Below are 114,276 nucleotides of genomic sequence, written 5' to 3'. Positions count from 1 at the left end.
AATTATTATTTAAATTTATGGCAAAATATTTAAAAAACGCTTTCCCTACACCTGAAACCATATTCCCAAAAATTTTGAAGAATCCTTTTAATTTCGTCGAAATAATTTGAATTGTTATTCAACTAAAGAATGTTAATAGTTTTGTCAATTTACGGGGTCATGACTTTCGTAATAAATTTAGTTAGTTTGTTCAATTAGTCTCATTTCGAATGAAATTAGGAAAATTTCCCCAAAATTGATTTTATTAACCGTCTTAAGAAAAAGGAGTAGGTTTTCAATTTGACTGTATTTTTTTATAGGTTTTACCTCATAATTCTCTACTATGTGTACCGATTCTGATATTTTTTTTTTGTATTCAAAAGCTTATATCTGTCGTGATCTCATTTTTTGATTAAGATCTGACGATTAGTTTTTGAGTTAATCCTAGTAATGCGTATTTGGCTTCTTATTTTATTACTTTGTCGACACATTTTAATTTTTTTTTTTTTTGTTATTCTTGACCTATTTAGTCCTAAACGGTTGAGTAAAATATACCTTTTCTATATTCAAATGAATTTTGTTATACTTCCGTTGGATAATGTTAATTAAATCTAAATTCATAGCCATATGTGAAGCAAGGACAGCGGATACTTCTAGATGTGATTTAAATTAACAATTATGTATTCATGATTAGTAAATATGACCTTATCTAATTTAATAACGAAAAATTAGAATTATGATTTTATATTTGATCTGCACAAAATACAAATCAAAACACATATAAATAAATAATGCACCGGTAAAAAGATGTTTTCATCCTAATAGTCTAATATTGTTAGTTAATGAAGTTAAAAAAAATTGAGAAGTTAATAAAGCATAGCAAAAAAAGTTAGATAAGGCAACGGAATACATTTAAATATGCGCAGCATTAACCTGTCAACGAGTTTAGAAAGGCAATATAAATTTCCCTTAGAAGCAGGCCAGGAAACGACCAAGTACCAAGTGGAACCTTGCGAACAACAAGATACAAATTTAAATATACTAAAAATGTGAATGAAAATCAACCTTATTGCATTGTAATAAACAACGAAGGATACATTTTTGGATACAGTCTAAAATCTGTCACAGCAGCTATAACGCGGATATGGACAGAGCTTTTCGAAGGCGATAAAAGTATAGTTGTTAACCTTCAAAATAAGCATGTGTCTGCGAATAGCTGAATGCCATTAAGGTTTCTATTTCTTTAGGTTGTGGGGTTAAATTTCCTTGCGGTTTGTGCTAGGTCAATAGCATACGTTTAAGGACACATAATAAGGATGCAGAACTGTGTTCAGTATAGTTTAATATTGTCTTGGCGGATATCCTTTAGCTAATACCTTTTTTATAATTAACGTACTAGGTCTATTGAAAATTCGAAAGATGGCGTACGTGAAAACAGTTAATTTTTATAGGTAATTTTTAAGTTTTAGCTAAATAGTTCGTTTTAGCCTATTGAAGTCCACTGCTGGACATATGCCTCCCTAATAAAACTAAACAGTTTTACGATTATTCTACGTTCTATATCCTCAACATTAAACATAGGATTTGGTACAGAACAAATTGGCTGTTCCAATTTTTGTGTATAGACGAATTTTTCGGATTCCAAACTTTTGAAATGTTCAGTATCGAACATAATGGATATTAAATGCAGGAAAGTGTGTCATTGACTGTCCAAAGTTTCAAGCTATTTTGATGTAAGATTTTTTAAATTTCTTTCTCAAAGTACCTTTCGAGAATAAGTATTTAAAAAATCTATGTAATATTGAAATATTTTTTAATTAGCTGTGCCCACAACTTCGTCCGCGTGGAATTTAACAAAAATAATAATAAACTTCTTAAATAAAGTTACTCGTAATTACATTAACTATTTGCCATTGAAAATCTCATAAAAATCGGTCCAGGCGTTTCAGAGATTAACCGGATTAAACAAATAGACTGACAAAAATTGTAAAAAATGTTATTATGGCTTATTCAATTAGTTAAAAGCGGTAATTTTAATATTACAAACAGACACTCCAATTTTATATATTTGTATATATAAAATCGATCTTAATTGTATATCGGTCTTACACCCCCCCCCCCCATATGTATATAAATGCAACAGAAACAACCAAATGCCAAATTTCAAGTTTGTAGCTGTCATAGTTTCGGAGATTTCGTGATGAGGGAGTCAACCTACCATCCCCCATTTTAACCCCAAAAGGGAGTTGCTTTCTAAAGATACATTATTTGGACACCTTTTCATCATCTATAAGGCATACATTTTAAATTTCAAGTCTCTTACTTCAAAAACATGGGACTTTCACACAAACTTCCAACCCCCGTTTTACCCCCTTAGGTGTCGAATTACGTAAAATTCGTTGTTAACGGATGTCTACGCTCTATAAGGAGCCTTTCTGCCAAATTTCAAGTTTGTAGGTGTTATAGTTTCGGAGATTTTGTGATGAGTGAGTTAACCTATCATCCCCCGTTTTAACCCCAAAAGGGAGTTGATTTCTAAAGATACATTATTTGAACACTTTCTCATCATCTATAGAGCATACATTTTAAATTTCAAGTCTTTTACTTCAAAAACATAGGACTTTCATACAAACTTGCAACCCCCATTTTACCCCCTTAGGGGTCGAGTTTCGTAAAATCCGTTCTTAGCGGATGTTTACGTCCTATAAGAAGTCTACTTGCCAAATTTCAAGTTTGTAGGTGTTATAGTTTCGGAGATTTCGTGATGAGTGAGTGACCTTTCGCTTTTATATATATTATAGATTATAGATTATAGATATTATAGATATAGATTATAGATAGATTATAGATTATAAGACTACAATCGATGTAGTACTGCATTTTTAAATACTAAGAAGTATAAGTATAGAATTTTTTTTGTTAGATGTTTGATTAGACGTTTATCTGCAAAGCTGACATTAAGACTCATTTTTTACTTCTAAGACCTTCAATCAATGAATATTTACATTCTGACATAACACGATACAGGCAATTTGTAAATATAAATAAAATATTATTATTATTATTATATATTGTATATGAAATAAATATTTTACCTTCAATAAGTTTTTGTCATATTCTTAATCTTCCTCTTTCCCACCAGGTCGTCTGCTACTACACGAATTGGTCTCAATACCGCACCAAGATCGGGAAGTTCATGCCCGAAGACATTCAGCCAGATCTCTGCACACACATCATCTTCGCCTTCGGATGGATGAAGAAGGGAAAACTAAGTTCCTTCGAATCGAACGATGAGACTAAAGATGGAAAAACTGGATTATATGACAAAATCAATGGTCTTAAAAAAGCTAACCCAAAACTGAAGACTCTTTTGGCTATCGGTAAGTTACGTTTCGTTTAATTCTTGATTTTAGATATTTTTTTGATTATGTTTATTTTTGTGCGTGTATAGTTTTTTTTTGTGTGTGTGTGTACAGTTATATATAGTTATATATATTATCAGGTAGCTTAACTGCAAGAAAACAGGGATTATATAATATGAGTATTATATTATTTGCTTTATTTATTGCTTAAATGAATATATGAATTTATATTTGACTATTTGAATACGTATAAAAAATTGAAAAGAGTTGAATTTTAGCACCAGATTTCTAAATCTAGTTTTTACTGTTCTTTTTTGTATTCTCATAAAACTGGAAAGTCCGCGTAGAATTGACCGATGCAAAACTATGCACGCGGTGACAAAGATCCCAAAGAACAATTTACCGTAAAAACATTTTATTCGTTACTTTTACCGAAAAAAACGTCAACTGTTTTTTAAAGGTTTTGGAAAATTTCTGCGGAAATTTACATAGTACGCGTATTTTTATATAACCACTAGCATGTTTGAGATAATTTGATCTACATAACGACTTTTTAATTTTTGTCAAAACATCAAATTTGCATAATTTTTTTTATATTTAATAAAGAAATTTAAATAATTAGATTAAAATTAATTCAAAGCGATTATTATTATGTAAATTGTAAACAATTCATTAACTGAATGTTTAATTTATTTAAATGTATATATACAACAATAATAAGTATTAATTTGGAAGTTTGTTTGTTCGTAAAACTATTTTGTCAACCAGGTTGACCACGAAAATTGTCGGTTTTGAAAATTCCAAATTACGATACGATAAAATCAATACTGGCAGTAATATGTATATGAAAAAAATATAATAATTTTTAAATGTTTGTATATAAAGACAACGTTTGTGTAAAAGTAAATTTTGAAATTCTATACATTCACAAACAACTAGTAAAAATATAGAATTTCTAACTTCATAAAACAGTACGTAACTCGCGGCATACGAGTAACGTTCTCACTAGGCTGGCTGTTCATACTATTATGAAAGTGTCGAGTAAATGATCAATAGCTTAGAAAACATTTTTATTCACCATGCAGTATCACAATCGATTTCCTTAAGGTTACTTAAGCGCCACATATGTGTGTTACACACCGCAAACAAGGTTCCGTAACCGATGCCAGAGTTGCGACCGTGTCGACTTTTATCGATAACATTTTAAAAATTTATGATAATTATTTTTATATATTTTTTTATCGCTTCAATTATTTACGCTAGTGTCGATTGTGACGTGTTCATGAAAGTGTATTTCGAAGCTATTGTTGTGATCATATCATTTATCATCGACAACACCTTTGAATTAATTTTTTCGATCTAGTTTTCCTTGTCGTGTAATTTTTTTTTTATGTATTCGAAGTATTACGCACGCTGTCGCTAACGCAATGTTCCTTAAAAGGGTTTAATTATGTAAATCACTACTTGTCCCTTATCTAAGTGAAGTTTTAGTCCCAACTTTTCCTTTTATAAATAAAATAATTATATAAAACAAAAAATTCCATTAAAACGGACATCTTTTCTAAAGCTTTACTAAAACAGTATTTAATTTATTAACAGTATATAATATATAATATAATGGTATAATAATAGTTTGTCAAACGACAGTTAAATTGTTCTTTTTAAGTCTATTTAAATAAAGTAATTTTTTATTTTAACTTAATTTGATTTTAATTTGATTTTAATAGTAAAAAAAAGTACCTAACAAGCAATAAAATAAAATGTTTATAAAATTTATTTTATAAATATTTTTATTTATTGTCTGTAAGATAATTAGAGATATACTTCTTTTGCATTTTAATAAGCTAATTAAGAATATTGTTATTTTATTTAATCTAATAAGATGTTTAAAGTAATAGAATGTGCAATTAAGTATTAAATTAATAAAAGATCATACTTTATGACTGACTTTACTTAAAACTTTTGCGCAATAAATATTTATTGCTAAGGATCTTACTAAATATATAACTATTTCCATATATAATCAATTTTTATCAAGGCATTAGATCGCGTGTAACGTCAGTAACATTTTTGATTAAAGAATTAATCATTAGAAACATACGATGTTTAAATGCCTCATTATTTTTAACCTTTCCTGTATATTTCCTGTTGGTTGTGTCTTAATATAGTGAATATGCAGTTTTAATTTTTAATCGTAATTACAATAGTACTAAGAATTTGTGAAGGGTCTAAATAACTGTAAAGTTTTATATAAGAACTATTTACCTATTAATTGTATTTTATTTTAGTTTAGTGTTATGTGCTTTTCTTTTAATGTTTCGATTGTGATTTCGAAAAATTTGTTTTGCTCGCAAACAAAAAAAGTCAAATCAATTTCGATTCACGGTTCGGCTATATTAGAATGAATAATTAATTGTGTTTGCTCGCAAACGAAAAAAAAACCGACTTCAATTACATCGACAAATAATACATCGCAGATAGAAACAAAATAGTCAATTAAATATGCACTACATTAATACACACAAGATAACCCAAAATGTACTTATCAGATCTCGATTAAAATGTTTACATTTCGTTAAAAAAAAATCATTATTGAAATTTCTCTACACAGTAAAAATTTATGAGATAGCACACACAAAAAATACAGTCGAATCGAGAACCTCCTTTTTAAAGTAGGTTATAAAACAAATAAAATAGCTATTTAAGATTCATGACAAAATCTTTTATTTTGCTTCCTATAGTCAAGTATAATCAATAGTTTTGTGTTTCATCGTTATCAATAAATTAACTACTATATAATGATTAAAACAATAATGAAAATCAATTACGTTTCCAATTAAACGAAACATCAATATAATTTTAATTATTTATTATTATGCACATATCGAAATACCATTAAAACATAATCATAATATTTTATGAGAGTTCTCTGCATTGTAGTGACTCATATATCCACAATGAATTACATAATTGAAGTCCACATTGACGCTTATATAAATAAACCATACTTTCTAATGCATACGCTAAGACACTTCCGCAATCAATACTACTATATAGGATATAATATGCTGTATAAATGACCCTTTGTATATAGACATCTAAAGTTTATATCTCTTCCTGTTATTTTGTAGACGGAAGCAATTTTCTCATTAGAATTAGAATCATTTACAGCAACGCTCGTATATCAAGTGTGTTAGAGACCAATTATTTTAATATAAAGAAATATTACCTTAAAATTTAAATATTAGATGATAACAGTTTATAGTAACTATAACTAATAGGTACTGAATAAAAATCTCAAAAGTTGACAATGAAATGACAAGCTACAATATATACAATATATCGATTAAGTAACTTGTGGTATATAGAACTACTTGACAAAAGAAATCCGTTTACATCTATACAAAATTCCAAAACAATAACAATAAAAATCCCAGAATACCATCAGCATAAAATAACATCGATAAAAAAACGATACATCCGCACAACACTAGCACGTGTGAACATAACACCGCTCTCACGGTACAAAGTGCACGATATTTTCACCTATTTTCACGGAGCCCAAGCAAAAACCTCGCACATTTTCATAAGAGCGAAACGTGTTGCCGCAACAAAGGTGCTTTAAATAATGTAATCGACATACGTTTTTGTCACATCACTAGTATTTGAGAACTATTGTTGTCGAATAATAATATCAGTGTAACAGAGATTGGAATTTATTCGCATTTTACGTAATACTAACTTATTTTATATGGTGTTACAATTTAAAGATAACAAAGGAATATAAGTTGTTTGGGAATAAAATATGAAATGTAGTTAAAAATGTTAAAGATTTGTATGATCAGGTTAAAACTAATGTTAGCGGTACTCAAAAAAAATTTTAAAAGACCAACTGCTTGACTTTATCAATCAACTATAATTCTCCTAGATGTAAGATTTTATCAGGCTGAAAGGATTTGTAACACTTATTACATAGCACATTACATTCAGGCATTCAGAATCGGAGCTTAATCCACCACGCTGCTCCACTGCGGGTTGGCGGATACTGTTTATTAATAAAAAGGCCTAAAATTTCAAAATTAAAGTAGTACTTTCTGAAATTATAGTCAAACAAACACTCTAGCTCTTATATGACGTATGCCTATGTAATATCTCTTAAGTGACCCACTACTGAGATTATAATTTTTTTATCAAAATACTCTGCCCCGCGCTTTTATCCGCACTCAATCATTACAATCATTACGGCCTATACAGTCCACTGCTGGACATAGGCCTCCACAAGTTTACGCCAAAAATAACGTGAACTCATGTGTTTTGCCCATAGTCACCACGCTGGGCAGGCGGGTTGGTGACCGCAGTACTGGCTTTGTCGCACCGAAGACGCTGCTGCCCGTCTTCGTCCTGTGTATTTCAAAGTCAGTAGTTGGATAATTATCCCGCCATCGGTCGGCTTCTTAAGTTCCAAGGTGGTTGTGGAACCTTGTTATCCCTTAGTCGCCTCTTACGACACCCACGGGAAGAGAGGGGGTGGCTAAATTCTTTAGTGCCGTAGCCACACAGCATTATCCGCATTAAGTTGAGGAAAAAAATTTCCTATAGCATTCCTCGGTAAATGGGCCAACCAACACAAAAATAGTTTTTCAATTGAAACCAATATTTCTTCAAATTAGCGTGTTTAAACAAACAAGCAAATTTTTCCGCTGTATAATATAAAATATAATAAATAATAAAAATAAAAATGTAATAACTGAAGTAGGACATAGCAGGAAATATCCTGAAGGAGTCCGAAAGCACCTAGACTTTACAGAAGGTCACAGCTAAATAACACTACTTTCCAGCATTGTTGTGTTTCTCTGATCAGTAGGGCGAACAGAACTCCTGGGAGGGACTGGGTATAGATAGGGTCGGCAACGCTCTTGTGATGCTTCTGGTATTGTAGGCATCTATTAGCTACGCTTATTTACCGATATATTTGTATAAAAATTATTCAAACTTTATACGCAATGCTACAAAATTATTATTATTTTAGCGAGAAGGAATACCGAAACAGGATTGAAACTAACGACCTAATGTAGCAATTCTCCTGTATACAATGACAATACTTTGGGCCAACTTGGCGCTCACTAACGTCACATAAACAAATAACTTTCTATCTTCATTACAATATATTTAAATCAAGATTGAATAATGAGAAGTATTTATTCATAATTTCATTAAAACCGATATTCAAATAAACAAACCACATCGGGTAAGTTACAGAGAGTTAGAGATTACGAAATACAAAATAAACCTTTGCTTAATTGCTTTGCTAATATTAAGCTTTGCAATTTAAATCGCTGAATAAGTTTATTAACTTAAAAACTTCATTTTTAATAAAATAACAAGCTTTTTAACCGACTTCAAAAAAGGAAGAGGTTACTCAATTCGACTGTGTGTATATATGTATGTATATATTTATGTATGTTTGGAGATAACTTCGTCGTTTATGAAACGATTTTGATAATTCTTTTTTTGTTGAAAAGGTGATATCCCAATATCCCAAGTGTGGCACCATGATAAGGAAAGCAGGATCTGATGATGGAATCCCAGAGAAATCGAGGGGAACCCTAGAAAATCGTAGTGACGACGATGCGTTTGTTAATTTTTTACGTCTACTTACGTTGTATTACTTGTCGATGTAATTGAAGTCGGTTTTTTTCGTTTGCGAGCAAACACATTTATATTTTTTACCATGAGAAGTATTGATAATAAGTACATTCGTATTGTGATGGTATATTTCTTTAGAAATAAAGGTAAATTTACGTTTTGTTAATCAATGCTCGAGAGTGCTTATTTGAGATGCATAATTTGCAAAACTTCCGTACTTAGTTTTATTTTTTATCGAACCCTCTTATATTTTTGTATCTATGTCTTATGTATGTGTGTATTCATTCTATGTCTTTTCTCTTTTTATGATACTATATATTTTTTAAGGTCTTATAACATTATAAAACAAAGTCCCCCCTTGCCTATCCTGATGCCTGCCCTGTGTACCTGTCTGTTCGCGACAAACTGAAACACTACTGATGGGGTTTTATGCGATTTTACTAAAATAACACATAATTTTTGTTTACATCTCAATTGTACAATTAGCGGTCTTACATTTGTTTTTACGACCAAATCTTTTGTGGCATAGATCGCTGAATAGCACTAGGGTCGTATACTGTACGTAAATAAAACTCAACTTTTTACTTAGGTGTACTTTATTACAGTTATTTAGTATTTTTACGGTGTTATTTCTTGCACCGTCTACCTCGCTATATGAGACTCTCTCACATGACCATTGGTTGACTGAAAGAGGTCTCTTCTAGGGATAAGTCTACCTTTGCTATCAACCTTTCACGTAAGGCATATTTTTCTTTCTATGTTTCTTTCTTTTTGACAAAATTCTTCTTTACCAGGTGGTTGGTCATTCGGAACGCAGAAGTTCAAGGAGATGGCAGCTACGCGTTACTCGAGGCAGACGTTCATCTATTCAGCGATCCCCTACCTAAGAGACCGCAACTTTGATGGTCTTGACATCGACTGGGAGTACCCTAAGGGAGGAGATGATAAGAAAAACTACGTTCTGCTACTGAAAGGTAAGTTTGTTATATATTTTATAATAAAAAAATCTATAATTTATTGTTATTTTAAATAAAGAAGCAGATTTAGTATCTTAAGAAGACAAAGCTTGTATGAATCTGAATTTAAGGCTTCAACTCACAGAAAGAGTCACATACCAGATACTGGTAAATCGCTGTGTAATGTGCGTTTTCGAAACCCTAACACAGAAGTTTATTATTAATAACAATATGTCAGTCAGTCAGCTCAGCCTATTGTAGTCCACTGCTGGACATAGACCTCCCTTATTTCGCGCCAGACACCTCGTTTTGTCGCGATCCTCATCCAGCCTACATTGGCAATCTTACGTAGATCCTTGATCCAGCGGGCCGGAGATTATATATAATAGGAAATAAAATATCTAATATATAATTTTCTTTTAGACGGCTTCAAATATAATATATAATAATCCTTCTCCTACATGGAGGAGAGGCCTATGCCCAGCAGTGGGATGTTACATGATGAATGCTAGTTCAAATAGTACTTATGAAGTAGTATAGTGTAATTTATAAATAATTAGGCATTTATTATCTGCTACTAGAAAGCATAACCGAATGAGTCAAAAGAAATGTTTATTTCGCAAATTTGTTTTGAAAGTCGCTTATTCACTTTTCATTCGCGTGATTCATATAATTTAACGTTTGGAGTATCATGTTTTTGTACCCGATTTCATTATTAAACGAACGGATTTAAGTTGAAATTTGCGGAAGAATCGTGATAAATATGCTTGGTATGTCCTTTTTTGTACGGCCGCTCTGAAAGCGTTGCCATGATTCATTGACGATGATGTTTGCGAATTTGTATTTGCAAATACTACAGTTTTATTCTATGTTCAATTTATTTATTAATATTTTATATTTTAATACCTTAATCAGTCGATCTTTCTTAGGATTGATCTTTTAGAACTGAGCTACATACTTTTTTGCGATTCAGCAGCACACATACACTGTATTTTAGTATGATATTATTGCTATTAAGATATTTGTTACTTTTTTATTTTTACTCTTTTAATTGTGTGTGTGGAATTGTGAATATAGCTTTTATTAATATATCTTTCTTCAAATATTAAAATATAATAAATATAATTAATAAAATAATAAGCGTATTTAATATAATCGGCAAGAAACTCCATAGTTATTCGTTCACTTGTGTAATAAAACTGCTTCGTAGGTGTTCACTCATTTATTTTCACAACTTCACTCAACCAAACAGATACTAAGAATGCCCCACTTCTCTCTTAACACGTATTTATATAATATGAACAAAGTCAATTGATTGTCTAAATTACATTGAATTACCAAAATAACATATCCAAATACATTTAATTATATAGTATTATTATCAACTTAATTTTAACTAAATTTAACACTTAGATATCTAAAACAATAAAATTATAAAATGAATATATTTTAAGTAGACCATTAAATCTTCTTTTTTTTTTCAAATACCTTACTTTAAAAATTACTAAAATCACAAATTGATAGTTTATTTAAAATACAAACTTATGAATTTAATACACTTTTAGTAGACTTTTAACAATTTTTAAAGGAAACCCAACACTTGTTACTTTACGTAATTATTATAAATTACTGAAAAATTCGATACTCACCAACTCAATCCATTATATCCGTTGATATCAGGTAGCCAGCGGTCGGCTGTTACGACAGGCAGTATCATGTTATTTATATGACATCTTGATATCATTATTATAAGCTTGAGAGTTTCGCTTATATAATGTGTATTATATATAAATAAGAAAATTTATAGATAATTATAGTGGTTTTATCTCAGTATGTGGAAATGAACACTACTGAATGTATTTTAAAAATTGATGTAACAACTTTTTATTACAAAATTAGGCTAAAATCTAGACTAGGAAAAACCGAATTATGGGGTTTTTGGGTGTGGAGGGCGGAGGGTGTAGGGGAATCTATACAAGGTAACACTGCCACACTTCAAAACCCCATGGTTATGGAGATATCCATGGTTAAAGTTTTGAGATTAGAGGAAGAATTTAAAGCTATTATAATACCTTTGAGCTCCGCGTCTGACTTCACCTTAGCTCCGGCGCTGCGGGCAGAGCAATCCATGCGCCGTTTCGCAACTTTATAAGTTATTTTCGAACAGGAGTACGTAAAAACAATCTCGACTCCAAGATCAACAAACGATACAACTTACTTAACCATGCTTAGTTCTGTAGCTTTCAGATGTTATATTCACATTTCGCACTTGATATTAACATTTCAGACGTTAAGTTATTGTTTTTACATGGTTTTATTAACAAACGATACAACTGATGTTCAACAACTGAGAAACAGATGTTTTAATAAAAAATGACAGGCCACTTGTCGTTTCGCTCCAAAACAATGTAAGCATAAATTCATTGTTTTTGTTTAAATAACTGTAAAGGTAAAGGTCTTAGACCATACAGCCTTGTTTCATGTTATGTTTTTTAATTAAATATATTTTATTTTTATTTATTTACTGTTATAAACGAAAAATACTTAATATTTTAGTTTTTTTATATGACAATAAATAAATAAATAAAATATAATGAAGTGAAAAGAATGACATGAATATTTTTTTTTACCATAATCTGACTTCAGAAAGGGGCCGTTTATAGGCATAATTCCGTTAGGCATATTTTTTATTAAAACATCTATTTCTCAGTTGTTAACACGTTCATTGCCCATCACGCGACGTCGCGTGTTCCCAGTACTCCTTGATTTGGCCCTTCACGCGACGTCGCGTGAAGTGTCCGACGAATTTTGTATGGCAGTTATTGCGCGGGCCGGAGCGTTATCGCGAATGACATTTTTATGGGCCTCTAAAGAAAGGTCTTAAGTATCGTAAAGTGGGCGGGGCCATCAGAATCATGCGATTGTTTTTGTGTTACGTAATTGGTTAGTACGCCTTGTGACGCCGCTCGTGCGAACGTCTTGCTTGCTTGTTTTTAGTTACTTTTGAACAAATATAATGAGTTTCTAATTAAAAAAAATATAATATTAGTAATAAAACGAAATTTATAATGAGTGATCATCAACCTGGTACCTCCAGGGGTACGAAACGACCAAATGAGAGACCGTTGCGAGTGCAATCAAAACGTGTTTTTTTGTCGCATGATTCGGATATTCTTGAGGCTTTAGAAAACTCTGATGAAGATGGCTTTGTGGGAAGTGATGAAGACGAAGATTTTGTGTTGGGTAATGATGATGGAGACAGCTCAACCTTGGAGTCAGAAGAAGACGAGGAAATAATATCACAGCTACCTTCTAGTGGAATTCAATTTTCCTCTACAGAAAGGGGTGAGGGTAGTGAAATGATCGAAGAGCCAACTCAGCCACGTGAGTCTCCTGAACCTGCTACCGAAGGTTCAACGACACACTGGAGTACTTCTTGCTCGTCCATGAAACAAATACCATTCATTCGGGAGTCAAAGCTCCATGTAGAACCGCCTTCACAACCAATAGACTATTTTTATCTCTTTTTTGGTGAAGAATACTTGAGAATGATTGTGGAGTGCACCAACGCATACGCCATACGTATGAAAAGCTCTAGTGAACATCGTCATGCACGTATTTCAAGATGGAAAGAGTTGACCATTGAAGAGTTCAAAACTTTCCTGGGCTTATTGTTACATACTGGCACTGCAAAAATGAATCGATTGACAGATTATTGGAAGGTCCACCGGTTATATAAATCATGCTTTCCGAACTACATGTCAAGAAACAGATTTTTTATTATTTTACGCTGTTTACATTTTACACTCCCTGAAGAAGAAGAAGAAGTCATTGCTAGGCGTCTAAATAAATGTCAAAAAATAATCGATAATTTCAACAATACAATGAATAATATATATTATCCAGGCCAGAACCTATCTTTAGATGAGTCCATGGTTTTATGGCGTGGCCGCCTATTTTTTAGACAATACATAAAAGGTAAACGCCATAAGTATGGTATCAAACTATACGTACTCGCAGAACCGGATGGCTTGATTTTAAATTTTCATTATGACTATAAAGTTGATTTGTTTACTGAGACTGATAAGAAATTAATGTTCCTAATTGATATCCTAATATAGTATAGTAATTATAGTACTTTTTTTTTGTTTTTCACAGTAGTTTTGTTGATTATAATTATAGACTTTGATGTCTAATGAGAGAAAAATTAATGTTGCGTGTTTTTTTGATTTTTTATTTTATTTTTCGGGTTGTATTATTCAAATAAAAGTTTTGGATACTAAAAATAGTTTCACTTTACTACATTTGAACTCATAAATGCACAAAAGTGCTAAGGTAACCCATAACGCGACGTCGCGTGATGGGGCCCCTAAGGATTATTGTACATTCCTCATGGCCCATCACGCGACGTTGCGTGATATATAAGTATATTATGTAAAATATCATATGTATATATAAAAAGCATAAACATACCGTAAACAATGTTTTATGTACTTAAGACTTAAATAATATAAAAAAAGGTGATGGGCCACCAGCATAAAACACCAATTTTAGCATTGGCAATGAAAGAGTTAAACATTAGTTGTATTGTTTGTTAAAAAACCGTGTGAAAATGTTAAATTAACGTGTGGAATGTTAAAATCAAGTGCGAAATGTGAAAATAACATGTGAAAACTATGGAATGGCATGAGTAATGTAAGTTGTATCGTTTGTTGATCTTGGAGTCGAAATCGTTTTTATTTTGAAAATAGCTTATAAAACGTGAAAACAACGTGTAAAATGTGAAAATAGTGTGTGAAATGTGAAAAAACGCGTGTGAAATGTGAAAATAACGTGTGAAAGCTACGAAATTCTTCTTCTAACCTCAAAACTTTAACCATGGATATCTCCATAACCATGGGGTTTTGAAGTGTGACAGTGGTACCAGGGGTAGCGTTCCCCACCCGCTCTAAAGCTTTACCAGCTATATTAGTTTAATAATGTTGATTGAACCAAGATCACAATTTTGAGAGTGCTATAAAATAAAAATAGTAAATTAAAAAATGGCGTACCGTGGCTAAAACGTAATATAAAATTTAAAACATAACAATTCCCTTTAAAAACACATTTTTTTCTGGGATACATTTTATAAATATAATACAAATCAGTCAGTCAGTCGTTATTCTGACATATTTAGTGATCCGTTCATTCATCAAAACTTTTGCATTTATAAACTAAATTTAGTTTTATAATATAATAAATTGCACGTCCCTATGGGAATTTATTCGCGGTTATGATTACTCATCTTCTATTTGAAAGGTTTTCTTAATTATTAAAAATGAAGCATATAAATTATGGTAATTAATTCATAAAACAAAAGTGTAGTAAAGTAAATAAATATCTTATAACATACACACACAGTCGTCTGTTCCTATGGTAAGCAACTTAATGCTTGTATTATAGGTAACAGCCAGCTTAATATATCTAAATACTTTTATTATAAATACACACTATAAAACAAAGTCGCTTCCCGCTGTCTGTATGCTTAGATCTTTAAAACTACGCAACGGATTTTGTTGCAGTTTTCTTTAGTAAATAGAGTAATTCCAGAGAAAGGTTTATATGTATAATACAAGCATTATACCTCTACTATAGAGGAACACTGACAGTTCTTGCAACCGAGTGAATCCGGGCGGGTCGCTAGTAAATATATAAATGCAAATATTACACCCAGATTCAGGCGGGAATCATTCCCCAAGCCGTGGAGTAGAAAACAAGGCCATTACAAACTGTGTCAAGAGCTAGTCAAAATAGGAGTTAAAAAATAAAAGCAGTACAAAATTGCTCATTTTATACCCGCTCGGTCTAAAGGTTATTTAAGTGGATATAGATGGGGTCGTCAGGACCCCACCTGTCACCAACACTACGACAAAAAGCCTCGGAAAGGTTCCACAAAAATACAGTGTATTTTTTGTTCAAAAACCAATGGATGGTATATGTCGACGTTTTAACTAACTTTAGACAAGTCTGATTTTGACTACAGATAAATATTTTTTGTATATTTGGGGGAAAATTTGTGATAGAATTTTTAACGGATATTTTTATTATTAAAAGAAAAGGTATACGATATTAAATTTCCTTTTATATAATTTGATTCCTTGTATAATGAAAATAGTGCATATCACATCATTCATTGTCGTTTTGTTTGGACTAGTAAATATTAATTAAAACCTACATATGGTCTTAATTTTACAAAAATGTATATATTTCTTTTTATTTATTCATAGCTTTATTGCACACATGTCAGATAGAGTAATAGCTTATAATATTTTACAATTGTATTTAACCTCCTTAGAGATTCATTAACCTATCAAATAATATTATTTTTTTATTAAGAAGCTCGTATCAAAAAGTTCACAGGTTTTCCGCCATGTTTAACTATAACCAACTATTTGCACATCATTATATTCATTGATTACTTTTCACTTACGTAAAGATATGTAAATCAAGTGCCAAGGGCTAATGCTACAGTGAAAGTAATGATTCATCGTAAGGTCATCACGTAAAATGACCCCATACACATTGCCAAAGCAAGCACGTGCAGTCACCGTCACGATGTCTACCACCATCTATAGATAGATGCTAGACAATAGAATTTTTAAACGCTCAAGTTGTTTCAGACGACATTTTAAAACGCTGCGTTTTGGTAAATAAAAATTAAATGTTATAAAACAAAAATCCATCCGTTCCATCTTCGTTTAAATTCATTTCATTATTTATTTGTTAAATAAACCTATAATGGCTTATATTATCTTATGATACAATTAGCAAATAAACATCTAAAAATGTGTTTTTAGTTATAGGTTAACACCGCAGGGTTTTTGCAAGAAAAAAAGATTGCAGTAAATTATGATAGATTTGACTTGGGTTTATTTCAACTGAATATAGTTATATATGTCTTACTATATAAGTATATTACATAGTAAATAGAACACACATAGTATTCAAAGAGACAAAATTAAAAATTTAAAAATATTTTACGACCCAAACAAACAAATGTAAAAACCGCGCTCAACCCTTTCAAAATATAGATTAAAGCGAAATACAAATTACCAGTTGTTTGAAGGCTTTATGTATTTGTTAGCTTGCGAAGTATTATAATTATTATATACATAAGAACTCAAACGATAATACCATAGATTACGCCATGGTTGGCAGAAATTATTAATGTATGTAAAGCATGTCTGATAGCATAATGTCTGCGTTCAGTAACTGTTTACCATAAGATTACTCGCTTATACATTGTATTATGTTGTTGTGTACTTAGTATATTTTATATAAGCGTATTTAATATAATAGGTACTTAGCGTAGGAACGACACGTGTCCTCAAGTAACGTATAGGCAGAGTAAAATACATTGATAAAATTTCTTCCTAAATATGGTGGTAAATAGAATTCTAAATGCACATAACAAAGTAAATTAGAAATGCAATCCTATGGGAATGAACTTCTTGATAGTGTTTCATCAGCCATCTTGGATATTTCAAGTAAGTATATCGTTATTTTAAAAATGCTCTATATAGGTACCGCTATATATATATATATATGTAGTTAAAAATTAAGTTAGACTCTCTTATAAATACTCACGCAGCTTATGAACATAGTTGAGAAAAGAAAAAGTCTTGATTTAATTTCTAAACATTACTAACGTTATGATACCTTTAGCACTGCTGTTATTTTTGACACGTGTGAATAAAACGTACAACAATTTCACACCTCGTCACAAAGTTACATTTACATATAGTTTAAGTAAAAAATTATGTATTTTTTGAAGTAAAACTTCTTTGCACGCTTGACTTGGGAAGTACGAAAAGTGTGATCGGTCGAGGTGAACGGAAATTGAGAGGGTGATATAAATTAGTGAAGATAGAGAGTCGTTTTACTTAGTCATGTGGTCTAAAGCACACTCGTTTTTTTATTCGTTTTTATTTAGTATTCAGATTGTAGTGAATTAAAAAACTTATGAATGTCACTTTAAATGTGATATATACACTAATAAGATGTTACCTCTAAAGGTATTTACATTATTAATTTATTTACAAATAATAAGCATATGATATTAATATTTGCATCTTTGAAAATATGAGTGGGTCAACATAATTTACTCAATATTAAATCTCATTACAACAAAATAATGAGGAATCATTATATTTTACGTTGATGATGTGCTTCTGACAAGGTTTTAAATTGTTTATCACGTAGGCCTTATTATTAAATTATTCAAATAAATTATACGAAATTAAAATGACCTGCATATAAGAAAATGTATTCATAGAAATTATGATGATTTTAAAATGGACATTTTGATATGCTTTGTTATGATTACAATTGATTATTTTTGCTGATTCTCACATCATAGTCTGTATTCAGTTTTTTTTTTTAATACAATTAGATCGGCAAACAAGGGTACGGCTCACCTGATGGTAAACGATTACCGTAGCTTATAGACGCTTGCAACACTAGAAGCAGAGCAGCGTTGCCGACTCTACCCCCAATCGCTACCAGGAGCTCTGGCCATGTTTCTAGCTTCAGGAACACAACATTGCTTGAAAGCATATTTAGTTTGATTTTCCTTAAGGTCGAGGTACTTCCCAAATTGAGCTACTCCAGATTTTGAGCAGGATATTTCCTGCTATACTCTACCTCAGTTGCTGTGTCCTACCTCAGTTCTGTAACTTCAAATTATAGTTATTAATTAAAAATTAAGGCTTCAAAAGTGCTCATAAGCTTGTGTAAAATGTGAGAAATTGCAGGTGAAACCACAAGTAATTCCTAGTCATTAATTTAAATAATAATCTGGCAGTTAAAGTAGCAATATACATGAGAATACTTTAAAATATATTTCACACATTTGAAAGTAGGAAACATATAAATAAAATTTGTAATCGGTTCTATTGTCAACCGTCGCTCGTGTGAAAACGCTCTAAGACCTATTTGGTCCTTTCGTAACAGAACGTGATGGGCAACTCGAGTGCCTAACGCAATAACCATCAGATTTCTTGTATAATGACGTATCGTTAAATTAAACGTCGTCGAAATATGAACAAAGGCAGTAAATATTAAAGCAGTATTTTCAAATTTAATTTTACCATTTATCATCCTTGTTTAGAATACAATTTATGCTTCGTATTAGCGATGGAAACATATAGGCTATATTAAAGTTCATGTGCTTTATTTTACAAATAGATAGTTCTTAATTCGTAATATCCTATTACAGGGTTACGGATTATCCTGGTATCTGAACTAGCAAAAGCAAATTTTCAGTGGCAAAATTTGTTTAAAAATTCCTAGCTCAGCGGTAAAGGCAAAATTGCAAGAAAACCACATGTCATGAAATTGTTTAGTACTTTTATCTTCCAATCCAAATCAGAACACATTAATCTCTGGTAACACTCTATACGTATTTGTAAATATTTCTGTCCTTATGGATCCCTCCATCGTTTCTTGAAGAGCACCTTAAACTGTCAGACCCGGTTGTTGTCATGTACACCTGATAGTGATCGTTACTTATAGAGGGGAATATATCCTCCAACCTGCAGTGGAGCAGCATGGTAGATTAAGCTCCAGTCCTTCTCCTACATGGATAAAGACGCTTATGCCCAGCAGTGGGATGCTACAGGCTTAATCGTGATCGTGAATTCTCTGTAACAAAAGAGAGATCTATGATCAGAATCAAGGCACATAAAACCTTTATCAATAGACTTACAATAACGAAGTATAGTATTTGTAATTACGCGTATAAAATGTCAATAAAAATATCTACACACAAATAAGACGAAAGGTAAATAATGGAACGTAATAAATAAAATTCTATGTACTTTTTCGTCACTATTACGTGCCAATAAAAAAATTGTGACTACTATATATTTACATATTAGTTGTATATGTATATGACTGAGATTCTTTTACTGAAGTATGTGTCTTTTTCAGAAAATAATTTTTATTATTTTCCTTATTAAACCATATCGGAACATTTAAGAAGGTTAATCGCTCCATCTTTGTTAAAATCATTTAACATTGAACCAATATTAATTACTTGATAAGAATTTTTTTTTTATCTGTATATATGTGATCAGACCAACCTATCATTATTCACGAATGCTTTTAAAAAGTCTATAAACATAACTATTTACTATTGTTGGTATATAATTTGTGAACAGTACTTTGGCGTTTCCTAATTATTTTTAACCGACTTCAAAAAAGGAGAAGGTTATTCAATTCAAACGCATATATATATATATATTTATTTATGTTCGGGGATAGCTTCTTCGTTTATGAACCGATTTTGATAATTATTTTTTTGTTGGTAAGGAGATATCCTAAGTGTAGCACCGTGATAAGGAAACCAGGATCTGATGATGGGATCCCAGAGAAATCGAGGGAATCCCTCAAAAATCCGCATAACTTTTTACTGTGTGTACCGATTTTGATGATTTTTAATTTAATCAAAAGCCGATGTTTATCATATGGTGGCATTTGAATTTCATTGAGATCTGATAAGAACTTTTGGAGTAATCTTTCATAATGCCTATTTACGTGACAATTTTTTCGTCTACCTACATTGTATTACTTGTCGATGTAATTGAAGTCGGCTTTTTTTTCGTTTGGCAGCAAACACAATTATTATTATAATTTATGCATGTATGTGCATATCGAGCAATCAAAATATATATTTATAAATTTAGTTAAATATCGGTAAATAAAAAGGCATTAAAAATCGACAACGTGCTTGCGGTACTTCTGGTGTTATAGGCGTCTATAGCCTACGGTAAGTATTTACCATCAGGTGAGCGGTACGTTTGTTTGTAGCTCTGGTCGCATAAAAAAAATATAAGATCTCTATTTTAAGCAACCATCATAATTAAAAATGGGAACTGAAATTATTACCCCTCGTTAAAGGCGTTAAAAAAAAATAGTAATTAGCGGAAAAGGTACGTTGTATATTGTTCTATATTTATGAGAAATCGTAGTAATAATGTCATCAGCCTCTTAAATTGCGTGTCGACAGTCAACAGATTGCAACATTAAACAAAATCTTCTGTCGTCTGATTTTATTGTGTCCTATTTACTTTCGGGGGTAGTTCGAAACTTTTGAGTATCAAACAAAGTTGAGCCTTATTTTTAAGAAAATGAGGTTGATTTTAGCAATTTGTTCGATGAAGTTAATACCAAATTAATGGATGTACGTGAAAGTGACAGGCTTTGCTGAGAGAAACTTCGGAATGGCAGTCAAACATCTTTTAGCTACGTGAGATATCTTATGGTTTACTTGTATCGACTACAGTCTAAGTTAAAGACAAAGTTTCTGTTTGTGACAGCATTGATAACTTTTTTGTGTGGTACATATGGGAAGGTGTAACTTTTTGGTGGTGATAGACACCATACCCTACCTAGCTTTGTTGATGGATCATCATTTTATTAAAATTCACAATTTAGCTATGGGCTCGTTAAATGAAGTAGTAACATTGCGTTTGCTGGTACAAAATTAATTTAAGTTTTTCACTTATATTATACTAGCCGTGCCCGGGACTTCGTCCACGTGGAATTTGACAAAAAAATTATTGTTTAGTTTACAGAGTTATAAAATAAATAAATTTCTAAAATAAAATTAGCCTAATTAAAGTAGTAAAGAAAATAGTCACCCCCTCTATTCCTGTGGGTGTCGAAAGAGGCGACTAAGAGATAACACAGTTCCACTACCACCTTGGAACTTACAAAGCCGATCGATGGCAGGATAACCATCGAAATGCTGGCTCTGAAATACAGGTAGACGGGTAGCAACGTCTTCGGTGAGACAAAGCCAGCCTTGCGGTCGCCAACCCGCCTGCCCAGCGTGGTGACTATGGGCAACACAGATGAGTTCACGCCATTTTTGGTGCGAGCTTGTGGAGGCCTATGTCTAGCAGTGGACTGTGATAGGCTAAAGTTAATTTACTCCGTACTATATCAGCTATCTGCCAGTGAAAGTCCCATCAAAATTGGTCCAGCCGTTTCAGAGATTGGTCTAGCCATTTCAGAGATTACCCGGAACACACAGACAAATAGACAGGCAAAAGACACAAATTGTAAAAAATATTATTTTGGTAAATGTACCGTGTATAAATCTATATGCATTTAGTAAAAAGCGGTTAATTTAATATTACAAACAGACTCTCCAATTTTATTTATTTGTATATAGATTGGGTAAGCGAAGAAAACATTATTCACATGTTATAACGACATTTATATGTACAACATGACTTCTACATATTTACTAGGACTGTCATTATGAAATGTCTGATTAAGTAGCCCCTGTAGCGTCTGAAACGTCCACAAAATATATAAGGTGTTTTTAAAATACGTAAATTTTGATTTATTTCATAAAATAGTTTCTCTACAGAACTTTTTAGTTTATAAATAATAAAACTTCCGTCACTAGGCACTGGTAATTTACTAAATGCTCAGTAAACTTGACGAACTCAAAAGACATGTGCTCAGTGTAACTTCCCGCTTAAAGTTTGACATTTGATCTTCTCGAGTTTGTGTCGAGATTTTATTTTAGTTTGTACTCGAGCCCTCATTTTAAGTAAGTTTTAATTTTGTTACGTATTTCTTTTCTTTTGAGTAATAAGGTTATTGATATTTAGATTTATTTAAATTAATATTTAGTTAAATCAAGGTTTTAAAATGATGCTCACTAATAATGAATCCAGATAATCCTTTTTACCACTACGACTTCCCGATGACTAAATCGATTTAGTATACTGTACGAAACTTAAAAAATGTCACCAAAGTGTAATATTAGAGAGACGTTGTTAGTATTCATCATCATCATCGTCATCATCATCATCATCATCATCATCATCATCATCATTTCAGCCTACCACAGTCCACTGCTGGACATAGGCCTCCACAAATTCACGCCAAAAATGGCGTGAACTCATGTGTTTTGCCCATAGTCACCACGCTGGGCAAGCGGGTTGGTGACCGCAGGGCTGGCTTTCTCTCACCGAAGACGCTGCTACCCGTCGATCTATGTATTTCATTCAATCAATGTATTTCGGGGGAGTTAGTATTAATACAATGGTAATATTTCTAAGAGGTGGTTTCACCAAATGTCGATTAAGTTTATCCTGCACATAAGTTACGATTAGACTTTAACAGCCGGTGTTAGAATTAGTCGTTAAGACCTGTTTCCCTTCAATTAACAAACTAAACACTTATACAGACTTCTAGATCCATATTTACGAATAAAAATAACTCGTATGGAATAGCAATGGATATCTGTCAAATATCGTTTTAACTGAGATAGGACACAGCAGGAATTTCCTGCTCAAAATATGGAGCAGCCCGACTGGGGTAGTAAGTACCTCAACCTTACAGAAGACCACAGCAAAATAATGCTGTTTTCAAGCAGTATTGTGTTCCTGTTGGTGAGTAAGGTGACCAGAGCTCCTGGGGGGATTGGGGATTGGGTCGGCAACGCGCTTGCGATGCTTCTGGTGTTGCAGGTGTCTATAAGCTACGGTAATCGCTTACCATCAGGTGAGCCGTACGCTTGTTTGCCGACCTAGTGATATAAAAAAAAAATCGTTGTCTACAACCGGTGAAACGGATCATAATATCTGTAATTCTGTGACGCATTCATCGTCCAGTAGCTATAGAACCTAACCGTGACGTCATCGACGTGTTAGCAAAATCAATAAGATCTTACCTTCCTTAATTTAATTTGGTAAAGTTAAATGTATTTGGGGTCTAGAAGTGGTGAATTGTTCCCTTATCGATTTTCACTTAGACCTTAAGTATAATGGTGAAGTGGTTTCATTTCGAATTTCAGCTTATTGCGTCTTTAGTTATAATGCAATTTAGATTACTGAACTTATTTCCGGTAAAGGATTCTCCTGTTACGAGCACTACTATAAAAGTATCTTTAGAAATGTGATTTGTGAAGTAGAACTTTCTACGCACGCTTGATTGGGGGAGTAAGCTGGTGCGTGACGAGAGCGTTACGAAAAGTGTGATTAAGCGAGGCGAACGGAAGTTGAGAGAGATATATAAGCTAGTGAAGATAGAAAGAGAGAGAGTTACGTTTCGTAAGCTTTGCTACAGTCGTGTGGTCTAAAACACACTCGCTTTTATTTATTTCATAACGAATCTTCAGAGGTTTTTTAGAACAGTGTTATTTTCACAAATATCAACGTATACACTATCAACTTTCTTTGTAACAATGTGAGTTTTCACATTTATCAAATTTTGTTTTAATTTTTTTATAATGTGAGCTCAATTAACTGTTGCATTGTATGTTAACTAGTATTTACTCTTTTTCCAGCTATTACTAAATAAAAAAATGCGTGAAATAATACATCTTGAGGCTCTATTTTCAACTAAAATGTTAATATGATGTAGGGAATTTGTTTGTATGTTTAAACGCGCTAATGTGAGGAACTACTGGTCCAATTTAAAAAAATCTTTCAGTGTTAGATAGCCCATTTATCTAGGAAGGCTATAGGCTATATATCATCACGCTAAGACCAATAGGAGCAGAGTTCAGACAGATGAAGTCGCGGGCAGAAGCTAGTCATTCATATATGTAACTACATAAACACAAACAAAAAAAAGCAAACAAATAACAGTAATGAATCATTCATCCACAGTACACTAAGTATATTTAACTTACATATATTGTTTTACTAATATCTAAGTTAAGAAGGATCTTTATGAATTGGAAATATATCCCTTACGTAAGTTAGATTGAAAACCCCATCGTACAAAAGTGAAATGAGAAAGACTAGATTCTTTTACGAAGCCTTTTAAAAGAGCCGAAATGCATTGTCGTGGAAAGCAAAATCAGTTGTGTAAACTCTTTTGCGACGCCATATTTGAGCGTTCGGAATGTTTTTATTTGTTTCCCATCATATCTGATCTAAATGTGATGCACCTTTGTTTTCAGTGAACAGTGTTTCAGATCGACTGTGTATTAATTTTTTAAAGAGCGTTTGAATGAAATACACGGGATTGTTTCTGTTCATGGATTCAGATATAACGTTTATGTTCAATCAATACAATTTATTATAGATATTGTTTTAATCTTTATTCCTTCAAACATTAGTACATCACATAAACACATATTACATCAATTATATTTAGTCACTAAAAAAAAACAATATATCTCTCTCACTGGGATTCCCTGTGTCGTGGGGTCCAGTCCCTTCCGTTAGTTTAAACAAAAAGGAAATTTTAAATGTTACATATCGATTTTTTTTTTGTTTTAATATTGAAAGAATGTGTGCATCATCATTATATTTAAATTGATTTAAATCGTATTATCATAATACAAGTAGAATATTACAAACTACGTACAAACGGTATAAGTTTTTGTACTAATATTCTTTTAAATAAAATAAGTATTGCTACTAATTATATATTATTTCTATTAAATATATAAGACGTGAATTTTTTTCATTTTTCTGTATATAAAAAGATAGGTAAGAAAACTTGGAACAAGTTGTATAGTGGTCATGTAGATTGAAATGAAAAAAAAATTATTGAATATAATATATAATTATTTAAATTTTCTTTTACAGAACACAACTTTTTTATTATTTATATTTTTAATTACCTATTTTACATTTTAAATCATGGAACTTCTTAGAATCTGAGTGTATTTGTGGAAATGAAGTTGAATACATCGTGATGTGAAAAGATTCAATGCTTTTAATTAGTATAAAATGGTATTAAAAAGTGCCTTTTAATCAAAGCACCGTAAAGAAAGTCCTCCGTAAGATCCATCTGAAAGAGTACTAATGTAAATACTGGATTCTGTTTTGTCAAAGTTTTAACGAACGAAATAGAATTTTTATATAATTAACACGTTAAATATATTCAGTAATTTGAGAGTTAATAAAAAAGCTAATAAAAATAATCAGGAAATGAAAAACTTTACGAGTAATATTTAACATAGATTACAAATATAAGATTTTAAAATAACATGGTTATTTTTATTACTAAAATTATTCATAAACGGGATATTTACCATGTTTTTTATTTTCATTTTTGCGAAGCTCGATATTTCGAAATTATCTACGATTGTCTTGTTCACAAAATAAAATCCAGCAATTTTTTTCCTACTAATGAATATGGCTGAATTGAATATACTAAAGGAAAACGATCTTTACTATAACCTACGAGATTTACTATAACCTACACACGCATATGAGAAGCCTTTCTTTCATCATTTCAAAATCATTCAAACCCAACCTCCTTTTTTCAGAGTACGTTAAAATGATTAAAAATAGCATCGATATTTTAAGGACTCCGACATTGAAATATTGTATTTTGACAAGTTTATTTCGTAACGTTAATTTTAAAAAAGGTCGGTCCGAAATAGCAACTTTTATTTGTTTTACGTTTCAGTTCATGTAGGTTGTGTCCACAAGGTTCGAATAAGGTTAGATGTGATTTATTATTATACTGTGAGATAAACGCAGCTGTTGAAGACTCTTTTATCTACTGAGTGAAATGAATAAAAAAAAGATAAATAAATAAAAACTAAAACTTATAATTGTAAATAAATAAATATCTTTACCATAAACACACGGTCGTCTGTTTTTAAGATTAGCAACTTAATGCTTGTGTTTGTAGATAACAGTTGACTGATAAATCTATGTCTTATAAACAATACATAATATATTAATAATTACATATTTAACACACTAATTAGGACGGGAATTAAATCCATCCAAAAGATTTATACTTCAAATGTATTAATAGATAAAAAATAACTGTAGTTAAAGAACAGAAATTCGTAGGTCATTAGAATCTCTTGATGTCTCTAAGGGTGCTGGAGTTGACAATATACCTCCCATTTTCTTTAGGGAAACTGCAACAGTGATTGATCAGCCTCTTCACTATCTCTATAATAAATGTGTATCTGATGGTATTTTCCCAAAAATATGGAAAAGCGCTAGGATTGTCCCTGTATATAAGAGTGGTTCAAAAAGTGATATAGAGAACTATAGGCCTATATCCATTCTACCGGTTCTCTCTAAGGTCTTTGAGAGACTAGTCCACAATGCTGTATATCCTTTCATGCATAATAATATCCTACAGCAGCAGCACGGTTTCGTAAAAAGACGCTCGACTATAACAAATCTGTTGACCTATACAACTGATTTATTTGATGGACTTGATGCAAACACCCAAATCGATAGTGTCTACACTGATTTCCGCAAGGCGTTTGATCGAGTGGACCATCGTATACTGCTGGAAAAAATTGCTTATAATGGTATAAGAGGAAATCTTTGGAGGTGGCTTAAATCTTACATCTCTAATAGAACACAGAGGGTGGTGGTTGGTGGTTATGAATCATCTACATCAAGTGTAAGCTCAGGCGTCCCTCAGGGATCTATCTTGGGTCCGTTACTGTTTGTCATTTTCATAAACGACATTAACAAATGCTTCCCTAATAGTAAATTTCTTCTTTACGCTGACGATTTAAAAATATATCGAAAAATAAACATTTACCAAGACCACGAGTTGCTTCAGGAAGATTTGGATAGATTCACCACCTACTGCTATGAAAATAAATTGGAGCTTAGCCTCAATAAATGCAAAAGCATAAGCTTTACTAAGAGAAAAACGATAAGCAGTTTCACGTATTCCCTCTGTAACACAGATATTGTTAAAGTACAAAATATAAGAGACCTAGGTGTAACGTTAGACAACAAGCTGCACTTTGACGCTCACATAGATAACATTATTAGTAAAGCCTTTCAAATGTACAACTTTGTCATGCGGGCCTCTACTGAATTTAGACAACCATCCACACTCATGTATCTTTATAAGTCCTTAATAAGGCCACAACTTGAATATGCCGTTGCTATCTGGAATCCATTATACATTAAATATGAGAAAAGTTTAGAGAAGGTACAGAAAAAATTCTTACGTCACATGAATTACAAATATTGTCGTAAACGTATACCTTATGAGTCGCTTTTAAGGAACTACAAACTGCTCGACTTGAAATCTAGACGACTGCAACTAGAAGCTATGTTGCTTTACGATCTTTGTAATAATAAGTATGATTGCATGGACATTGTAAGCAAAATTAGATATTCTGTGCCTTCTCGCGCTCATTTGCGACCATCCCGCCGTTATCAATTTTTTGCAGTGACGCGATCTCGTACGAATGCAGGTATCCGTTCCCCGTTAAATCGAATGTTTGATACATACAATAGTAAATTTTATACATTAGACATTTTTGCCAATTGTAATGACGCATATACGAGCCAGATTATTAATATTTTGAATGGACAACCTTAACGCACAAATCACTTACACGCATAATATAATCGCTTATACGCATAATATTTAAAACTACTATATTTGTGTATTTGTATATGTTTAGGTATGTGGGTGTATATATATATTATGTATATGTATATATATATTATAGTCTATATCTATATGTGAGTACATATGTATTATATATTATATTTTGATTAAGACTTATCAAATTCAATTATAGAAACAATGAATTGTAAGACAGGTTCACCATTTGCAATTTTATTATGTTCAATGTGACCATCAGTGTTGAGTTTGCAATAACTTAAATTGTAATACTTACATTTAATGTAGTTAATGTCTATTGTAAACTTGTTTGTGGTTCCAATAAAAAAAAAAAAAAAAAAAAAAAAAAAAAAAAAGCCTACACACTCACACACAGAGGTTCGATCTTTGAACAGTTAACAACATCGACGTCATAATCACACGTCAAATCGATATAGCTGTTATAGCATACGTTGATTATGAGAGATTAACCGGAAGCCGACATTTTCACCATGATTTCCCATTTCCCCATACTTAGCTCCCCTTTACGCATTTCCTCTCATTAGCCAGAATATTTGTGGTTCCTCTTGCTCTGATTGTTTCAGGGTAGAGAAAACTCATTTTCAGATATCCTAAATGTTCGGGGCTATTCTTTTTTATTTGAATAATTTCGTGAATAAAGTAAAGGTCGTTATTATATGCCTTTACCACACTCCTTTTATAAGAAGACTCCTTCTCAAGTGTGTGTTAGATGAGTACACCGGACCGGTCTTGGCTGTATTGATGGAAATCAAATCAATATTTGAGAAAATATTTTCAATTACCTTATCAAATAGATATTTGTTTTAACAAGAATATATACTTAATATTTATAATAAAATTATAAACGTCAGTTCAAAAACTGAGATCAATTTATAAAGAGAATTAAATTTGATTTTTGTTTGTTTTCATTCACTCAAAAAGATTAGACACACTACCGTGTATACACACACATACGCATATACTCGTATACTCTTATATTTAACTAGCTGGCCCCGCAAACGTTGTTTTGCCATAATACAAAATTTCAAATATTTTTCTCAATTTTATCGCAACACCAACTGTCGGGACAAACTGAAATTAAAATAGAATAATATTTAATATTTGATGCTGCGATGGTAGCGCAGTCTACCGGATCGAGTTTAAAACATTCCAAAATTAACAACTACTTATAAATGAAAAATTACTTAAATAAACATTTTTTAGTGGATCAAATTGTGAATCTAAATCATCCTCGAATCCCCTTGAACTCAAACAAAAAATTTCATCAAAATCGGTCCAGCCGTCTAGAAGGAGTTCAGTGACATACACACGCACACAAGAAATATATATATAAAGATGTTCAAAATTATAATTTAAATGAATTATGTTCGAATTTCGACCGTTGGTCCACTAGTTCTAATGAATAAATTACTTTCAAAATCTTAAATATTACTAATCAAATTATAAAATAAATACGAATTATTATTAATTACTTGTGACTGTTGCACTTATAGTTAGAAGAGATAACATTTAAATAATAGGGCAATGTATTTAATATATAGTAATAACAGTCAAAATCTGTTATAATACTTAAAATAATTATTTAAGTACATTATACATAATGTGACTAACTCACTAGACCTCGAAATTTAAAAGTATCTTCGAATATAATTTTTTTATGTTATTTTATTATAAACATGATCTCACAATACTGACGATTGTCTAATGACAATGCGTAAACAGACGCACAATACATATGTTTTTATCGTATTTGTATAGGAATATGAATAAAATTGTTAATGAGAATTGATCATTGTTAAAACAATGTTAAAAACTTACAAGGAATAATAAGCGTTTAGATGGAAGTTTATTACTTTTCCCAGTAAAAACTACTGAAGCGATTGCAATGAAACTTGCTACGTAAATAGATGAAAACTGGAATAATTGTTCGACTATATTTTATCCCGTGTTTCCTACTGAATTGGAAGTTACGCGAGCAAAACCAAAAGCCACAATTAGAAAAGCTAGTTTAACATTTGCCGAAATCTTACCTTATTCTTTATTTTTCCACACCTATGCAACTAAACAACATAAACAAACATACAATTGATTAGTAATTTACTAAAAATAAAGGATTAGTAATTCATCAAAAATAAAGTATTACTTTAAAATTATAAATATCATAAATCATCAAAGTTATTCATGTAAACGCCATTTTTTTAATTTTTTTTTTTTTTTTTTTTTTTAATAAGAGACTTGAATTTTTAAGTTAATTTTACTTTGAGAGCCAGATAATATACAAAGAGGCTAAAGTATTATCATAAAAATATAGATTAAAAATACAAATATTGAAATGATACAGTAATTCAAAACTTTTTTTTTAATCTTTATTTCCAGAAACCGCTATTTTGTGTCTTGATTATAAATTGCAAATGCAAACTCATTCCTAAATACAATTTATCATCTTAATAAATTCGTTCCGTTCACTCAAAAACCTTCGGATTGTGGGAAATATGCTCCTTCGAAAGTATTAGCTCCTGGCTTTATGTTAATTCTCGTTACGAGAATTGTAATTTATTACAATATTCGTTTATTTGTTTATTTATTACCAACTTAATACATATTGAACCATTTTACACTTTTAACTAAATATATTATTTATTGCTATTTTTTTTATTGATCGAATAATGAATAATGAACTAAAAACCGCGAGCTTATGACCGTGGCGGCCATTTTGTTTTCAAACTTAAATCAAATATCAAAATCCAACAACAAAAACAATCACTAAAGCGAAATAGTTACTGAAGTTTTCAAAGCAGCAAAATAATCTCTTAGGACACAGAGCGTTGTTTGCGGAGAGATATTAAAAATAGATAAACGACATTCAAGAGAATGGCTATAAATTGAAACTTTGAAATAACTTTACATTTATATTTATTAAAACATTTTATTTTATTTATTCAAGGCTCATCAACGCAAGGTACACAGCAAACTATCTAGCGTACGTACATTATGTTAAAATGTTCGTGTACCCGCAATTACAGATGGGCACAGCATTTACAATAATGACGCTCGAATAATCAATTAAATAGTAATACATATTTTTACAATCAGTCACGTTTGATTATGATTGTACAATAACGTTAGCAAAGTATCAAAACGTCGCATTTGTTAATTATATTAGCACAATAAAATTATTCTAGATTAAAAAGAATTTACAGTTGGGCTAACTTAATAATTTAACAATTACTTAGATCTTTAAGACAATGATTTAAAAAAAAAAAAAAAAAAAAAAAAAAAAAAAAAAAAAAAAAAAAAAAAAAAACATTGCAACATCAAGTTTTTTTTGTGACTGAATAAAAAAATACCAGAGCTTTTTTAAACCAATGCAACAATATGGTGCCTTTTCTATGCGTTTTTTTCAAAATGGTGAAATATCTACGCTAATTTAGAATCATAATTTATGTATTTAAATATTGTATATTTAAGTACAATTATATTGTTAAAAATACATACTATTATATTAGAAAGAAAATAATCGTTGTTAGATAATAATATTTAATTCGTTGACGAGAACAGATGCAAAATAATCATTATGAATGTGGCACTGGGCACAGATAAAGATTATAATAACGGTTTAGTTTGGAGATAAACATGTATATCAAACTCATTTATCAATGTCTTATAGCACTTTTTAGAAACAACATTATAAGAAATAATCTGAAAGTATCTGATGAAATAAATTTTGCTTTTTATCACTTTTTTATGATTTTAAAATACAAAAATAAGATATAAAACGCGATTAAGCAATTATATTATAACAGTAAATAAATAATTTAATCATTATTTTGTTGTGTACCGCAATAAAATGAAATACTTTTATTGAATATTCAACGAAATTTATGCATTTTATATATTTTACTTTCTATTTAATTTACATAGCTCCATGTATTTTAAATATTAAAGAAAATGCTTTAAAAAGGAAAGTTATAAAACTTATAATTATTTTTTATAATGTTAACAATTTAACATCAGTAATATTTTATTATGTCAAAAACCAAGCACTAACTTTCGCTTAATATCATTACAATTATATTACTAGCGACCCTTTTTTTTACGTGGGGAAAATCCATCGTGGATACCGTCCGGCACGGTGGCGCCAGAGAGTTATGTCAGATTCCTACTGACTATGAAACCACTTCGTGTGAGCAGTCGTCCGCCTGGGTGAGGCAAGATGGGGTCGCGCTAGCATTCGCCACCTCACCCCGGTGGTAGGCCCGGACAAAGACTCTACTCGTATTATGCATGTACTATACATATAAACCTTCCTCTGGAATCAATCTATTTACTAAAGAAAACCGCATCAAAATCCGTTGCGTAGTTTTAAAGATCTAAGCATACAGACAGCGGGAAGCGACTTTGTTTTATTCTATGTAATAAGAAAAATTTTAATAGATCAAAATAACTTTAAAATCACATAACAAATTTTGATAGTAATCATTATTTGAATGTTACATTTTACAGTATTTCAAAACATATTAAAAAATAACAATAGCCTTTAAATTGATGTTTAGTACCGGAATATTATCAAAATAATAAAAACAGTTAAAAACTTCATACACATAAAATCTTATATACTTATGTATATAAATCGCGATTGTTATAACCTAGGCATTTCGGAGCGACCTTGCTACGGATAGGTCCTTTCTAAAATTCCTCTACGCTAAATGTCTCTGTTGAGACTGCAATTATTTTTGCATTAGTCCAAATCTCTAGTGGACCGAAAGTGTGAAATTATGTGCGATATTTCAGCTTAAACTTTAGAAAATATATAATAAATAATATTTGAAGTATTTTTGAAATATTACAATAGTAACTTTATATTTTCACTCCCAATGTAAAGATCGGAGCTTTGGAGCGATTTTAATTGCGTTTATTATGGAAAACTAATTTTAGTTAACATTTAGTATTAAATAAATAATTATAGACGATTATAAATTATTGAAGTTAAATAGCTTGAACTTAGTCTGAATGGTTTTTAGCTATTGTTACGTTTTTTTTTTTTTGTATATTCGACTGAAGGAGTGAAATAACGAATGAAAGCTCGTACGAAAGTTTATCGACTTCTTCTTACGGTTTAAACGGTTAAAGTTTCAAGCCATTTTGAATGATAATAATTGCAGTGTTTTTTTTTAATACTTGCCTTGTGTAGTCACTATTCATTATATGGCCGTTTTAATATCGCATTTATTAATTTAATGTGTAAAAACTTTTTTTCGTACTTTACTTTATATCGACACGTTTAAAACGAGTTTTATAGTAAAATACGAGTACATAACCAATAGGATATGAAATACTACGAGTATAAATACACTAACAAAAGTTTTCTTTAACAAAATTTATTGTTGAATTAGTGGTATAATAGGACTGTACATTTTTAGCCTTTCTGAAACAAAGTCTCAAAATCAAAATCAACAAAAACATATATCAATAGAATTTACGTTAAAAATGTAATTTTGTTTAAAAATACACGAAAATCAATAACCTTGGGAATACAACTGACTTGGCAAAGAACCTGAGATGAAATCTCATGAGATAAGGGATTGAATCGTGTTGCATCCGCAACTATTATGTAGTTAAAACCACTGCAGGTTCTCTTATCGAAAACTTGTATATAAAGTTTTGTACTATCATATATAATATAACATACAGTTTAAGATCAGGGCAAATAGACACATAGTTGAATCTTTGATATCAGGTTTTTTTTTTTTAATCCTTTGGATATAAAACTGCTAAGCAATTAATGTTAAACATAATATTTAGTATTGAAATATTGCTTTCTTTAAAATACGCTATTCTCATAGATACTAATTTTCTAAAGTATGTATGTAGCTGCCTATTCACAAGAATTTGTTAGTTTTGGACAGTCTGTTACATACTTATAATTTTCACGTCTTTTACGAAAGAATAAAGTACTATCTCCCGATGAGGTCTATTCGTTAACTCCATATAAGTTTATTTTCACGTAACTTCTTGATTAAGTCAGGAACAACCAGCAAATTTCTTACTATCCGTATTTCATTACCTTTACTACATTAATGAGAAATTCGAATGGTACATGAATAAGTCAAGAGAGTATAATTAGATATGTTTCTAGTCAATTGAGAAAAAATGAATGATGATTTACAAAATTATTTTTTTAGCTTAAAATCAAATTTTCTGTAGATTTATCTCTTGTTCTGGGATAAGGAAAGTACCCTGATGAACCCCCTAAGCTTCTAACTATCCTTTACTAGAAGAGAACAGCATAGATGATTAAAATTCTATTTTTCCCCTTTTTTAATATGTATGTCTTCCAAGGCGCAGTATAGCAGCAGTATGGCGTATTAATCTTCAGATGATACAAATAACTAACAATATCTGTTCTATTAGCGTAATACTACAATAGAGAATAAAACCATTCTAATAGGAAAACCAATTTAATTTGTCCCAATATCCAAGAACAATCAAATTAACTAATATCAAAGTAGAAAACGAGTGCAACCTACTGACAAGTATACTCAACGATCTTAAATCTACACTTCAATAAATTGGACACTACTATACCGCGCGAGACTGGATAATGGCCCACAAATTGGCACTTGGGTCACCAATATTCATAGGTTGGGCCAAGTTGTGTCGACACGGTCGTTGACACTCGTCGTTACTGGCTTATTGCTTCATTAGACTGAAGAATGTTCACTGTGCCTTGTTGAGCTAAGTGCTGCATCAGTCCTATATGGGGACAAGTATCTTGAAGGTTATATATTTTTATCTAATACAAATGATACCCGTAAAATTTATACACATTTTGGAGCACATATATCGTCTTTTTTTTTCGTAATAGAAAAAACAAAGTTTTCATTAGCAATATTAACTACATATAATATATTTTTTCAACAGTTCAGTATAAAAAAGTTTACTGTAATTTTTATGAAAGTTTATTTACTTCAAGTTGTTTTAAATTTATAGAAACACCAAGTTACGATCAATAGACGCATAAAGTTAAATATAATTGAAACTAACCTGATCGGTGTAGAACCATAGCGTTGGTGAGGTCCCAAGGGATTAGTATGTTTATGACCTGTGAGAACATGTAAAGTGGTTAGTTCGGACTGTTATCATAAACATCTTTGCAAGGTGTTTATGGTGACAATCATTATTTATGGTACAGGGATAGGAGAGATATTCTTTTTAACCGACTTCAAAAAAGTAGGAGGTTACGCAATTCGACCGTATATATATATTCGGTTAATGTATATTCGGGGATAACTTCTTCGTTTATGAACTGATTTTGATAATTCTTTTTTAATTGGAAAGGAGATATCCCTGGTGTGGTACCATGATAAGGAAACCGGGATCTGATGATGGTATCCTAGAGAAATCGAGGGAATCTCGAAAATCCGCATACATTTTAATTTCATCGAGATCTGATTACAACTTTTGGATTAATCTTTGATAGTGCGTATTTATTTGACTATTTTTTCGTCTCCCTACGTTGTATTACTTATCGATATAATTGAAATCGGTTTTTCTTCGCTTGCCTGCAAACACAATTATTTCTGTGTGTTCTCGGATAACTTCGTCGTTTATGAACTGATTTTAATCATTCTTTTTTATTGGAAAGTAGATAGACCGTGATAATAAAATCAAGATCTGATGATGGCATCCCAGACAAATCGAGGGGAACCCTCGGAAAACGTAGTGTCAGTTATTTTCGTCTGCTAGCAAATATAATTATGTCTGCAATGGAACATATATTAGGACTAGCTGACCTGGCGAACTTCGTATCACCTTATTCTTTTCTGAATAATAACATAATATATCAAAATAAAATATAGCCTATCTTTTAAGTTGGATCAAACTACACACGGTGTTCAAATTTGATTAAAATCGGTTAAGTAGTTTAGGAGTCCATTGAGGACAAACATTGTGACACGAGATTTATATATATTAAGATTAAGCTCTACTTATTTTACATAGCGAATAAGTGAAGTGTCAATTCGATGTAGTTACAAAACTAGAGAACCAACAAATATCCGGCTACTAGTTTCTGAGTTGGAGCCACAAAGACTTTTATCTTGTGTTGTGGTTAATTATATATTACCTACCTTCTCGTGTATATTTTATAGGTAATGCTCAATAATCTTATTTTTATTGTCAACAGAACTTCGTGAAGCGTTCGAAGCAGAAGCACAAGAAGTGAAGAAACCTCGTCTTCTCCTTACCGCTGCGGTGCCCGTTGGTCCCGACAACATCAAGAGTGGTTACGATGTACCAGCTGTCGCTAGGTATTTACAAATCAAAAAAATCCATATTAGTGTACATAAGTAACTTATATGTAAATGAGAAAAACTACTTAATGACTACTTAGTGAATGCCGTCATATAAAATAATAACATATAGAACAAATAGTCACAGCCGTAAAATAGTGATGGATATGAGATATATTATCGAACTGAGGTAGGGCACAGCAGGAATTTCCTGCTCAAAATATGGAGCAGTCCGACTGGGGTAGTACCTCGACCTTACAGAAGATCACAGCAAAATAATACTGTTTTCAAGCAGTATTGTGTTCCTGTTGGTGAGTAAGGTGACCAGAGCTCCTGGGGGATTGGGGATTGGGTCGGCAACGCGCTTGCGATGCTTCTGGTGTTGTAGGTGTCTATAAGCTACGGTAATCGCTTAACATCAGGTGAGCCGTACGCTTGTTTGCCGACTTAGTGACATAAAAAAAAATATTAGTTACATTTCAAATAATTATGTTTTTATTTTCGTCATAACATTTTTAATTCTAGTTCTGACGGCGCATTCGCGCAGTGGTCACAGAACTAGCTTTTGCGCTGGCGGTCGTGGTTTCGATCCCTCGCGACAGATATTTGTATTGGCCATATAGTGATATAGGAGAAAATACCCCAGTAGGATCCAGTTAAGTGTGAAGCGTTGAATTGAGTCCTATACGCACCAGCCTCCACATAAATTTAGGATTTTAATAAAATTAACAAGCATATCTAAAATATTAATTTTCATTAATAATTATATGTTATTACATAACAATAATACATCTGCTACAGTACATACCTACTCGTATAAATAAAAGTAAATATATGAGCTCTGTGAAGTTATTTCACCACAATTTTACGCTCGAGTCTCAAAAGCTTATTTGAAATACGAATACGTAACAATACATAGCCCGTGAAATTATTATTTACGATCGTTCTGAAAATCCTTTTTCGCTTTGTGTAATGGGATACTTTTCGTAGAATAATTACATTTTATTACGTGCCCTCATGAACTAAATATTTATTTATGGAACTATTTATTTATGTATATCAACTCTACGTAACTCTACATATCTCTACAACCATTTTACATCTACTAGTAAGTCGCCCAGTGGTCGAAAGTCGACCATAATTTATAAGTCTGAATATTATTAAGGTTCTGTTGTTAAAGACTATACTTCAGACTACTTTTATTACAGATTTCGCTACTAATAACATATCTATAATCTATTATCAATTTCACCACAGACTTTAACAATAAACAAAAGAGTATATATATATGCGAGTGTATAAAGTATACCATGTTAGTGTGTGTAATGGTTTTTTTTTTTTGTTGATTTAATGTATTATTATGCATAACTCTGTGTATAAACTATAAGTGTACAAAATTTCATAGTCCTACGTTCGCGCAAAGTTCGTAAAAAGGGGTACAAAGTTTTTGCTTCACGTATTAATATATAGATTACAATTTGTCTTAAGATATAAGTCGAAAATCAGCCAGGTAAAACACCTGGCTAATTATTTGTTTTTAAATCAAACTTTGATTAAATTTTGTTCAATTACACGGTCAAACAAATTATCACAGCATAATCTCTTATCGTTTATTGCAAAACACACTTAATAGTTTCATACAACCTCATTGACTGTAAATAAAGAAGTTAGTCGGCATTTTGCGAATACCCTCCCCGAGGGAGTGAAATAGGGCGTGAAAGTTTATATAGGAGTTGTGATAATTTACAAAGTTAATTAAAGCTATAATCATGAAACGTTATTGGGGCTTAGTTGGACTTTCGTTACGTTATACTTCTACGCACTTAATGTCACGGGCAACAGGTTCTAGACATTATTTTTTATGCCAAGAAGGTGTCAGCGACATATCACCAAACTTATGTATGAATGATGGTGTGTTGCAATTGGAAACAAGATTTTTATTTATTTATTTATTTACAAATGACAGATATTATAGTTCTAAGCACTAATAAAATAATATAATGTGATTGATAAATTATTATTTTTTAATTAGTAAAACACTACTTAGTACCAAAGTCACTCAGTTCATTATCTTCAAGTATTATGTTCTTCTAACAGCTATCTGGACTTTATCAACGTCATGGCTTACGATTTCCACGGCAAATGGGAAAGAGAGACCGGCCATAACGCTCCCCTATACGCGCCTTCTACTGACTCTGAGTGGAGAAAACAACTGTCTGTCGACCACGCAGCGCATTTGTGGGTGAAACTTGGAGCACCTAAAGAAAAACTCATTATTGGTAACACACATTTAACCCTTATAATAAGGTCATCTCTATAAATAAGTTTTTGGACAAAAATGTCAAAATGACAAATATTGAGGAGTCTATGATTATATAATTTTTAAATTGAAAATCTGTTTTACTACTTTAGACGTAAAGTTTTTATTTGTAATTATTAAGCAGTATTTAATTTAAACCACTATTTTTAAAAATTTCCAAATACCTTACTCTTAGGGGTTTGCAAATCAACGTCAAAACAAACCAAATAGTTCGCAATTTCGATCAATACGGACAGCCCTAGAAACTTTAAATAATACATTCTTAAAAAAGATCTGTATAAATGATACAAAAACTAACCCATCATTAAAGCTTCATATCCCAAGCACCTAGAGATCGTCGCCAAGAATCGTTTGTAGAACTATGTAAATTTCAGGTATGCCAACCTACGGACGAACGTTCACTTTGTCCAACGTGAACAATTTTAAAGTAAATTCCCCGGCGAGCGGGGGCGGCAAGGCCGGGGAGTATACAAAGGAGAGCGGCTTCCTCGCGTATTACGAGGTGATTTTAATTAAAAATTATTACCATGTTTATTCGGGATACCGTTTACATTTTCAGCAAACTACAAATGAGACTCAGTATTGCAGGATTTAAGGTAATAAGGAATTAAGCAGGCTTCTTGTAGGTACAGATAATTTTTTGTCGATTCTACTGATATGATAAATTTTTTTTAATAGCGAATTTTTAAATAGGAGTTAGTGACAGGAAGTACTCAAATACACTGACTTAAGTTTTAAGATCCAAAAATTATTAATTTGGTTTTAAATTACTGTTTGGAGTATAAGTTATTAAAATATATCAAAAAATTAATTAACAAAAAATAATTTTAATATTCAAATATTTGTACACTAGGATAAACTATTTAATAAATCGTAACAGTAAAATGTAAACGTGCGCTACGATCGTTTGAGGGATTACAGGCTGTCTCATAAGAAACTTAGTATCTGACAAGATCTCTCATTTCAAGGTTAAAAGCGAGATAAAGGGGCTTTTATTTTTCTTATTTGCAATTTACAGCTAACTTAATGAGTAATAAAAGTTATTACACGCTTAACGTTTCTGGTTCCTGTAGGCCGTTTAGATAAAAGTAACGCAGTTTCTAATCGGTTTACCTTTATACGAAACAAAATCTGTGTAATAAAAATTACAAAATTATGTGATTATAATTAAACTCTTATATCAGGTATTATTAGTTCGATTCATATGTTTTTATACTTAAAATGAAATTAGTTTATTACTAAAATGTATTGTAATTTATTAATAATTGCGCCAATTTCATAATGTAAAAAAAACGAGTGTGCTTTAGATCACACGACTGAAGTAAAACTTCGTTAGCTCCTACAGTCATATACGGAATGTAACTCTTTCTCTCTTTATCTTTACTAACTTTATCGCTGTCTCAACTTCCGTTCGCCTTGCATGATCATCCTTTTCATAACTTTGTCCTCACGCATTCATCGCCTTACTTCCCAAGTCAAGCGTGCGTAAAGAAGTTTTACTTCGAAAAATGTTTTCAAAATGAAGATTTTGAAAGACACACATAACCCAAAATATCAAATTTTATCGATTTTACGATTAATACTTTATTCAAATAAACGTAATAGGACCTGGGTGACCGAGCTTAGCTCGGTATTTTTAATAAATCGTGTTTTTTGAAAATCATATTTAAATACGAATTACATATTGATAAAATATGAATAATATTTTTCGATTTTATTTTTTTAGAAAAAAAAAAGAAAAAAAAAACGATAATCGGATCTGGAAAACTTGAGGATACGAACCATGATCTTTTCGGTCGAGCGCGATCGGCCGATTTCCCCTGAGCTACTACAACTTTATTGACAGATGCGAAATTTACCTTCTTATTCTGACGATATTGTAGCCATTTTTTCATTGCCTAAAAACAGGGATAAAACGACATTTTCTAAAAATGAATCCTAGCTAGATTTATTTATCTCCCCCAAAATTCCCTGCATACTAAATTTCATGAAAATCGTTGGAGCCGTTTCCGAGATTCAGATTATATAGATATATATATACAAGAATTGCTCGTTTAATAGTATAAAGATTAGTTCAAAATAAATTTCATGTCAAAATATTTAACTCTAATGTGCGGTTCAGAGACAATAGCGACGCTATTTTAATAGCCAGGAACAAGTTTAGTAATTAATTCATGTCTAACTTTCGCATTTCGGGCTACAGTTAACCTTTACCTCTTTTCATTAGGTGTGCGAAATGTTACGTAACGGTGGAACGTATGTGTGGGATGATGAGATGAAAGTGCCGTACGCGATCAGTGGCGACCAGTGGGTCGGTTTCGATGATGAGAAGTCCATCAGGAACAAGATGAGGTGAGTTTTCTTTATTCCTATAAATTTTATTTCATTCAAACACACACTCAGTGTTCGTAACAAATCGGTTTTGCGTCTCGATCGCCTTCCTTGCGTCCGCACAACTACCCACCTTATTTTTAATTGCCTAAATGAACTGTATTCAACCTTAACACTCCGGACAAATCTCTGCGATTTTTGGAGCGTATTACTGTATTTTTTTAAAAATGTAAAATGTGTTTAAATTAAAAAAAAAAAGTTTGAATAATTCACTCTTTCAATCTTTCACGCCTTTAACGGTTCTCTCTTGCAATCACTCACTCTTTAAGTCTCTCATGGTTTCAAAGCACTCACGATTTTCATGATTTACTCTTTTCATTCAATCACACACTCTTCCAATCTCACTTTTAATCACTCAATAATTATTCTTTATAAATCTATAGAGAGTATGTTGAACACACGATATTAAGTGACCAAAGTCAAGCATCTTTTTCATCAGTCTCTAACTCCTTGCTGGTTTGAATAAAAGTTAAAGAAGAAGGGAATATGAATTGACAAAGGATAAAATGAACTAAGAGAAGAAACAAAAAACTAAATCGCTAAACTAAATGGGATTTAGATAACTGTATGGTACTAAGGCAGTCAACGTGTCTTTCTAAAATATTGCTATATTTGTGTCCTAACATTATAACAAGTTTATTTAATGCAATAAGAAATCTCTAAAAATACATTTATTTCATTAAAATCGTAAATAATTTAAAACAATATTTATCTAACACTAGCTTCTGCCCGCGACTTCGCCTGAGTGGAACAGTTTCTTTGGGCTAACTGGGGATGCTCTCAAAAGGAAAGAAAACCCCGATTTTGAAAGAGCGCGTTCAAACAAATAACAAACAAACTCTTAAGCTTTATAATATTATTATAGATTAGCATAGATTAAAGTAATCCAGCCAGTGGTTTTTATCTTCTTGCCGAGATTATATTGAATAATTTATACTTTTCATGATTAAAGTCAACTGTAGACGAGTAACAGTGTATTTAATATTTAAACATACTAGAGTTATTTATGCGATAATTCGATGTTTGTTACTCAAGCACGTAAGAACGACTGAATGTAACTAGATTATATATTTGGCACAGAGATTGTTGTGTCAAAGCACTAGGCTACATTTCATCTCAGAACATCGTACTTTTCTCGTGCGATACATAAGCACACTTCCACAAGGACTAAGTCGCTGATAACAGCTAGTGGATGAAACGTACGATTGGCATTTTTTTATTCGAACTACCAATCGACTAGCCTATGTGATGCTTTTAGTCTGATACCGATAAATCATACGAATAGCGTCTCATACTCAAACACATTTTCATGTTTTATTTATTAACTTTATTAAATCACGACTCCATGAAACTATTCCTGATTTCAGTATTATATCGTAATATTATCTATATACATGTTATTTTTAATATAGATGGATCAAGGACAATGGTTTCGGCGGTGCCATGGTGTGGACTGTTGACATGGACGACTTCTCCGGCAGCGTTTGTGGGGGGGATGTGAAGTATCCTCTTATTGGAGCGATGAGGTGAGCTCGTGGTCTAAAATTAGTTAATCTCGTAACAAATTTGAGTAAAAGTGAAACGTATTTCTATCAAGTACGTTTTTTATTGAAATTTCAGTTTAATACAAACGACTTTTTTTTTAAATAAGTATTCAGTAATTCAATAGGTTGTATGAAATCAAGTTATGACTTTTAGTAACGAAACCATAAATAAATAACATTCGAAACCGTGATGGAACATCTAGCATGCTATATATAATTAATAACATTATTATTATTTTTATTATTAAATTATTTTACATCAAAGATTCATAATTTAAGATAATAATGTCAGAAATATGAATGTTAAATTTGAAGTTATATGACAATTACGTCCCCTAATGCCTTTTAGAAAAGTCAGATCACAGAACAGAAAGGTGTAACAGAACTGGTGTGTGAAAAATATATTAAAATATCATTTTTTTAGTCCAAAACTGTGATACGCGTATTTTATATTTCTACAAAAAATGCTGGCTTGGTTGTATTCATTACAAATAAATAGGTATTTAATTTATAAACCCACATTCTTACTTAAAAATAATGTACAATATAAAACCAGAAATTCTCCATGTCAATAAAGCTCAAAGCACATGTATCATTATATTTTTCCTTTTATTTAAAAGTTATTAATCTGGAAATTTATCATATAGCAATTAATTAATTGTCTGTTTATTTAAATAAATTTATTACTCTCCTGTACCTATTAGATATTTCCATTCATGAAATGAATTATAAAGGCCTATTTTCACCTTATACTAATGAAGCCTTTCAGCATTCATTATTTGAAAAATAACAATTTTTTTGCTTTTATATTAAATAAACATTTGTTGATATCTACGATTTTATTTTTGTGTTACCCACACATTAGGAATTCTAAACATTTTTGTATATCATATCAAAAATTGACGGTTCGCTTAAACCGAAAATAAAATCATCATATCAAAAATTTCGATCTAACGGGTATATCGTTCCATAGCATAATTGGCTAGAGCGCCGACACGGTCAGTCGGAGACGCGGGTTCGATCCCCCGGGAACGGTCAATTTTTGATATGATATTCAAAAATGTTTAAACATTTGTTGTATAAAAAATGCGTACAACCAAATCATTCCTATTAGTACAATACTCGTTGTTCTGTGACAAAGAATCAACAATCGAGGGGGGAACAAAACGAAATGGTTCGTAAACATTCGTCTTGTAAGTTAATGGAGTGTGCGAATCAAAATATACTTTATCACGCGAAATTCCACAAGGAGCGGAACTTTGCTCAAGTAGGTATATTTAATATTTATTGTGGCCAACATTTTTTATTATTAAATTGAAATTTCGAATAATTTAACGCGTCAATAAATCACATTGACGTACTCATAAACCTCCAAAATTGTGTCTCGTGAAATATGTTAAAAAGTGTGTGTGTGTGTGCGTGTGTGTGTGTGTGTGTGTCTGTGTGTGTGTGCGTGTGTGGGTGTGTGTGTACATATTATATACGCACGTAAGAAGTTATACTTCATTGGTTAGCTAACTTCACGTTGCTAACTTCTTCTTCGTTGACTAGCTAACTTCGGGGTGTCGATTTTTCGTGACGGTGTGCGCGCGCATCGTTAATATTCACTCTCATCATTTTTCATTAACGTGCCAGAAGAAATATAACTTTAAAATCAACAGTTTTAATGTGTTAAATATGCTTAAAACATATATTTAAAGCTATTTTAACTGCCGTATACACATAACGTAAGGTGTAAGACTCAATATTTTTATGTAGTGTATTACATAATATTAAACAAAATTCCACTTATTGAATGACAGAAAACGCGACGCTAAAACCTTTATTGTGTAAAAGATTAAGAAGAAAATAGTCATTTAATCTCATACAAAATAGTAAAATGAAATTCAATGGACTAATTAATTTCGACAAGGTTATTTTACACATCAAACGGATGTCAATAAACTCTAAATTTAAAAAAAAAAACAAGGAGAGTCATGGTAGCAAAATCATTTTTAAAATTTGGCACATTAAAAACTTTGGTACACCCAGTGTTAGGGAATAATCATAAGCTAAAGACAATGTTTAATAAATATATCTATCATATCTCGATAGATAAATTTTTCAAAGGAACCTTTTACGAAATGTCAAAAATAACCACAAAATGTGCATAGAAATTTTTATCAGAAATTTAATGATTATTACAACTGATCAATGTGCTTCAGTTTTTTGTGTTTGATGAAGGTGTGACGTGATCGGGATGTCTGTTTTTATATTTTGAAACACACGATATCCTAATGAAAGCTGTTACGTATTAGACTTTATTCTGTAATGTAAACGATATCTTTTAGAAGATATCTTTCATATCTTTCATGATTCAGGGACAAGTCTAAAAAAAAACTTACCGCACATTTCTGCTCATAAGTATAATGTTTAATTTGATATTTATACTATTCTTTTTTTTTTAAATATTATACTTCTGCTATATTTTTATGATTTGCTGCAACTCTAAAACTGTTATTTAATGTCTTCTAAGGCGAGTGATGTATGCACCCGTAACTGGCATGCATACCGGACTATGTACATGAACGTGATATGTAATGTTTAGTATGTTATGCTGTTGGTTTGTCAGTAAATAAATAAATAAATAAATAAATAAAATAGACGTTGGTCCAAGCCATTTAACAAATATTTGATAATGTGAGAAGTTTCGCAAACACCTAAAAATAGTAACAAAATTAAGGTATATTAATATATATTTTAAAAAAAACTCATAATGAAAATTTTAACTAATACTCTTGAGTTAAGCTGGCATTTTTGTATCTTTACCTTAGAAATAACTAAAGCTTAGTTGAAAGTAAAATGTTATCCGTCAATACGCTTTATTAAGCCTTAGCTCGGCTAATATCAATAATAATAATTTCCATAATGTTTAATTATGATACCTTAATACATCATTGAATGATACACTAAAAATTCAATAATATTTACATAAATTTTAATTTCAAATAGTGAATGTTAATTAATTTTAATTTTAATTTTAATTTATTAAAAACAGGGAAGAACTCCGTGGTATATCTCGTGGTAAGAACGCGAAGGACGTAGACTGGGCGGAAGTAGCTGGAACAGTTGTCATCGAAGTGACAGAGAAACCTCAACCGATCAAGATCAGCCTCTCTGACGTTCTCAGCAAGATCAAGAAACCGACTAAGACGATTGTTATCAAAAACAACAATGCTTTGACCGTGGATAAGAACAGTAAGTACTAAGTAATTAATCATTATAGACTGGAAGGGTTCCCAAATGCGTTTTAAAAAGTAAGAAGAAGTAAACAATAAACTGTAATGTAACGCTATACAAAGTTAATATTTGGTCGTCTATCTAGACGAGTTATAATTTTTTGTCAGCATAAGATTAAAATAAATTGACTTATTATAGGTCATATTTTAAATATAACATAAAATCTAATATGTATATAAAATTCTCGTGTCGCGGTATTTGTAGTTAAACTCCTCCGAAATGGCTTGACCGATTCTCATAAAATTTTGTGTTCATATTGGGTAGGTCTCAGAATCGAACAACATCTATTTATCATCCCCCTAAATGTTAAGGGTAGTCCACCCCTAATTGTTTTTAGTTTTTAAATAAATTATTTATCTTTTATTTTATTATGATTTGGCGTTAAAAATACATACAACCCTAAATTTACACCCTTCTACCACCAACCCCTATTTTTAAATAGCGTTTAGCGGCAAGGCAACGTTTGCCGAGTCAGCTAGTATCAAATAATATTCATAATTAACGAGGTCTTATTAAAAGCTATAACCAAACGTATTTTTTTACGATTGATAATTCGGAATAAAAATTTACTTATTTATTTATTTATTTACGCAAATTAAATTAACGCAATATTCAAAAAGTTTGCTTAATAAGTAAAGATTTAATGAAACATTATAATTATTATGTAAAAATAAACTTTTCCTAAGAATATAATATTATAAATTCTTTCTCACAAATAAATAATTATGTATTTTATAACATTCACGAATGGTCGTCTATTCCTAAGACTGTTATAGCTAATTATTTTTATACCTAAATATACACGGACCTAATACACATAAATATATAAATACAAATACAAATAATACACACATACCTATACGGTTGTAGCGACATCTATCGCGCGGCATACAAACTAGAGAAAACTGACGTATCCTACATCGCGCTATCAAAGTTATCAAAGTAATTGAGTATATATACAAGATCCCGACAACAAACGTCGGGGCGTTAGCCCACCAAACACAACACCCGTCTGGTCGGAGGTTTCTCCCTTTTCAACGGTGGATTAGAAACTTCACAACCTATTCCTCGTACACCTCCAAACGGTAATCGAAACCGTAACCCGCGGACCAGAAAGCAGGGCCACTACAAACTGTGCCAACGCAACAAAAATCCTTACCAAAGAAAAATATTATGTACCATATTAATTATTATTTTTAGTACCCATATTTAACACGAACTTAAAATAACAATTGATTTAAAGTTGTTGCAAAAGTGAAGGTAGTTTTAAAAAAGATAAAAACTGATATTTAAACTTAAGTACCATTTATATTCTTGGATATTTTAATAATAAACTTTAATGTCGATGAAACCAGAATATACAAATATAACCGAGCCAATGTAAATATTCGATTGAGCTTGAACCAAAGGTGATTTGGGGTAATTGTACGTCTACCTGAAAATTGGACGAGTAAACATGCAAAAAAAAACAAGTTCTCTACTTTTACAAACATTTTTCGAAAATACTTTCAAGGGCGGTAGCAGCCAGTAGCCGCTTGGTAAACTTACATACAATAAAACAATACACTGTATGATGAAAATGTCCGACAGCTAATTTTAGTATTCTATATAATGAGGCGATTACGATCCGATCCCTCTCTGAATCATTATCTATATTAAGATAAATAGAAATAATTTCAATGTATATTAAAACATTTATTAAATAAGATTTAAGAAAATAGAACTTAAAACGCAAAATTTATTAAACGTTTTTGTTATTAACACAAATCACTTAAACTCAATTTTAAATTAATTTTTAAATACATAAATAAACGCCTCACTCTAAACGGACTTTGTCCTGTGTCGGGGGTCTGGAAACACACAATACACAAGCACAAACGCCAAGACGATGACAAACATCTTTTATCAATATCTATCATTATTTTAGTTATTTTACTATAAAAAATATTTGATCACTTATAACTTTTATTATTTTTAAATAAAACTGACCTAGTCTGTGTAGTTAAGGCATTAAAGAATATAGCCACTTCCTCTCTTCCCGTGGGTGTCATAAGAGGCGACTAAGGGATAACACAGTTCCACTATCACCTAGGAACTTAAAAAGCCGACCGATGACGGGATAACCATCCAACTGCTGGGTTTGAAATACACAGACTGAAGACGGGCAGCACCGTCTTCGGTGCGACAATACCAGCACTGCGGTTACTAAGCCGCCTGCCCAGCGTGTTGACTATAGGCAAAACCTATAAGTTCACCCCGTTTTCGGCGTGAACTTGTGGAGGCCTATGTCCAGCAGTGGACTGCGATAGGCTGAAATGATGATGAAGTGATGAAATAAAACTTTATAAACACGAGAATAAAAACTCGTATAAAAATACGGCTACAGTGTGTTATTGAGCCATCAAAACACAATTTAGTGAAACGTTATATCAAACGACAGCTTGTGAAAACTTTCACTAACTTTTTCAACACCAATCGGCTCGACTCACGCCTCATATATTAGTTTTATTTTCGGTACACCGTGCACCGTTTATGTTATTCTCATTAACTTTCTAAGCTGATTGTGCGTAATTAATTCATAAAGTATGAAGAAATAGCTGTTACGTGACATGCAGTTTTCGTCTGCTTTTTTTACAGTAACTTTTTAACACAATATTTATTTAAATTAATTAATTATATACTTGTAAACAACGTTTATACTGTTATGTAAAAGACATAAAAAGTTAAAAAATTTTACAAGCAAAAAAATATGCTAATAATTAATTCTAAAATAAAACAGTATTTAACAATATAAAATAAAAATAAAAATTAACAATGTATAAAACTGTAGTTTAAAAAGTAACTAAATTTGTAAGTACCGATGAACAAGTTATGAAAATTCATTTTTGTAAGTTTACTTTTTACACACCCAGAAAACAAGTGAGCCCTGTTTGTGACACTAAAAGTACACCAATCTTAAATGGGGTGCCACAAGGGTCATTTTTAGGTACTATTTTTTCTCCACCGTCAAGAATGGCTCTGAACAGCGACAGCCCGCGACATACTTACTAAAAGTTTCAGACATCGAGAGCTTTCACGTTCGAGCTTTCGACAACCACGATATCAAGACCCACAAAACTGCAGATAATATTCGATTTTGGTCTATAATAGAAGGCTCACAGGGTTCTAAACTGCTTGCCATATTTTGGCATATTTTATGAAAGCTATGATTTAAGCTTACAAAGTTCATGATACGTTGAGCGATAATATTTACAAGTAGGCACGACAAAGTTTTACAAAACACTATCTTGGCGAACGAAGAAATATTTTGTAATTTTCAAAAAGATTCTTCAAATTACTTTCATTGACTTTTTTGTATAAGCATACATTAAAATATTATTTAATTATAATTTATTTTAATAAGACATTAAAAATAGAAGTTAACCTTTCCTTAATTTAATAAATAAATTAACATAATTAAAAAAACATGAAACCCCATTAAAGAGCAATAAATTTTTGTATTAATATTTCACAGATTTCTTTTTAAGTTTCAACTAATAACAAATCTTTCAGATATTGATAAAAAATCGAATCTTGATAGATGAAAAAGTAATTTATCTCTAATAGGATTTCTCATTTTTCTGATTTCATAATAATTTTATCATTTTACAATCAAAGAATCTATATCCATAGTAATATTCTAAATGCAAATTTAAAACAGTTTCTATTTCATAAATAAAAGGTTAAAAAGAAGTAATTATTATATCATACGGAATAATATGGCAAGACTAAGATAATTTATTTCACACACATACACATTTACAGAGCTTGTGTAATTACATTGAACTAGTGGTCGCCCAGAGGTCGAAATTCGACCACAATTAAAAATTAAAAATTAACTAAAACCAAAAAATTATGAAAATAAAGAACCTTTTGTAAATTTTTAAATTTTACTACGAACTGACAATCAAAAAAAGAATATAATATGCGTGTGTGTGTCAAATACATGGTAATGTCTGTAATGTTTCTTTTTATTGATTTTAAATATTTTTATGTATACTTTTAAAAACATATTAGCATTTTGCACTTCTTTTCCATGTAATATATAGATTACATTATCAAAACATCTTAAAATAAAAGTAAAATTTAGAAGATAGATCTAACGCTAAGATAAGATAAGATACTAGACTTTTTAATGTATGTCAAAGTTCTTGTCTTCTAAAGTGAAATGGAACAGTTGATAAATCATTACATCGCTAAGACTCTCTGTCTTTACGTACTTTTTATAACGAAGACTTTTCTAATGAGGCTTAGACTTTTATAACAATGGCGATTGTTAGGTCTTTTAAAACTCTTACTTCGTTATCTAAAACAGATTCTTGTATTGTTTTAATACTAATTTTTATTGGTCGCTTCAGCCTGTAATATCCCACTACTGGGCATAGGCCTCTTTCTCCGTGTAGAAGACGGATCAGAGCTTAATCCACCACGCTGGTTTATTGCAGGCTGGCAGATATGTTGCTTACTATGAGTAACGATCGCTTTCATGTATACATGATAACAACTAGAACCGATAGCTTAACGTGCTCTCCGAGGCACGGTGAACAACACAAGGATGAACAACCAGACCGGAAATAAATATTTGTATAAACACAAATATCCACTCCGGGCGGGAATCGAACCCGCGTTTTTAGGCGCCACCGACACGGCACACACACCTTTACACTAAAGCGGTCGGCGGTACTACTTTTTTTATTAAGACTTGTGTTTATCTTTTTCGGTGATTAATAATGATTGTTCAAAAGCGGTTGGTCGTAAAATTTAAAGAGACGTAATAATTAAATAAAAATACTGCAGATAATTAATATTATCACTCATTCTTTGAAGACAATGACATAATAAGAATAAAGATAAGACAATTGTATTTGAAAATTCTTATTAAAGTTGAGGTCTTGGAATATGTTGCTGTGTGAAAAAAATTACAATTTGACTTTTGTTACGAGTGTAATAAGCTCATGCGGTAATAAGCGAATACTGTGTCATTGACTATCTTAATTTTTCTTCTTCAAGCTTGTTATCAGAATACGTATATTGTTGCACTTTTTGCAACATATCGCCACTTTTTTGTGGTTTCTTTTCTAGCTATTACAATTTTAATAACAATACGAAATCCTGAAACTTGGAATAAAATCTAATTGTTGAAAAACAAAAGAATTAGAGAGAACTAATAAATATACGAAACACAAAAAGAAGCTGGCTGTTTGTGATATGTCACCATTTAAAAAAACAATTTCAATCTCTCAATAGGTACTCTAGCATCATTGTAAATCTTCCTCAGAGCGTGAACCTCAGATTCTTTGCTACCTCACGTCCTGGTCTTCAAAGCGGCCGAGCGCTGGACGCTTCATGCCAGACAACGTTGACCCATCACTCTGCACGCACGTCATATACGCCTTCGCCACACTCAAGGACCACAAGCTAGCTGAAGGAAATGAGAAGGATGGAGACATGTACGAAAAAGTCGTCGCTCTGAGAGAGAAGAACCCGAATTTGAAGGTAAGATTTATTGTTTTCGTTTTTGTTAATTAGTAAGTAAATATCGTCCCTTCTAACGCCAAACAAGTTCTTGTCTCCTTTTGTTTCTGACCCTTATATACCCTATGCCATATAATTTAGGACAATTTATTTATTACCTAACCTAAATATCAAAAGGCGTATGTCCTTACTTGTTTTTATATATTACGTAATACTTACTACACACACTTTGTAGGATAATTATAACAAATAAAACTATACAAATTAAATTGTAAAGGTCTTAATTACACATTGATTCAATTATATTTAAATTTGACTAACTTGGGAGTCTGTTTCTTATCATATAATTGTGTTTGCTCGCAAACGAAAAAAAAAACCGACTTCAATTACATCGACAAGTAATACAACGTAGATCGACGAAAAAATAGTCAAGCAACTACGCGTTATTAAAGATTACTCAAAAAGTAGTTATCAGATCTCGATGAAATTTATATGTGACCACATGATAAACATCAGCTATCGATTAAATTAAAAATTATCAAAATCGGTACACCCAGTAAAAAGTTATTACGGATTTTCGAGAGTTTCCGTCAATTCCTCTGGGATCCCATCATCAGATCCTAGTTTCCTTATCACGGTACCAAACTAGGGATATCCCCTTTCCAACAAAAAAAAAATTATCAAAATCGGTACATCCAGTAGAAATTTATGCGGTATAATACAACGTAGGTCGACGAAAAAAGCGTCAAGTAAAAACACATTATTAGATATAACTCGAAAAGTAGTTGTTAGATCTCAAATAAATTTAAATGGGACCAATTGGCACACACCACCTTTCGATTAAAACAAAATTTGTCGAAATCGGTCCACGCGGGCAAAAGTTCTGATGTAACATACATAAAAAAAAAAAAAAAAAAAAAAAAAATACAGTCGAATTGAGAACCTCCTCCTTTTTTGGAAGTCGGTTAAAAATAGGGTATGTTTATTTTAAACATCACATAACAGTCCGCTAAATTGCCGCTCCTTTACGTAACAAGACATAATTTTTAACTTTTAATTTTTTTAAAGCATTGTTATATAAACAATGCTTGATTAAATGAGAAGTTTTGTTCTTTAAAAAACCGTTTCGGAGATCTCTCAAGATTATAATGGAATTCGCTAAGTATTTCTAGACGTAGACCTTAAAAGAACACAAAGGCTAGCTTAATTGTATAGACCGAGTCAGTGGCTCTCAACCTCAATGACAGACACTTTTCGTGAGCGGAAAATAAAAAGAAACGGTAACAAGCATTAAGTAAAAAATGTGCACGAGATGTTATCAAGAGCGAAAATAACGTTAAAAGAAAGGTTTTACTATCAACAAATTCAAAGAACCAAAGTGACGTTGAAAATATTAAAAGACCCCGTAGGTTTTTAACTAAACTAATCAACTATTAAAAAGAAAAAATCCACAAAGTGAGCTTGTATACCCGTGCTTTATACCTTCGAAACTTATTCAAAGCTTATGTCAAAATAACTCGAGCTTAATTTATTAAAAATATAGAATTTATTTTAGGTTAACGTTAAAGTTTTTTCTTTTTTTTTTTGCTTCGTTTAGTGCTTCAATTATTTTGAGATTTCTATAAATTGGTCTTAACCTTATACTTTATATATATTATAATGATGACCAATACATTGATTGGTGTAACGACTACAATGGATATATCACTGAGGTAGAGCACAGCAGGAAATACCCTCCTCACAGTCAAGAGTAGTGCAATTGGCAAAGTATCTCGATCTTACAGAAGATAAGATCACAGCTAAATAATACTTCTTTCAGGCAGTGTTGTGTTCCTGTGTAGTACAAAGTTCATCAGAGCTCTTGGGTGGGGGGGGGGGTAGTATCGGTAGGGGGGTATGCTTGTTGGTCGAACTAGTTGTATAAAAGAAATATTATGGTTACGCTGATCCAGTCGCGGCTTCGATCGAACATTTAATAAATAAATAAATAAAAATACCACTTTATGGGCGTATATCTTTGAACCGAACCACTGAAATATAAGTAAATCTTACAGGGTCCCGTTAACTATAAAGTCTATAATTATCATAATTTAAGTAAATAGAACAAAAATATACTTGTATGTTTACATTTTCAATGTTTACATTACATCTGTGGCTACTTATTGTCAATACCTAGGGTTGGCGTTGTACGCCGTATAATTATTGTGAAATTCCTGTCTAACTACAACATCTAAGTACAAAATAATGTGAATCTTTTTTAGAGTTCTTAAGTATCGATATCGATATGATGAGTAAAATTTACTGAACGAATGACCTCGTTACGTTTTTGTTAGGCAATCTATCGGAATGCAATGGGTGTTACGACGTTTTCTACTAACGCCATCTAGGGTAGGTCCAATAGGGTTCCGATAGATGGCGTTATTTGATTCGTTTATTTACCATTTGATATAGTATTAATCTTTTTTTAGACTAGTAAGCCTTTTTTGTGCCTAATTAGACAGTCGATTTGAAGAAGTAAACTCCAGTCATACATCGGAGTTGACACATATACTTTTGTTATAAAAATAAAGAATTATCATTATTACAAAAAAATTAAAATAAAATGAATTACAATTTAATAAACTCCGTCTATCGGAAAATTATAGATATATTTTAAAAAGTTTGGGAATATCTGCAGTTATTATCTTGTTTATAACAATACTCGTAATTCGCTTTGAAGTTACTCGAAGTGCGTATCTGGGTTAGAATTAAATTAGGCTGTTTGTTCAAATACAGACTTCACCGTCAATTTCCTTTGAAATTTTCTTTTTTAATATAATATCAAGAGTAACTAACATAGAAATATTTAAATTTATTCCTTATGATAAATAAGTAATTACCAACCTATTCAGTTAAGCAACCATTATTTTATAAATGTTCATAAATCTGTGAGTACTTATGCCAATTTTTCTTTATTCAGATTCTCTTAGCTATCGGTGGTTGGGCGTTCGGTTCGACTCCCTTCAAAGAGCTGACGTCAAACGTGTTCCGTATGAACCAGTTTGTGTACGAAGCGATAGAATTCCTGAGGGACTACCAGTTCAACGGTTTAGACATCGATTGGGAATACCCAAGGTAAATGATTGATACACTATTGTTTGATTATTGTTGACACTATTGTTTGTTTAAATTTCCCACTGCTGGACAAAAACCAATTCACCTAGTTTACTAGCGGGTTAAAGCTACACACACACACTCACATATACATATCGCTTAGAATTTCCTTAGAACCGTTATTACATCATCATCATTATCATCATTACTTCAGCCTATCATAGACATAAGCCTCCAAAAGCTCGCGCCAAAAATGGCGTGAACTCATGTGTGTTGCCCATAGTCACCACGCTGGTCAGGCGGGTTGGTGACCGCAGAGCTGACTTATCACACCGCAGACGCTGCTGCCCGTCTTCAGCCTATGTATTTCAAAGCCAGCAGTTGGATGGTTATTTCGCCGTCTGTCGGCTTTATAAGTTCCAAAGTGATAGTGGAACTGTGTTATCCCTCAGTCGCCTCTTACGACACTCACGGGAAGAGAGGGGGTGGCTATGTTCTTTACTTCTTTACTGCCGTAGCTAACAGCAAGAGCCTTAGAACTCTACTGTTGGTTATTCTCAACATTTGTCCTAACTACTATCCCAAAGACAAGTATTTTGTTTTCGATTAAGAACTTTCTGGATTATAAATCAATATATCGGTATACGACTAAATATCACTTACTAGGGATCTAAAATTTAATACATAATTGTCAATGTTATTAAATTATGTCAAATAAGATATTTTTACTACGACTCGTCGAAATTCAACTCCTCAATATTATTAAAATTCATAACTTAAATTTAGACTAATAATTTTATTCTTAAAGACTTTTGAAGAAATGCGATTGGAATCATTTGTTCAATCAGTTAATCTTTATCTATATGCCCGTTATGGTGTAATGCTGCAAATGTATAATAAACAAATTTATGTGAAAATGCTAGTCAGCGTTGGTTTTTTTTAGAAACACTAGCCATGTACGAATATACCTAAGATTTGAGTTTTTGAGGAGTATTTTTTTCTAAAAAATTAAACCAAAACTATGGGGTTACCATATATTTCCAAATGTCAAAATAATTTTGAGTTGAAATTTATACAAAATCACAGTCCAATCACCTCACAGTTTTCGATATTTTTCACAATATATATTTTTTATATTACATAATTTATCATAAAAAATAATTTGTGTCAGAAATTCAAATAGTTCTCAAGTGCTCTTTGAAACGTACAATAAAGTATATTTTCATGTTACATTCTTAGAAGACAATAAGTGGTATTTGTTCTCTTATCATACCCAGAGATAATCTGATCATAAACAACTTTATTGATATATAAAACGTAATCCTTTGAAATATGAAAGTAACTAAAGCTTCACAGTATACTTGGATAACCCGTATAAAAAAAAACCTTTTAGCGGATCATGCGACAGCCGTAAAATATTATATCTAGACATGTTTTTTCCATTTTGTGAAATTTAGGTATTTACCGGCTAAGTTTTTACACCTGAGCGAGAAGAAACGACGCATTTACGAGTCAACTCAGAGTAAATAACGACAGAAGTGACATTAATATTTCGTACTTTGTTAAAATAAAATTTGATTTAATATTCGTTTTGAAAATAAAGATTAAAATATTTATATCACAATATATGTATAGCATTTTAAAATACACTTCGGAGAAAGAAACACTATAGAAAATATTAAGCAATTCAAGAATACGATGCTGGTGTACCCGCATTAGCGCGATCACTTTTCGTTACACTTTCCTTCACACTTTTTAGCAATGAGATCTATTGAACAATTTTTTTTTCTTATAAAACTAAGCTGTAGGTTTTTATGGGAACAAAAATCTATACAAATGAATAAAATTGGAGTGTCTGTTTGTAATATTAAAATAGCCGCTTTTTACTAAAAACATATAGATTTATACACAGTACATATACCAAAATAACATTTTTTACAATTTTTATCTGTCTTTCTGTATGTTCCGGCTAATCACTGAAACGGCTGGACCGATTTTGACGGGACTTTCACTGATAGATAGCTAATGTAGTAAGGAGTAACTTAGGCTATTTTTGTTTTAGAATATTTTTTTATAACTCTGCGAACTGAAAAATAGCTTTTTTTGTTAAAATCCACGCGGACGAAATCGCGTACATAACTAGTAGTAAATAAAATAACAATCTTTTATCTATAGAGGAGCAGATGACCGTGCCGCTTTTGTGTCTCTCCTCAAAGAACTGCGTCTCGCATTCGAGGGTGAAGCGAAGACCTCCGGCCAGCCACGTCTCCTGCTCTCCGCAGCTGTACCAGCTTCCTTCGAAGCCATCGCCGCTGGATACGACGTGCCTGAAATATCTAAATACTTGGTGAGTTATTTACATATGTATTCTCGTACATGATGTGTAGTGTAATGAATAGTGTTGGCTTATGGATTTAATGCAATTCGTGATTATCATAAAATCGTTGAAGGAAAATAAAAAAACAAACATTCAATTTTTTGTCCTGTTTTTTTTCTGACAGTTGATAGATATTATTGAAAACGAAAAAATGAAAAAAGAAGTTAATCTTATAGCTCAATTTGTCTAGTATCACTTCAACAGTTGAAAAAGAGAAAAAAAGCCTATTCAAAAACGTTGAAGTCTATAAAAGCGCTCACGTTTTATTACAAGTATTTAAAATGTCTTCAGTATCTTTATGTCCTCCGATATTTTTTATAAAGCCCTTTAAATGAATTCGCAAATTCTATTGCCGATTTTAATATTGTAAATTATATAGCGTCTGAGACGTGTTCTGTAAAGTCTGTCGTCGCCTTTGAGAATTTTTTTTAGATTAATTATTTTTTTGGAAATATTTGAGGTATATTTATAATGGTTGAAGTTAAGAGGATTGGCACATTTATCACAGCAACTTCTCTTTAAACTAGCGGTTACAATTTCGATCCTTGCTGAAGAAAATATTTATTGACAGTAAAAATGTTATAATTTAATTACCATAATCATCAAAATGACCAAAAGAAAAATTGGTAAGCTTCGAGCTACCTTTTCCTCACATTCATTCTAATCATTAACGTCTGCGCTATTTTACTTTTAGCAATATGAAATTTGTAATTACTGTCTAGGATTACATCAATGTCATGACATACGACTTCCACGGTCAATGGGAGCGTCAGGTCGGACACAACAGTCCTCTGTTCCCGCTCGAGAGCGCCACCAGCTATCAGAAGAAACTCACTGTGGTAAGTTAAGCTATATTTTACTATAATATATACCAACTTTTTTGAATTTTATCGCAGTTTACTAAGTTTTTTATATGTCCGACATTTTGGATAGCTTACAGCAACCATTGTCACGGCAGGACTGAAAGGACCGCGATAAAATCCGAAAAAGTTGTTTCATTATATATATTTAACTTATTAAAAAAAAAGGAAATTACCAGTAATATAAGCTAAAAATATAGGTAGCGATTTATACTATCATTTAAATATCTTAATTTTGTTAATTATATTTTCCTTATTATTCGACTAAGAATATTACACTAAAGCTAAATTACCTTAATAAAACACGGAAAAAATCAATATTGGCGTTGCTTAATTCATCTTTTTTATTATTATTATTTTGAGCATTATTATTTTACTACTGTCTCCAAAGGCCGAAATTAATTTATTCGCTACCTCTATTGTCTTTCTAGAATGGTCAAGAAATACAAAATGTACTACTATGTTTAATGTAGTACTATGTGTTTACTTTAATCTGCAAAAGTTTATTTTTAAGCCAACCGGTTGTTTAAAAAATTGACTTTGATAAGTTAAGCCCGGTTAAACAACAATCGCATACTTTTAATGACTTGAAAAGTTTTTTATCAGCACCGACGTCTGCTTCCTCGCTAGTTTTTATTTAAGTTAACAAAGAGAACAATTTGTACTTTGTAAAGAATAATTTGATTTTTATTGAAGTGAGTGTTAAGTTCTATCGTGAAATTTACAGGATTATTTAAGGATATACGTAGATTGTTTGAGTTACAAAGTTCATTCGATTTTATTTAACAGCACTTTTTATTTGCTCAAACCTTTTTTACTTGACAATTGACTGATGATTTTCTTTTAGGATCAATGTTTTTTCTTTTTGGAAAAAAATGTTTTAACATCAAAAATATTTAAACAATGCTTAAAATATTTGTTTTTTATATTTATAAACGTAACTGAACGCCAGATCGTAAGAGGTTGATAGCTGATTGTATGACGTTCTTTAATTATTTTTTTTTTTAGTTCTGTTCAGCTTAGAACTAAATAAGTGCTTTCAAATTCTAAATATTAGTAACGATATTATATTAACTACTGTTACTAGTTTATTTTATTTATTAATTCATTTACATTTTCCAGGACTACTCAGCTCGAGAATGGGTGCGACAAGGTGCTCCTAAAGAAAAGTTGATGATTGGTATGCCAACATATGGTCGCTCGTTCACTCTGATCAACGAAACTCAGTTCGACATCGGTGCCCCGGCTTCTGGTGGTGGTGAGTTCTTCTTGAACTTTCTATGATAAATGATTGCTTACATTTTTGAGTCTTTATATTTAAAATTTCAAAAAAGGTATGGCAATGCTTACGTCTCAATCAAATTTTCATTTATATTACTTCTGGAAAAATGATAATCGTATAGACAGTGCAAATCTGGAAACTGTTCCGAGTAAGCGTTCTATAAAATTCAAGTTGTCAATTTAAGGTATACTTCTTTATATTGCATATTACAGAAATAATAAATAAACCGACAGTCTGTCTGTCTCCTGAATATGTCTTAACATGCGGAGTTCTTTAAGTCTTTTGTTTTTAAGCACCCAATATTTCTTCTCAGGTCAAGCCGGACGTTACACAAACGAAGCTGGTTTCATGTCCTACTACGAAATCTGCGACTTCTTGAGAGAAGATAACACAACACTCGTATGGGACAATGAACAGATGGTGCCCTTCGCGTACAGAGAAAATCAATGGGTCGGATTCGATGATGAGAGATCGCTGAAAACTAAGGTATATTTCATGATTATAACGTACTGTAAATTATTACAAAGCAAGGCATTTTAATATCAGAGTCAAATGAATATAGCACCTAATTATTAGAATTAACAAAGTGTCCAGCTAAATAGAAACAAAAGCTTTTTCAATCAATCTTTTGTCCGAAAATAAAGATTTAAAAAGTATTAAAACTATTGAAACTGGTCTGAATGGAGTTCATATTTTTGGTATTGTATCGATCCTTTTTTTCCTACTTTTTTTTTGTAATGAGATATCGAAATGTATGATTTTTTTTTAAACTTAATCATAATAGTGATTAGCTATAGTTTGTAACTCTAAGTACCTAACGAAAACAGCTATTTATCAAAATTATAAAAGTTAATCTTTAAAATCTTTCTAATAACTAGATGACCTGGCTCAAAGAAGAAGGTTTTGGAGGTATCATGGTCTGGTCGATAGACATGGATGACTTCCGAGGCTCATGTGGAACCGGAAAATATCCGCTCATCACCGCCATGAAACAGGAGCTCGGAGATTACAAGGTGAAACTGGAGTACGATGGACCTTATGAGTCTTACAACCCCAATGGACAATACACAACTAAGAATCGTGAGTATTATATTCTACTAGTCGTTGTAGGTACTGAACTTGGGTCTATGTCAAAAATGTAATAAATAATAATATGTAGTGACATGCCAATAATTTCGTACACTTTTTTGCCAAGTTTATTGATTTCAGTCAGCGATAACAAACTTTTTAGCTTTTGCTTTAAATTCATCGACAGTTAACGTTAAGCAGGCTATAAAACAAAAAATAATAGATATATCTTTGTAATTCTTACCAAGTTAAATCTATTTTAATTTCTAATAAATTAAAACTTTTTGCAGCTAATGAAGTAACATGCGAAGAAGAAGACGGTCATATATCCTACCATCCAGACAAAGCCGACTGCACAATGTACTATATGTGCGAAGGTGAACGTAAACACCACATGCCATGTCCTCAGAACCTGGTCTTCAACCCCAACGAGAACGTATGCGATTGGCCAGAAAACGTAGAAGGTTGTGCACACCACACCCAAGCACCTGCTAGAAGATAAGAACTTCTGGAATATTCTAGAAGATTAGTCTAGTACTATCCCTCTTCGTTTTTGAATTAAATTCTGTAATTTTAACAGGCTTAGGTTGTGCCAAATGGAAATTGTGAAAGATTGGATAATTGTTAAGAGTTTACCCGAAATTTGTGGAGTAAAATTAAGTATATTGATGGAAAAGTTTAGTTGACTCAATTTGTCATTTTCGTAATTTTGGTAATTAAATTTGTTTTATGAAAGAAATTTAAATTATTAAATTGTTTTGATAACAATTCCATTCATATTGGCTTTTATTATCTATAGTATTTTCTTGATATACTAAATCTCGATTTTCAGGCCATTTAAATAATAAAACCAGTTACGAATTGATAATAAATCAGAATTGCGACAAGGAATGTCGTTATTTGTCGCAATCTAAGCCGACCAGTTTTAAATCAAATCGTCCATTAATTTTAATATTTCTAACGCCTAATCCACCTGTAGTCTAAATCAACCCACGTCGAAATATTTATTAGTTTGACGATGGCAATATCAAACAGATCGGATGAAAGGGTTCGTGTGATATAATGTAAATTATAACATTATTGGTGAAAATTATTTTATAGAAATTATTTTAAGCCGTCATGATAATTGGGCAAATTTTATTTAAAAAGGTTCTTTTTCTTCATATTTAAAACGATTATTTGATTAGTGCACGTGGTTCACTTTCTCAAGCTAATAAGTCTTTATGAACAAGTTTATTTCTAACAAGAAATACAAAAAAAAACAGAATCTCTAGTTTTTTATTGAAATTTATAGGTGCAAATAGGTTTGCGCAAGTATATTAAACAATAATTGTATAATAAATCAATTCAACGAAGAGCTTTAATTGATTTTTACAGAGACGTTTTTCAATTGGTTAGTTGGTTATTAGTTATTTGTCTGATTATCATGATTAGCTAGTGATAGTTAACTCCCAAAGGTACATAATTCGGAGAGACTTAATAATTAGATACGGAAGAATTTTTAGGTTCTCGTTCTAATGTAGAATAGTAGATTTTCAGAGAAATTTATCATTCTTCTCTAACGTTTTAAACATTTTAAACATCTGGTATAAGAACACGATAATTTGTATTTTCATTTTTGTTATCAGTTTAATCAGTAACATTATCAAATTGTGTACCTTTGTGATTATATTTATTAGCGCTAAATTTAGTATACTCAAGCTTATCATCTATTAAATCAGCAAAATCACTGCCTTTAACTGTCTCTATTTCATCATTAGTTACGGAAATTGTTCGACAGTTACAAAATATCATGACATCGTCATATAGTTGAGGTTTATATTTTATCGTAAGTAGAAAAATAATTATAAGTTTTTGTAAATATTGTATCTAAATACAAAACAGATGTAAGAGTATTATTAAAATTCTTTTATAAAATTCTGATGTTTTTTATTCCTTTTTAGTTATTATTTGTAGCCTTTTATCTAAAGTTGTAAATCCTAAATTACTGATACTAATGTTCGTCTGCAGTTTTTGATTTTGTAATCACCAAATATTACAAAATTCAATTATTACAACATTTCTATTACTCAATGGAAATTGATTTGAATCATGGAGTAAAGTCGGTGAATCATCATCTCATTACATTCCAGAACAGAAATTCGTCACACCATCACTTAACACCTAAAATATGATCCAACTCACCAAAAACTATTCCTGAAACAAACAAAGCCTCACATGTAGTTTGGTTATGTCATTGGTTATGTAAATATTAGCTTTTGGTATATGCATTAAAATACTACAATAGTCAAATGGATTAGGATATTGTGTTATGGGAATATTATCTTATTGTTTCAAATCCCATATCCGGGTGCCAATGTTGAATAAATTTGAACTAATATTAATCCATATAAATGATTTCAAATCTTAATACAATATCTTAAAGTCTAAATTTAAATGTAAATTAAACAGTTACATCGGATTACTATTAGCTATGTAGCTAAAGAGTAATGACCTTTATTTATTACGGGTAAGTAATAATTTTGTTTGAAAGATGTTGTAAACAATAGCAACGAGTACAATACGTCGCTAATGGAATCAGACACAAATTCAGGCCTCTATCCTGAAACAATTTGTATGTTACATTCGATTTTGATTTCGTATGAATGGATTATAAATAATAATGAAATGTTGCTTAGTGCGTCAAAGCTATGTACAGCTGAAAATGGTAACAATACAAATATAAATTTAAGGGTAGAGATTAGTTTTACTTGCAAAATCTAGTCTTTCCAATTTAACATTTCCGTTTATGTTGAAAATGCTATTGTCTGATACGGGTAGCATAAATAATTATATTTCTACTTCTGGCCCTGTTGATCTAATATTTTTAATAACAATTTAATTTGTAAGTGAACTGAAAAATCTACATATTGTAAAATTGGTAAATAAATATATTGATGAAATTCATAACTTAATACTTGTATGTATTTAAAACAAAAATTCTGTTCAATATTTTACTTTCTCAGTATATATTGTAAATTTAAAAATTTATAGTTTTAAACTTATATTTCAAGCTACGTAGCGTAGATTCCTGGTTACATAACTGTTTCAAATTTTAGTCGTTTGTGGGAGCGACATTAACGGACTTACAAATGAACAAATAAAAGTACCATCGCAGTGTGATTTTCGTACGTCGTGACCGTACAATTGACTTCGGACTCTTAAGGCCGAGTACAAACTGCGCGTTTTGTATTAACATAGATTTTAAGTATACACGTGAGTTGGTTACGCTAATGCTTAAAAATTACTATGCTATGTGTGGACATGAACTGGCGACTAGAGTTTAAGTATGATTTAGTAATAGTGCGTGTTTCTGCGTTGGAGCAACGGTTACATCCATGGATTGTACCTGTTGCGCTGGCGGTTGCGGGTTCGATCCCCGCACATGACAAACATTTGTATTGGCCATACAGGTTTTGGCCGTGGTCTGGGTGTTTGTGCAGTCCTTGTGGGTTTCCCCACCGTGCCTCGGAGAGCACTGTAAGCCGTCGGTCCCAGTTGTTATCATGTACACCTGATAGCGATCGTTACTCATTGAACGAACGTTGAACACGAAGCGAAAACGTAGATACAAAGATGGGAAGATTTTTTAAAGAAATGTTGGTTTGTCTCTACAATTTTAAAAGCGCGTGATAACGCATGACTGTTTTCAAAAGATTCTTTTTCTCAAAGTCTGTAAGTTGCTTTAGAACTTTACTAATATTTGTCTCTTCACTGACATGGAAAGGCGCCTGGAAAAGTAGTTTGTTTTTACTAGTCTGTTCCAAAGAGAAAAATATATGATTTTGAGTGTGACTTTGCTTGTTACATACTTGATCTTATATATTCTTAAAAATACAGAATTTTTTGGTAGCTCAATTTTTTGTAATAAATTTTGATTATGTCAGAATTACTTAGCACGATTTGTTAAAAACTATTTTGTAAATATGTTTCATATAAATTTTAATAAATTTAACTTTAAACAACCCAATCCTATCCATAGGCTACTTTTTTTACAATTTTATTTTATATTTTTACAACTTTTTTTAAACTACCCAAATAAATTGATGTTTTTCTTGATAACGGCTATTCATGAGAGCTCGTAAAATAAGTATGAGTCATAAATGCAGATTTGTAATTAAATGTCAAATAGTGTAAAAAATAATAAAATAGCGTCTTAACACGTGTGGGACATCTACTAAATCTAATAGATTCGAGTTAGTCTTATCACAAGATAAACCAAGCCAAGCGAAGCCTAAACTTTTACCGACAACGTCCACTTTTTGTACACATACAACAATGATAATGATTCGGTCTGTAACATCCTACTGCTGGGCATAGGAATCTTCCTCCATGTAGGATAAGAATCAGAGCTTAATCCACCATGCTGCAGGTTAGCGGATATATACAATATTTATGTCTAATTCATAATTTTGATTTCATTTTGTTTTTTGTTATCATTTAATTAAATTTTGGATATTATTTTATGTGTATGCTTAATAAAGCATACACATAAAATTAATTTTAAATTAAATTTATTTTATGTGTATGTTTTGCGTAACACTTACAAGTATGTTCAGTCAGCCTTGTGATGTCAGATGGAAGAACAAAGAAGTCTGTAATGAATTTTCATTGACACCCTTTGGCTCTTAAACAAAAAGCGCTATCCGAATCCTCTGTCTAAACTATTTTAGCTCTCGCAAGATTTTATCCGTTCTCTTGAATTTTGTCTTCAATTTATTCACCTATTCCTGTGATTTATTAGATTTTATCTTCTCTTGAGGCATTAACGTCATTCCTACCTTTCTCCTTTATCGAGTCGACGTTTTCTTGAGGAAAAAATAAAGTTAGTGTCAATTTTTGGTGTTCGGTTAGTAGATAATTTGATTGATAAGAACAAAGTCTTGTCTCATTTCAATTATAAATGATGAATGGATTTTTGTCAGTCAATCACCAGAAAGAAGACAACTGAATGTTATTTACGCATATACGCATTCAGCCTCTAACATCCCACAGTTGGGCATTGGCCTCTTTCTCCGTGCAGGAGAAGGATTAGAGCTTAATTCACCACGCTTCTCCACAGTGGATTGACAGATACGAGTATGTTACTACGAGTAACGATCGCTATCAGGTATTTATGATAACGGGACCGACGGCTTAAAGTGTTCTCCGAAAGGAACTGTGCTAATGAAACTAGTCGTCATATATCTTATTATATTTATATATAGTATCTTATACAACGTTCACTGTAAATCGGTATTTCATTTGATAAAATATAAGATATTTAGCAAAGCAAACTGGGTATCAAGGCAAATGCCGCAATGCAACGCAATGCATCTGTTAAATAGTGTCTACACTTGTGCAGGAAATGAGATAACTGCAGAGATCCTCACACTCACTGAATCACACATGTGTAGCTGTAACATATGACTCCAATTCGAGAATTGTTTATAGTTAACGTTTTGCTTGGGGACACTTTTTTTTATGATTTTCTACAACCAACGTCTGTATGAGATTTTACTTAATCATAAAATTTCTTTTTTACTTTTATCCAGATTCAAATTTTTGGTTATATTTCACCGGTGGCTGATTAGTCTCAGATATTGGTAACGATATTCAACAGATATACGTTATTGATACAAGTTATCTGTAGCATTATCAAATTCCACCATCTTTCAGATAAATGAGCATCCTATATATTGATATAAGTGAAACAGTCCCAAATACCTATTTGACCTCTTAGAGTATTTAATAGTTTACTAGTAAGTTATTGCGTACATATGTAGGCCTGCAGATCCGGGACCCTCCAATTAAAGCGGCTGAAGGCTCCCGCGGGGGTTTTGGTCGGTAGTGCACCCGCAAGTGCTGAAGCCGACATACGGTCTAGGAATGCCTACCCGGGCATCCTGGATAAATGGGTTACCCTGCGATATCAAAAAAAAAAAGGATTGGTCATGTTAGGTACAAATTTTAATAAATATTATTCCACAAATTCAATGATGAGCGTAGGCGCCTAAAACAGCGATTGTTTGCACGTTCGATTGCCAATCGAGATTCATATTTGTATTACTAGATACAAAATATTTCTTTTTTTTATATATTACTAGGTCGGCAAACAAGCGTACGGCTCACCTGATGGTGAGCTCTGGTCACCTTACTCACCCACAGGAACACAATACTGCTTGAAAACAGTATTATTTAGCTGTGATCTTCTGTAGGGTAGAGTTACTACCCCCATCGGGCTGCTCCATATTTTGAGCAGGAAATTCCTGTGCCCTACCTCAGTTAAAAAGTTCTTACTGGATGTCTATCCTTGTGGGTTTCCCTACCGTGCCTCGAAGAGCACGTTAAGCTGTCGTTGGCGCTTGTTATCATAAATACCTATTAGCGATCGTTTACGCCTAGCAGTGGGATGCTACAGGCTGGATTGTGATCGTGGAATTCTTAACTACCTAAATATATATATATTGTAGCTGAATTTATCGACAATGAAATTAACGTAAAGTTAACCGAAGTTATTACTCCAATATTTAATGTAATCTCGGGATTTCGTCGGATTTCTTCGCAGCTTAACCTTTGACTTTGTTTCTTCAGGTTTTGTATATTAATACAGGGTTTTAAGGTGGATTGAAGAATAATAATATTTTTAAACAAACAATAATAAATAATTTATGATTTTCTGAGTAATAAGCAAAAATTGTTTGTAAGTTTTACTTGTCATTATTTATTCATTTTGTTATCATACTAACTGATCTCATACCTTCACTTAGCTGTCAAGAAAACCATGCCGAATTTTGGCTTTAAAATTATTTGATAATCTAGAACTTAATGTGGACTTAGTTTCGCCTTTACATTATATATATCAGAACTAGCTGACCCCGCAAACGTTGTTTTACCTTATATTTTATTAAACCCCTTAATCCTCCCTTAATCCCCTCATAGAGGTATGAAAAATAGATGTACAGATCTACCCGATATGCACACAAAATTTCCACTCGGTCAATCGGTACAACCGTTTCAGAGAAGTATTTTAACTGACATTGTAACACGAGAATTTTATATATAAGATTTTTAGATAAAATAACTTGAGATTCATATGGATAATATAAAAGTAGCTATGTTTTTTCATTACAAAACAACTTAAAGCTTTAATATATCTTTTCAACAGGGCATCCCTTAGCAAAATTACATAATTTTTCATGGCAATAATAGAGAAAAGTTTAACAATTCCCAGTGTCGTTCAACGGAATTGATGGTGTATTTTATTTTGTTAACGGCGTCTCTTGATTGATCGGAGTAATGATTCGATAAATTCGATAACTTATTGAACTTAAGGTATTTATTTTAATTTCTTTTAAATATAAGTAATGCGATGTAATATTACGCTTATAAAATAGATGAATAAGTTATTTTAAAAGATTATTCTTGATTTAGTCACACGTTTATGTAGGTATCTTTATCAATAATTTTTCATTGAGATTATAGAAAGAGTAGAGAGAGTAGAGAATATTGAAGAAAGTATCTCTATAAGAAGTGACTCAACACACTCTTACAATGGATTCAAAGTAGTAGGTAATACTCTCAAGTTATTCGTTAGTATGGTGAGTAGATAGCCAGAGCTCTTACTAGTAAAAACGTATGCCCAATATTTGTTAAACGTTCATACACGGGATAGAATTTTTATAGTAACCCCTTTTATAGCTGACCCCGCAAACGTTGTTTCGCCATATATGTTATAAATCCCCTTAATCCCCCCCCCCCCTTATAACATAGGGGTATGAAAAATATATGTAGTTCGATTTTCAGACCTACCCGATATGGACACAAAATTTCATGAGACCGATTCTCAAGCCGTTTCGGAGGAGTTAAACTTTATCACAGTTTTAGATTTCTACCCACTTTAGTTTTGTTTTTTTCTTTTGTATTGACTTGCAGTAATACTAATGTTATAAATTACAAATTACTTATATAGTTAAAATTTTTATTGTAATTCTTTATGACAATAAAATTTTTATAACCTTACGTTCATCACATTATTATTTAATCATTCATAAAGTTTTTTTTTTCAATATTACATCAAATCTGATTACTAAATTTAATAAAAACCAAAAAAAATAATAATTTTAATAATTTCTTGGAATGAAATTTAATAGTGACAACTTAAAGTTGTTCTGTTCTGTTCTCTTCTGTTCCGTTCCGTTCCGTTCCGGTCCGGTCCGGTCCGGTCCGGTCTGTCCCGTCCCGTCCCGTCCCGTCCCGTCCCGTCCCGTCCCGTCCCGTCCCGTCCCGTCCCGTCCCGTCCCGTCCCGTCCCGTCCCGTCCCGTCCCGTCCCGTCCCGTCCCGTCCCGTCCCGTCCCGTCCCGTCCCGTCCCGTCCCGTCCCGTCCCGTCTCGTCTCGTCTCGTCTCGTCTGTCTGTCTGTCTGTCTGTCTGTCTGTCTGTCTGTCTGTCTGTCTGTCTGTCTGTCTGTCTGTCTGTCTGTCTGTCTGTCTGTCTGTCTGTCTGTCTGTCTGTCTGTCTGTCTGTCTGTCTGTCTGTCTGTCTGTCTGTCTGTCTGTCTGTCTGTCTGTCTGTCTGTCTGTCTGTCTGTCTGTCTGTCTGTCTGTCTGTCTGTCTGTCTGTCTGTCTGTCTGTCTGTCTGTCTGTCTGTCTGTCTGTCTGTCTGTCTGTCTGTCTGTCTGTCTGTCTGTCTGTCTGTCTGTCTGTCTGTCTGTCTCTCTGTCTGTCTGTCTGTCTGTCTGTCTGTCTGTCTGTCTGTCTGTCTGTCTGTCTGTCTGTCTGTCTGTCTGTCTGTCTGTCTGTCTGTCTGTCTGTCTGTCTGTCTGTCTGTCTGTCTGTCTGTCTGTCTGTCTGTCTGTCTGTCTGTCTGTCTGTCTGTCTAATAAGCCAGCTAAACAATAACTGTTTTGTTAAATTCCACGCGGACGAAGTCGCGGGCACAGCTAGTTTTAACGTATAATAAGATACTAAAGAAAGTTATTAAAATCATCTAAAAATCGTATTGTACTAAAAAATTATACAAGAATTATCATCTAATAGTATATGCTTTTGATCAGAAACCGAAAATATTTTTTTAATCAACGAAAATAATGATAAACACATTCAACAAAACATTTCCAAGAATGCGAAAAGATGTCGATTTCTTTACATACATTCTAACCCTAGAATATTTGAGAACTAAATTTTTTTAGACCTCTACAATTCAATTTCAGCTTCATTCCGACGCGGGTACTAAAAGTGACTACTTAATAAGCAATGAACTTCGGTCTGTTTGGACACGGATGCCGGACCGTGGTGTTTTATTGGTCGGTTTTATTAAAAAATATTACAACCGAACTTTTCTCATCAGTGCGATAACGAGTATCTCAAAGAAATTACGTGACGTAAATGTTTAATAGAATTTTTACGGGTTTAATAAAAAAAGTTTATATAATAAAATTCACTCTCAAAAAAAATGTAGAAAAAGAAATAATTTGAAAATAATGCACTAAATGTGGCATAGCGAGGGGAGGGAAAGGGGGCATCATGCCCCAAGTACTACTCACAAAGGGGCGCCAAAGGACCCGCAAAACAAAAAATTGCTGGACATATATGTTTTTCGAATAGGTAGGGGCACTAAAAAGGTGCTACACCCCGTGCGCGACTTAAGCATGCTACGTCACTGTGCTATGAGTGGAATTTTTGATTTTACGATCAATACCAACCAGTTAGATACTTTAAGAACAGGCTGAATGCCAACTAGTGCCTTTTTGGCCCAGGAATCAAGGATTGAACCATCATAATTTTCGGCTTTTAAGTTAATTTACCACAAAATTTTTCTTTCAAAATTTCCCCTAAAGATTTTTAACCCAACACAAAATGTAGCTTAAATTATTCGATACGATTTTAACTAAGTAAAATTTATTTAAAATTAATTTTAGTAACTTTTAAGAGACCAATGATTTTTATAACAAAATAATAAGCACAGAATATACTAAATCATATTAATATGTATAATAAAATTATTGCTAAAAATAAAATCTTATATATAAATCATATTAATATGTAGATTAAAATTATTGCAAAAAATAATATCTTATGTAGAAAATTCTCGTGTTGAATAAAAGAGAAATTGTTAGTCACAATACTCCTCCGAAACGGCCGGACCGATACTTACGAAATTTTGTGTGCATATCGGGTAGATCTGAGAATCAGCCAACATCTTATTTTCATACCCCTACGTTATAAGGTGGGGGGGGGGGGATTTTTAATGTTATAGGGGTTATTAACATAGATGGCAAAACAACGTTTGCGGGGTCAGCTAGTATTCTATCTAAACTCGCAACTACTGTTACTTTACCAAATCTAGAGAACACAATATATTATTACATTTTTAGAATATTTAGTACATAGCTTATATACCTTTAACAAAAACATATTTTTTTTTAATAAGCTTCTTACATACTAAGCTAGAATCTAGATTCCAGAACACGTAACCTAGCTGTATCTCCAACGTGAGGAGACTCGGGTGCAAGAACTCTACATTTCCTTATTTGTTAAGGATCTCTGTACATTTAAAACATGTTAGATTTGTCTCGGACGAACTAAATGCGTCACTGTATTAATTTGATGGTAGCTAGTTTTGTACTGAATTCTCGTTTCGTTGTTATTTGTTAGATTTTTCGACCTGGAATGACCTGAAAGTTTGATAAGTTACCGATGTGAAACTTTCTGGTCAGAAAATTATAAATTTGAGACTGCGTGTATATTTAACAATGAAATAAAAGTGACAAAATAAATTTAATATATACCGTGTCACAGTGTTAGTTACCCCGAAATGGTTAGAACGATTATTATGAAATTTTGTGTACATATCGGGTAGGTCTGAGAATCGAACAACATCTATTTTTCATAACCCTAAGCTATAGGGGGGGGGGGATTAAGGGGATTTATAACATATATAGCGAAACAACGTTTGCGGGGTCGGCTAGTATACATTATAATTTAACAGAGTATAGAGTAAGGTCACAGATATAACAAAAATAACATAAGATACTTTACACACAGATAACAAATATATAGAACGAAAAATGTTTGTTGTTATTTATTTATCTGTAATTTAATCATTATAGATAAATATATAACAAGAATGGATATAGGCTTTTAACTTTCTGATTAATAACATAATCTTCCAGGCAATAGAATGTAAGACACATCCGCAAAGCAAATAGGTTGCAGCGTCTTTCTGACCTACAATCATGAAACATGGTTAAGAACCTGTTTACAAGAAAAATCTATGTACACACAACTCACAGCAAGAATTAAATATCCACGCTTGCAGATTGACTGTTAAACTTACATATTGCTTTACGCTTCTATGGACTGCTATGTAGTGATTTTTATAATCCGCAATCACATAAATATAATCACATATCATAAACATACCATCTAAAATAAAAGTCAATAATTTACAAAACGTAACCGTACATTCTAAAATTATATAAGAAACTTAATTTTGAATTTCTATATTTAGCAAAAGAATAGCGGTATATCATTTATTTATTTATTTTGTTGATCATTTACAGGCTGAATGCGAATTGTGTAATCTCCCACTGCTGAATATAGGCTTCTTTCTCCACCTAGGAAAAAGATCGTGGATATGTTCCCTACTATGAGTAATGATCCCTATCAGGTATTTTTGATAACAACCGGTACTGATGGCTAAACGTGCTCTCCGAGGCACTGTGGGGAGACCCACAAGGACAGACATACAAACCGGAAAGAAATATTCGTACAAATATAAATATCTATCCCGAATGATAATCGAGCCGATTTTAGGCGACTACGTGCACCACTACACAAGAGGTTGTATAACACAATACGCATGTATATTTTTTTTTTTTAATATTTTTATTCGTTCTTCTTCTCTTAGTAACTTCTTAATTGTATCATAATATTAGTGCTTCCAAACCGAGATACTTCGGTTTCAGTAGACAAACATACCTAGCACTATATTTGTACTAATTACACCTGATTGTATATTCATTATGTTTCTAGCTAATAATATAGTGCAGTGATACCACAAACAGCTAATCATGGCTATTAACACAGAAGCACACTAATGATTGTGCCGCTAGACTTAGCTATGAGCTATGTAAGGAACTCCGCATACGGTACAATACAGATAAATAAAAAAAGTGTGCGCGTCAACTCCAAGGCACGACTAGAGTTTACTCCTTCAGATCAACTGTCTAAATAGGCACGAAAAAGGGTTACTAGTCTAAGAAAAAGATTAATACCATATCAAATGGTAAATAAAAGAATCAAGTAACGCCATCTATCGGAACACAATAGGGTTCACAAAAACTAATCGAGGTCATTCGCCCAGTACATTTTACTCCTTATATTTTTTTCATACCGGGGGCCTAATATTAAAATTGATTCTTAAGGAGTAAACAACAATAAACTCTATTAAAAACAATAATTTACAAACCTATATTTGACAATTAAATCCCATTATAAAGATATTGAAGATATATGCACGGGTGATATAACTGTGAAGTCTGAAAGAGTGGGTTTGTTAATTTTGAAATATGCTATTGAAAAAATTTTGACGCTGACGATCAGTGACGCTGAGAATAACGTTTCGCAGATCTTTTGAGCTGTTAATGTTAAGATGTAGGAATAATTAAATAGTTTTTTTTTCGAAAAAAAAAATTACTTTCAATTATCAAGACAATCGTTCGTAACGAGTAAACAACTCCAGTTCTATATCAGAAATCGCATACAACCTCCTACATACTCTTGAAATCTTGAGTTAATCTTTAAAAGCAAATCCGTAGTGTCAAGGCGGCCTTAACGATAAACTAGTTGACACAGTGCCCCGAGAGCGGTGTAATGCGGTGATAACAGTGCATTGTCTCTGACACACAAGCTCACCTTTGTCTTCAACTCCAGTGCGACTAAACATATTGCATTAATTAACTGTTTGATACTATAATTATATTATTATACAGATGTGATAAAATTTATGTGTACTTTTCGAAGTAAAACTTCTTTACGAATGCTTGATTTGGGGAGTAAGCTGAGTGAATGCGTAACGATAGCGTTACGAAAAGTATGAATGGGCGAGGCGAACGGAAGTTGAGAGGGAAATATAAGTTAGTGGAGATAGAAAGAGCTAAATAATACTGTTCTCAAGCGGTTGTGTTTCTGTGGTGAGTTAGGTACCCAGAGCTCCGTTCGGGAATAAGACTGACAGCGCATTTTTAGTGCGTTTGCTATTTCAGATATCCGTAAGCTGTTTATCCGATTACCATCAGGTGTCTGTGCTTGTTTGTTGACATAGCCATAAACATCGATACGAGTGAAACCACAACGATTACGTCATTAGATCATCGAGATAGAAAAATATGTGAATCCCGCTAACAATAACAAACATTGTCATAATCAAGAACATATAACAAATTATCCTTCCGCGATGCCCGAAAACCATTTCCGAGTTAATTCCATACAATTTATTGTGAAAACCGCGATTTCTAACTTGTATCGTACAACGTTCTCCGTCAACATGTCGACTTGATTTAATATAGTTTTAGTTTAAAATAAATGAATGTTTGGCGAGCTTTAATGTGTTTAGAACATGTTCCGAACAAACAAGATACATCATGAATCAACTCGTTTTGAAAATATTAAAATAAACATGGAAATCACGTTTCACTTTAAATGATATTGGCTTTGAGTTGTCTATCTTAGGAACAGACTGTGTATGCCAAATATGTAAATATTACAGCATGCTTAACAAACAGAAGTTAGAAGTGCTGGAGATCAAGATTAACATGTGAGGTTTTTTCTTTATATCACTAGGTCGACAAACAAACGTACGGTTCACCTGATGGAAGCGATTGCCGTAGCTTATAGACATTTGCAACACCAGAAGCATTGCAAGCGCGTTGTAGACCCTTTTTTTAACGTGGGGAAAATCCTGGAAAATAATGGATACCCTATGACACGGGGGCACCGGAGCAGTTATGCCAGACTCCTACTGGCTAAAAAACCACAACTTCCACGAGCAGTCGTCCGCCTGGGTGGGTCGAGATGGGGTCGCGTTAGCATTCGCCACCTCACCCTGGCGGTAGGCCCGGACATCTAAATATCCGGACCCCGGCACAAAGTTGGGGGTGGCCTCGCTCACAACAAGGCCACCCCGCAGACGTGTGGGGTCGTGGCGTTGTAGACCCTACCTCAATCTCCCCTAGGAGCTGGTTTCCTTACTCACCAAAGAAACACAACACTGCTTGAAAGTAGTATTTTTTAGCTGTGATCTTCTGTAAGTTCGAGATACTTCTTCAGTCAGGCTGCTCCAGATTTTGAGCAGGATGTATTAAGATATTTAAAAGAATATAGATAAAGATAAATTTTCTAAAATATACATATGTGAATCTGGAAGAATTGACTAATTATTTTCATTATCCGAACCAAAAGTTATTGGACGAATATTGCGCAATAGTTGCGAAAATTTCTGTGCGAGTTTCGCATTACAGAGCGATCAGTCGAGTCGTTTGTCGGGTGTAATTGAATACGATCCGAGCGGAACCGGGTGTGACGCTTGTAAATAATAAATGCAGAATATGGATTAAGGGTGGTATACATAAAATAATTAAAATACGAAGATTATACACGTGAAAGTTTTTAGGGATGAATGAATGAATGTTTCATCTTTCAAATGAAAACTGAGAAAAGGGGAAAATAAGATTAATTAATTGTTTTTTTTTTCTTTTCATGCAAAAACGAAACGATTAAAAAGTATATTACACGTATTCTATACTCTTTTAAAAGAATAATAGAATAAATCTGACAAACAATTACGGATAATTACTTGCAAGTCTTTGAAGAAATGATTTAGGCTTCCGCCTAATGCCGTTTTATCAACGCTCTAAGTGAAGAATGAAGAGGGAGTAAGAGGAAGCTTGGATGGGAGAAATAAGTGGAGATTCAATCATTATGACAGAAAAATTTGTGACCTTGAATGCTTGTTATTTTGAATGACATATATTTTTTAAAATGGTATGGCCTATGCCGATCAGTGAGATGTTACAGACTGAATCATATCTTATCGTTCATTTGTATATTAATAATAAATTTTTATGCTTATATTACACTATTATACAATTAACAAAAACCAATGAATTATTATATGAAAATAAATGACACTACTCATAAAAACTATAATATAGGAAACGGAAGATCCGAAGGCGGTGCACGCTTGACCAAGTTTACGGAAATCGTTACGAGAGTGCCCATGCGTCTTTACAACTCGTTCTTATAACCCAGTGGATGCTTTAATATTTGTAGATATATCATGCTATTGTGAAATAGCACTTGATTACAAAGTTTTTTACCAAGAAATGATAGTAATATGTGAATAGAATAATGAATCCAAAGTCTGTAGTGAAAACAAATTGGAAATTGACTTTTTCAAGTATTCAATTTAAAAATTGAAAAAAATAATCATACATAAACTACTATAGACAAAAACTACTATTTTTTTTTGTACTGATTCTGGTCAGTTCTTGGAATTCGAAGATTAAATAATTATATTTGAGTAAAACAAAAACTTAATATCGAATATAAAACCTTTTTCAACGAAATCAATAAAAATTGTTTCAGAAACATATAAATTCTATATTTTAATGGTTTATATTATTGTTATTTTTCTAAGGTCAGACAAGCAAGGTAGACCTGTAACAAAATAAGGATTCACATATACACTGTAAACTTAAAATTAAAAAAGAACAAAATCAAAAAATTACATTTTAATAATACGAAATTTTGCTCTATAGTATTTGTGTATATAGCAGTGCTTTCTAAAGTACTGGCTCAGTTGTCAACAGGAATGTAAGCTTAACTCAATGCGCCTGCACCGACGACGCTATCATTCAGTTGTTTAGGTCATTTCTTCGCGGACGCGCGCTTTTATGACGTTTCTTTTTTAATTCTCGACGCGGGAAACACCGCGAAGGTTTATTTCGATTATTGAAATGACATTCGAACTCCGATGTCAAATGTTGACCGATTAAAAATAGAAATAAAATAAAAAAGTGGTTTGAGTCTGTGTACTAGTGTAGTTCGATATTTAAAAAAAGTGTTGTTTTTTTAATTATATGGTGGGATTGGAAGCGTGGAATGCACGCGTATTGGAGGTAAATTAATATTTAATGCAGAACTTTCTTTGCAATGTTTTACAATATTGTACGTAATGTTTCGTATGAGTGTTTATTGGGTATCATATAATGAAATGAGATGTTGATTTTATTGCTGCACTTTAATACTTGTAATTCCGTGTTACGTTACTTGAAGTAATATTTTTATTTCTTTTTTAATATTTAAGATTAAAAAGGTTTAATTAACGCAATTAATTTGTTTTATATTATAAATAGATTAATGGAATTATTATTAGGTAGTGCTAAAAAGATAAAAAAAGTACAGTTATTTTCGATATATTTTTTAAATGGCTATAATTTTTAAAACCATTTTTTATTCATATAAAAACTTTTCAATATTTGAGTAAGTAATTATTGATTGTAAATTATATTTTACATTAATTGTGATATAATAAGGTAACAATTGAAAACTCCAGTTTTATTACCTAATAATCTAAGCTGGCGAATTACATACCACTTTATTTTCGCAAATTATCAATATTTATTTTTAAATTTAATTTATAAAAACCTTTTCCTGATAACAAATAACACAAAAAATCATTATCATCATCATTTAAATAAATAATAAATAAATATCTTATAACATTCACATAAGAAATTATACGTTTACATATGTCAATCAGTCATGCAGTTCAGCCTATCGCGGTCTACTTCTGAACATAGGCCTTTTAAAGTTCGCGCCAGATATCCCGGTTATATAAATATTTTAAATGCACATTTTGACAATTAATTTTTGTTTGTATTGATACATTTAGTAATTACAGTTTTCTAATAAATTAAGTATTTAGTCTCGCTGTCATTTTTAAGATATTTGATCTCTTCGACTAGATTTATTTATACATTTCTGTTTTTTTTTTACATGGCAATAATTCGAAAACGTTTTCTCAAAACAGAAAAAAACAGTCTTTCTCGTATATCTTCTAGCCAGTAAAATCTTGAAGTAGCTCTCTTAGCGCAAAAAGTTTGGTCAACTTTTGAGTAGGTGTAATCAGTTTTAATTATAATATGTCGTTACGTTTTTTTAACATAGTTTTTACCAAATAAATATTAATACTGTTGTTTAAGTCGTTTATTGACTCTTTTAAAAATAGAATGGTATTCGTGTTTCTTTTTTTTTTTATTTATCAAGAGTTCACTGCCTTCACAAAATTCTTCTGTTCTTCATATTCTGACTTTGGTTATAGGAGAGACTCTCGCATTGTTTTTGGGGCATTAAGCATCTTTATGATAAATGTGAATATTCGCATACGGAAAAAAAATTAACATCGACAAATAATAGATACGACGTAGGTATAGTAAAACAGTCAATTATATATGCATTTCATTCAAAAAGTGCTCGTCAGATCTTGATGAAAATTGACAAGCGCCAAGTTCCGATTGAGAAATAAAAATTACACACACAAAAAACATTAGAATTGATAATTTCCTCCTTAGTGGAAGTCGTTAGTTAGTGTATTTTTTTTTTTGTCTAAATAAAATTAAAATTAAGAATTTATAAATTAGGCAGAACGCATTAATCTCATTCAAACTGGTTTTAAATTTTGTTTATATGGTAAGCATCATGAGGAAATTACAGTTAAGTATAAAACACGCATTATAAATTGACAATTAGTGAAATACTGACGGCGAGAGATGTCGAGTGGTTAAATATAGCAAAAAAAAATGTTTTTGCACGTTCTTCATGTCAAAATTAACAAAAAAAAAATACAAAAACTAAACATTTTAATTTAATTTAATAAAACACTTTTTTCGGATTTTATCGCGGTTTATTGTTAACTTTTGATTCCCGACGTTTCGGATACTTTACAGCAACCATGGTCACGGGAGGACTGTCCTCCCGTGACCATGGTTGCTGTAAAGTATGTGTCGAAAAAAGTGTTTTATTAAATGAGTAAAATTCGCGTAAACATTAGAAAACAATTTTAATTTAAATTAATTAATTTTATAACTAGACAAATGGAAAGCGATTTGACCTTTATAAAACGGTGACGCATAATAAATTCAAAGTTAATTAAACATCACCGAAATCCGATCATCCAATTACTACTAACTAATTGTATTATTTCTGACACCATACTTCAAAAGAACTTTTTAATCGTCATTTTACATAATTGTATTTTTTTTTTTAGTAAATTGATTATATGAAACTACCAATTCGGTTGACAATAATAGTGATAAAAATAATTATTTCTTATTAAATATGATGATTAGTAAAATAATAATCAAATTAGAAGAAACGTATTATTTCGAAATTGTTTGGTTGACAATATTATTGACACACGATTTCGTATCATTGATCTAGCTACCACATAATAATGTTGCCAATGGACAGTGAAATATTTGTGATTAGTTTTATGACAGGATCACAACATATATACCGTTTCTTGTTTAAATCTTTAAATGTGTGTGAGTATTTGTTTATTCCGGCTATCTGACTTAACTGTATTTTGTAAAAGCTAAGCTGATCTTTATTAGAATTTACTACTAAAAGTATATAAAGAAATCAGTTAAGTTTGATTAATTATTGAAATCGAATTGTCAACGTGAAGAATTTTGCCGAGCGTCATCACCGCGATGCTCGGCGACGACGAGTCCTGGAAGGCAATGGTCTCCTTCTGCGAGACAGTAATGTCCCAGAAGGAGAATGACGAGCGGATGAGAGAGGGGGCCGCCGACGAGGCCTCCGTCTGCTGGCGACGAACGGGGGTGCGTAGGAGGCGCTACTTAATGCGCCTCCAGTAACGCCCCTGTACCCGTGTCGTTTCGGGATGGGAACCCGGTCCTGCTAGACACGGCGGATTGTTCAGAGGTGAGCCGGACAGTCCCCATGGAGGAAAAGTCTGGTCTTTTCGCCGAGGCCAGCCTGTCGCTGGAGGGATCCTGTTGCCTGCAGATCCGGGACCCTCCAATTAAAGCGGCTGAAGGCTTCCACGGGAGTTTTGGTCGGTATTGCACCCCCAAGTGCTGAAGCCAACATATGATCTAGGAATGCCTACCCGGGCATCCTGGATATCACCTGTAAATGGGTTCCCCTGCGATAACAAAAAAAAAACGTGAAGAATTTTACTAAAACAAATAATATGTATTTACTTAATATGAATTATACACTAATAGCTTGGATTGATTGCTTTAGCAATAATTCTTGTACATTAACCTCGTAAATATTTTCACTCAGATTTTTGATGTACAAAAATGAGTACCATTTATTTTGATTTTGTGATTTAATTGAATATTTGTAAAAAGAATTTGTCAATACTCATTTGTAGTCGATCTAATTAATCCTTAGACTATGAATAGTGGTCTATTGCTAAACATGCAATATGACACCGTGCGGTTCAGTAAGCCACATTTGCGTGGTTTCCGAATTAGGTAAAGCTTGAAGTATTTGATGGCTAGGTAATATCAAATTACTAAGATCTCTGTTTTATATTACAAGTCTTAAGACGAGAAATTTAACTATATAGTGTGTATGTTGCTTTCTGATGTTTACGCGAGTTTCACTCATTATAATGAAAGAACTTTTTCTGAAATTATTTTAGTAAAAAAACTGCCTTTTTAAGCGTCAGTAATAAAACAACTGAGGTAGGTGAGGTTTAACTGAGGTAGGGCATAGCAGGAATTTCCTGCTCAAAATATGGAGCAGCCCGACTGGAGAAATACCTCGACCTTACAAAAGATCACAGCTAAATAATACTGTTTTCAAGCAGTATTGTGTTTCTATTGGTGAGTAAGGTGACCAGAGCTCCTAGGGGGATTGGGGATTGGGTCGGCAACGCACTTGCGATGCTTCTGGTGTTGCAGGTGTCTATAGCTACGGTAATCTCTTACCATCAGGCGAGCCGTACGCTTGTTTGCCGACCTAAATATAAAAATAAATAAATAAATAAATAAATAAATAGAAAATAAATAAAAACATTTCGGTTTAATTGCGCCCCGAAAGAATTCAATAAACTTTACCCAGGTTTGTTTTGTATCATCCATATTTGCTTTATATGATAAAATTTACGGAAAACAGTATTTAATTTTCACTCTTTCATTTTACCACAAAGGGAAATGATATTTTACGTAAGCCTTTCACGTTTATTACAAACAAATAATTAAATATTTGCACGGCGTTGATTGTTAATTCGATTGTAAAGCAATTGTTTAAGGATAATTACACACAGAGCTTTTATTCATAAACACCATACGCTTCCGTGTGTAATATCCCACTGCTGGGCATAAGCCTATTATCCCATGTATGGAGGAGAAGAATCGGAGCTTAATCCACCACTGCTCCAATTCGGGTTGGCGGATATATTCTCTACTATGAATAACGATTGCTATCAGGTATACATGATAACAACCGAGACCGACGCCTTAACGTGCTCTCCGGAGCACGGTGGGGAGACCCACAAGGACTGCACAAACACCCATAACATACTGTTTACTTTATTTATAATGGTAATGCATAAAACTGCAATAATAAGGCAATATAGTAAGGCAAAATAGTAAGGCAAAAAAACTAATGACAAATAGTGAAGAATCGGGGGATGACTCGGCAACGCGCTTGTGATTCACCTGACGTTGCTAGCGTCTGGGGTATGGAAACTGTTAATCGGTATTTAGGTAGACCATAGCTTGCTTACCACCTATGTTATATAAAAACAATCATTTTAAGATCAATATCCTAAGTTTCTTTGTCAATAATTATATTTAAAAAAATCTAGTTAGAATTTATAGGCTCATTTCGTTTTTATTCAGTGTAATTTGAGTGTCCATACACATTGTTTTTACCCGACTGCCAAGGAAGGGTTATGTTTTTCGCGCGTATCTTGTATGTATGTATATTTGTATGTAATATTCTTTACTACCTCATATTTCCAGAACCACTGAACGGATTTACATAATTGAGGTATCGTTAGGTTCGTCTTAGCTGCCCAAGTGTTCTTAGATAGGTGACATTAAAAAAAAATCAAACATGGCGGCTGCGCGAAGCCATTGTACTTAATGAAAATAAAAAAAAATTCTCGAATACTACAATATGGGTATCAAATTGAAGGGCACAATACAAGGATTTTAAAAAGGTATATCATAATTATTATTACCGTAATACTAATAAAGAAATACAATATTAAAGTATAAAAAATGTGGACTTTGCTCTTTCCCACGCCTTTTCCATGCCAAACTCGCCTCCTAGGCAACGATCAACTTCGGGGTGTAGCCTTTCTAATAAAATACAATGGTTAAAAAAAACATACAATTAAAATTACAAATAAAAATCAATAAATGTCACACCAATTTACAATTACATTAATAAAATCAATAACAAATACATAATACCAAATACAAACAAATAATTTTAATAATAATTTCACTATATTAAAACTAATAGTTGTTGACTTAAGCAGTCACCTATTTGCTAAAGGTCAGGCTTACGTTGCTTTGAGCAGAGTGAGATCTTTTTCCGGGCTTGCTATCAGTTCTCTTGACCCTAAAAAATTACTTAATCAACCACATGATGTAAACTGTTTTAATGAATTGAACCGATTACGTAATTTGTCTGACTAAAAAGACATAAATAAAATAATAATTAAAAAAAAAACAAAAAACCCGCCTGCCTGAAGAACAACTAATAGAAAATCAACTGAAAAAGCTGGAACAAGATAAAAATTCAGTATGCACACAAAGTCAGCGAAATAAATAGAAACAATATCAAACATTTTGTGCTGTACATTTAAAATATATTAATACGGTAGTCCTTCGAAACTTTATGCAACGTCGTAGATAATATGCAGTCGGAGGCATGAAATTGAAGGATAAGTCAAATCATTCTCTCTTTGTGCATGTCTCCGACTGCATGTTATGTACGACGTTGCATAAAGTTTCGAAGGACTACCGTATTAATATATTTTAAATGTACAGCACAAAATGTTTGATATTGTTTCTATTTATTTCGCTGACTTTGTGTGCATATTGAATTTTTATCTTGTTCCAGCTTTTTCAGTTGATTTTCTATTAGTTGTTCTTCAGGCAGGCGGGTTTTTTGTTTTTTTTTTTATTATTATTACCAATCTATCTATCAATCTTTTTATTTAGTTATCTATTCACTTATCAATCTGTCTATTTATCTAGTTAATCAGTGGTCGCCCAGCGGTCGAAATTCGACCATAATTAGTTTAAATTGTAATTTTGAAAATTCTTAAGGTTCTGTTGTCAAAGACTATACTTCTATAATAATAAACAAAAGAGTATATACGTGTATCAAATACATTTTAGTACAGTGTTTTTTTTTATTGGCTTAGTATATTTTTATGCCTATTTTTTTAAAAAAAATTAGCATTCTTCACTCCTCTATATAAACTATAAGTGTGCGAAATTTCATACTCCTTCGTCCGCGCAATTTTCGTAAAAAGAGGTACAATGTTTTTTGCTTCACGTATTAATATATAGATAATGTATAATAGATGTAGATGCAAGCGCAGTTAGCCGCAAGCCTTATACCTCTCTCTACAGTAAAATAATTCACCTCGCTATATTAATTTCACAATATTAATTTCACATTATCACTTTCAATGCGCTGTCGATGAAATTATGTTGACATTTTCTCTTGTTTAAATGTCTTGTTTTTATCAGAATTCGAGAATATGTATACATATATTTATTTGATTAATGGAATAATATTTTAATGTATGCATAAATGCTACTTATATTATAAATGCGAAAGTATTTAAGGATATGTGTATGTATGTATGTATGTTTCTTACTCTTTCACGCAAAAACTAATGGTCGATCCATTTTAATGAAACTTGGTACGTATATAGCTAGAGATCTAAAGTAACATAATCTTGATACTCCCGTAGTATCGAAAATTACACGAATAAACCGCGTGGTGCAGATAGTATTAAATAAAAATGTAAAAAGTTCATCGTATGTTTGTAAGGAAGATAGTAGAGGCAGGTATAAATATTAAGCATAGAAGGACAAGGGGCGGACAGGGTGGACGGATATGTTTAAAACAATACTATATAATTGGAATGTGTCAAATTGCAGACTCAGAGACAATTAACTTTGTTCGTTCGATGTTGGGGCGGTGCAAAGTATTCTAGCGGATCCCTTACTGCTAGAATGATTTTTGATTTTCATAAATTATCCTTTGTTTGATTTATGTAACTAGATTTTAGTAATTGAGGTATTTTTGTTTATGTTTTTTTTTTGTGCGTGTTACGATTATTTTGTAAAAGTTACAATGGGACTGGCATGTCCTTGTAGGACAAATGTCCCTAAAATCAATAAAAGAAAAGAAAAAAAAAATACTATACAAATCTTTCTTTGTTGTAATAGTAGAACTATTTTAATAATACTTTTAGATTTAAAGTAAAATTACAATAGTCATTTGTAGTTTGAGGTTTTAGTAACATGGCTGAGAGCTTAGAACAGTGGCTGATAAAATAGTCAGCAGAGTGCCTCAATTTTAATTTTACGTTTACCGAACGACCTCTGACTAGCAGTCAAACCTTGAGACGCAATTACAATTTACAACACAAGAACCTAGTCAAGCATAAATATTTTTAATTATCTAAGCCATATTTTAAAGGTCACACAGTCAATTCGTAATTTATTAGTTCATACCAGGTATTTATACTGTTTATATGAAGATTTGAAAAATAACTAAAAGACATAGATTACCTACCTAGCTACCTAGAGACAAATTATTAGAGTACAATTTCGTAAAGAGTACCTACTTCTTAAAAACTTGTACGATTTTATATTTGTGTTACCCACACATTAGGGAATTCTAAACATTTTTTTTTTTTTAAATATAATATCAAAAATTGACCGTTCCAGCTAGAACTGCTGTTTAGAATTCCCTAATGTGTGGGTAACACAAAAATAAGATCGTCTCCTGTCAAAGATTTTCATTGTAATATGAAACTTTGAATAGTTACGGGTTTCTGTAAAGAACTCACTATAGACGGCGCTACGGTCGCTTAGACCGAATATAAAATCATCATATTAAAAATTTCGATCTAGCAGGTACATCGTTCGATAGCTTAATTGGCTAGAGCACCGACACGGTCAGTCGGAGATGAAGGTTCGATCAACGCTGGAACAGTCAATTTTTGATATGATATTAAAAAATGTTTAGTAAGTGTATGTATTAAACTTGTAGCAGTTATTTTCGGATATGACTAACCAATGTGATTTATCTCTGACCCACTAAATTCATTTTTACAAGACGGTACTTAAAGAAATCAGAAATTACGGAATACAGTTATTGAAACATTAAACAATGCACAATACCTTGTCACGTGAACTACTGTTATATAAAGTACGAATTAATTGTATAAGGTACATAAGAAATTTCCCAAGATATATATATATATATAGTAGCGGGTACCCGCGACTTCGTCTGCGCAGGATTAGTAAATACTTCGAATAGCTTATTATCTTCTTAATATCTAGCTTTTGACCAAAATTCATCAAAATCGGTCCTGTGATTTAAAAATTAGTTTGTTACTATCAAATGTGCATTAGAAATACATCATCAATTTTTATTGTGTTTATGGTTCACTATCTTGGCGATAATGGCTTTATACTCTTTTTTTTTTCGTACGTACATTTCCCTAGAAAGTATTTATTTACTAAAGGCATCACCTATTAAGGTAAAATACTCATATAACACAAAAAAGGAGAAATTACTTATATAAAAATAACATTACATATTTACAATTAAAAATAAAATACAAAAAAAGAATTAATAGGAACTATTTGTAACGTTTCTTCACAGCTATAATTCTTTTATTTTATATTTGGCGTGTTATGAAAACAACTTATATAATATATAATAATTGGCCGTAAACAACAATTTCCTTGTTTCTTCGTCTGTTTTGTAACGTAAATCGATATTGTGATGTCAATGAATCGAATAAAAAAAAAACGAGTGTGCTTTAGACCACAGGACTGAAGTAAAACTTATGAAACCTCTCTTTCTCTTTCTATCTTCACTAAATTACATGTCCCTCTCAACTTCCATTCGCCTCGCACTTTCTTTACTACTGACTACTCTTTACTCCCAAGTCAAGAGTCCGTATAGAAGTTTTACTTCAAATAAAAAAAACGAGTGTGTCTTAGACCACACGGCTGATGTAAAACTTTCTTTCTTCACTAACTTATCTCTCAACTTCCGTTCACCTCGCCCGATCACATTTTTCGTAACACTCTTGTCACACATTAACCAGCTTACTCCCAATTCAAGCGTGCGTAGAGAAGTTTTACTTCAAAACAGTTTAAAATTCAACTTTTTGAGTTAATGAAATAAATGATAAAGATCTAAAAAGCATATCAATTAACTAAACTTCTACCTTGTGCCTAAATCATTTTTTTACGTAACTGATTTTTATATAGCTTAAAAATGGTATGTAGCAAATTGATACAATTTACTACGTCACGCTTGATCGTCCAGTACAGATTCATCCATCATTGAAATAGTTAACGACTTATTTCTAAAGCCAAACTTAATGTTCATCACTAAGCTTCGTATACAAGCGATTCCTTTGAGAGTGTTACACTACAAAAGAATGTGGCATTTTGATGTCTGTTCATGTCTGACGTTGTCAGTATGCGGCGCGCGACGCTCGCTTTGAAAGAAACAAAATACACAACCTGTTTGACGTTGACATCAAAGCCTATTTGAATAATTATTTAGAACGTGATATATTGAAACGTCAATAAAATTTAATTTCGTATATTTTACGTATATTAAGCGAATGCTAGCGATGATAGAACAGTTTTATTTAAAGCGTATTCAAATGACCATAGCGGTCCACGGAGGCGGTGTAACGGCAAAATCCTTTTTATGCATTCAGAAAACTAGATAACTGATATTTTTAATATAAATATTTATAATGTTTCGTTGCAAGATAAAAAAAAATCGAAACGGCTTTTTAATAAATGCAGTTGATTTATCGAACGTTATGTTGATGTTAACTTTATTTTACGCTTCAATATACATGCTAATGATCATCATCATCATCACAGCAGCCTTTCGTAGTCCACTAGTGGACATGTGCCACAAGTTCACGCCAAATATGGCGTGAAGTCATATGTTTTGCCCATAGTCACCACGCTGGGCAGGCGGGTTAGTGACCGCAGGGCTGGCTTTGTCGCACCGAAGGTGCTGCTGCCCGTCTTCGGCCTGTGCATTTCAAAGCCAGCTGTTGGATGGTTATCCGGCCATCGATCGCCTTTTTATGTTTCAAGGTGGTAGTGGAACTGTTTTATCCCTTAGTCGCCTCAAAGGACACCCACGGGAAGGGAGGGGGTGACTATATTCTTTATTGCCGTAGCCACACAGCCTATGCCCAGTGGGATATTACAGGACAGGTACACACTACAGGCTGAACCGTAATTGTAATAATACCATGGAAAAATACACATAAAATTATTATAAAACGAACATAAACAATAAAAATGATAATAATAATACTACATACAGAAATTACAACAAAATATACTTAACCACTTTTTACTTAAGTAACATACCTTTTTGTATGAACGATCTATAATAATTATCAATAGAAATCTTTCTATAACAAGTAACACGGAAGGAAATACGATATTTATGTTTATACATATGTATTAGAGTTTATTATAATAACATTAACTAACATCATGTATAAACAATTATAGTTATAGATTCATAAGTAAATATAGTGTAGTAAGTCTTGAACGTTTTTGGTTTGTCGGCTTGTAAGTCATTCTTAGACATATTGTTTTCTAATTTTTACGCAAATTACACTCGTTATAATGAAACCAGTTTTTCGGATTTTATCACGGTTTATTAAGGTTTTTAAATGCCCGATGGATTTTTTACACCTCGGATCATGAAAGATCGGGTGCTTTACAATAGCCAGTCCTCCCGTGACAATGTTTTAGTTGTTTATCGCCCCAGTGATGTATAAACATTTTTTCATATAGTTGATTCCTATTCAAATCACGAGGATCCCGTAAAGTAATATTTTTATCGGACCTTCTTGGCTTTGACCGCAAAGGATAAAAGATGAAATATGAGTAATATCGCTGTGATATAAAGCAACATTAATACATTTACGCTAAATATATCTTTAAGGAAACTATCGTGAGTATGGCTAACGTTTTTTAATATATAATTCGTGTAGGCTGCAAAGGAAATGGCACATATTTGTAATATCACTCTTTCATACCGTTGTAAAGGTTGTTTTAAGTTTTTAATGTGGTCAGGTCTGCGTTACTTTTTTTACAGAAAAACGAATCTAATTCATAATGTTTCATAGGTGAACTCACTTAATTTATGCCAAAATTTCATTTTTTAGTGTAGAGTGAAAATGGAAATTTGTGTTTAAACAAGCATTGTTATAGTTGATCATGGTTCAGCTTTTTATATGTGGGATATTGGGTTCTGGGCATAGGCCTCTTTCTCCACGTACTAGAAGGGTCGGTGCTTAACATATATTGTAAAAATTGTCTTAAGGAGTCGTCAGTAAAAGTAAGTCGGAGAGCACGTTAAGCCGTCGATCCCGATTATTATCATGTACACTTGATAGCGATCGTTACTCATAGTAGGGAATATATCCGCCAACCGACATTGAAGCAGCGTGGTGGATCAAGCTCTGATCCTTCTCCTACAAAAGAGGAGAAAAGAGGGAAAAGAGGCCTATGCCCAGTAGTGGGATATTACAGGCTGAAGCTGATGTCTTAAGGAATAAATACGCAATAAATATACAAATACCATTTTAAAAGAACAATTATTATAATATGTAGTGTCAGCACTTCTCTGTTATTTAGCATTCTGTGCCACTGTTAGTTTCTCATTGATTATAATTTTTGTCATATATACAGGTACTTTACAGTGACCATGGTCACGGGAGGATTCTACTACAAACAGTCCTCCCGTGACCACGGTTGCTGTAAAGAATCCGAAACGTCGGGCGTTTAAAAAACTTAATAAATCGCGATAAAATACGAAAAAATTGTTTCATTATAATGAGTGAAATTTACTTAAACATTATAAAATAATATTGTCATAAAGTAATATTAAATATTAAATTTACAATTTTGTTTGCTCGCAAACGAAAAAAAAAACCGACTTCAATTACATCGAAGAGTAATACAACGTAGATCGACGAAAAAATAGTCAAGTAACTACGCGTTATCAAAGATTACTCCAAAAGTAGTTATCAGATCTCGATAAAATTTATATGTTGAAATTTGTATTTTGTTTTGTGTGAGAGAAAATAAAATAAATATTTATTTATTTATTATTATTTATGTAACCACATGATAAACATCAGCTTTCGATTAAATTAAAAATTATCAAAATCGGTACACCCAGTAAAAAGTTAGTGCGGATTTTCGAGAGTTTCCCTTGATTTCTCTGGGATCCCATCATCAGATCCTGGTTTCCTTATCATGGTACCAAACTAGGGATATCTCCTTTCCAACAAAAAAAGAATTATCAAAATCGGTACATCCAGTAGAAAGTTATGCGGTATAATATAACGTAGTAATATATTCAAGTAATATATTCAAACGTTTATGTCTCAATTTGTACACCTACACTGACACAATACCATCTCCTCTGCCCCTAGGTTGCCTGGAAGAGATCGCTTTTTAGCGATAAGGCCGCCCTTTGTGCCTGATGATACTCTGTTTAAGTTCATAATATGTATTATTTCTGTTTTGGTGTACAATAAAGTGTATTGTTATGTTATGTTATGTTATGTTATGTAGGTCGACAAAAAAAGCGTCAAGTAAAAACGCATTATTAGATATAGCTCGAAAAGTAGTTGTTAGATCTCAAATAAATTTAAATGGGACCAATTGAAACACACCACCTTTCGATTAAAAAAAATTGTCGAAATCGGTCCACCCGGTGAAAAGTTCTGATGTAACATACATAAAAAAAATTAAAAAAAATACAGTCGAATTGAGAACCTCCTCCTTTTTTGGAAGTCGGTTAAAAAGTGTTTTTAAAAGACACTCGCACGCTAGGTGTAAACAGAGATCGTCAATCAATACCTAACTTGTTATTTACAAGAAATTAATGAACTATAAAATTACATACACTTGATGTGAAAGTATGAGGAAGTTTTGAATATTAATAAGTGTTTTGTATGAATATTGTTATGATTTAAATATAGCGGTTTTGTGGGTTAATTATTTTTTGCGAGCGCTTTTTTTTACATACAGGACTTTTTACAGCTCGCAAACAAAGTGGTTTGAAATAAACGCGAAAAGAATAAATAGATTTTTACGATTTTATGAAACTGAATTCGAAAAAACTAGATGCCTGACCAAAGCTTTTAAACTGAATGTTTGGTTAAATTTTTCGATGCAATATTTTAAAATATTTAAAAAATATATATTTCAATGTATTTCCGTCGTTTTTTTAAAGAATCAATGGTACCTATATTTAATATATATTATACTAGAGGGTGATGTGTTCTTATTTTGAATTAGAAGACTAACAAAATAACAATAATTTTAAAAGTAAATTAAAAGAAAGTCTCTGTTTAAATTTAGGTGTATAAAATAATTGTAAAAAATAAATAAAAGTAATTAAATAGTAGTCTGGCAATTAATACTGTTACAATTAAAAATAAATAAAATATTAAATTTGAATTTGGAATCTGTAATTTTTATATGATTGTTCATTGTGATTTCTGATTTTCGGGCCAATGCATTATAAAATATTTTGTGATATTAAAACGGAGTGGGGTGATAAAGAGAACCTAATCGCTATGATTGCATTACAAAAAGTAGGTATAGAGTAATAGTATCTATACTTATTATAAAAATAAGTCCCCCGGCCGCGTCTTTCTGTCCTCCTGTCTGTCCTCCTGTCTGTCCTCCTGTCTGTCTGAACGCGATAAACTCGAAAACTACTGAACGGATTTTTATACGGTTTTCAACAATAGAAAGAGTAATTCTTGAGGAAGGTTTAAGTATATAATTTACTATGCTTTTATGTAAATTAGCTGAAATACGGCGACAAATGTTGAAGAGGTCGCAAAAAATCTCGCCAAATGGGAACTTTCCACGCGAACGCCGCGTAAACTAGCAAAGATACAGTTAAGTAATGTACTAGAGAATTCAAAATCTATAAAAATGCTACAAAAAAGTCCGCGATAGCATATCTCTATCTCTTACGGTTGACTTACAATAACCACTTTTATGTTAACATTTTTAATTAAAAACATTACGTTATTTTCAAAGCTATTTTCTTTAGTTCGGTATTAATCCTTATCCAAATGAATATGTTAGTTAGCTTAGTCATTTAATGCAGATTAAAATTGCTCTTTACACTAAATCAATCAGATGAATAGTTTTTGAGATATCGTTGTTAGAAGTAATTAGTAGCGAAACATTTTTAATGCTTGGCGAGCATTGAGATGCCTACGGCGAGTCCATCCCCTCTGCCCCGCATCGCTCGACCGCCTGCTCAAGCTATATAAACCGGGCGATGTAGCGCGCGATCCGCCATAGTAAACAGACTTTGGTAGCAACTGAACGCATTGCGTATATCGACTGTCATCGGCTTACTACGGGTATTGCTGTTCGGCATTAAATCTTGCTATTGGTTCCTATTATTATGCTATTGTTAGTTTTAATTAATTATTTTCATACTTAGTAGGTGGTGTAAGAAACCTTTCAGTTTACTTTCTTCTTTTCGTTTGGTTCTTTCGTTACTTTTTAAATAACCAAGTACTTTACTTTTCCGTACTTAGTTGTTATAAATAGATTTTTGTAAATAATTTTCGTGAGTCTATTTAAGTTCATGTATATTACTTTTTTGTTACTTGGGTGTTGTAGGGAAGTTGTTGTAAATAAATATTATTTAGATTCATTAAACTGTTTCTATTAAGTACCTCTTTATTCAATTTCTTATTAAACTTAGGTAGATAATCATGCCGAGAAGAAAGCCAAATATAGGACGCAGTACGTCTGCTGCTAAAAGACTTCGTTTGAATCGGAATAGTGAAAATAATGAAGAGAGAGAACTGCGTTTATCATTGGACCGTGAAAGACATATTTCGCAAAGACTGCGAGAGTCTTCTGCGGAACGTAACGCACGTTTGTCGTTGGATCGTGAAAGACATGTTTCACAAAGACTGCGCGAATCCTCTGCTGAACGTAACGTACGTTTGTCGTTGGACCGTGAAAGGTATGTTTCGCAAAGACTGCGTGAATCCTCGGCAGAACGTGATTTACGTTTGTCGTTGGATCGTGAAAGACATGTTTCACAAAAACTGCGTGAATCCTCTGCTGAACGTAACGTACGTTTGTCGTTAGACCGTGAAAGACATGTTTTACAAAGACTGCGCGAATCCTCTGCTGAACGTAACGGACGTTTGTCGTTGGATCGTGAAAGGTATGTTTCGCAAAGACTGCGCGAATCCTTGGCGGAACGTGATGTACGTTTGTCGTTAGATCGTGAAAGACATGTTTCACAAAGACTGCGTGAATCCTCTGCTGAACGTAACGTACGTTTGTCGTTGGACCGTGAAAGACATGTTTCACAAAGACTGCGCGAATCCTCTGCTGAACGTAACGTACGTTTGTCGTTGGACCGTGAAAGGTATGTTTCGCAAAGACTGCGCGAATCCTCGGCGGAACGTGATTTACGTTTGTCGTTGGATCGCGAAAGACATGTTTCTCAGAGGCTACGCGAATCCTCTGCTGAACGTAACCTACGTTTATCTTTAGATCGTGATAGACACAATGCTTTAATCGAAACTGAAACATCTGAGAGAAGACAACTCCGACTACAAAACGATCGTATTCGGCACATAAATTTTAGGAATAATATGCCAACTAATGGAACACAAAATAATAATAGATGGTCCAATAAAGAGTACTCGGCAATGAATTACAGTACAACAATTGATTATCAAAATTATCGTATCGTTTGTATAGGTTCTCCTTCCATTGTTTGTCAATACTGTTCGGCACTGAGATGGAAAGATGAGTCAAAAGGTTTATGTTGTTCAAATGGTAAGGTAAAATTAGATGAAATAGGTGCTCCACCTGAACCTTTAAATTCTCTACTTGATGAAAGTCATCCAAAGCATACAGAATTTATGCGTCATATTCGGCGGTATAATAATGCGTTCCAGATGACTTCATTCAAAAGTCAACGAGTAGTTGAAAACGGCTTCATGCCAACATTTAAAGTCCAGGGCCAGGTTTACCACCTTGCAGGTAGTCTTCTTCCACAAGTTCCTGACGACCATAAGTTTTTGCAGATATATTTTATTTCCGATCCTGAAGTTCAAGCAACGACTCGATGTAATATTAGTAATAGTAATTCAAGAACACCACTTGATAACTCTATAGTCAGGTCATTGCAAAACATGTTGCATTTGCATAACAGATACGTACAATCTTTTAAAACTGCAATGGAAAGTATCTCTCTCGATGTCCCAGATTACAATGTAGTAATTCATGCCAGCAGGGTACCTGACGGTGAACACCGTGGACGGTATAATGCTCCTTCTACCAGTGAAGTAGCAGTTGTCATTGCTGGACAACAATTTGACAAAAGGGATATCGTTCTTCGAAGCCGCGACGAAAATCTCCACAAAATTTCCGAACTACATCGTTCATATGACAGTCTTCAATATCCATTGATGTTTTGTCGAGGTGAAAACGGATACACAATTGATATTCCCCAAGTTAATCCTTCTACAGGAGACAGAGTACAGAAGAAAGTTTCATGTATGAATTATTATTGCTATCGTTTAATGGAACGCCATAATCATTATAATGTTTTACTAAGGTACGGAATGTTACTGAATCAATATGTTGTAGATCAGTATGCTAAACTAGAATCAGAACGTTTAGCTTTTATACGAAATAACCAAACACAATTACGCGCAGAAAATTATATACACTTACAGGATGCTTTACATTCTAATGAACACACGACAAACAATATTGGGCAGCTGGTAATATTACCGTCATCTTTTACTGGCGGACCAAGATACTTACACGAAAAAACTCAAGATGCCATGACCTATGTCAGGAATTACGGGAAACCTGACCTCTTCATTACTATGACCTGTAATCCTAATTGGAAAGAAATAAAAGATAATCTGCATTCCACCGCAACACCTCAAGACCGATATGACATTTTAAATCGTGTGTTTCATTTAAAAGTACAAAAACTATTACACTTAATAAATAAGGTAAACGTATTTGGTCCGACACGCTGTCACATGTATACGGTGGAGTGGCAAAAACGTGGGCTGCCACATATACATTTGCTTTTGTGGCTGACAAATAAAATCAGGCCCGACCAAATTGACACAGTTATAACGGCAGAATTACCAGACCAAGACGAAGACCCAACATTGTATGACATCGTGGTAAGGAACATGATTCACGGACCCTGTGGAGCTTTAAACCCTAAATCGCCATGCATGCATGAGGGAAAATGTTCAAAAAAATTCCCAAAACCATATCAGAGTCAAACTTCAACTGGTGATGATGGCTATCCAAAGTATAGAAGATTATCACCAGAGGAAGGAGGACGCAAGGCTGCTATTCGTAATTACGAAATTGATAACAGATGGGTAGTGCCTTACAATAAACTATTATTAAAAATTTTCGAGGCGCATGTTAATGTAGAACTTTGCAGTTCCGTGAAATCAATAAAATATGTCACTAAATACATCAATAAAGGAAGTGACCAGGCTACGTTTAGTTTACATTCTACAAATGAAGTAGAACAATTTCAATCTGGCCGCTACATTTGTAGTTCTGAAGCACTATGGCGGATTATGTCCTTCAATATTCATGAAAGAGCACCAACTGTCACACACCTCGCTGTTCATTTAGAAAACGGACAGCAGGTGTATTTCACTGAAAATAATGTAAATGACATTGTGAATAATCCAAGAGATACTACTTTAACAGCGTTTTTCAAACTATGTGCAGAGGACGACTTCGCAAAAACTCTGACCTACGACAAGGTGCCTGCCTATTATACCTGGAATCAAAATACGAAAAAATTCCAACGACGAAAGCAGGGGGCGGTAGTTCTCGGGTACCCTGGCGTGAGAAAAACAGATGCTCTTGGAAGGGTGTACGTGGTACACCCTAATAATGCAGAATGTTTTCATTTGCGGTTGTTACTCCACGTTATAAAAGGCCCTACTTCGTTTAGAAGTCTCCGCACTTTTGAAGGTGTAACTTACGACACATTCCAAGGGGCTTGCAAAGCTATGGGCCTCCTCGAAGATGACAGTCACTGGGAGAGTACGCTCTCTGAAGCAGCCATATGCTGTTCACCAAAATCACTTAGGTGCCTTTTTGCCATTATGATATCGTTCTGCCAAATCACGGACCCGCATCTTCTTTGGCAAAACTATCAGGAAAGTATGTCCGAAGATATACTGCAACGCAGACGACAAGAACTGTCATCAGATGATTTAGAGTACGACCAAAATATTTTTGATGAAGCTTTAAATGAATTAAATAAAGAGGTCGAATCTCTATCAGGTAAAAGTATAAAAGATTTTGGTTTTAACTTACCGTTAAATTCAAATCTTTATGTAATGAACAACATCGAGGATTTACGAGAGACTGACTATGATTACACCCAACTCTTACAGACAATTCAAGATGAACATCGCTTAAATCCAGAACAAAAAATTGTTTACGACCAAATATTGTCATCAGTTAATAGTAATGAAGGGAAAATGTTCTTTCTAGATGCACCCGGGGGCACGGGTAAAACATTTATAATTAATTTATTATTAGCAAAAGTAAGGTCTGACAGAAAAATTGCTCTTGCCGTGGCGTCGTCCGGTATTGCAGCCACACTTTTGAAAGGCGGGCGAACTGCACATTCCACTTTCAAACTACCTTTAAAAATTTGCAGTGACGACGTCTCTAGCGTTTGTAACATCTCAAAACAGAGTAAAACAGGTAAATTAATGCAGGATTGTAGCTTGATTATTTGGGACGAAGCTTCCATGTCCCATAAAGCATCAGTTGAGGCATTAGACAGGACAATGCGCGATTTACGCAACAGAAATTGCCCAATGGGTGGCTGCACCGTTTTGTTTTCTGGAGACTTTCGTCAAATTTTGCCAGTCATAGCAAGGGGGACTAGAGCTGACGAAGTCAATGCATCACTCAAAAGATCTTATCTTTGGCCACATATTACAAAATGTGAACTTAATACAAATATGAGAATTTTGTCCTCCAGTGAAGACAATAAACAATTTTCAAATAACTTACTTCAAATAGGTAATGGTGCATTTCAATCCGGAAATGTTAAAATCAATCTTAGTAACCTATGTGCTTTGGTTCAAAATGTGGAAGAATTGGTTGAGACCGTATATCCCGATATTACTAATATAACTACAAAGACTTTATGTTGGTTTAAGGAAAGGGCTATATTGGCACCTACTAATGAACAGGTTGATAAAATTAATCATTTAATTATTTCCAAGTTTGAAGCACCATCACAGATATACTATTCAGTTGATACAGTTTTGGATACCGCAGAGGCAGTACATTATCCAACTGAATTTTTGAATTCTTTAGTTCCTCCCGGAATTCCTCCACACAAGTTAATATTAAAAGTGGGTTCACCAGTGATATTACTTAGAAATTTAAATCCCCCAAAATTGTGTAATGGCACGAGACTCAAAATAGTTAAATTAAAAAACTTTCTAATCGAATGCACTATTTTAACTGGCTGTGGTACTGGTGATACTGTTTTAATTCCCAGAATACCGATGATTCCCTCCGAATTACCCTTCCAATTCAAAAGACTGCAATTTCCAATCAAATTAGCCTTTGGTATTACTATTAATAAGGCACAAGGCCAAACTTTAAAAGTTGCAGGAATAGATTTAACTGATCAATGTTTTTCTCACGGCCAGTTATATGTTGCCCTTTCAAGGGTGACATGTAAAAATAATCTGTTTGTGTTTACTAACAATCCGTCAGAAGTAATGAACGTTGTGTATAAGGAAATATTTCAATAGAAATATTCCTTATACACAACGTTTCAAGTAAAAAGTATTCACTTTTAAATATCCGGTGCCTACCTTACAGCTTCATCATCAACAATGTGTAGATATCTTTGTCATCACATATACTTCTTTATCTATACCTAAAACACTGGATGTGTCTATAATATGCGAGGAGTTATTTCAATTACTCTAGGCTCCCATCACCACATCCTGACTTGGTTACTATAGGACCAGCTGCAATGTTTACTCTTTCAAACATAATAAGAATTATCCAAGTCGATACACTGGCCTCGAAGTAATAGGGAAACATAGTCATTATTGGGGAGTTTCGACGATGATATGATATACCTAATCATCGTATTTTTAAAAACAGACAAACAAGTTACAAATAAAAATACCAAAATCGTCATAGGTTTGCCTATAATATTTAAGAAGTTCCTGCGATTTCACCAGGATCCCATCATCAGATCCTAACTGGACAATGGGACCACCTGCATACGCACCATATATTAAAAAACATCCCTACGAATTGAGAACCTCCTCCATTTTTGAAGTCCGAAATCCACACGGGCGAAGCTGCAGGCGGAAGCTATCTATATAAATAAAAATGAATGTTGTTAAGCGCATAACTCGAGAATGGCTCGGCTAATTTATTTTTTTGTATGTTCCTTAAGGCCCACGGAAGGTTTTAATACAAAAAAAAATTTACTATTGACAGAACGAAGTCTGTCCGGGCAGCTAGTAGTATATAATACTCTCCATATGCTCTCCATTGCTTGGTATTAGTCAAATTTTTGTATACCGGGCTATTGATAGAATGAAATGAAATGAAACCTCTGTTTGCGACATACAAAGATCTGGCCGTCTACGTGGTGTTCGTAAGAAATCCCGAGACAAAGGCGATCAAAAAGAAAGGTTGGAACGAAGTTCCTTTCGCTTTTTGGTAGATACCGCTTATGCAAAGCACGAACCTCTACATTGAATAGATAAAAAAAAAACAGTAATCAATTAAACACTGCATCATTGGGGGGTAATTAATTAAATAAGAAATAAAAATTTACCAACTGTATAAACGTTATGTTATTAATTATAATAAATGTTATTTTAGAAATAAACGAACTATTATTTAATATAAAAACAAAAATATTAAAATATATTTTCATTTTCAATCACAGTAATAATTGGTTTTTCGTAACCAAAATATGACACGTATGAGTATGTTTCTAATTTTAAGTGTATTTGAAGTGTATATTTATATTATGGACTAATTGTGCCCGCGACTTCGTCCCCGTGGAATTTAACAAAAAGTTATTGTTTTGTTTGCAGAGTTATAAAATGAATATAGTTCTAAAATAAAAGTAGCCTAAGTTACTCCTTATTACATCAGCTGTGGAAGTGGAAGTTTCGTCAAAATCGGTCCAGCCGTTTCAGAGATTAGCCGGAACAAACACAGAGACAGACAGACAAAAATTAAAAAATATATATTTTGGTATACGTATCTTGTATACATCCTTATGCATTCAGTAAAAAGCGGTTATTTTAATATTACAATTACAAACACCCTAATTTTATTTATTTGCAAAGACAAGAAGTGTTGAGAAAAAGTATTGTTACGCTTTTTTCGTGTACCGCGCGATAAGGAACTTCGTTACAAAACTATTTACTTTCATAAATTATTAACCAAAACTCCATAAACTATTGAAAGCTATGTCTTCACTAAAGGTCTAGATGGCAATTCGCATACCACAGAGTGACATTTGACTACATCGTGTCGCATGTTCACGAACTCGATGTATGAAATACAATACATGAATGCGAAGGTGGCGAGCGCTATGCATTCTATTTTATATGTACTTACTTATTTTACAACGCCGTTAACCTTTAACTGAGGTAAGGGACGGCAGGAAATTTCATGCTCAAAATATGGAGCAGCCCGACGGCGGTAGTACCTTGACCTTGCAGAAGATCACCGCTAAATAATACTGTTTTCAATTAATGTGTTCCTGTTGGTGAATAAGGTGACCAGAGCTCCTGGGTGGAATTGGGGATAGGGTCGGCAATGCGCTTGCGATGCTTATGGTATTGCAGACGCGATTACCGTAGCTTATAGACGCGTCTATAAGCTACGGTAATCGCTTACCATCAAATGAGCTGTACGTTTGTTTGCCGACCTATCAAGCGAAACCTTTTAATATCGGCGTTAATACTATATTTACGAATATTGTATACACTTTTTATTGTTTTACATATAAGTGAGCGTTAGATTTTTTTTCCATAATATATAAAGAATTATACCTTTCTGCGACACCATGGTCACGAGTGTATTACGTCGAATATCAGAAGTTTCAAAATGAAAATGGCGATAGGTCCCGTATAAACAAAAGCGTCCTCAATAAGATACGAATCCTGTACACACAATTCGCAAACACCCAAACCACGCAAATATCTGCACGGTCAATACAAAATGTTTGCCATGAGCGAGAATCGAACGGGATAGTTTTTAAACTCGTAACTTTACCATACATTAAAGGAATGTAGATTATCCCTGACAAAGGATACTCTCTCAACAGCGTCGAGCCATCGTGGCGTTGAATTTCATTACATTACAGAACTGACGCGTGTCACTCCTTCGTCATTCTTCATTTCATCATTTTATGTTTTATTAATTTACCTCGTGCTTGCCTATTAATGATCGAAAGGGAAATTTTCAAGATAAATAATTTACGGACTAGCTTGTTGTTAGGTCATAACCCTACTTTCATCTTCAGAGTTTTGCTGTGTTGACCAAATAGTATACGCTTCAGCCTGTAATATCGCACTGTTGGGCTCAGGCCTCTTTCCCCCTGCAGAAGAAGGATCAGAGTCTAATACACCACGCTGCTTCAATGTGGGTTGGCGGACATATCCCTACTATGAGTACCGATCGCTATCAGGTGTACATGATAACAACCGGGGACCGACGGCTTAACGTGCTCTCCGAGGAACAAGGACTTCACAAACACCCAGGACACGGCAAACACCTGTATGACCAATACAAATGTTTGTCATGTGTAAGGATCGAACCTGTAGCCGCCAGCGCAACAGGTACAATTCATGGCTGTGACCGTTGCGCCAACGCGACGTCACCAAATAGTAGGTAATGTATATACCTACATATACAAAGCACAACAATCAAAAATATCCGTTGCCTACCTTAGGAACAGACGCCCGTGCGTATAACATCAGATCATCATATTCTGTGGTCATGTGTATCAATGCAAGCGCTTTCGCCGCTTTTGTCTCAAAGTAGCTAGCTGTCTTAAAATAAATAATCAAACTAAGTCAGTTTGTTTTTAAGATAGGGCACATCTGGAAATGTCTATGCTGGTATAAGCCCGACTCGGAATACTACTAAGGTCTCTTTCACAGAAGATACATTTACATAATTGGCGTAACTAGGGTTATATTTCTAAGGAGGTCCGGATGGCCTTCGGTATCTAACTTAGAAATTCAGGCGAAGACCTAACCTCCTGATGTGAGCACAAGACCGTGCTGGAATGACACAACCCACCTGGCTCCCTTTCTATCCCACCATTATATAATACCCACCCATCTTTATATAATAGTGCAAAGGTAGAGGACATATCACATCTAAGTAATTTAACTCTGTCAATAAAATAAACTTACATAAAAATACGACTAACATGTTACAAGTTCGATGCAATATAATATAACTAGTACCGTTCTCATTGACCAAAACTAATTGCCGTGTAGCGGACGATTTTGTTTTGATCGAAAATAGCGGATCGAATATTGGATCTCTTACGATGTGAACCGATGTGATCTGTATAATATTTTATCACATCAAAATGTATGAATGAATGTGTGCGTGAGTGTGAATGTATGAGAGAGAGAGAGAAAGAGAGAGAGTAGACTTATAAATAAAAATAAATAAATACACGCCTAACACTTATGGATTTTTACTAGGATTAATTCCTATGTCGAGGGTCCGGGAACACACAATATGCGCTAACGTGTCGTCAAATTTGGTTATTACTAATATATTTTTTTTAATATAATATATACAGGTTTTTTTTTTATTAATACACTAATAATTATTATTTAACTTAATTAAAATAATAATATTAATAAAAAATAACACAAAACACGTGTCGAAATTGCTTACAGAATAATTGAATTTAAACTACATATCTTCAGATCTAAGTGCACATCACAGTACCATCAGTAAAAAAAGTAGAAATCATACATAAAATACCCATTACTTTAGAAATGTTTTGCAGAAACTAATGCATTATTAATGCCACCGCAATGTCGCTAATAAACTTGTTCGAGATTAATCTTAAGGGACATCGGAGAAATGTAATTCCAACTATCGAGGCGACATCAATAACTAGATGCCTAGATTTTAATTTAATTTTATAGTGTCATTCGATGTCAATAATAATGCCTCTGTTGATCGTTAAGCCTGCCGTATTTTGATGTGTGTATACTTATAAATACGATGCGTAGATATATGTGACATAAACAATCCTCTAGGGAATAAATAAAAGTTATCTAGAAGGGGATTTTTTTATTGAATACGGCGAATAGAGTTGTGTCCCTGTGGTTAGTAAGGTAGCCAGAGTCCTAACGGGGATGTGTTGGGAGCAAGGTCAAGTATTGCAGGCGTAGGCTACGGTAATCGCTTATTATTAAGCATATTCTTAGTCATACACTTGTTTGCCAAAAAAACTTAACAATTGGATGCAAATAATTTTAATTTTGGAATGATAAAAATATATATTTTCAACATATAATTTATGGTTAAAAACGCAATGAACAAAGTAATAGAGATTAAGGCCGGTGAAACCGCAAAGCTCATTGACAATTAAGCTCATTTAATGAAACTGGGCGTTATTAGCTATCATTTACGATAAAGTTAATAATAAAAAAATATATATACCATTAACCAATTTTATTGTAAAAAGCGATTTGAATATTTGTTACATGTATGTGTACACATAACTTATCGCTGAAAATATATTTTACGAAGAACACAAAGGTCAAATAAAAGTTTCCAAATAAGCTAATGTAATCGATATTTTGGTTCTTAAACCAGAATTATTTATTTTATTGAAACTTATTGAAAGGTTTTTAACTTAGATAACTTGACTAAATTTCTAAATCCTCTCTCAATCTCTTTAAACATCTTTCGATTAAAATAAACCAAATATGGAAAAGAAAACTTTATAAAATTATGTTTCTATATTTTGTATAAATGGTTAATTATAAATATATTATATATGTATATATATTTATAATTTGTGAAAATCTTTTAATTATTTTTAATATAATTATTATGACAGATATTTTTCATTTATATTATATGATATTTCTGATTATGACCCATACGACGTCGCCGACATCTTAAGAGTTTCAAAATAACATTAGCGATTGTCATTTTTGTAAATCCCGAATACGTAAAAGTATTCTTGAATCTATATCTACTAATATTATAAACCTGAATAGTTTGTTTGTTTGTTTGAACGCGCTAATCTCAGAAACTAATGCTCTGATTTGAAAAACTATTTCAGTTTGAGTTTAGATTGTTTCGAGGAAGGCTATAGGCTTTATATCATCACGCTCAGATCAATAGGAGCGGAACACTAATGAAGAATGTTTCAAAATCAGGATTTTTTTTTCAAGTAACTATTCAACGCGGACGAAGTCGCGGGCAGTAACTAGCTGATTACGTGATAAAACTTAGTTTGACGCCCACTCTGTTGTAATGGTGCGTGTGCCGTGTCGGCGGCGCCTAAACACCGACGGTCGCGGGTACGATTCCCGCTTGAAGTGGATATTTGTATCCGTACAAATATTTATTTCCGGTCTGGTTGTATGTCCTTGTGGGTCACAATATCACGTTTGAATTTCGGTCCAGGTTGTTATTATATACACATGATAGCGATCGTTAACTCATAATAACTCACAATATATCCGCCAACTCGCAGTTGAGCAGCATGGTGGATAAAGCTCTGATCCTTCTCCTACATGGTGAAAGAGGCAATTTGCAATTTTTGACACTCCAAGGGAATCAAAACCTACAAGGTTGAAATTGGAAAACCTACAAATTTGGTGTGAAGCAACGTCTAATAGCAAAGATAAAGGAAAAATGACGAAAAGCATAAATTTTTAGTTACATCATATAATAAAAATATTTTAAATAATTTAGTTTGTACGGAACCCTCGATGCGCGAGTTCAACTTGCAATTGGCCGTTTTTTTTAATATACCTTTTTACATATTCAATTAAAACTAATTACGAAAAAAATATCATTTGGCGACATCTATCACGCGACATACGAACTACTAACTAAGAACTGACGTATCCTACATCGCGATATCAAAGTTATCAGAGCGATTGAGTATATATACAAGAACCCGACAACAACCGTCGGTGCGGTAGCCCGCCAGATACAACACCCGTCTGGTAGAAAGATCCTCCCTTTGCGATGGTGGATGTGGAACATTACATCCTGTTCCTCACACCTCCAAACTGATGACCCCGACGTGATCACACCGCGTTCCTCACACGCCCTCCAAAATTATATTCTGCTTTTTTTCTTATTATACCGTTCGTACCAATAACTGTACTATTTTTTTCCGTTTTATCTTTCGTAAAAACCTTAAAACCTTTCGTTTACTAGCATTATAAAAACATATTGTTATCGAAAGCCTAACAAACAACAAATATTAAATTTTTATACATATTAATTTCTTGATTATCTTAATATGAAAATTCTAGTCAAAACCGGTGAAAGTATTTAAACCTGTTAAGAAATCGACTTCTAAATTTAGGATGAATTAGCGATACTAATTCTATAAAAAACTTAAAGACTATCTGCATAAATTGTTTGTAAACTTCCGTCGAGGCTTTCTTGTATTTTTTTACTAACCAAACTTTTTTACTTTTTTGTGTTCTCTGATTTCTTTTTTCATTACGGTTATTTTTTTTTTTTTTTTGTTTTAACTTCACGGTATCTTGCATTTTTTCTACCCGTTCTTAACTTCTTATCTAATCGTAGTAAAATAATTGTGTTTGCTCGCAAACTTCGCGACTTCAATTACATCGACGAGTAATACAACGTAGATCGACGAAAAAATAGTCAAGCAACTACGCGTTATCAAAGATTACTCAAAAAGTAGTTATCAGATCTCGATAAAATTTATATGTGACCACATGATAAACATCAGCTTTCGATTAAATTAAAAATTATCAAAATCGGTGCAACCAGTAAAAAGTTATTGCGGATTTTCGAGAGTTTCCCTCGATTTCTCTGGGATCCCATCATTAGATCCTTATCATGGTACCAAACTAGGGATATTCCCTTTCCAACAAAAAAAGAATTATCTAAATCGGTAAATCCAGTAGAAAGTTATGCGGTATAATACAACGTAGGTCGACGAAAAAAGCGTCAAGTAAAAAGTAATCCCAAAACGCAATTGCCAAAAAATAAACCTAAAGTTTATGTTAAAAAGTAATTTAATAGCTAAAACATATTACTTATTCGTAATTATAAAGATGTGTGGGCTTTGTGACACTGTATTTCATACAAGACTTTTTTTTGTTTAAAATCATTAAAAGTTTTTTTTTTAATGTGATAACTGCGATATTTCTTGCTGATACTTCTCAGCAGAATCTACTACACTTTGTAAAATGACGATAGTTGTGTTTGTTGGTAAACGAAAAAAAAAACTGACTTCAATTACATTACAACGTAGGTAGACGAAAGTATAGTCAAGTAAATACGCATTATCAAAGATTACTCGATGAAATTTAAATGTGACCACATGATAAACATCGGCTTTCGATAAAATTAAAAATAATCAAAATCGGTCCACCCAGTAAAAAGTTATGCGGATTTTTTAGGGATTCCCTCGATTTCTCTGGAATCCCATCATCAGATTCTGGTTTCCTTGTCATGGTACAGCACACACATTTAGGATATTTCCTTTTCAACAAAAAAAGAATTATCAAAATCGGTTCATAAACGACGAAGTTATCCCCGAAACATACATTAATATAATATATATACATATATACCGTCGAATTGAGTAACCTCCTCCTTTTCGGGATTCGGTTAAAAAGTGATTTTGAAGCCTAATTGAAAAAAAAAGCAATTGTCAATCACAAGTTTTGTACAAATCACGAGCAAAAGTATATCACTAACATTATTAAGTAGTAAGTATTTAATAAACGTTTAACGTTTACTTGACCGGGTAAATAGTAAGCTAGAGTAGATAAGTAGGCTCTTGTGCGCATGAGTAGGGAAATCTCTGTTGTGTTTTCAGTAAATATATAGAAGTAATACGCTGTGTATTTATGTATGTATGGATGTATGTATTTATAAGTGTATATGTGTTTAAGTAAATATATTAACACGTTTATGTCCCAATTTGTACACCTACACCGACACAATACCATCTCCTCTGACCCTAGGTTGCCTGGAAAAGATCGCTTTTCAGCGATAAGGCCGCCCTTTGTACCTTATGATATTTTGCTAAAATCAATCTGATATGTATTATTTCTGTTTTGGTGTACAATAAATTATATTATTATATTATGTTGTTACGTTATGTTAACGCGCTATGGAATTCTGCTTCCTGTAGGTTATGTAAAATTAAAAAAAAACGAAAGCTCTATAACTATGTTATTTATTGATTTTTAAAGTAAAACAATTGGAACAAAAATTAAATATAAGATTCCAATCTATTGCTAGCTCTCTAACACTTTTCTAACACATACTTATCATAAAAGTTATTACTTAAAAAAAATAGAAAACAAGGAGAAAGTTAAAATGTCCTTTTCATCATATTCTGTAAGTGGCTTTCTGCACTCAGCTCGTATTCGTATATGAGTATTTATGAGCGGTAGATAAATATCAAGTACATTTTATTGTTCGCTTATTCATTTTTTCTTTTAAAAATCACTTAACACCCTATACGCTTAGTCTTTACTATTATCATTTTTTTTTTATTAATTACCTAACTCGATCAATATTACCTTAAAAAGTCAGACAGGCTGTTGCACTGGCGGTTGCAGGTGCGATCTCTGCACATGACAAACATTTGTATTAGTCATACAGATGTTTGCCGTTGTCTGGGTGTTTATGCAGTCTTTGTGGGTCTCCTCACCGTGCCTCGGAGAGCACGTTAAGCCGTCAGGTATCATCTACGCCTGATAGCGATCGTTACTCATAGTAGGGAATATATCCACCAACCTCCATTGGAGCAGCGTGTTGAACTAAGCTCTGATCCTTCTCCTACATGGGGAAAGAATCATATGACCAGCAGCGGGATATTACACTCTGAAGCGAAGTAAGAAATCAAAGCACCCAAAAATGTTAATATCATTTTTAATGAAAATATTTTATAAGAAAATACATAAAAATAATTAGACATATATAATTATAATAATATATTACTTTTGTTGACATTCTAGAGAAAATCGTGTTAATAGTCTTACTGACTTTCCATAACTAAGCTTTCGCATCTGAAGCATTGTGAGTGGTTCCATTGATTTATGACATATGTGTTATTTCTAATTCGTTATGTCCATTTCTGTACACAGCTAGCTTTCCACTCATGGCTGCACCCGCGTAAATTGCTCTTATTAAAATTTAGGCCACATCATTCAATGATGACTTAACAGCCCGATGAATGAATCTTTAAAATACATCCAGTAGTTTTTGAGTTAGTCAACACTACAAACGAAAATTCACATCTTTCCATCATAATAGTAATTAAGTCATCAAATGAAATACTTGAGATATATGGCATCTAAAAAAATCTGCATTCCGCATCGCATTCCGAACCGATGGTAGCTTCACTTTAAAAAAAAAATATTTTAATATGTAAAATGACGATTCGAAGGTTCTTTCGAAGCCTATTTGAAAAAAAATTAAAATTTTCTTTAATGTAGGTATAAATAGAGATAAAAAGAGTTCTGGTATTGTGCGCTTATCTTCAATAAACGTTTTAATATATTTTAATTTACTCGTATTACAATTTTAATTCGTAGTTATTTGTCCCTTTTCTAAGCAATCTTGATATATTTTCATTTAATAAACAACTCATCAGCGTATGTTATTGATTCTAAACAAACATTATTTACAAAAAAAAAACTCATTACCAAAGAAAGGTTCTTTTCCTCAATTTTTTTTTTATAATTCTTACATATTATAAACTATTCTATACTAAAGTAAAGACTCGTTGGCGGAACGGTCACAGCACTGGTTTGTGGCTGTTGCGCTGGCGGTTCTGGGTTCGATCCCCGCACATGACAAACATTTATATTGGCCTTACAGATTGTGCCTCGGAGACCACGTTAAGCCGTCGGTCCCGGTTGTTATCATGTACAGCTGATAGCGATCATTACTCATATTAGGGAATACATCCGCCAACCCGCATTGGAGCAGCGTGGTGGATTAAGCTCTGATCCTTCTCCTACATGGGGAAATAGGCCTATGCCCAACAGTGAGATATTACAGGCTGAAGCGATATTAAAGCAACAAGGACGAAAAACATCACTACGGTTGGGTGAAATTTGTTATGATAGCGACGCAAGGTCTCCTCTCCTACAAACAAGTTTACTTATTTTATTTATTATTTATTTTATTTTATTTATTTATTTATTTATTAATTTAACAAGTTGGATTCGACCTATAAGCCTTGGTTAATACTAGATTGGATATGTTTTAAATTTTCTTTTATAGAATTTCCATCGAAGTGTACACTGTACACACACATACATAGAAGGAAATTTACACAAAAAAAAAAAAACAAACAGCAACTGATTAGTTTTTACCTCACGTGATACGATTAAAGAGAAAGCGATTGCACGATAACAGCGCGATTATCGCAAATTGCTTAATTTTATGTTCTTCGTTTTCGGAATAAAACGGTTCAATTGCTTAATAAGTGTATCATATTATTGTTATGAGATTATCCGTAAATATTATGTTATGAAAGAATTTTAGAAAGACGGAAGACTATCCAACGTAATATGTAATAACTGTTAAAAGCATATTGCTATTGAAATCAACTAAGTTATTGTCAAAAAAATATTGTTTTACAATCTAAAATGTACTTACAAATTAAAAGAATTTATTCGTTATTATCGTAATTGACCTCATTGGAAAACTAGCTGTGCCCGCGACTTCGTCCGGGTGAAATTTAACAAAAAAAAATATTGTTCAGTTCGCAGAGTTATAAAATAAATATATTTAAAAAAAAAAAAAAATTATCCTGAGTTACTCGTCCGGTCAAAATCGGTCCAGCCGTTTCAGAGATTAGCCGGAACAAACAGACAGACAGACACAAAAATTGTAAAAAATGCTATTTTGATCGTTTTTTTTAATAAAGGCTAATTTATTTAATCAAGCGGCTATTTTAATATTACAAGCAGATACTCCAATTTTATTTATTTGTATAGATTAAAACAGAACTATTGGGAATCGAACTGGTGAATCACATTACTTTAAGTAGCCTTCATCATTTTTTTTGACCAAAAGACGTTGTTGGAAGTAACCCTCCATTCTTTCCAGATTGATGGGTCCGATTCTCTCCCGAGTCTATATTGTAACATTTATGTATCACTTTTAAGTCCATTAGATCTGTGACCTAAAAACTGGGTTTAAGTTGTCTGTCTGAGGAAAAGTCCACTGCTAACCGTTCTTTTATCATGTTTATACGAATATTACATTTATTAATACTCGTCACCTAATAGAAGCCACAAATCTGTTGCTGGCTCAAGGAATAAAAGCGAAAAAGTGATAAATAAATATGACAGCCAGAAGACATTGCCATCAATCTTTCTTACTAATTAATGTTTTGCCAAATCCTGGTATATATTTTTTTGCTGAAAATGTCCATATTAAATAACATTTTGTTGAGTGAGAGATAGCTGGATATATCTTGCTTAAAATTTGGAGCAGCCTGATTGATAATGTACCTATAATAAGGACTGCTGAGAAGTGTTGTGTTCCTGTGGTTTTTTTTTTTTTTATGTCACTAGGTCGGCAAACAAGCGTACGGCTCACCTGATGGTAAGCGATTACCGTAGCTTATAGACGCCTGCAACACCAGAAGCATCGCAAGCGCGTTACCGACCCAATCCCCAATCCCCCCAGGACCTCTGGTCACCTTACTCTATTGAAACACGTAGTTGGTTCGCAACAGACTAAAAATATTTATTTATGCCTTGGATACTGTACATTTTGATACAACATCATAACACCCCCACTTATCAAAATAAATCAAACATAGATACAGACTATTACATATTACATACAAACAATACCAAGCAGATCCATAAACTTATAGTGTTTTATGGGGCATAAACCTTTGGTAAGTATATCGGCAGGCATATCCTCACTAGAAATGTATTTAATTTTAACATATTCATGTTTTACTGCATCTCTAATATAATGGTAACGTACATCAATGTGTTTTGATCTGTTATGACTCTGATTACTTAAAGCTAACTTCAATGCACTCTGATTATCACAAAATAAATTAATTACATAAAGTCTATCAGTAATTTCATACATTAAATTTCTTAAGTATACAGCTTCTCTAGAAGCTTCCGATAGTGCAGTGTATTCTGCCTCTGTGCTAGACAGTGAAACTGTTTTTTGCTTTCTACTTTGCCACGAAATAACTGAACCTGATAACATAAAGCAAAATCCAGTATAGGATTTCCTATCTAGAGCATCACTAGCCCAATCACTATCCACAAAGCCTTCTAGATTTTTATTATTACTACAATATTTTAAACAATAATTCTTAGTACATTGTAAGTATCTCAATAAACGTTTTGCATAGTTCCAATGAATAAGATTATAACTGCTATTGAATTGACTAAGATAGCTCACAGAATAGGCAATATCTGGTCTCGTTAACACTGCTAAGTACATTAAACTTCCAATTAGTCTTTGGTAAGGAACATCAGGTAAACATTTATCAGATGACTTCTCTAAATTTAATTTAGGCTCAATTGGAGTACTTTGTGTTTTACAATCAGACATTTGAAATTTAGAAACTAACTGTTCAATATATTGTTGTTGATCTAGAGTAATAACATTTTTATTTTTATCTAAATTTATTCTCATGCCCAGATATTGTCTTACAGCTCCTAAGTCTTTTAACTTAAATTCTGAACTTAACACATTTTTTAATTTATTAGTTTCTGAATCACAGTTTGAAAAAATAAGAAAATCGTCCACATACAATGCTACTATAATTTTAACTTTACCCTTCATTTTTGTAAACAAACATGGCTCATATTGAACGTTATTAAAATTTAATTTAATTAAAACTTCTTTAACCCTCTCATACCATGCTAGGGATGATTGTTTTAACCCGTAAATAGCCTTTTTTAATTTTAATACTTTTCCCCCACTTTTGTTTACAAAACCTTCAGGTAATGACATGTATATATTTTCCTTCAAAAAACCATTCAAAAAAGCAGTAGTTACATCTAAATGGCTAATACTCATTCTTATCTTTACACTAAGAGCAAATAGTAATCTTAAAGTAGAATGTCTCACTACTGGTGAGAATGTATCACTATAGTCCACTCCAGATTTTTGCGTAAAGCCTTTGGCCACAAGTCTGGCTCTATATCGCACATTATTATCAATATCAAATTTTTTATTAAGCACCCACCTGCACTTCACTATTGTCACATCACCTGGATTGTCAACAAGCTCCCACGCTTCGCTATCCTCAAACGACTGCAACTCCTCGGCCATTGCTCGCTTCCACTGCTCCTTCTCGGGCCCCTCCAAAGCCTCTGAGAACACAATCTCTTCGGATGCTGGAATAGAAATAGGTACACATATGTTGCTAAAACCATAACGTTCAGGTGCCTTTCTCTGACGCATACTAAGTATATCTGTCATCAGGTCAGGTTTTAAAGTTGATTGGACTGCGTGTTCTGGAACATCTTGTATTGCAATTTCAGGTAACATTTCATTACAATCAATAAATTCTGAAGAATCTGAGGTGTAATCTAAGGTATCTTTTATTTCTGAAATATTTGTGGATACCCCCACTGCATCACTACTCTCCTCATCCATATTTTTTGATGTCACTTCATTAGTAATCCAGGTAGCTGAGTCTTTACTGGTTTCCCCAACATCTGTATCATTTTCTAACACTATGACATCTCTACTAATGATGACAGTATTCTTAATAGGGTCATACACACGATATCCTTTTATATCTTCACTATATCCAATTAAAATATGCTGTGTGGCTTTCTTGTCCCATTTTAAACGTTTCTGTTTAGGGACATGAACCATCACTTTGCTGCCAAATAAACGTAGGTGACTCAAGTCTGGTTTTGATCCATACCACAGTTCATATGGAGTTTTATCCAATCCTGATGCAATAGAACGGTTTTTTAAATATACAGCAGTATTGGCCGCCTCAGCCCAAAACTTTTTGTCTAACTTTGCATCATATAATAAACATTTAGCCTTCTCCAAAACTGTACGGTTGGCTCTTTCACTAAGACCATTCTGTTCTGGAGTGTAATTATTTGATTTTTGATGTATTATACCAGCACGATTTAAGTAAGTTGCAAACTCCTTATTACAATATTCTAGTCCATTATCGGTTCTCAATATTTTTATTTTTTTACTTTGTTGATTTTCAACTACTGATTTGAACTCTTTAAATCTGTTGAAAACTTCATTTTTGTGCTTCAGAAAATAAATGAAAGTCATTCGACTATAATCATCGATAAATAACAAGAAGTATCGAGCACCACTCAAAGAATTTGTTTCCATGGGACCACAAATATCACTGTGAATTCTGTGTAGCGTTTCTGTGCTTCGCTCACCCACATGTGAAAAGGGTAATCTCATTTGTTTCCCTTCACAGCAAACAGAACATTGAGACTTAGATATATCAAACTTACCATCATATGACAAGCCATCCACAATACCATTTCTCATTTTATGCATATCTTGACTATTTATATGTGCAAGTCTTCTGTGCCATAGCTTTCCACTAACCACTGGAGCAGCCAACAAACAACTATGTGGTTGTAATCTTAGCTTATAAACACCGTCTGTTAAATCCGCAGTCGCAACTAACCTATTGTTCTTGTCTCGAATATAACAGTGCTTCTCTTTGAATATGACATTATTACCATTTTTAATAAGCTCACTTACTGATAATAAATTGGTTGTAAGACTTGGAATACACAATACATTTTTAACTGTTATTTGACATTTTAATTCTGAAACAATGTCTACGTCTCCGGAACAAACCACTGGCACTTTTGATTTATTAGCAACAACTATTTCTGGTAAACACGGCGTTAAGTTCACGTTCTTTACCCAATCTTTATTTGCAGTCATATGTGCGCTTGCTCCAGAGTCCACGTACCATTCTTTCTTATTAAACTGTCCATTCAGAAAAACAACATTAAATAAGCATTTACTTGCATTTTTCTTTAACATAGGGCACTGATTTCGATAATGTCCATCTTCTTTACACTTGTAACATGTGATTGACTTTGTTGACGTATTCTCAGTCACTATTTTTTTATTTGAGGTAGAAAATGATCCGCCATGTTTCTTTGTCTTGTTACTAGAAGAATATTTATTTTTCACTGCTAATGCTGCGCCATTATTTTCAAAACCACTATTAATCTCCATGTCGAGTAATTTTGATTTAATGACATCCGCAGTAATCGAAATACCTGAGTGTTCAATTGCCATAATCATCGGAGAATAACGATCAGACAATCCGGCTAATAGTAACGATCCTATCCACTCATCTGTTATAATAAATCCCGTTCCATTTAACCTTTGAGCTGTTTCAATCATTTGTGTCACATAGGTAGCCATCGAGTCATAATTTTCAAGCCTTATGGATATTAAATTTCGAAGGAGGGTAATTTTTCTTGAAAAAACACAATCGTCATACATAACTTTTAATTTATGCCATAATTCTGCTGAGCTCTTGGTGTTTTTTATGTGCACGTACAAAACTGGATCTATCGTTAATATTAACTTTGCCTTCGTTTTGGCGTCGTCAATCGGCTTTACTTCAAAATCTGCCGTTGGTTTGATGTACTTGTCCATACCTTCAAGTACCAACAAGCTTTCGGCCGCAAAACACCACTCGTCATAATTCTCCCTGCCTTTTAATTTCGGCACACTAGCAATATAGTTCATTGTCGTGTTTCTGCGATACAACTTACACAATTTACCTATTTTAAATTATAAAATAACTGATAAACCGGTAGAAAGCCCATAACCTATTGAAACACGTAGTTGGTTCGCAACAGACTAAAAATATTTATTTATGCCTTGGATACTGTACATTTTGATACAACATCATAACATACTCACCAACAGGAACACAATACTGCTTGAAAACAGTATTATTTTGCTGTGATCTTCTGTAAGGTCGAGGTACTACCCCAGGCGGGCCTGCTCCATATTTTGAGCAGGAAATTCCTGCTGTGCCCTACCTCAGTTAAGTGTGTGTCAGTGGTGAGTTAGGGTCGGCAATGCGGCTAGTGTTGCAATTGCAAATGTTGCAATATTACAGGTACCCATAGGCTATGCTGTCCGCTTACCATCAGACTGGCCGTACGCTTGTTTATTACCTTTGTTGTAAAAAAATCATTTAAAGTGATTTTAGTGTTCTCGAAATATTTCGTGTTATGTTATGTTTGAAATAACATCAAGATTACTCTAGTCAAACCGGTCCAGATATTATGATTGTAACATATAAAACTTATTTTTAATTCAGATTAGCTGACATATATACATTTTATTTTTATTTATTGTATATATAGTTTGTCTGTTGTTCTTTTATAACTTATAAGTTTTCTTAATAATAGATATATTGATGTATTTTAAGAGTTATTAAGTTTCATTCTGATTCTTATTAGCAAAGTGTAAGTTCCGAAACCTCTTGTCTTATCCTTAACTTAAATTCATAAAAGATTTTTTTTTTATAATTTGAAAAATGATGGTTTAAAGTTCTCTTAAATCCTACGGTAAAAATTAAGTTGAAGGCTACAGTTACACCTTTCTGTCAGGTAGATCATAACGCCTGTTTGACGCCTCAGTGTTATTCAAAAATGATGTAGGTTAGGTTATGATATCGTGACCACTTCTTTGTTTTTGAACCGGTATTCATGTGTCCTTTTGAACAGAATACGTAAATAAGACATTATTAAATGAATATTCATTGACTTTCGATTCAACAATATAAATATAAAAGAAATTTTATAAGAATAGCTACTAATTTTCTAATCTTCATCTGTCTGCGAATCTGCATTCGGACCTGTGTTACTTTACGTCGATTTCTAATGTGAATATTTAGGAATACCTTATTTGTTTCCATACTTATGGATACAAACAAGAAAATATATATAAATAAAGCACGTATTTCTCTTTCTATCCCGAAATCGCCCTGAAATCGGGTTTTGCTGTTGAATTGAATCGGGAAAAAGTGTCTATATCGCGCCCAAGTACCGCCCTGATAGATATCAAGTAACCAAAGGTTTTCTCTTAAACACGACAATTTTGGGAGCAAATCTATACACCCATAATAATATTATAAAGATGAAAAGTTTGTTTTGTTTGATTATACGCTCTAATCTCAGGAACTACTGGTCCGAATTGAAA

General features: G+C 32.6%; 2 protein-coding genes across 2 annotated transcripts; both read left to right on the top strand.

Annotated features, from left to right (window-relative positions):
- Positions 1-3,121: 3,121 nt before the first annotated feature.
- LOC123657045 (acidic mammalian chitinase) lies at positions 3,122-62,266 on the top strand. Its single transcript, XM_045592643.1, has 16 exons — positions 3,122-3,359; positions 9,782-9,961; positions 36,516-36,639; positions 38,719-38,900; positions 39,316-39,443; positions 41,169-41,293; positions 42,745-42,858; positions 45,914-46,113; positions 51,473-51,690; positions 54,629-54,783; positions 56,938-57,109; positions 57,862-57,978; positions 59,122-59,257; positions 59,595-59,767; positions 60,160-60,361; positions 60,640-62,266. Exons 1-16 carry the CDS (start codon positions 3,176-3,178, stop codon positions 60,849-60,851), a joined length of 2,622 nt encoding a protein of 873 aa, XP_045448599.1. The 5' UTR covers positions 3,122-3,175; the 3' UTR covers positions 60,852-62,266.
- Positions 62,267-91,496: 29,230 nt separating this feature from the next.
- LOC123657479 lies at positions 91,497-96,590 on the top strand. The gene is made up of 4 exons (XM_045593022.1): positions 91,497-91,662; positions 92,506-93,729; positions 93,913-95,766; positions 95,845-96,590. The coding sequence occupies exons 1-4, from the start codon at positions 91,497-91,499 to the stop codon at positions 96,588-96,590; spliced, it is 3,990 nt and encodes a 1,329-aa protein (XP_045448978.1).
- Positions 96,591-114,276: the final 17,686 nt, after the last annotated feature.

Source organism: Melitaea cinxia, chromosome 10 (assembly GCF_905220565.1).
Source record: "Melitaea cinxia chromosome 10, ilMelCinx1.1, whole genome shotgun sequence".
NCBI classification, from domain to species: Eukaryota; Metazoa; Arthropoda; class Insecta; order Lepidoptera; family Nymphalidae; genus Melitaea; species Melitaea cinxia.
Note: the sequence above shows the minus strand (reverse complement) of the source record. Positions and strands in the feature narration are given on the sequence as shown.

Excerpts from the sequence above, each read along its gene's own strand:
- LOC123657045 (XM_045592643.1), top strand. The coding sequence starts at position 3,176 with ATGCCCGAAGACATTCAGCCAGATCTCTGCACACACATCATCTTCGCC. Across the intron at positions 3,360-9,781 it reads GAAGACTCTTTTGGCTATCG|GTGGTTGGTCATTCGGAACG; the intron begins GTAAGTTACGTT and ends CTTCTTTACCAG. Across the intron at positions 54,784-56,937 it reads ATCGATTGGGAATACCCAAG|AGGAGCAGATGACCGTGCCG; the intron begins GTAAATGATTGA and ends TTTTATCTATAG.
- LOC123657479 (XM_045593022.1), top strand. The coding sequence starts at position 91,497 with ATGCCGAGAAGAAAGCCAAATATAGGACGCAGTACGTCTGCTGCTAAA. Across the intron at positions 93,730-93,912 it reads CCGATATGACATTTTAAATC|AATTACCAGACCAAGACGAA; the intron begins GTGTGTTTCATT and ends TTATAACGGCAG. Across the intron at positions 95,767-95,844 it reads TTGGCCACATATTACAAAAT|GTAATGGTGCATTTCAATCC; the intron begins GTGAACTTAATA and ends TACTTCAAATAG.